The sequence below is a fragment of the Mixophyes fleayi genome, chromosome 2, assembly GCF_038048845.1.
Source record: "Mixophyes fleayi isolate aMixFle1 chromosome 2, aMixFle1.hap1, whole genome shotgun sequence".
In the NCBI taxonomy this organism is placed as follows: domain Eukaryota; kingdom Metazoa; phylum Chordata; class Amphibia; order Anura; family Limnodynastidae; genus Mixophyes; species Mixophyes fleayi.
In genome coordinates this window covers 261791809-261935987 of record NC_134403.1, presented here as the reverse complement: position 1 = coordinate 261935987, position 144179 = coordinate 261791809, and the positions used below count along the sequence as shown (strand labels likewise).

Here is a 144179-nt window from a genome sequence, read left to right as displayed (position 1 = left end):
AGCCCCATCATGCTTTGCCATTATATAGCAGCTTATTGCTGGAGGGGTATACTGGAACTTGTCGTTTCACAAGACCTGGAGTGCCACAGGTTAGCCAAGCCTCCACTAGACTCAGAACATTTGACAGACTGTCCTACCTGTTCTTGTCACTTTTACCACCTGTGGCTGCTGGTTTCTTTAGGTGTGGCTTGTCTGGATCCTGGAATCTTGTGGGCCCTATTTGGAAAAAAAATGGGTACATTTAGAAAATTCCAACCAGCCCCAGCGTTAAATCAATAGGACCTTCAATTAATACTTAGGCTTTTCTCCAGCCCCAACATTAAAATAATAGTATTCCCATTTAACAAACCTATTTCCCTCCCTCCAAACAGCCCCTGCAATAAATTAATCACATTTACGTATAATAAATATACCTATTTCCTGCAACTGTCACTGCTATTAAATAATTCATATTCACATTTAATAAATAGACCTCATGCTCCTCAAACTCAGCCCCACATTCAATCAATAGCCCTCAAACCATCCCATCTTAAAGTAATAGTCCCCACTATAAAATTAAATTGCCCCACCTTCATCCTACAAACAAAACAGCACCCATTATTTAGCCACCACCTACCACACACACATTACATTGCCACAAGCTCACTGTGATATCACATACACATTACTGTGCCCCTTCATCACCATGCTGTGCCTCCTTATGATCACACTGCGCCCTCCATGCTGCTTTTGTCCCCCCTTCTCCTGGTCCCCCTTCATCACCCTGTGCCATGCTGCTTTTGCTCCCCCCTTCTCCTGATCCCCTTCATCACCCTGTGCCATGCTGTCTGTGCTCCCCCTTTTCACTCTCTGACATGCTGTCTGTGCTCCCCCTTTTCACTCTCTGTCGTGCTCCCCCTTTTCACTCTCTGTCGTGCTCCACCTTTTCACTCTCTGCCGTGCTCCCTCTTGCTTCCGTTCCTTCCCTTACCTTTTCTATCGGCTTCTTTCTTCTCTTCTATTTTCTGTCTTCTTCCCGACTCCTGTTTCTTCCCGACTCCTCTCTGCGGCACTCCTCACTGAACGTCGGGCGTGATGACGTCACGCCCTCATTCAGTGCGAATGGAGCAGAGAGGAGTCGGTGAGCGCCGTGGTCAAGTGAGTATTCTTTTTATTTATTTTAAGTTTCCCGCTCCCCCCACCAACGAAGAGAGGAGCGATCAGGGTCGGGGCCTATCAGGGGATAACCCACAGTCCCCGGTGGGCCAGTCAACAATGGCAATAATGATCAAGCAATGTTACTAATTCCTAGCAAATTGATTAGGTGCCAACTGGTTTAGTGCACAAAATGGATCCTATGGTTATTAAAGGGGGAGTGGGGGGTATGATTCGTGTCCATTTGTGTACAGCCAGTCCCTGAGCATATTACAGAGTAGTGTTTCTTTCTTTGTACTGTTTAATTTATTACGATTAAGGGCAATGTGCACTCCGCTATATGTTATATTCAATGGTATATATTAAATAAAAAAAATCAGTCTTAATTTGTAATCATTTAAAATCATTATACGCATATATTATAATTGGCGAAATATCGTTAAAATCAAATACAAAGAGTTTTATGAATGAAAAAATAGATATAGTGAATAAACTGTTGTATTATGTTTTTATTTATACACTATATCTATTTTTTCATTCACAAAACTCTTTGTATTCGATTTTAATGATATTTCACCGATTATGTGTATAATCATTTTAAATTATTACAAATAAAGATTGATTTTTTTTATTAATATATACAGTTGGATATAACGAATAGTGGAGTGCCCTTAAAAAATGAGAATCCTTTTTCTTTTCTAGTTTACATATGTTCTTTTTTCTCTAGAGGAAGCACCCCATGCTCATATGAAAAATAGAGATTAATTATATCAATTTAATTGGATTAGAAATTTTAATATAATTCATATTGAGCAGGTTATTCATTAGTTTTTGTTTACCCCTTATAACATATGACATATAATCTGTATGGAAGTTCTTCCTCCACCCCATTTCCTCTCTACTATGATCAAGAAATCTTGAAAGCCCTATTATTTAATTTCTCTTTAATTTTGAAAATCTCCTTATAACTTACTATATATCAATTTACTTGACTGTGACTTCGAAAAAGTGGCATTTTGCAATTGGTGTTCCTATATGATTTAAATTGCACTTACCAGGACAACTATTGCTATATTGGGATTTTTGCTATTTTTCCTCTGGGGGATATTTCTTAACATTTTACCATGATGAAAATCTAGTGGTCATAAACTAATGGAAGCTGACATCTGTGTGGTTGCTATTTGCAGCAGTACATCATTGTTTTTTGTACAGTTTTATTAATCAAAATCCAATACATATTGTGTTATACCAATGCTAGATGCTCTTTTTTTATTATTTTTTCATCTTTAATAATATTATTAGTTATACATATTTTTAGGCCTTTCTGCACATTTACCGTCCGAGATTATTAAGATTTAATTAAAAAAGGACTCAAAGAGTCGGATGCATTTTTTTCACGGCAAAAGCGCAGGTGTAAATTACGTCCATTTAAAAGCACGCAAAATGTGTACATTTCAGGAAGATACGATTTAAGCATATTTTGCGATACAGGATGAAAATAAATTAATAATATTTTATATTCCTGTGATTTTCCATGTGGTTTTGCAAAACTACGCTTGATACATTGCATAGTTTGTATGGATCCCAACATGTAAAACCAGCAGTGTGGTTTGAGATCAAAAAATGTGAACACCACACACAAAAAAGGCATTTAATTTGTGGTTTGGATAAAACACACTTTGAAGCACCCTGGCCAATGTGTTTTTCTATAATTTCGAGTAAGTATTTTGCATTTGTATTAATATTTCATACCAATACTCTGCATTTATTATAGTCTACATTTTTAAATAACTTGATTTCCATCAATTTTTTTGGTGATAGTCAGTTTAATGGTACTGACTACCCAAACACTAAAGAAAGCAACATGAGGACTCCGATTCCATACTAGAGCAACCTGCAAAAAATACTACCTACCAGGATGCAGATGACTTGATGAGACGACTCGCTCTGTTGACGACTCTACAAAATGACGTCATCAGAAAATGCGACTTGTGTTAAAGCGTCGATGGACGGACCCACCTGTCATTAATGTCATGTAAGTATTATTTTAGGGGTTAGGGTTAGGATTAGGGTTAACCCTAACCCTAACCTTAACTCCTAACCCTAATACCCCTAACCCCTAAAATAATACTTACATGAGATTAATGACAGGCGGGTCCATCCATCGCCGCTTTAACATAAGTCGCGTTTTCTGATGACGTCATTTTGTAGAGTCCGCAACAGAGCGAGTCGTCCCATCAAGTCATCTGCATCCTGGTAAGTCGTTTTTTTTGCAGGTCGCTGAAGTATGCAATCGGAGTTCACATGTTGCCTTCTTCAGCGTTTGAGTAGTCAGTACCGTTAATAGTTAATATATTTTTATTATGTTTTTTCAATAAATGTGAATTCAAATTCTTTGAATGTTTTGTTACAGTGCATTGTGTGTTTGCATACTTTGGTTTTTCAACAAATTGTTTTGAATATTCTATTGAATTATTTTCCTAAATATTTACGCACAATGACAATTATGATTTGCTCCATCAGGAAGGGAACAACATTTGCATATGGTGGAATTTTTTAAGTGCATCGGCAGCCATTTTGTGGGTTTTGCTGCAATGCTGAATATCAATTCTCTAGAATCCAGTGATATCACTGAGCCACAAAGTGAGTTGATCAACTGTTAGTGAGCATGCACAAAATGGCTTCCTTGATCGAGTGCAAGTGAGAGATGTAGTGTAACATGACACAGGTTTTTGAGGGGCGGAGGGAAATGAAAAATGTAAAATAAGTACAATGGGAACTATCACAGGGACAAAAAAAGGACTTTTGTGGATAGATTTCACTCTTACTTTTTGTCAAATGCTGTATCATACTGTATGTATGGTATACTCACAAGTCAGATCATACTGTATGTCATACTTACCCACTCTCTCGGAATGTCCAGGAGACTCCCGATTTCCAGGTAGGTCTCCCAGAGAGAGCAGGCCTTTCTATTGCATGCTTCCTGCTCCCTTGATATGTATTGCAGTGAATCGCCCCACTGCAGAATGACTAGCTTTTCAGAGCTTGAGCCCATTTACTAACGCCATCAGAAGATGGAGTCAGCCTTTCTACCCTATGGGGAGAGCATTGCGGTTGAGAGATCTTTCCCCTACTGCTCTCCCTTCCGGTTACTATGGCAAAGCCACTTTGCGATAGTGACTGGAGTGGAGACACAGACTACCTCAGTTTTAAGGTAAGTAAATTAATCGCCGGGACAGCTTCCTATTGAGCGCACTGTCCTGGGATGATTTTTTTAATAAATACATTAAAAAAAAAATCTATCATTGTTGCGATGACAGATAATAACTAACGGGTTAAAACCTCTTCAATTAATAAATTGGCCCCTATGTCCTTTTATACTGGATTTTTTTCACTGACCAATTCCTGTATGATGACATTTCTTCAACAGTGTCAGCCAAACCAGGTTTTATGGTCAAGACCTACTACATGGGAAAGGCCCACAGGTACATTATCTTCATCTAATTATATTTGGAGCATTTAAAATATTTAGCTGCTGGTCCTGTATTTAAATTTGGATTGGGTCCTATGTTGGTTTGCAGCTAAAAATGAGCGAAATTGGGTTTTGGAGCAGAACAGGCCATTTCTTACAGGAATCTCCAAGTTCGGCTTTTTATATCACCGTACTATGCCATTCAACACAGTATTTGTAAATTTGCATTTTGTGGTATTAATCCTCTATGAATAGAGCTGGAAAGACAACAATCAGTTCATTCTGCTGTGTGATGTGGTTGGGTAGAACTGGGAACACTTAAGAACAAATTCCACCAGTGAAATGGGTCAAACATGGTATGGATATTTTGTGGAACAGTTTTCCAACCTTTCACTGGCTGCAGCAGCAGGGCCCTCTTACCGCCTTGTCTAACTGTTAATACCCAGTATCGTTTTATTTCTAAATATTAATTATAATGATAATACTAATAATAAGAATCTAGGGCCTGATTCATTAAGGATCTTAACTTGAGAAACTTCTTATTTCAGTCTCCTGGACAAAACCATGTTACAATGCAAGGGGTGCAAATTAGGATTTTGTTTTGCACATAAGTTAAATATTGACTATTTTTTCATGTAGCACACAAATACTTGATAGCTTATTTGTACACTGACATTTAAAGTTAATATTTGTGTGCTACATGAAAAAAACAGTCAGTATTTAACTCATGTGCAAAACAAAATTCTACTTTGCACCCCTTGCATTGTAATATGGTTTTGTCCAAGAGACTGAAATAAGAAGTTTCTCAAGTTAAGATCCTTATTGAATCAGGCCCCTAGTCATGACGCAGCTAAAGCATTGGAATGACAAAACTGTCCTTTGAGCTTTTATTGCCCAATCCAAAGAAGATTTTGGTTTATTGTTTATTTATTTTTTATTTGACAGCGTTAAAAACATCAAACAGAAGCTCAAAGCTCTACTTGTGAACTTGTGAACATTTCACGTTTAAATTGCTAAATTTTTAAATTACACTGTTGCTTTATATCTTAAGATCTGAAAAAAATATATGAATTTGTTTTTTTTTTTTTTTTGTTTTTTTAATTAAAGCCATTATTAACAATATAGTATCACAATTATTAACAATATAGATTCTCAACTCTCTTTTTGGGCCAAAAGAGAGTTGAGAATCTGCAAATATCAAGTATGAAATTAAGGACTAGTAGAAGCAGTTTAGTAAATCTGCAAACATCTATAGTTTTTATCTTACTGACCTTGTTCTGTCATTAATCCAAAGATACCGGGTTCTACTGGCTTTGTAGCAATGGGAGCAAGAGTGGGAATCTTGGGTTCCTGGGTGGTTGGTACATGTATCTTTTTACGCTTAGGAGCAAGAGTAGCTACTTCAATCTGTGAGGGAATAATATGAGAATTAACATAAATCACGAAAAATCCAGTCGCTCTGGTGCGTAACAATAGAGCATGTGGTGGCTACAGGACCTGGAGTTAAGGGGGCCTAGCATAATACCAGGTGCCCCCCCCCCCACCTTCCAAGGCCCCTGCTCCCCCCTTGAACTCCACTCTGCTCTCAGAAGAGCATGCTCAGAAGAGGCTCTATTGACAGCAGAGCAGTGGGGACCAAGAGGCGAGAACAGCATTATCAGGTCCCTACCCAGATTTTGCTATGTGGTCCGGCAATGCACTGTTTCGCCTCTGACTGACATTATGGTTTTGGTCTGCTTTATCTGTTATCTTTATTCATTTCATTAATTGACTGTTATCTGTCATGTGATCCCTGTAATTTGACACAAAAACATAAATCTGAGTGTGTTGTGTAGGTCATTTATATATACATCCTCTACCAGGCCCCATTAGGCAACCTTAGGCAGTTGTCTAGGGCGCCGCTGCCGCTGACTAGATATGAAAATCTAGTCAGCGGAGAGAAGTGGGAGAGGTGCAGCGGCGGCTGGGTGCTGTTTGTTCACTGTCCGCCCGGGCTGCCCAGCGCATCGCACTGTCACACACCTGATCACTGACATCAGTGATCAGCTGACAGGTCTCTCTACCCGGCGGCCGCGGCGCCTGTGTAGTATATCACACTGTCTGTCAGTGTGAATAAAGTTTGCTACCCAGCGCCCCCCTCCCTTCCCAGCATGCCACGGCTGCTCCACCCCTCTCCTTTATTGTAAAGAAGCTGAGGAGCGGTGGGCAGCCATTGCAGAAGAGCCTCCCTGCATTTCAAACAGTAAGTATCTTTATCTTTTATTTTTCTGGTATTATTAATTTAATTTTATAAAAAATGGGGTACCCAAAGGCCAAGTGTGGAAGCCCAAAAAATGTTGGGGGTGGGATTTTTTATTAATATGTCATACTTTATAGTCTATGTTCAATTTAAAAACTATGGTGGATAAAATAATTATTTAATTGCACCTCATGCTCTATATTTGATTTTCAAATGATGGTGGATAAAATAATTAGTTTATTGGCACGTCATGCTCTATTTTTGACTTGCAGCAAGTCAATAATAGAGCATGACGTGCCAATAAAATAATTATTTTATCCACCATCATTTGAAAATCAAATATAGAGCATGAGGTGGTAAATAGTAATTTTTATACCGTTTGCCACCTCATGGTCTATATTTTATTTTCAAATTATGGTGGAGAAATGACTATTTTATTGGCCCCTCATGCTCTATATTTGACTTGCAAACTATGGGGTAGAATTTCTACACTATAGTTTGCAAGTGAGGCAGAGGGGGGTGCAGTGGTGTGAGGCAGAGGGGGGTGCAGTGGTGTGAGGCAGAGGGGGGTGCAGTGGTGTGAGGCAGAGGGGGGTGCAGTGGTGTGAGGCAGTAACATATGTGTGATGAAGGGACATGTTAGAGCCGTCCATTTCCTTTAACAAGTGCATAATTCATAGGCTTATTGTGTCAAGATTTTGTTTCCGAAATCTAACACCTGGATACCTCCCCTCTAGAAATCCTGTGTCTGCAGTGGAGTCTGGACAGCGCACTGCATCTGGACTGCTGGAGAAGGTAAGGCTTATATATTTTTCCTTTTTTTTTAAAACATGAAAGCACTAAGTCTAGTATGTAAGGGTCTGTGAAGCGGGTATTTGGTGTGTTCGCCGGGGGGGGAGGGGGGCGGTTTGAAATTTTGCCTAGGGCGCTGAGAGCCCTAGCACCGGCCCTGTCCTCTACACAGCTAACGCAAGACAACAACCCTCTGACCAACACTGCAACACACACACCCCACTCAATACTTTTACCTTTGCATTCTAGCTGGTCCATTGTGCAATATGATGTAGCACATGCCCTTGTGTTTCTAACTCCCATTGTCCCATAGATTGTAAGCTTGCGAGCAGGGTTCTCTTACCTCTCTGTCTGTATTATCCAGTATTGTTTTATCAATGTTTGTTCCCAATTGTAGGGTGCTACGGAATTTGCTGGCGCTATATAAATAAATGTTGATGATGATGATGATGATACATTTGGCACACACAAATTTGCAAAAGTTAAAGCTGCACTATCACCTATAAGTGGTTAGACATACAGCTGCGATTTTCAGACTGAGCTGTAACTAAAACTATGGAGCTGCAGGAGAAACGGCAGAAGAACCAAGTCATTCATAGCTGATAATGTAGATTTAAGTAGTGGCCTCACACTCTTCTCTGCCAAATGTATATGAAACATGCAAAATCCACACAACATCCTATGTACCATTCTATTTTAATTGAATACATTAAAAAGGAAATGTTCTGTTCCCTTGATCTTTTCTTCACATTGCATCCCCTTTATACCTTTGCTGTGCTATAATTTTTTTCCAAGCCATTTACTTTTTACTATTTAGGCTTCTCCTGCTTAATTACAATATGTTAAATATAATTTTGGATTCAGTTCTCTATTGTTCAGATTAATATTTCGTAAACATATTCGGCTGAATGAAAACATATGGCTTTGGAGCAACCGTATTTAAAAAAACAGGGCCGTGTAAGTACATTACATGTATAATATCTAATATCAGACAGTTGCTTGGTCACCAAATGCTAAAATCAGAGTTCAGAGTTTGGCCACATTCATAGGCTCACTTCTGGCATCAATGGAACCTGTAAGGTAATTGCACACGAATGGGCTTATAACCAGTAATTCAATTTCAATTGGATAATTATGGGGCATTGAAGTCATTATGGGACCACAGAATACTGATATGGCAGTGAGTGTGGTATAACATATTGTAGAGCATTCTGCATAAGGAAATATTAGATAATAGAAACAATGAAACACAATTACTGTGAGAAACATATTAGACTTAGTAAAGGACAAAAAGCTTATTGCCATTTTTCTTCTCTTTTCCTTACAGTGGAAAGGGTTGTTGCTGCAATTCTTCTGCTACCACCAGCGTTAAGCCCTGCTGTCATTTAGCTTGCTGATTTCTTAGCATGGTGAAGCCTATTTAAATGTATTACAACATTACTTGTTCTATTGTCACCATCTGTAGAACTTTCTTGTATAAGTTTTGGGTGCGCTGGAAGATGACCACTGTCACTATATATGTGGCCTGTTAATAAGTGGTTGATCAAAATATATGGCTGCCATATAAGGCATAAGGACTAGTAAAATAGAAGGCAAGGCATTGGTGGTTATGGGGAAACAAACAGCCTAAGCAAGCAAGGTCATCATATAACATTGTGAGAGACTATTCTCAACTACTTGTTTGAGGTCAACTTACCTCAAAGCAAACTTCAGGAACCGTCTTCCTACAACCAACTTGTATTAATCTGTTACTGCCAACATGCTACTTTTTATATACAATCTCTCATGTCTGTTGATGCTTCATCTTTCTGTGCACTGCACCTTCTATTATTCTTCTCTGGGATTCTGACACCCGCCCCCTCTGTTTTCCTCTCTCTTGTCTGTGAATGTCTGTTTCATCTCTGTCTCTCTCCCCGCATCTCCCCCTCTAGTAGTAAAGTGTCTCACTTCTCATTCTTTCTTAAAGAAGAATACATATCAAAATTCATATTTCAACAGTTAATGTTTTATTACACAGAATTGTGTAGATAAAGGTATGTTGCCCACATCAACTTCATATTTACATCATACTGCATATATATAAAAAACATTTCCAGAATATGTACATATCTCATACAAGACACTGCAAAAACTTTAATTCATGCACTCATCATCTTCCGCATCAACCATTGTATTTCCCTCCTTACTGGTCTTCCCAAAATCAGACTTGATCCCCTACAATCTATTTTGCATGCAGCAGCTAGATTGATTTTCCTTGGAAATCGTTTTTCGTCTGCTGAGTCACTCTGTCAGTCTCTACATTGGTTGCCTGTTTCTCAAAGAATCCAATATAAAATTATTTTACTAACATACAAGGCCATCAACAAAATTGCACGGACATACAAGGCCATCAACAAAATTGCACGGACATACATCTCCTCACTTATCTCAAAATATGTCCCAACTAGACACCTCCGTTCTGCACAAGATCTGCGTCTCTCTTCCACTGTCATTACTTCCTCCCATTCTCAGTTACAGGACTTTTTTTGGGCTGCACCCACTTTATGAAATTCACTACCTCGCACCACAAGACTTTCCTCTAGTCTTCAAACCTTCAAGCATTCTCTGAAAACCCACATCTTCAGACAAGCTTATAATATTTCTCTACTACCCTCTTAATCTTCCCAGGTTGCCCTATTACCACCCTCTACACAGCTAACACAAGACAACAACCCTCTGGCCAACATAGTTGTGTGACTAAGCATATAGCCCACCAAATACTTTGTAATCTTTGCATTCTAGCTGGACACATATTTAATATGGTGTAGCACTTACCCTTGTGTATCAAACCATTGTAACATAGATTGTAAGCTTGCGAGCAAGGCCCTGTTACCTCTCTGTCTCTATGTATTACCCAGTATTGTTTTATTACTGTTTGTTGCCAATTGTAAAGCGCTACGGAATCTGCTGCCACTATATAAATAAATGTTGATGATGATGATGATGATGATATTAGAAATATTGCTTTGTTCTTTTGTATTCCTTGTTATTCTGCCACCTTGAGGTATAGCCTTATACAGCCTGCATGTGTCACTGCTTTTGTTTCTGTCCGGTAAAAGTTTTAGGGCTAAACCTAGTAAAAGACGGTTTGTTAAAAACCAGTAGAATTACCAAAGGCCAAACCACTAGAAAATCTCTTGAAAACCACAATTTAAGAAAGCGCCACATTACACATTACCATCCTGATTTTTAGCTTAAGAGTGCATATTTATTAAGCTGCGGTTTGACAAATCTCTGGAGAAAATACCAGAAAAAAAAAAAACAGTTGTGAGAGGTGAGCATACTATGTGAGCTATCTTACTATTCAGAACATAAGAGGATACACCATTGGCGTATGATTTTTTTTATTGATTCAGGTGGCAAAATTAATTTATAATTAACTTATGAGGAAAAATGTAATTTTTCATTCTGTTATATTATTTTGCCCCTTAATATAATGAAAAATTAAGTAATTAATAATAATTGCCCCATAAGTTAATTATACATTAATTTTGCCTCCTTAATTAATAAATAATGATTGCCCCCAAGTCACATGCTACTTGAGCTATCTACCCTATCAGAAGCAGCTGTAGAAAAATCTTGTCTTTTTTCTGGTTGTTTTTCTGGCAGTTTTGACAAAACCGCTGACTGCTTAGGTGTTTTGAAAGCATAACACATCACCATTGGATTTGCCTTACACTCTTTCACCCTTCTCAAAAAGATATTTCTCTTTTTTCACCCTCTTGCTTCTCATAAGTTAAAAAACAACAAATCAGCTATCCTGAGGCAAACCTAGCAATCTGATCCACAATTCAGGAACCCCTAGTATGCTAGAAAGGACAGACCCAAAAGCAGTTACCCACATTGCTCTATATCTATCCTTTTATGTGCAGTTATCGTATTTTGTATATTAACACCATTTCAATGATACTGTGCTCCTGTAAAATACTCTACTCCCATGTCTCTCTCATGCACATCTGTCATACACTTCGTAAATTGCCATTTCATATGTCTCTCCTGTTACATACTCATTTAACACACTCTTCCGTTCTCCCTTTCCTCTCTGTTTGTTGTTTTTCTCTGTCTCTTTCATGTGCATTTCCCCATTCCCTGAATTCATTTGCCTGTGACAGGTCTCTGCTCTCTCTGGCTTGTAGCTTCTTGCCCTGATCCGTCTGTCATGGCAGATGCTCACAAACAGGCTCTGATGAAAGCTCAGCCCTGAGAGATCTTTCAGAACCCCCCCTTCACCACCCTTCCTCCACTCTTCTTCTCTCATCAGTATCCGAGAAACAAGTATTCTGACAAACCTGCTGCAAGATGCAGGATCAGAGGCATCTCAAGCGAGGATTTTATCCCTCTTTCCATCTCCCCATCTAATGATCCATATCTACTTGTCAGTCTATCTGCTGTACATCTATCTTGATCTATACATTTATCTATAACAATTAATTATGAATACACTACCCATTTAGTTGCCTGTTTGTCTATATGTCCATCTGTCTATAATACATGCATATACTTCTGCAAACAATGTCAAATAATGTCTTTCCCAGTGGCAGGATTTTACTCTCACCTCAGGCCCAGGTTCAGAGTAATATACATCTTCATAGTTGTTCAGGTCAATAGAATCGCCATAGTTATCCAGACTTGGGTCATAATTATCGAGGTCTACATTCTCGTAGGAGATGCTCTCATGTGTTCGGAACTTCTCGGAACTGCGTCTACCGTTGTCAGGTGGTGGAGGAGCCATAGATAGAGTCACCGCAGAGAGACACAGAACCACTGAGAGGAACATTGTGGTGGCAGGCCTGCAGAACAGCAATGTATATATAAACAACCTATGTACAAGGTTGGCTGACTAATTATAAAATCTCATACATATAATATTCATAGAAATGGAATGTTATGTGTGAGAAAGTACTTATGTTAACTATTACAGAAGGCTAAAAACAGAACAAAGTGTTAACTGCGCTAAACCATAGGGCTGTTTTGATACCTGGAAATTACTCTATACCTAGTTATACTTAAGCTGCTCAGTAAAACATGATGCCAATCACTTTTCCACAACTCTGGGGTTTTAATGTCATTAAAATAGAAACATTGTGATGCAGAAAGTGCTCACTGGATGCCAAGATGAATTTCCTTTGAGAGCAGGGGAACAGGTTAGCTAATTATTATAATCCTTTATATAGGCACATGTTCAAGAGTGCTGTATAATCACAGAATAAGATCAATCACCTCAGTCCGTACCCCAGTGGAGCTCACAATCTAATTCCCTTACCACAGATAAACTCACACACTTATTTGAGTCAAAAACCAACTAACCTACCTGCATGTCTTTGGCCAATGGGAGAAAACTGGAGCAAAACTCATATGAACATAGAGCTGAAAACAGGCAACTGTGTAAATATATTGTGCTCAGTTTATATGTACATGGGATTTAGTTAACAGTCATACAAATTTTACTTGTAGGACATACTACATCAAGGTATTGCTCTATTTGTAAGTTTTGCTTTTATATTTTTATATTTTCTCACAGATTTAGGCTGTATTAATTGATAATAATCCTCTATGGAATTTACCCTAATATAATGGCTCTTTTAAATGTGCTTCTAGTGACATATTTTATTTCTGCATGAGCATGTAATGTGCGGGTATATACGGTGCTATGCCATACTGCCACATCCCGACTGCCTTCATTATCTACTATATAAATGCCTAGTGGCGTGTGTGGAAAAAAAAAAACCAAGCTGCAGCGCCACCTGCTGGGCAGAGTTATACACTGACCTATATATTTCTTGAAGGAGAAGTGACAGTTGGGTGTGGTTGGTGGTTGCCGGGGATGACAGTGAACAAAACCACGTTAAAAAAGGACGCTTGCGTCGGGAAGTAACGCTCTTCCCCTGAGGAGGCCTGGTCTAGGCCCAAATGCATGACAAGAACCTTTTTAACACCTTAAGTAGCTTGATTTGACTAGAATGCATGAGTATCATGCACGGGTTAACTTGTAAAACTATAAAATTCCATTCACTTACATTCCCATTACATTTATCAAACCACCACTTCAAAATGTCCACTTCGACCACTGATTGTACCACTTCTTATGTAAGAGTATTACAGATATAGCAGAACTCGTTTTAATGAAATTTACTTGAATATTCTGAACTATTCACATTTAAATTAATAATAGACTTGTCAGAAGAATTGTAGTCATCTTGTGTTCACGGTGCTTTATGCAATGCTGGGTTCATGCGTTCGATGCCAATAACGGCCCTATCTGTGTGGAGTTTGTATATTCTCCCCGTGTTTGCCTCAATTTCCTCCAGGTGCTCCAATTTCCTCCCACAACCCAAAAACATGCTGGTAGGTTAATTGGCTTCTGACATTATAGGGCCAAGTCTGTGCTTGTGTATAGGGGTGTGTCAGGGAGTTTAGATTGAAAGGTTCAATGGGACAGTGATGAGATAAATGACTACATATCCTCTGTGTAGCATTATTGGTGCTACAATAAACTCTTCACCATCTGTATATCTTTGTCATATATCTTACATAAAATTGTTGCATTGTACTCTATGGGTCTGATTCATTAAGGAAAGTAAAGCAATACAAATGAGTAACTTTTTTACTTTGGGAAAACCATGTTGCATTGGAAGGGGAGGTAAATTTAAAATGTGATGGCAGATTTATAGTTGGGGTAGGGGACGTCCTAGATCAACTTGAAATTTCAGCGTAAAATTAAAGCTATGAAATATTTGTGTGCTATATAAAAAAAACAGCCAGTGCTTTATTTATGTGCAAAACAATAAACTAATATACATCCTTTGTCCAGGAGAAAATGTACTCCTTTTTTTTACCTTACTTTCCTTAATGAATCAGGCCCTATAAGTGAAGGATCTGGTCATTTATATTTATAAAGGAGGATTACATAGGGTATTTTGTTGCAGTAATGCTCCTGTGCTTATTTTCATTGTTGCAGATTACACCATATGCAGCTGTGTAGAGAGGATTATGTATTATGCTACACAACTCAATTCAACTTTATGGGACTACCAGTGGCAGTATGGGTACTTTATGTAATGTATTACATTTTAGGCATAGTGCTGCAAATTACAAAAATATAAATTGTATATAAAACCAAAAGTCCTAAGTTTTAGATAATAGATTCCATGCCTGTTGAAGTTTAGTAATCAAACCAAGTTGAAGATATTCTGCACAGTATTTTGTTTTATTAGTCTCTTCGTTCAAACTCCTATTTTCATTGAAAGGGATTTTAAGAAACCTGTGTACTGACACCATTAGTCTGCTACGTGCTATGCGCAGTACATAAATAATACAAAACAAGAACAAGTTAAAACTTTTGTTATATATTTGTTTTCTTGCTAGAGCCTGTTGTTGACAAGATGAGATCCAGCACAGAAACAGATGGATGTCCTAACTATTTATTAAAATGTACATTAAAACTATTACCTATGACAACCATTCACAGAATAAACACTGAGAACTAAAGAGAAGTGGTAGTGTGCTCTAAAAAGCATGACTATAATGATGGCTAATATGCAGAGCCAGGGTTGCCAACCAACGTCTCAAACTTTTGAATTGCACAGGTTCCGTGGCTAATTAAATCTAGTTAAGATCAGTGGTCGAAATGGGCCGGTATATAACGGTATACCATACCGCCACTGCTTCCAAAAGGACTGATCAGTCATCCTCCTTTCCCTTCACCCTCCCTTTCTCCATGTTCTTATATCACCATCAGGACCACCTGATGTATTCACTACCCCTGCATCCCCCTCCACATCATGGAATGTGGCCTAGCAGTGTAGCCAGGGCCAACTTTTCCATTGGGCACGATGGGCAGCTGCCCGGGGGCCCCAGGGGCAAGGGGGCCCCATAGGCACGGCTCTTAATGAGAATAAATAATACTGCATAAGAAAAAAACCTGCAAAAAAAACCTTAAAGAGTCACTGAGCAAGTACATCTATCTATCTTTATCTCTATATATATCTATATCTATATCTATATCTATATCTGTATCTGTATCTGTATACATCTGTATATCTATATCTATATCTGTATCTGTATACATCTATATATCTATATCTAGGGGCCCCGGTGCACTGCTTTGCCCGGGGGCCCATAATGTTGTTAAGATGGCCCTGAGTGTAGCCGCATTAGAGCAAATCCTATCACCCCACTCCAAGCAGTGTGGCTACGAATACACTCCCCCTAGTGTGACTGGGATCGCGCCCCTCCCCCAGCAGTGCAGTGCCACATTCACATTACATACACGGATCCCATTCACACTTCCAGGATACATGTGAGGGGGTGTAGATACCTTCATTCTCCCCCTTCTTTCTCTACAGGAAGCATGGAACAGCTGAGGACCATGTGACTTCACAAAGTAGTGTAAGGGGTTAATTTCAGGAGGAGTTAACTTTTATCTGATATTTTGAGGTGGGGAAGACCAATTAGTACCCATTGTCCTCCACAGGACTACCTGCGACATTCTGTTTGGGAAACCACAGGGGAGCCAGTGTGGAATAACAGCTGATCTCCACTTCCCCTTCAACACCCCAGTGCAGCACTTACCAATATTTATGATGGAGAGGCCCAGGGGTTTGCCCAGGGATGGGAAAACACTATGGAAATTTGACCCTAGATATAAGGAGCAACTCCAGAAGGAGGGGATACTCATTCTGGGAATTGATGGCTATTGATGGAATTGATGGCTCGATGCTGCAGGGTGACTGGTTTTTGAGGTTGCCGTTCTCTACCAGTGATATACATCGGCAGATCCATGGGTCATCAAGTAAGGATAGCCAGGTGACTGCAACTCCTTAAGCTAGTGGGGTAAGGGATAGATGATGTGGTAAACCTGCCTGGTATTTATGTATTGCTTGTATATAATATTCTAGTGTTGTTTTTATTATAATAAATGTACTGCTGTACTTTTCTAACTGCATTTGCCTGAGTGACTATACAAATCCTAGAAGATACTGGGTAGGCTTCCCTGGATAATAAGGCACCCCTAGGTGGCCAGCCAGTGTGAAGTGGGTAGAATTGGGCCATTAAACCCGGTATCTTCACAATTATTCAATTGATGCACATCTTCCCTAGATTCTTAACAAATCTTACCAGGTGCCATGTCCGAGAAGTTTCAAGGTATAGAAGAGATACCGCAGAAACAGAAGGATAGGAGAGTTGTATCACAGATAAAACACAAGTAGTAAATGAGGATGGTTGGGAATGCAGATTTGTGGGGAGGGGGAAATGATTTGGGAAGGGAGGGAACAAGTGTTTAAAAAATAAAATAAAAATTGAACTATCAAATTCTATTCACTTATATTTTTCATACCGCCACTTCTAAATTTCCACTGGTTAAAATAGAGACAGAATTCAGTGAGCCACATAACCTGTATACCTATATACTTTAACCACAGCCCATACTTTTGACTAGCATCCAATACAAATACCATTTTGGTGACTAGTAGCAATATTCACATTTATTCTGTTGGTTATCATGCAGTGCAGACTGCAAATTTGGTGGCTATAATACAGTGGAGACCTCAGATTATCAGGGCTTGATTACAATACAAACCCCAATATTGGTAGCTGATACAAAATACAGTCCCTAATTTAGGTGGCTTACATACAATGCAAACCGAAAAAAAGGAAACCTAGGGATAGATTTACTAAAGGGTAGTTTGCTCAAACCGTTGCTTTTCGGTGATTTTTCCGGAGGTTTTGAAAGTCCAAACCGCCGTTAAAACGGCTAGAAATGACTTTTTCCAAAACCACCACTTTACAAACTGCCATGGTGATTTTAACAATGATAAACATACAAACCACCAGATTTACTAACCTGGGGTTTTCAAAACCGCTGCAAAACAACCATCCAAACATCCAAAATGAAATGTTAATGGCGAGATTGAGCAAACAGCATCTTGTTTCAGCTATTTTTTGCCATTCAGAACATTAGAGAAAGCACCATTGACATTTTAAATATTTGGGAAATCATTATTTATTGATTATGGGAAAAAATGATTTTAATATTAACTTATGAGGGTTTTTTTTTTTATATAGATTTTTTTAAGGGGACAAAATTATAGCATTATATTATGTGGGAAATGTAAATATATAATATTATTAACTGATTGTTAATAGTGGATATAATTATTTATGTTGCACAATTTATCATAACATATTGTCCGAATAATATAATAATTAAATAATTTTATACCCTAAATGTATTGAATTTTTTTCCCCTCATAAGTTAATATTAAATTCATTTTGCCCCTTAATCAATACATAATGATTACCAAAATAATTTAAATGTCAGTGGTGCTTTCTCTTATGTTCTGAATGGCAAAATAGCATGTTTGAGCTATCAAGCCTTCTGAAGCAGGATTTAGAACTGTCCTGTACTGTCTTTTGGATGGCGCTTTTGATGGTGGTTTCATCCAAACTGCCAGGGGTTTAGCTTTTTCAATCCGCCACACATCACCAGTCATTTTAAATTGAAGCTTCAAGCAGCCCTATAGTAAATGCGGAGGTTTGGACCACTAAACCGCAGGTGATAGGCGGTGGTTTCAAACCGCCACCAAATTCGATTCTTAGTCAATCTAACCCATGGTGTACTTTTAGGCTGGCAGGGAAAATTAAGAATTGTTTTTTTCACTGCTTTTGGCCTACTATCATTTATGGGATTGCCATCCATCTCTTTAGATGTTTATATTAAAGCTATTAACTATGTCACCAAGAATAATCACACAGAGAACCAAATAAACATGCCAATGTGTACGGAAATACATGGCTATAATATTGACAGGTATATAGAGCCAGAGTTGCCAAACCATCCCTTTAATGTCTGATTCATTAAAATTGTACAGGTTCTGTGAATGATTAAATCTAGAAAAATACTGATGGAATCCAATCAGCCACTTCTGCTCCACAGGAGGTTTCTGTCCTCCCTGAGCTTGCCTTAGGACACCTGCGATACGGTTTGACAGGTGTACCGTCCCAATCAAACCTGTACTCTCTGGCTAGAGTCCATTGTGGTGATTAGGGCCGGATTTACCACTACGCAACCTAGACACATGCCTAGGGCCCAGCAGTCACCAGGGGGCCCGGCGGGTGGTGGAGTTGCCAGCAAAGAAAAAAAATTATTATGTCCAAGGGAGGAAAAAATAAATAAACATAAATCACAACTGCAGCGGCCCCAGGCAGCCTCCTCTCCTCCTTCATGCTCAGCTACATTCCACTAAATGTCGGGCGTGACATCATCATCATCATGCCCGATGACATATTCACTGAAGACTCAGAGGAGAGGAGAGGAGCAGCGTGCGCGATGGGGCAAGAAAGAAAACAGAAGAAAACAGAAGAGAAGAAAGCAATATAGAAGGTAAGCGAACTAACGGATGCACAATGTCACACTATGAAAAAGGGGAAACAAATTGTTCCCAAAAAATTATGAAGGGGCACAGAGGTGATGATGGAGGGACAAAAGTGACAGCTGCTAGGTTGTGGCTACTAGGTACACTAGATTGTTGCTGCTTGGTACACCCCCAGTGATGCAAGTCACGTCCCCAAAGATATGGCTGCACCTCCTTTGACGGCATTCCACTGCTGTGCGGCAGCACATAGTTACATAATTACATAGTTGATGAGGTTGAAAAAAGACACCAGTCCATCAAGTTCAACCTATTTTGGATCTTCTGCGATCCTGCACTTATATTTGAAATTAATCCAGAGTAAGCAACCGCCAATCTGTTTCAATTTTGAAAATCCCCCCAGACTCAATATTGCAATCCAATTTTTACCCTATATCCACTACTATCCTTTATTTTAAATTAACGGTCGTATCCCTGGATACACCTTTCCGCTAAAAATTTGTCTAACCCTTTCTTAAACATATCTATTGAATCTGCCATCACAACCTTCCCTGGCAATGAATTCCATATCTTGACTGCCCTTACTGTAAAGAACCCCTTCCTTTGCTGGTTGTGAAATTTCCTCTCCTCTAACCTTAGGGAATGACCACGTGTCCTGTGTATGGTCCTTGGGGTAAAAAGTTCCCATGAAAGCTCTCCGTATTGACCCCTAATGTATTTGTACATAGTAATCATATCTCCCCTTAGACGCCTCTTTTCTAAAGTAAACATGCCTAAACTGGCTAACCTTTCCTCATAACTTAATGACTCCATACCCTTTATCAATTTTGTCGCCCTTCTCTGAACCCTTTCTAGTTCCAAATTATCTTTTTTTATAGAGTGGTGCCCAGAACTGTATTGCATATTCAAGATGAGGTCTTACCAACGATTTATACAGTGGCAAAATTACACTGTCTTCCCTTGCATCTATGCCCCTTTTAATGCATGCCAATACTTTGTTTGCCCTTTCAGCTGCTGCTTGACATTGAGCACTATTGCTAAGTCTACTGTCTACGAGCACTCCCAAATCCTTTTCCATTATAGATTCTCCTAAATTAATTCCATTTAATTTATAGATTGCGTTCTTGTTTTTGATCCCTGAATGCATAACCATACATTTATCTGTGTTAAACCTCATATTCCATTTGGCCGCCCAATCCTCCAGTTTATTTAAGTCCCTCTGTAGAGAAGCTACATCTTGCTCTGATTTTATTACTTTACAGAGTTTAGTGTCATCTGCAAAAATAGAAACTTTACTCTCTAAACCATCACCAAGGTCATTAATAAATATATTAAAAAGGAGTGGTCCCAGCACGGAACCTTGAGGTACTCCACTTAAGACCTTTGACCAATTAGAAAATGTTCCATTTATCACAACTCTCTGTTCCCTATTCTCTAACCAGTTTTCGATCCAAGTACAAATTTTGATTCCTAGACCCAGTTCCATTATTTTGTAAACCAACCTCTTGTGTGGCACTGTATCAAAGGCCTTTGCAAAATCTAAGTAGACCACATCTACTGTCCTGCCCTGGTCTAAGTTCCCACTAACTTCCTCGTAGAAACTAATTAGATTAATTTGACATGACCTATCCCTCACAAATCCATGTTGATTCCCACTAATAATTTTATTGCGTACCAAGTAATCCTGAATACTGTCCCTTAAAATACCTTCCAGTAGTTTCCCCACTATTGATGTCAGGCTTACAGGTCTATAATTCTCTGGTTGTGATCTCGTCCCCTTTTTAAACAACGGCACCACATCTGCTATTCGCCAATCCCTTGGTACTGAGCCTGATGAGATTGAATCTATGAAAATTAAGAATAGCGGTCTAGCTATTTCCGAGTTTAACTCCATAAGGACCCTTGGGTGTATGCCATCTGGACCTGGAGCTTTATTTATCTTAATATTCTTCAGTCGCCTTTGGATTTCTTCCTCTGACAACCAAGTATTAATTAATGGCATGGTTTCATTTCCATTTTTATGTATTACTCCTGCCATTTGTTCCTCTCTGGTAAATACTGAAGAAAAGAAAGTGTTTAATACCTCTGCTTTTTCCTTAGTATCATTTATCAATTCACCCATCTCACTTCTTAGGGGTCCTATATTATCTTTTTTAATCCTTTTGCCATTTATATACTTAAAAAACTTTTTGGGGTTTGTCTTACTTTCTTTTGCAACGTGCCTTTCATTTTCTAATTTAGCCAATCTAATTTCCTTTTTGCATGTTTTATTACATTCCTTGTACCTATGGATGGACTCCTCTGACCCTTCAGACTTAAACAATTTAAATGCACGCTTCTTCTTTTGCATTTCTTCCCTTACCTTTTTATTTAGCCACATTGGTTTAGACTTAATTCTTTTACATTTATTTCCCATAGGAATGAACTTATACGTGTATGTTTCCAACAACATTTTAAAGATAGCCCACATTTCTTCCGTATTTTTTCCTTCAAAGGCTTTGTCCCAGTCTATGCTCTTTATAGACTCCTTTAGCATATTAAAATTTGCCTTTTTAAAGTTTAAAGTCCTAGTTGATCCCTTATACTGTTGTTTCTGGAAACTAATTTCAAATGAGACCATATTATGATCACTGTTTCCCAAGTGCTCCTTTACTTGAATATTTGATATTACATCTACATTGTTTGTTATTACTAGGTCCAGTATAGTCCAGTTCCTAGTTGGTACCTCTACTAATTGGGACATGTAATGGTCTTTTAGCTTGCTCAGAAACCTATTTCCCCTTGCTGTACCGCAGGTCTCAGTACTCCAATCAATGTCCGGATAATTAAAATCCCCCATAATTAAAATTTGACCTAGTTGTGTAGCCTTTTCAATTTGCTGTAGAAGTTGGGCTTTCTCAATCGTACTAATATCTGGCGGTTTATAGCATATCCCTATCAGAAACTTCTCTGAACTTTTTCCTCCGCTGAATATTTCCACCCACAATGCCTCTATATTATCACCAATATTCTCGTATATAACTTCCAGAATACTTGGTTTTAATTCTGGCTTAATATAAAGACATACTCCTCCTCCCCTTTTATTTACCCTATCCCTCCTGAAGAGAGAATATCCTTCCAAGTTGACTGCCCAGTCATGTGTATCATCCCACCAGGTCTCCGTAATACCTATAATATCATACTGCTCATTCATTGCTACTAGTTCTAACTCCCCCATTTTACCTGTCAGGCTTCTTGCATTTGCAAGCATACACTTAAGTCTATTGCCTCCCTTAGGTATTTCTTTTTGCTTTAAAAAGGGCCTCTCCTTATCGGCTATGCTTTCCTTTCCCCCCTCTCCACCCCCTTTACTCTTGTTAAATTCCTCCTTACTACTCTCAATGTCTATCCCATAAATACTTGCTTGCCCCTCCCCCCGGAGCCTAGTTTAAAATCTCCTCCAACCTTCTAACCATCCTCTCCCCTAGCACTGCAGCCCCCTCCTCATTCAGGTGCAATCCATCACGACAATAAGGATGGCAACTGACCGAGAAATCAGCCCAGTGATCTAAGAATCCAAAACCCTCCTTCTTACACCAATCTTTTAGCCACGCATTAACCTCCCTGATCTCCCGCTGCCTCCCTGGACTAGAGCGTGGCACAGGTAGTATTTCCAAAAATACTACCTTGGATGTCCTTGCCTTAAGTTTGCGACCTATGTCCCTGAAATCATTCTTTAGGACACCCCTTCTTCCTCTAACTCGGTCATTGGTGCCAACATGCACCAAAACCGCTGGGTCATTCCCAGCCCCTCCCAACAATCTGTCCACCCGATCCGCAATATGCCGAGCCCGAGCACCCGGGAGACAACACACTGTTCGGCATGCACGGTCCCGGTAACAGATTGCCCTATCTACCTTCCTAATAATTGAATCCCCTACCACCACAATCTGCCTGGGTCCCAGAGTAACTTTGGTCCCATCTGTGCTGGAGAGACCATTCCCCTGGTTGCTAGAGGAAGCAGTCTCATCCAACTCTACCAATTCTGAACTGCCTTCTACAGTATCTTCATCCAATCTGGCAAATCTGCTGGGATTGCCTAGCTCAGAACTGGCCTGCCTTTTCCTCTCTCTGCTACCCCTAATAACTGTAACTGTTACCCAGCTGCCTACCTGTGCATCCTCCTCTGTCTCTGCTCCACCCTGCTCAGCTAACGCATAAACGGTGAGCTGTAAACTCTGCTCCAGGTTGGCAATGTCTCTCAATGTTGCAATGGTCTGCTTTAGATCAGTTACCTGGGCTTCCAAAGAGACCAATTGCTCACATTTCTCACAGAGGTATAAACCTTGGAACACTTGCTCCAAGTGTGCATACATATGACAAGATATGCATTGAGTGAGATCATCAAGTCTGCTACCACTCATCTTATTATGGCTAACCTAACTTCTTATAGCCTACAGTGAACTTTAGTACTAGCCTTTCCTAGGCACTTACCAGATTAAACCCCTTCCTGGATTCAACTCCTTACTGGAACTAACTCCACACTTTAAACAAAAACAGCACTTAAAATCAAAAAAGCAGTGAAATCACATAGCTTTCTTTCTACTCAGCTATATGGGTATATGGTATGCTAAAAAAAACATAGTGCTATGGATTGTTTTAGGGAGGGGGTCCCCCAACCAGTCTCTTGCCTAGGGTCCCATGAGGTCTAAATCCTGGTGGTGATCTGTATTTGGTAGAAAGGCCATTCATTATGTTGGTTATCATAAAATGCAGATGGCAAATTAGACGGCTATAATGCAATACAAACTTCACTGTAGTTGCTAGAAGAAAACATTTGTGACCCATGATTTTGATGGCTAGAGTATAATGCAAACACAAATGCTGGCAAAATGGCTGGCAACAACCTGTTGTTAATGTGCAAATCACAGCACGTAATACATACTTCTTCCGGCGTGGCGGGGATGCCAGGAGCTATCATTATCAACTAGTAGATGTTTCCTGTACAGCACATGCCAGAATTGTTAATGGATGGAGAAGTGGAGACAAATCAAGGCACAAGGTCCCTCAAGATCACCAGTGCCGTAGCCAATTGCCTTAACACCAAGTGAGCTCTACCTATTATTTTCCAGTTAATAAGGGCAATATAACAAGATACAAAAAAAATATTAGTGTCCTGCTTGAACAAATTTGTGCAATTTGTCAGCGTAAAAATATACTTGAATAAAATCTCACTTATGTTCCTGGTTTTGATTTGTTGTTCTTTGGCAGTTTGTTGTTTATTGTTATATTTTCCTTTTCTTACAATGTTAATCTAGCAATGAATATAATTTGCCTTTGTATGTAACAATGTTTGTATATCTACAGCAAGATTCCTACTTTTACTGCAGCAGGAGCAGGAGAATCATTTTAAATGAGCCATTACTGTGATTGGGCTAGTAATCCACCACAGGTTACCCAAGTTTTACTCGGGGTGTTTAGATTGATTTGCAGTGCATTATTTATATTATACACAGTGTGCTGTAATCTTAAAATATGCAGAATTTTATAATGTAGGATAAAAGTCATTTACAAGCTGTGCTAGGAACAGTGAAATTTACTCATTCACATACCCTGTACAACGGCTCACCTTGTTGTCCCATAACTGATCACTTTTGCCTACATTTCTCTGCATAAATGTCTCTCTATAGATTATCTTATAGCCTATTATTACTACTCATTAATTTCTATTTAAAAAAACAACCTCTCCCTAATATACCTATATTTGTCACACACCTCTCCCTACAATTTTGCTGTGCTAGGTAACCACTCCCTGCAATTTATATTGCACAATGTAAACGTAACCATAATTCACACTTATCATTACTCCATACTATGGCTGTTACTCTATTTAAGCTGTGTATACAGGATTTAATAACAAATGTCAACCAGATGGCTTGTCAAGTTTGCTATTTCAATGTTTATCCAAAGTTTATTGACTTTTCTTTACGCAATGGTGTAAGGCTTCTCTATGCATTAAAAAATCTCTGAATAAAGTGGCACAATTTTATGTTCTCAATAATGTTGTTCATAACTTATTTATTACTTATTATTATAATTAGCACAATACTCCAGTGTGCCGCACAGTGGGGAAAACAGGACAAATATGATAGGTAAAATAAATGCAGACCTGAAAACAAAGGGTAGGGAGGGATCTGCTCAGAGAGAGCTTACATTCTAATCAGGGGAGGGCTGGCAAATTTTAGCCCGGGGGCAAGATTCAACTCAACAGCCTGTTTTAAAGGAAAAGATATGCAGGTTGCCCAGTGACCCAGCCCAAGTAGCCCACAATGGGACCGGTCCGGGGGGCAGATGCCCCCCTTCCCACCAGCCCAGTCATCCCCTGATTCTAATTGGAAGAAAGCACAGCTGAAACACCTGTTCCTCAGATCGGAGATTGGGATCGTTGTGAGAGTGCTTGGGTGTGGGTAGTATAGGTGCTTGTATTGTAAGCTTTAATAAAGAGATAGGTTTACAGAGCATGTGTAAAGATTTACAGGCTGTAGGAGATTCTGATCGGGCTAGGAAATTCCATGGGGCAGATTCAATGAAACAAGGGGTCTGGTAGGACATTCTGCAGCATAGCTTGGGATGAAATCTCTGCTCATTTTTGCTTGCAGCTCAAAAATGAGCTGAGATTCCTCTACCATAATGACCAGTACTGTATCCGCCCTAAGTGGGTAGATACACATTAGAAGTCTTGTAGGCAGAAGTGAGTGATTTTACAAGTAGGTCATGAATCCAGGTTTCAGCAACCGGGGAGACAAGGCGCTCCCCAATACACAAAGAATAGATGCTTTGCATTCAATAATGCATCTTGCGGCAGGGGGGAGTCCTGTCGATATCGTCACACCTGCTCCATTTGTCGGGGATCACACTCAGCGAAAGAATGGCCAAGAAATGCCCCATGTACCGTTAGAGGTCGCAACAACAATGCTTAAAGCACAATCCCCTAACAACCTGTCTGTGCTTGAAAGATAACATAATTTTTACCCTGATGCTTCCCAGGCTTCCTCCCTCCGTGAAGGTTTTCGGACAGGTTTTCGCCTCCCCATTCAGTACGAGGTCATAGCCAACGCTACAAAGAACCTTCGCTCAGCCTTTTCTCACTCTGATATACTGCTCAAGAAAATCTGTAAGGAAGTCAGCTTGGGACGCATGTTAGGACCTTCCCCTCTCTTCTTTAACCATCTCTCCAGTGGGGGTAGTTCCCAAAAAAACCGCCAGGTAAATTTCAGCTTATACAACACCTATCACACCCCTTAGGTAGTTCAGTTAATGATGCCATTGATAAAAACTTCAGTACAATAGTATACCAATCTTTTGTGAATGCCCTATCCCTAGTCATAGAGTTAGGTCCAGGAGCTCTTATAGAATAATTAAATATAGAATCTGCTTTCAGACTCCTACCTTTACACTCAGAATCATTTTGATTCATGAGTTTCAAAGTACAAGATGGATATTATATTGATAGATGCCTGCCCATGGGATGTTCAGTCTTGTGCGCCTTTTTTGAGGCTTTTGGCTCGTTCCTGCACTGGTGTGTCCAGGCGGGGACTGGTCAACAAGGCGTGGTGTGTTATCTTGATGACTTTTGTTCGTGGGCCCCCCGAACTCAGGCATCTGCTCCAACACATTGTTCGCTGCTAAAGCACTTTTTTCCATAATGGGTGTTCCAATAGCTCACAAGAAGATGTAAGGGCTTTTAACTTGAATCTCTTTTCTAGGGTTCGAAATTGATACGGTCGAACAGTGTTGTCATTTACCAATGGATAAAATTAAGAAATTAGAATCCTTAATTACAGAAATACTGTCCTCTCCATCCAACAAACTGAGACGGGTTCAGTCGCTTATGGGTTCTTTGAACTTCTCCTGTAGGGTAATACCCATGGGTAGGATATTCTGCAGAAAGTTGCAAGTAGCCACAGCAGGGTTGAATTGCCCACACGCCCACGTACACCTGAATGAAGAAATAAGAGGAAGAGATGGACTTGCACACAGACGCATCAGGAGCTAAGGGATTCAGAGCTTTTTTTCAAGGCGAGTGGTGTGCCTCACCATGGCCTCAGTTGTGGAAGTCTAACGGCTTGTTATGCAAGCTCCTAACTCTAGAATTACTCCCCATAATTGTGGCCTTGAAATTATGGGCTCCCCTAATCAGTGGGCATAACGTAGTTTTCTGGTGCTACAATCTTGGCGTGGTTCAGGCAATAAACAAGCAGAGTGCCTCAACTCCACCTGTGGTTAACTTGCTCCGGGTCCTGGTACTTTGTTGCCTTGAATACGACATAAACTTCCGTGCCCGACACGTTCCTTGAGTGGACAACAGTATTGCAGACGCTTTATCACGTTTCAACTGGCGTCGTTTTAGATCACTGGCCTCTCATGCATGGCCCAGTGGTACAACATGTCGTTGTTACGTTTGGCAGATGGTCGAGCTGGCATAATGATCCTTGCGGAAATGTCATTGTCCCCATCCACTAGATAAAATTACCGTTTGGCATGGCAGCGATGGTCACTTTTCTTATCATCTCGAGGCAACAACACTTCCGACCAGTCTGCCGGTATGATGGAGTTTATGAGGGGGCAATATCTAGAAAGGGTTACCAAAACATCTATGGCCTGCATGCTCGCGGGCATCTGTTTCATGGCAAAATTCAAGACCCTACCAGGTCGTTCCTTATAAGAAAAGCTCTGAAGGGTTGGGCGAAATTGAGACCTACGGTAGCAGTTAGATAGACCTTAATATATGGGGCAGCACGGTGGCTTAGTGGTTAGCACTTCTGCCTCACAGCACTGGGGTCATGAGTTTGATTCCCGACCATGGCCTTATCTGTGTGGAGTTTGTATGTTCTCCTCGTGTTTGTGTGGGTTTCCTCCGGGTGCTCCGGTTTCCTCCCACACTCCAAAAACATGCTGGTAGGCTAATTGGCTACTATCAAATTGACCCTGGTCTGTCTGCCTGCCTGTCTTTGTGTGTGTGTGTGTGTTAGGGAAATTAGACTGTAAGATCCATTGGGGCAGGGACTGATGTGAGTGAGTTCTCTGTAGAGCGCTGCGGAATTAGTGGCGCTATATAAATAAATGATGATGATGTTATATTGGCTAGAATTGTCGCAATATTGGGCGAGGTATGGGTATTTACAAGAAATACATTAGACCCGATACTTAAGCTCTCTATGTTCTTTTCCCCGTTTTTTCCTACTCTCTCCTTCTCCTCATCTTTTTTCCTGGCGGTGGACACAGGGCTCTGCTGCTTGGAAATCGCTAAGGCAAAAAGTACAAGGAGACGCGGCAATTATATAGCTCAAGGCCTGTTTATTTAATTTCTTTGGTATGTGACATGGCCTCTCATATTTTCTATTTTAAAAAATGTAGGAATGTCCCACTACCCATATTTGGGTCTTCTTGTTGTGTACACCTAAAATAGAAAATATGAGAGGCCATGTCCCATAGCAAAGAAATTAAATAAACAGGCCTTGAGCTATATAATTACTGCGTCTCCCTGTACTTTTGCATTAGCAATTTCCCAGGCCCCCCAAAAAACTAAACCACACCACCTTTGCCACTTAAAGAAGCTGTCAAATGTATAACCCAACTGTCAACACGTGCTTACATAATGAGACATAACATGAGAGCAGGATAAGACAATAGTAACCAAAGGAGGAGAAGAAACAAGGCGGCAACCCAGGTGAAGGTAAAAAACCCGCAGAACCCCAGAGGCACACTACTAATCAGGCCTTGATCCGTGGGAAATACAGGAAAAAATTCCTTCCGAACCCAGCCTGTCCCTGGTTAGAGCTCACAATGAAAGTGTTGCACAATGCTGAAATTAGTAGCATCCAAAATGAATGCCAAATACAAACTCACATTCACATTGGGAATGTTTGGGTATCTGCAGCCGACTTGGAGCTAGGGTACTATGGTAAAAGTACTTTTGATATGGCTCCTTTCAATGTTGCTAGATTCTTGCAGGTCATAAAAACTCCCTGATTTAGGCAGGCTCAGCCCAGATATATAAAATCACAATCTGCGCTCAATAAACAGTATAATCAAAAAATCACTGGTTGTATACAGTATAACATTGGAAAATGCTGCTAAAAAGTGCAGGTATCCCAAACTTTTATCCAAATGATATAGTAATGTAAAATATCAGGCAGATCACAGACATTAAAGTAATATAATAAGTGAATTAAGTTTTGAAATAATTAAGTTAAAACATTCTAAAAATTTGGTTAAAAGTTGATTTCCTAGTACTTAATTTATAACATTCTTTATCAAAACATAAAATGCCTCTTCAGTATTCAACAAGAAGTAGGTGATTTTTGGTATCAAACATACACAGACAGTCTTTCCTTTATACCTTACTGGGACCCAGCTGTCCTTTCCAAGCTTCATATCCAGGTGAATAAACCCCCGGTTAGAAGGTCTTGGTTGGTTTGGAGCTAGCATTTGCAGTCGTCCCCCTGCCCCCAGATACCATAATGTACAGTGATGTAGGAGCCCCTTAGTGCCACTGGAACAGTGTCCATGTACTTCTCAGCCATGGGTAGTCCTGCTGGACATGAGTAGCAATTGTCAGTCACAGTTTCTCTTTGATCCTAACCACAACCTCCCTCCATCTCTTTATGACCACTTTTTTAAACCCCATGGGATCCATCACAGGGAAAATTATTTTGACTGAGCAGTGGGAGTTTGTGTAATAAAATGATTCAGTGTAAGACAATGGGCTAAGTAAGTTTGTGTAACAAGATTATCCAGTAATTGATCTGTGCATCCAATGTGGAGGAGACAGGTACCTGTTAGGTCCAATATAATGTAGGTGTTAGCACAAACAGTGGTTGTATACAGCGAACAGTTGGTGCCTAGTGGGAAAGATGGATACCAGATGGGGTTCACTGTTATTATATGCCCCGGTAACCGTATTTTGTCACATGTGCTTAGCTTTGCTAAGCACAGATTTCATGTTGCTGAGTGATATTATACGAATCATCTAAAAGGGTGTTTAATTATAACAGTGTTCCTTGATGTGTTGAGGGCTGTACGGCCACTCCACAAAAGGGCTTGATTTTTGCACCAGTTTATAGCTGCTCTACGCACTTTTCAGTTATACTTATGCATAGAGGCTCTTTTCTAGGTGCTATTTCCACAATGTAAAGACAAGCTTCAAGCGCGCAAAACTACCACATGAAATAAAAGCAGTCCTGGGGGTAAATGTACCAAACGGAGAGTTTCCGGTAGGTTTAAAAAGTGGAGATGTTGCCTTTAGCAACCAATCAGATTCTAGCTATCATTCTGTAGAATGTACTAAATAAATGACAACTAGAAATTGATTGGTTGCTATAGGCAACATCTCCACTTTTCAGACCCGCTGGAAACTCGCAACTTTATACATTTACCCCTTGGTGTTCTCTCACTTTCATGATTAATTTAAACCATGACAATAAACCACTCAGTATTTAAGGGGTTAACTGAAAAAAGTTTCATTTAATGAAAGGGTGGCTGTAAAGTGGTAGGAACTTGAACATTTGCATTGTATTTGTCTTAAAATTTTTCTCCGCATAGCTAGCCAATCTTCTAGTTTGCAGAGGCATCTCCTGAAAATGGAGAATAAGCTTGCACATTGAAGTATGCAGGAAGGACCATCTAGGTGCACTGCTGCAAAATCAACGTGTTTAGTAAAGGGGCTTATGCTGAGTTGGGGATATGCCTTTTTCTTAGTATAAAATATGTGAATTTATATTGTGCGTGCCCCCCCCCCCCCCCCCCCCCAAAAAAAAAAAAAAGAGCATATGGCTACATCCGTATGCAGATTTCATACTTGGTTTGTTATTACCCTTGGAGAGTCAGGATGGGGAAGGGAGGGGGTATGCAAATTACAGTGTGGACGTGTTTGCGTAATTTTGAACTGAGGCAGACCCACGCAGATATGCATATACAACCATCAGTAGATGTATCACTAGCCTTAGGGCTAGTGCAGATATACACTGATGATGAGTAACTATCCAATTCTGATTACAGATTCAACTCTGAAGCTGATAGGTGCTTTCCTCATTGATCGTGACCATATTATATGATTTTATGGGCACATTTTAGAATTAATTTTTTACTACATTCATGCATGCACAAGAAATAAGATTGAACCTGCTGTATTATAGAGGTTTTTTATTTTTATTATTTAAACCAAACCTGATAACAAATTCTTTTTTTTTTTAATCTAAATAAATAAATAAATAAATGTTAGTTAAGAGTAGTAAGAGCATCTGGGTGTATGTCCTCCTGACATAAACCTGGCATGAATGCGACTGGTGCAGATCTAGATTCATGTCAACGTCCGTCTGCCTCTGCATATAGGCATAAATACACTATTGTTACGCATATGCATCCAGATGGGGCAAGAGCCCCACAGTGCGCTTCAAAAATTAGGTCCATTATGTCTGTTTAGAAAAATATTTGCCTAAAAATGCACCTGTTCAATAGTCAAATGTTCCTGGAAATGTCAAGTTTGTGTGCTTTGTCTGTGTGTACATAACTGGCTCATTGTTAGATAAATGTAAGTTGCTGTTTTTCAGTTCTCCACAGAGTGCTACTTCTGTAGTATAATTAGTAATTTTGGCCAGGACAAAGCCAGGCACTGTAAAACTAGGCCCCTGTGGTACAGCGGGCTGGCATGGATTGTATTGAGCCATTTGGATGTGTTTACAAACTCTGCATCACATGTCATATAGCTGCTGTATTTATCCACTGTAAGGGGGGTATTCAATTGTTTCTTTTAACGCGCTAAAACCCAAAAAAACGAGCGCTCTAAAAAAACTTCATATTATACTGTAATTTTGCGCGCGTAAACAGTTAATACGGTACTTACTCGCTGCCAGCGGGCTGAATTTCAGCTCGCTGCTCAGGGAGCTGCGAGATGAAATTTAGCGAGTAATTACCGTATTAACGGTAATATTTTTAGAGCGCTCGTTTTTTTTGGTTTTAGCGCGTTAAAACAAACAATTGAATACCCCCCTAAGATGGTTGTATTTATTGTGTGTTGTAATAAATGGATTATTGTTGGTTTAACACATATGATATACACTTGCATCCAATACATAACTTATAGCAACATAACAAGCACACAGAAAAAAAACATTTGCTATCTTTTAGTAACCCACAGTACGGCATCGGCGGCAATTAATTTATATATATCAGGACAATGAAATGGAAAGAGTAGCTCAGGGCCGGACTGGGACTAAAAATCAGCCCTGGTATTTAAAGCATACAGGCCCACCTGTTGTGGGCTTCATGCACTATATTGTTGCACACTGATGCTGGCGCAGTGTGCATTGCTGGTGCAGCACAACATGATGTAGTATGAGTGTGTGTGTGTGTGGGGGGGGTATTTATTTCTCCTAATGACCCGCAAACTTACATTATTAGTACCCCAATTACATCAATAAATACCATAACAATACATTATTTGTACCAAAATTACAGCAGTAAAAAAAAACCCACACACACTCATACTACATCAATACCCACCCACATTACAGCAACCAGCATTACCCCCCCATTACAGCAACCAGCATCATCCCCCACATTACATCAACCGTTGTCACCCCCCCACATTACAGCAACCAGAATTACCGCCCCACATTACAGCAACCAGAATTACCCCCACACCCCACATTACAGCAACCAGCCTCACTCCCACATTACAGCAACCAGCATCACTCCCACATTACAGCAAACGTCGTCACCCCCCACATTACAGCAATACTCTCTACTACTTATTAGCAATACTAAGCCCCAAACACACTACCACATTGCCACCACCACGCCACCCCATACTACAGCAATGCCACCAATTATACAGGCGCCACTGTAGGAAACCAATGTTTTGCTATTTTCAAATCTCCCACAAAATAGCAACAACAGAATACTTACACACATATAGGTAACAGGTACCCTTTTCCCTCAATTAAATAGTAATGGCAGAATTTTCATGAATCATTCCACATGAAATAAAACTCTAACAAATATATCAGAAAAAACATAACTATTTAACGATCATTGAAACCCACACGGCCGCATTAAAAGTATTTCCATCTACAGCAAAATGTCAGAGAAAAATATTTTTTTTACTACAGTAACTGGATATGCGTCTTTTCTAGTCATTTTAAATAACACAGTATATAAATTAAGGGGGGTAAAGGAGGTGGGTGAGAGATAATTGGATGTGATCCATCAGTTTGATTAGATAGGAAACATTTAGATTATTTTCCTCTTGTCGGCCCCTTGACTCACAGGCAGGGCGGACAAGAGGAATTTTGGGCCCCGGTACAGCAACTTCTTTGGGCTCCCGTCATATTCAACAATGAGAGACTTGCCTTTGGCAGAAATTCATATTATGCCACACCATAGTGCCCCCAGCTCATAATATGTCACATCGCAGTGCCCTCAGGTCATATTATGACACATAATATTACCCTTAATTCATATTTGGCCATGCAGTAGTGCCCACAAATCATATTATGGCATAGTAGTGCCCCCAAATCATATACCATACAGTAGTGCCCCCAAATAACAGTATGCCATCGTAGTGACCAGACAAAAACTCATTCACAAATAAAAATTGGTACAGCATATCAGATACTGAGAGTGTGAGTCCCAGGAGCAGCTTAATACCCCATTTACAATGCAAAGAAAAATAGATATATTGACACAATCACAGATAAAATGTATGACAAGCAGCGTTTTTTCCTCTTAATTAAAAATCTCTGAACAGATAAATATGCAAGAAACATTACAGCGCAATAACGAGCAATACATAGTGTTTTAAACATCATTGGATACACAGTAGTGCCCCCAGTTCAAGAAAGGATGGTGAAAAACACATTGGACACGAGAAAATATATGAACTGTTCTCCTACCTGGCACGCTGGGCGAGGAGTGATCACCAGCTGTCAGCTCACACAGGCAGTCGGGAGCACGGGCCGGGGGCAGTGGTCAAAGTGGAAATTTAGAAGTGGGGGTATAGAAAATATACCTGAATGGAGTATGAAGGCTTGATTTTTTTTTTTTAACACTTATCCCCTCTGTGCATTCCCATTCTTCATTACTACTTGTGTTTTATGATGGCTGCATCCCTGACATTCCCATTCTTAAGATGTCTCTCCCTTTACACTTTCTTTTAGCTATGCCCCTGTACCATCTTATCCTTTGTCCCTCTCACCCCTCTTCCTGCACCCCCCTCCCCTTGGCTCTCACCCCTCTTCCTGTACCACCTTCCCCCTAGCTCTGTCACCCCTCTTCCAGCACCCCCTTTCCCCCTGGCTCTGTCACCCCTCTTCCAGCATCCCTTTTCACCCTGGCTCTCACCCACTCTTCCAGCACCCCGTTTTCACCCTGGCTCTCACCCCTCTTCCTGCACCCCCTTTTCCCCCTGGCTCTCACCCCTCTTCCAGCACCACCTTTTCCCCCTGGCTCTCACCCCTCTTCCAGCACCCACTTTTCCCCCTGGCTCTCACCCCTTTTCTAGCACCCCATTTTCCCCCTGGCTCTCACCCCTCTTCCAGCACCCCCTTTTACACCTGGCTCTCACCCCTCTTCCAGCACCCCTTTTTCCCCCTGGCTCTCACCCCTCTTCCAGCACCCCTTTTCCCCCTGGCTCTCTGTTCTCTTCCTGCACTCATTCCACCCTGGCTCTCTCACACTCCTGACAACTTCCCCCCCTTGCAAAAATCGCGGCACCCCCCGTGACCCCCAGCGAAACTCGCGGCACCCCCCGCGACCACCCACCCCCGTGCAAATCGCGGCACCCCCCGCGCGATCCCCTCCCTCATTCACAAAAATAAAAATCTGCAAACTGTATCCACATTACAGGGCACAGCCACAGTGCAGAGTGATCCAGCGCAACGGAGGTGGCTGGTTCCTGGGGAGGAACCAGTCATCAGAAAGCGTGGGGAAGTGTCGGGCCGGCCCATCTAGCCACCGGCCCTTCTGGCATTTGCCGGAAGTGCCAGATGGCCAGTCCGGCCCTGGAGTAGTTGTAGGAGATAATAGTTCATGCTTGCCTACTCTCCCAGAATTTTCGGGAGGCTCCCGAATTTCAGGGAGTTCTCCCAGACTCCTGGAAGAGTAGGCATCCTCCCAGATCATTATGGGAACGGAGCTTAATGACGTGATTTCACAGTTAGGCCCTTCCCCCACTATGTAACACCAACAATTTCGGCATTTCGTAGCAGATGGCGGAGCCAAAATTACGAGACTCGTCGGCCCTGCACCCACAAGCCCACCTCTTCCCCCAGAACTCCCGGAGGCCAACATCAAAAGGTTGGCAAGAATGTAATAGTTGAAGGACATATTTGATTATATTAGGGTTTCACACATATTGAAAGTTGCACACTTAGGGCCTGATTCATCAAGGAATACAAAGTGAATGTAGTTTGTGTTTTTGTTTATATGGTCGGAAATTGCACTTATAAGTACGCCCTGGCTATACAGTATTTGCTGTATGCAGACAGACAACACACTGCAGGATACACACAATGCATATGTGCAATATAATGTCCCATCATAATAATTAAATACATTAACACCTGTTAACACTATGCTCATTAATAAACCATTTATTGGCGATTTGTGGTGAATTGCGTCATTTTGATCCCGCCCCCCGTGGAAAAATTATGCTTTCAAGTCATTGCGTTTCCGGATCCAAAATTGCGCAAATCGATGCATCCCACCACCCTCAATCCTCGGACTTCACTTCCCCTCCTGAATCTTTTGGTAAGTATGGACTACGTGCACACGTGTTTGAACTTGCATTGCACTTGCATGCACTGGAATAACATCTGTTTCTGAGCAAGAGCAAAGCAATTTCATGCAAAATATGGCAACAGGACTTACTTTCCTTAATGAATTAGGCCTTTGAGCCTAAATTAGAGTTAAGGTCTATTTTGTGTAAAATGCGCATTTTCAGCTTGTGTCGCTGCACCAGAATGTTTATGCATATGTCCGTATATAGATTTTTGCACATTGCTGACTTGTGTCCCCTTGCACTTGGATGGCAGAATAGAGGTGGGCAGGGGCAGGCAGGTGTAGGCTGAGGATAGTAAGGGGAATATTCACATAATTGTGACATAATTAGATTTAGACACCTTAGCATTGCAGATATTTGATATCAAGTCATGACGGTCTATTCCCATTACTTAATTTACATTTATAGTATTGCAGGAAAGAGGATTCTCATTTGAGTTTTAAAGGGAACAACAACAACTTTTGCATTTATTAATAATAATTAGAGATGGGCGGGCTCGGTTCCCCAAGATCCGAATTCATCTGAATTTAGCCTATGCGAGTACCGAGCCGAGAACGCTCGGTACTCTCCCGCCCATTCGGATTCGAAATCGAGGCAAAACGTCATCGTGACGTATTCGTATTTCTGAGCTCGGTTCTCGAGAGATTTGAAAAGCATAAATACCAGCCTCCACAGCAATCCATCACCATTTGACAGAGGGAGAAAGCAGGGTTAGGTCACACTGGCTATATCAGCGCAGGGACAGAGCAGTAATTGGACACATTATTGTTTGTATGCAATACCATTGTAATCTTAATACCAGTTGTTACAGCAGTAAGAGGAGAATAGAGGAGGGTTTTTTGTGCAGTTTCTGGCACTCCAAGTGCTTTTGGGGTGTCCCCCATTCTTTTGCATTAATATTTCTGGCTGTCAAAAGTCCTGTTTGTCAGCAGACTAAAAAAATAATATTTAGCACTCAAAGTGCTTTTGGGGTGTCCCCCATTCTTTTGCATTAATATTTCTGGCTGTCAAAAGTCCTATTTGTCAGCAGTCTAAAAAAATAATATTTAGCACTCCCAAGTGCTTTTGGGGTGTCCCCCATTCTTTTGCATTAATTTTTTGTGGCTGTCAAAAGTCATATTTGTCAGCAGTATCTAAAACAATTTGTAGCACTACAAGTGCTTTGGGCTCATAATGGATTCAAAGCAGTCCACATATGAGCAGAATCAGCAACCAGGTTCTGTCACCAGTCCTGATGGTAGTGTTCCCAGTATGTCATCTGGGAAAGGCGATGTCAAACTACACAGTCTTTTGAAATCAGTCAAAAAAACACACACCCAAAAAAATTTACCGTGTTGAAGTGAAAAAGAAGTGTAACTGAGGAAAAGTTAAGTGCCGATAAAAAAAAATTGCCAACATGCCATTCTACACACACAGTGGCAAAGAGAGAATAAGGCCTTCACCTTTGTCTATTAGTGGCAGATCAAAAAATGTTACCGAGCCTACAAGTGGTGCACAACTACTGTTACGCGTCAAAGCCGAGCTGCAAGATAACAGTAAGGCATTAGAGGATAATGTTTGCTCTGAATCACAAATGACACCAATCCATGTGGAGAGTCCATCCAACAGTGGGATGTCTAATCGTAAGCATTCTGTTAGTGTACCCATAAAGAGGGACCCTTTCAGCAGTTCTGCTGATGTGTGCCTGAACAGCCCGAGTGTAGCCGGTGATACACAAATTGAGGATGCCACTTTGGAAATAGAAGAGGATGAGGGGGAGATTTGTGTAGGCGACGAGGGCGCTAATGAGGATGAGGTTGTTTGTGTCAGTCCTGCACCAGTGGCAGCAGTTCTGGCACGTGACAAGAAAAAGGCCATTGTCATGCCAGGCCATACAACAAAAAAATCCACTTCTTATGTGTGGAATTATTTCTACCCCAATCCAGACAACAACTGTATAGCCATTTGTAGTGTATGTCAAGCCACAGTCAGTCGAGGGAGGGACATTAACCATCTTGGAACCTCATCTATGTTACGCCATTTGACGAGAGTTCATGGCAAAGTGTTAGGAAAAGCTGAAAGTACTTCCAAAAAAATTACAAGCGCTCCATCATCAGCTAGGACCCTCTGCTCACCGACATCCCGACGGCTACAAAATACACCCACCACACCATCCTCATCAATATCCTCAGTAGCGCTCGGATTCCCACTTATTAAGGCTGGATGACTCCTGCACTATTATTGATTCCTCTGAAGAAAGCGTTAGTCCCGCTGCAGCTGCTGCTGTTGCTGCTGCTGGGGGTGAATCGTCCGCCCAGAGGAAGGCCAAGAAAAAGAGCAGTCCTACATTTCAACAATTAACTGTGAAACAATCATTTGCTAGGGGAAGCAAATATGACAGCAGTCACCCAGTCGCCAAGCGGATCACAGACGCCATGACTGCCATGTTAGTGTTAGATCTGCATCCAATATCCACAATAAACGCAGCTGGTTTTCCACAGTTAATTGTGGTTTTGTGTCAGCGTTACAGAATTCCATCGCGACACCATTTTTCCCGTAAAGCTATTCCACAACCAAAAAGTGTGTACAAATGTAGAGATTGCGCTGAAAAATGCCATTCTGCCTACTGCCCACTAAACCACAGATATGTGGACAAGTGGAAGTGGTCAAACCAAAGACTATATGACTGTGACAGCCCACTGGGTTAGTCATTCACCTTCACCAGCAGGAACAGCAGCAGCATGTACACCACTACATAACATTTGTCACAGGCAGGCCACTCTTTGTATCACCGGCTTCACTAACAGGCATACAGCTGACAATTTGTTACGCAAACTCAGAGATGTGATTGATACATGACTTATACCACTTGGACTCTCCCCAAGATATGTCATTCCTGATAATGTGCGAGCATTACAATATAGTGCGAGCATTACAGCTGGGTGATTACCAGCACATTGCCTGTTTTGCTCACACCATCAACTTGGTTCCTACGAAATAACCGTGAGGTGCAGGAGATGCTTTCGGGGCCCGTAAGATTTCAGGCCATTTCAGGCATTCGGCCACATCATGTAGGAGATTGCAGCAGCTCCAAGAGGGGTTTAACTTGCCCTGCCACCAACTTAAGCAGGAGGTGGTAACTAGGTGGAATTCCACCCTGTACAGGCTGCAGAGGATGGAGGAACAGCGCAAAGCCATCCAAGCGTATTGCACAAGCCATGACATTGGGAAAGGAGGGGGCATGTATTTCACTCTTGCACAGTGGGGAATCCTTTCAGTGCTGTGCAAGGTGCTGAAACCATTTGAAGTTGTGACATGTGAAGTGAATGCAGATTCTGCTAGCTTGAGCCAAATCATTCCTTTAATTAGACTATTGGAAAAGCAGCTTGAGAAACTGAAGGAGGAGATGAAAGCAAGCAATTCTGCAAAGTATGTTGGCCTTGTCGAGCAAGTAGTTAATTCGCTTCACAATGATCCTCGAGTTATTAAGATCTTGAGCTCAGATCAGTACGTTTTGGCCACTGTGCTTGATCCAAGGTTTAAGACCTACATTGAGTCTTTGCTTCAAAATGAACGAGATGTGAACTTTTGCATGGAGCTATTGCTCAGCAAGTTGTCCGCTGAACTGGGCCTTGGCTTGACGATGTGTCCTTCTTCAGTTTCTCAAGCAGCTGCTGCTCGTAAAAAATAGAATTTTCAAAAAAGAAGCAGGGAGGACGCAAAGGGCAGACCAGAACAGTTTAACATCTGGGCTGGTTTGAAGGATTTTTCAAAAAAATCAGTGACCTTGCCCATAACTCCCTCCAATATGAGTATTAACATGCAAAGGATGGTGGAGGATTATTTTCAAGAGGTAATTGATATGGAAATGTCAGACAGTCCCTTTCCTTACTGGGAAGAAAAGCAGGCCATTTGGAAACCCATGTACAAACTTGCTTTGCGATACCTAATGCATCCCACCCTTCAGTGTGTACTCTGAACAAGTGTTCAGCACAGCAGGGAATTTAGTCTGTGATCGCCGTAAAAGGTTACTTCCCAAAAATGTTGAGAAAATGATGTTTATAAAAATGAACTATATCTTCCACGAGGAAGGCCTTCACCATCCAAGACATCCAAGCACTGATTGTTCTCTAATGGTGGATTCAAGCGGCGATAAATTTATAGTCTGTGATGATGATGTACACACTGATGAGGGTGAGGGTGAAGCTGAAGATGATGACGATAACATCTTTTTAAAACTTTCTATGTAAGTGTAGGGTGCAATCTACCCCAAAAGAGGAAAGGGACTTGGGGCATTTCCATATCACGTACCGTCTTGAAAGGCTGCTGTTTGGGCAATTTCTCGTTAAGGGTAGGGTGTCATACACAGAGTGACCCCAAACTGTCTTTGTCCATTTTTCTTAATATTGTACAGTCTATAACGACTGAATTTTTTGGTATTTTATACAAGTGGAGGGGGGCCTAGAGAGACATAAACCAAACTGGCTTTCTCCATTTCAATTAATATTGTACAGTCTATAACGGCTGAATTTTTTTGTATTTTCTACAACTGGAGGGGGGCCTAGAGAGACAGAAACCAAACTGCCTTTGTCCATTTCTTTACATTTTTAAGTATAAGTGTAGGGTGTAATATACATCCAAAGACGATGGCTGCATTGCCAATATGCATAGATGGAGAGGAAGACAATCTGGTTTGTGTGTAGAATTAATGAAGGCCTACCAGGAATTAAACAGTTTTTTGGATAATTTATTAGCTTTACAATTTCATTACTTATCCAAGAAACAGGTGGAGCACTAAATTTGGTTATTTTAGGTCCAAAAACAAAGATTTTTAAACAAAATAGCAAAACAAAACCAACCAAAACCAAAACCAAAACCAAAACACGCAATCACGGTTTACCAAAACCAAAACACGACGGTAATCCAGATCCAAAACCAAAACCAAAACACAGGGGTCAGTGAGCATCTCTAATAATCATCAATATTCTCTCCTCTTGTGTATATGACACTTCCAATGGCGCACGCAGGGGGGGTTTCTGGGTCTCCAGAAACCCCCCCTCCGCTAACTAACTGCCCACCATAGTGGCACTGTCCTATACAGCAGCCTCGGCGCTGTCAAAGAAGTGTCCGCAGCGGTGCTGTATTGTATACAGCACCGCCGCGGCTGCTGTATAGGACAGCGCTGCCGAAACGGAGCTGCTGTGCATGCGCAGGGGTTTTTTTTTGGGGTCAACCCCCCTGACAATCCTGCGTGCGCCCCTGACTTCATTACAATAGTATATTGTGTACAAATAGGGCAATGATTAGCATTTGCTACTAACACTTTCAGGCCCTATCTCTACTCTATTGCAGTGTGTAAGTATACATGCTTCAAGAGAAAACTACTTTTTTTGAGCTAGGTACACTTTTAAATGCATTCGACTCAACATACTGTATGCATGTAAGCTTTTTTTATGTGCTTCTGTTCCTATGTATGGTCGGAGAGCAAATGCATCCACATCAGGATGAGCCCCATATTAGCCAATCACATATCAACTTTTAATAGTCAATCAAAGTTAATACATTATTTCATACAAAATACTTCTATAATTTCTTCTAATAATTTTCATAACATAACATATACTATCATTGCAGCTAATCCCTATAAATCCTTTTGTTGCTCTTTATTATCATTAATATAAATTATACAGTAACATTGCAATGTTTGTTTCAGGATGAGTAGATTGAGTATAAAGAAAATAAACATAAGTATATACAAAGCCACTGATTATGATAAGTTTTGTGTGAACTGTGTAGAGGGCTGACAAATATTAGCTGGGGGGGGGGGGGCAAGACTCAACTCTGCAGCCAATAGGAACATTTTAAAGGGAAAAAAATGCAGGTGGCCCAGTGACCCAGCCCAGGGGGCAGATGCCCCCCAGCCCCCCAGCCTAGCCCAGTAGCTGTAATAAGAAGGTGGTTTTCCAAATTTGATTACCAGATGTGTTTTCGGGGAATGTTTGAAGATAAGAGTCTAAAAGAAAGTCTTTCATATGAGGGAGGGAATTCCATAGAGTGGATGCAGGCCCAAAATTTGACGTAATAAAGAATGGGAGCAAGTAGTGAGTGAAGATCTTGGGCAGAGCCAAGAGGTAGAATTCGCTGCTGAGTGCAGCAATGCCTGTCCAGCAGCAGGAATGGATGTAAGGATAAAGTATTAGGTTAATCAACAGCCAATCACTTATGACTCCCAGTTGCTTTTCCATATAGACAAGCATCACCAAGATAGGCCTACCAGAACTTCAGTCTAAGTTAGTGATAGGCAACCTAATATACTTCAGGTGCTTCATGGACGGCTCTCTTACATTAAAAAGAGCTGCACATTATCATCATCAGCTATTTATACAGCCCCACTAATTCCGCAGCGCTGTACAGAGAACTCACTCACATTAGTCCGTGCCCCATTGGGGCTTACAGTCTAAATTCCCTAACACACACACAAACACACCAAGAGAGACTAAGGTCAATTTAATAGCAGGCAATCAACCTATTAGTATGTTTTTGGAGTGTGGGAGAAAACTGGAGCACACAGAGGAAACCCACGCAAACTCAGGGGGAACATACAAACTCCACACAGATAAGGCCATGGCCAGACTCATGAACCCAGCGCTGTGAGGCATTACCCTTAATATCTGTAATAATTTAAAACAATACTCAGAATCAAAGACACTATCTGTAGAAGGAGCATGATGCTGCAGGTGAAAACTCGGAGGACACTATGAGGCCATAGGCCTGCCTATTGTCCATCATTGATCAGGGTTGTCCAATGGCGTAAAGGCACATGATTCGCATGTGGGGGGTATTGGGCAATAGGGAACCCCCCTAATTTTGTGCCTAATGAGTGACATCTTTTTACAATATGGCAAAACAGTTGTTTACAATTCTAGAGGCCCCAAAAGACATTAATAAAATAGGGTCGAATTCAGAGAAGGGCTACCAAAATTGTGTGTTTTTTGGTTGTTGCTATTGTTTTTTTCTAGAAATCAACAGGTACAGAAGTAGTACATGTGGAATGTCTAATTTTCAACATTCTTTGATGCAGCCACATGAAAAAAAACGCCTGTATTTTATTATTATTATTATTATTAATTTTTATTTATAGGGCACCACTAGGTGTCCGTAGCGCCGTACAGGGACAAACTAAATTACAATACGAGGTGAGACAGCACAGTACAGTAAACAATAAGCACAATAACTCAGTGATCTCAAAGCACAGCTAGAGGGGCGGGGGAGAGGAGAGGGGAAGGTCCGGCATACGGCAGAGCCCAAGAGGGAGGGCACGGATGACAGGGAAGCCCCCAGAGAGGAGAGGAGGGAGCAAGAGGGGACAGGGGGAAGAGGGTCCTCGAGGAGGAGGGCTAGGTAGCTGGAGAGCAGAGTTAAAAGTGGTGAAGACAGGAGGAGAGATGACCCTGCTCAAAGGAGCGTAAAATCTAAGGGGTGGGGTAGACAGACAAAGAGACACGGGGAGGGAGAGAGAGAAGGAAGAATGGAGGTTAAGGATAAGGGAAGGGGGATGAAGGGGAAGAGGCAGAAGATAAGGTAGGAAGTTAAGTGGGAGACTGGAAGGCTTTAAGAAAAAGGTGAGTTTTTAGAGCCCGTTTGAAACTGGACAGATTAGGGGAAGTTCTGATAGAGGGAGGGAGCTTGTTCCAGTGGAGGGGGGCAGCGCGGGCGAAGTCTTGGATACGCGCATGGGAGGAGGTGATCAGTAGGGAAGAGAGGCGACGGTCATTGGCAGATCGGAGAGGGCGGGATGGAGTATGAATAGAGAGGAGGGTGGAGATGTATGGGAGTAGCCTTTATATGATCCCCACCCACGCAAACAGTTTTGTCTAATACAGTATCCTACATTTAGCATTTGGATATATGTCCTGATAATGTTTTAGGGTGCATTGAAAATTAGGCAAATTTTGCAAATTTAAATTGCAAATGCAGTTAATTAAAATGTATAATACAGTTTTTAATATTTTTTAATGGAATCCAGAAATACTACAGAAAGAATTTAACCACTTAAGTAAGGCAACATTTTGCCATTGGGCTGTGTGCAGCATGTGTTTGGGTATGTCCAAGTGGAGGTTTTACTTCTGTTTTTTAAATGTCACACGTGTTTTTTTCCGTCATTCTGTGTCTAGTAGCATGGAAAATGAGGAATGACATGTTTAAAAAAAACCCCTGCTGATAGGCATTTATGAGTTTTTAAAAAAAATTACATTCAAGTGAATGGAGGGATGTTAAGGTTTTACCTACTAAGTTTTGCCTCAAGTGGGGATGTTGCCTATGTAACCAATTTGATTCCAGCTGTCATTTTGTAGAATGTACTAAATAAATAACCAGAATCTGGTTGCTATAAGCAACAGCTCGATTTTTTCAAACCCGCAGCTTGATAAATTTACCCATTGGTGTCATTTCAATTAGGCATTCCTGCTCTAAGTTTATGACAGTGACATATTGCCTAGGGCCATACTGAATCTTTGTTCTAGTTTTGCTGATGTTAAATCCCTGCGAGATCCATTTTTGTCCATTCATAACAAAATTACTTAATCAATATGGTATTTCACTGCAAACTATAGCCTGTTCCAATATTATTCTTTCTTGTAAAATTGCCAATAGTATTCCACAATAGGAAATAATTTATGGCTTATTGCATGGTATTGCATGACTAAGGTTGTTATTTCTAGCGTGCAAAATGGTTTGTCATTTAAAGGAACAGAGATTTTGATTAAAAAATATATAATATTATATGAAATATGTTTCCAAGAAAGCAAGGCATGTATTAGAATGTTGAACCTAAGGGAAGTGTGGCCATCAGCCTAAACGCAGATAAAATCACGTGGGTGAGTGATTAGGTGTTTAGCCTATGAGCTGCTTTTATCTTTAATCAATAAGGCAGAGGAGGGGGGTGGTTTGGTTTTATATAGGTGAAAGTTCTCCACCATTTCCCCCTCTCTGCTTCCGGATTCCTCCCGCCCACCTGGCAATTATTGGGTTTTGTATATTTGGTTCCTTTTAGGTGGGAGAGCAGTGCAGTCGGTAAGTTTGCATATGGTGCTTGGGTTATCTCGTCATAGGTCACTACTCCCCCTTTGGATTGTGTTGTCATCACGTGTGTTGGGTCCAGTGAATGGGACTCTGGGCCAGTATGTTTAAGATTTTCTGGCGGTTATAAGGGGGGTGTAGTCTTGCCGTTGGACAGATATTTCGCACCGGCCAATAGATAAGGTATGATCCTGGTTTGGTGGTACAATGGTTTGACCTTTCCACAGTTATTGGTTTTGTGTTTGCTGACTGCCCTGCTCTCGTCCGCCTTTCAGCCCCTTTAGTTTTAATATTAGTTATTTAATAAATAATATTTTATTCCAACGTTAATCTGGTGTCCATGTCTTTATTGGTTTTATGTAAGGTATTATGGTAAACACTAAGAACTTCCACACTGTGCATTTTATGCAGGTTCCTTAAAACAAAATGTCATGTTCTTGTTTTTCTGTTTTATGAAAATGAAATCATTGCACAGTAATGTCTATTGTCTCCTGCCCACTACCTAGATTTGTGGCCAACTGGGTTGTCCAGTCATCTGATCACATGGAGCCCGATGACTGCACACACAGATGGCTGCCATTAGCCAACTGCATTTTCTGGCATGCCTGATCAAAATCGAAACAGTCCACATTTAGAACAATGCCTAGGCAATGGGATCAAGCTGTCTGAAATAGTTGCTTTAACCTAGGTAAGAATACCCATCTAGGCTACCGCCAACACTATAAGCTAGTCGGTGGATTTACAGCTACATTTTGTTTGCAGCACAGTGAAAAGCCACTAAGACGGAGGGAGAAAAGCTGCAGAGTTCATTGCAGTTCCACAATGCACGCACAGCAATAACCTAGTACAAAACTAGGTATGTATAGTTTTAATGCCCCTTTTAATGAGGCAGAGTTAAAGTTAGAGTGTGGAGTGGAAGGGTACAAAGTTCCTACATATAAGTACACTGCCAACATTGTCTGTGTAAGTAATTTCTTTTAACGAAGATAAGAACTGGTTATGAATACATTTTCATCAGTTCGCAGACTGAGAAGGATTACGCCTGAGACTGTGTAATCCTTCAATATAATATGCGCTTATATTAAAGTACATATTGGTTTAGCAAAATAATATGTTGTTAAAATTTCCTAACATTTTATTTTAATAGACGAAAAGAACCTCATTGTACAACTTGTTCTTTAACAAATGGATACAGGGGTTCTCAAGCAAAGCACTGGCAATATAATGAGCATGCATGCTTGATTGCTTTATAGCTATGCCATTAATGGAGGTCTTTTTACATCCGCAGAAGCCTTTTTTTTTTTTAAAAGGCTAAACTCTAGCTGTTGTTACTCATAAGAGAAAGTTAATTTGTGTAAAGTACCACAGTAGACTTTTTACAGCATGCATTCTACTAGTACATTTTATTTCTAATGTTAAAATAACTTGTCATAATTTATTTCTCATTAATTTTTCCCCACACCCCATTGAGAAAATCCTTACCTGTGTGCCAAGTGGATCAGCAAAAGTGAAATCTGTTCAAAACACAAGCCCTGTTCAAACACAAGCTTAATAGGGGCTCATTGGTGTGTTGTGCTGAGGAGAGTGGAAGGGGGTAGGATTTGGGAGAGCAACCAATCTGGTTTATTGTTGCAGCTGTCAGTAGGACCCCTTACAATAGGACCTAATGACCCAAGGCCCTTGTATTATCCAATTAGGCTGCGCTGAGGTTTTAGGAGGGGGTGTTGAAATGAGGGCACTCAGATCTTTCTCAAAAGACAAAATAATCCTGTCTGAACCTGTAACCAACAAAGAGGAACAGCAAGGGGCTCAGACAGTTTTAACCCTTTTTTGAATGAAAATAATGATTGTTAATGTAGTATTTCTAAGCTACCTTAAATGTATTTAACTTTCTATGCAACAAATGATTTTATCTCCCTCTAATGATGTTTGCAATGATTAATATTATTAGCTAGATTCAAATGAATAGTAAATACTGTGGACATTTATGAAAGAGTAAACAAGAAGCCTGGAAAAAGAATTGCCAGGGATCTTATAGGCACAATGATGTAACTTTCCTAACTACATGTTTTTAAATGTCCGATCCCCACTACATTCCCCACCCAAAATGTATAAAGGCAGTTATACAGCAACAGTTTGTGTGTGTGATCTTATCAGACATAGACACTTGTCAAGAGCCTAGATCCTGGGTTGTGTTGTTGATTTCCGTAGCTGCCACTAAACTGCAATAAAATTGAAAAAGTAACACATTAAACCAATTTAACAATTGCAGCTGTCTCTTTATACATTCCTTCAGTACTTCTAAATAACTGCTGGTGCTATATATAACAGTTGTACTCTGTCTCCTCACATGTCATAATATGTATACTTTATCTGTGTTGAAGTCTCATAAAGCAATGAGTTTTAAACACAATAACATTTACACAATCTGCAACCTTCAGCATTTATTGCATTAAAATTAAGACAATAATTTCAAAATAAACTTTATCTCCTCTAGTGACATGTAAAAATAGAACAAATCCCGCTCAGTTAGCCTGGGGCCAGGGACAGGCTGGGCTGGGGGGGCAGGGGTCGGGCAGGTCCCATAGAGAGCTACCTTGGGCTAGGTCACTGGGCTACCTGCATTTTTTTTCCTTTGAAATGTTCCTAATAGGCTGCTGACTCAACACTTGCCCCACCATACCCCTTCCCCCCGCAGGTTAAATTTGCCAGCCCTCCCCTGGCTGTGACTGTCTAGACTCAGGGCTTGATTCATTAAGGAACGTAAATTCCGATACGTGCTGTATTTTAAGTAAAATCGCTATGCGCATGCTCAGACACAGACTATACGCCAGTGAGCGCATTTGCAAGCGATTGATCTTCGAACACAAATGACACTTCCGACAGCCTACAATTTAAGGGGCGGGAAGGGAAGGGCCGTATGCACGTAGTCAATATACAGTAAGGGCGTGCCAAAGTTGAGCACATGCACATTCGTCCTGTTGAAGCGCTGGACATCTATCAAGTACGTGATTTTTAGCCACATCACTTGCACCAGATGCAGGTCAGGTGTAAGTTCCAACTGATGACGGTCGCATATGCATTCTAGAACATGTGTTTGAAATTAAGAGCAAATGTATAAATACATTTTAAGTATAGAAAACATTAATAACATCCTGAAAAATGAATTTCATGTTAAAAAAAAATGATTGTATTTTGTATGAATGTGTTTTGTATTAAGATTATATTATTAACAGGTGTTTATGTATAAGTGGAAGCCAGGCTGTGAGTTTGGACTCGAGCGAATAAGACATAAGGACATTTGTGTTTCAGTGTCTCTTTCTGCATACTGAACTGTCCTCATCTTGCTGTGTTAGTTATTGTAATTTGTGTTCATATTTGGTTGCTAACAAACACTATTATATTCCATGCATATTTTAGGCTATTGGTTATATGTTAGACAGATTCTTTCTTAAATGTTGCCAGGCGGAATAGTTACTGAGGGATAAGACAGAACAAGAGGTCTGGGCCCCATATCATCCACTTTTCCATGTGGCCAACAAGGTCTTCTCCCCAGGAACCAGTGGCCCCCAGCTAGCAGGGGGAGGACACTCTGGGATTAGCCCTCTCATCATACCACCTATCACAAGTTATGTACCACCCTAATACGCCCCCATTAGCTCAATCACCGTGGGAATAATAGGGATTATATAACCTGTGCCTTTGGGCTGTAGAGAGAGATATTGTTTTTGTGGTGACTAGGAACTGTGCTTCTTTCACGTGAATACACTGTACTTATAAGGAATTCTCTTGCCTTGTATCTGTACATTGACTCACTTCTTCTATCATCTGCTGAGTAAACTATGCTTTGGTTGCAATGATATGATGAGGTGATTTTTAAAGAACTCACCAGGACGCAGGGTCTTCACAGTATATCTTTTTTTTTTCTGTGTGTTCTGATGGGACTTCATATTGCACATATGCATTGTGCGTATCCTGCAGTGTGTTGTGACTGTCTGCATACAGCCAGTGCTGTATAGTCAGAGTGTACTTATATAATTGTATACCTGTATTCAACTGGAAATGTTTCTTCAGATTTGCTTGTACTTGAAGATAAGCGTAAGTGTGTGCAATTTCCGTCCAATTAAAAAAAACACAATTTGCATTCACTTTGCATTCCTTGATGAATCAGCTCTCAATCTCTAGGAATAATTAATCACATGATCATTATATTAGTTTTATTATAATTAGAGATGGTCACTGACCCCCGAGTTTTGGTTTTGGTTTTGGATCTGGATTACCTTCGTGTTTTGGTTTTGGTTTTGGCAAAACCGCCCTTGCGTGTTTTGGTTTTGGTTTTGTTTGGTTTTGTTTTGCAATTTTTGTAAAAAATACATTTTTTTTGGTCTAAAATAACCTAATTTAGTGCTCCACCACTTTCTTGGATAAGTGAGGTAATTCTAAAGCTAATAAATTAGGAAAAAACAGTTTACTCCCTGGTAGGTCATCCTTAATTCTAACACTTGCCTGCAAATTATACAGACAAGCCTGGTTATCTTCCTCTCCATCTTTGACTATTGGCAATGTAGCCATCGTCTTTGGGTGTATATTACACCCTACACTTATAGGTAAATAGAAAAATACCCAGCCTGCATAGACTGTATGATAAAAATAGAAATGGACAAAGGCAGTTTGGTTTCTGTCTGTATAGCCCCCCTCCACTTGTAGTTAAATAGAAAAAAAGCCAGCCGGTATAGACTGTACAATAAAAATAGACATGGACAAAGGCAGTTTGGTGTCAGTCTGTATCTCCCCCCCTCCACTTGTAGTTAAATAGTAAAAAAGATGGCTAGTATAGACTGTACAATAAAAATAGAAATGGACAAAGGCAGTTAGGTTTCTGTATGCATCAGACCTCCTCTCCACTAGTAGTAAAATAGAAAACAATTCAGCCAGTCTAGACTGTAGAATATAAATAAAAATGGACAAAGGCAGTTTGGTTTCTGTCTGTATCAGACCCCCTCTCCACTAGTAGTAAAATTAGGGGTGTGCACCGGCCACTTTTAGTGTTTTGGGTTCTGATTAGCTTGAGGTTTTGGGTTCTGATTTGTTTTGCCAAAACACCTGATGAAAGGTTTTGGTTCTGATTTAGGGTTTTGGGTTCTGATTTATTTTTAAAAAAGCATAAAAAGTGCTAAAATCCAGTTTTTTTGGTTTATTTTCACTCCTACGCTATTATTAATCTCAATAACATTCAATAACAATCATTTCCACTAATTTCCAGTCTATTCTGAACACCTCACACCTCACAATATTGTTTTTAGTCCAAAACGTTGCACCGAGGTAGCTTTCTGGACTGCGTAGTGGAGTGGGCCCGGTACCCAATTTGGTCTCAATTCAACTGCACATATGGCTGCTCCTACATCCTCTGCAGCATATACAGGGTGTTCTTCGAGCGCGTCAATACCTCTTGTTTTTGACCATGACAGGTCATTTTAATTAATTTTGGATTTGGCAGCAACAGTCAATGTTTTTTAATATCTGAAACGCATCTATCTGGACTGCGTAGTGGAGTGGCCCCGGTACCCAATTTGGTACCGGGGCCACAATACCTCCCTCAACTGTTCTAAATTCCACTGCACATATGGCTGCTCCTACATCCTCTGCAGCATATACAGGGTGTAGTTCGAGCGCGTCACTACCTCTTGTTTTCTATTATGACAGGGCATTTTACTTTTGTTTTAATTTGGCAGCAACATTGAACGTAGTTTAATATGTAATACGCATCTATCTGGACCGCGTAGTGGAGTGGCCCCGGTACCCAATTTGGTACCGAGGCCACAATACCTCCCTCAACTGTTCTAAATTCCACTGCACATATGACTGCTCCTACATCCTCTGCAGCATATACAGGGTGTAGTTTGAGCGCGTCACTTCCTCTTGTTTTCTATTATGACAGGGCATTTTACTTTTGTTTTAATTTGGCAGCAACATTGAACTTAGTTTAATATGTAATACGCATCTATCTGGACTGCGTAGTGGAGTGGGCCCGGTACCCAATTTGGTACCGGGGCCACAATACCTCCCTTAACTGTTCTAAATTCCACTGCACATATGGCTGCTCCTACATCCTCTGCAGCATATACAGGGTGTAGTTCGAGCGCGTCACTACCTCTTGTTTTCCATTATGACAGGGCATTTTACTTTTGTTTTAATTTGGCAGCAACATTGAACGTAGTTTAATATGTAATACGCATCTATCTGGACTGCGTAGTGTAATTTGGTACCGGGGCCACAATACCTCCGCCTTCAAATGGTCTGAATTCCACTGCACAGAAGGTGGACACCGGATGCACGTCTAACACCAGCATAGCTGTTAAGGCCGCAGTTATCCGCTTTGCCATACGATGACTACTGTCGTACTTTGTGCTCATGGCAAACGACTGTTGAACGGTCACATAATGCAAAAAAAAGAGTTGCAAGATGGAATTGTCCATGGGCCCTCCCACCCACCCTGATGTTGTTGAAATAGGACATGCGCACTTTAACAAACCAATCATTTCAGCGAAAGGGCCTACCAAACTGTGGCTGAAATGATTGGTTTGTTTGGGCCCCCACAAAACGAGCTGGCAAAGAAAAAAAAAAGGTGCAAGATGGAATTGTCCTTGGGCCCTCCCACCCACCCTTATGTTGTTGAAATAGGACATGCACACTTTAACAAACCAATCATTTCAGCGACAGGGCCTACCAAACAACTGTGGCTGAAATGATTGGTTTGTTTGGGCCCCCACACCAAAAAAGCTATTCATCTCTCCCTGTACAAACTAAACAGGCTCTACTGAGGCAAGATGTCGTCCTCATCCTCATCCTCTGATTCCTCTCCCCCTTCAGTGTGTACTTCCTCATCCTCACACATTATCAATTCGTCCCCGCTGGACTCCACAACCACAGGTCCCTCTGTACTATCTGGAGGGCAGTGCTGTACTTGATTGAGGAATTGATAATTCATTTTTATGAACATCATTTTTTCAACGTTCTGAGGAAGCAACCTCCTTCGCCGCTCACTGACCAGGTTCCCCGCTGCACTAAAAACTCTTTCGGAGTACACACTGGAGGGGGGACAACTCAGGTAAAATAGAGCCAGTTTGTACAGGGGCTTCCAAACTGCCTTTTTTTTCCTGCCAGTAACAATATGGACTGTCTGACATGTCTATTTGGATGGTGTCAGCAAAATAATCCTCCACCATTTTTTCAATTGTGACAGCATCCAATGCAGCGACAGTAGACATGTCTGCAATGGTTGGAAGGTCCTTCAGTCCGCACCAGATGTTCTCAGCATCCCCGTCTTTTAGGAAAACTGAGCTTTTTCCTCGCAGCCAAAGGTGTGGAAGAAAATGAAGGTGGAGCTGTTGGTATGTCACGGTCCTCTTCAGAGGACAATCTCCTGACCAGCAGGTCTTTGCACCGCTGTAGACTTGTGTCCGCCGGAAACAGAGACACAACATACGCTTTAAACCGAGGATCGAGCACGGTGGCCAGAATGTATTCCTCTGACTTTAAAAGAGTGACCACCCTCGGATCCTGGCAAAGCGTACGAAGGGCTTCATCCACAACAGCTACATGCTTTGTTGGATCGCAATGCTTTAACAGCTCCTCCCTCACTTTCTCCAGCTGCTTCTGCAACAGCCTGATCAGGGGAATCACCTGACTCAAGCTGGCAGTGTCGGAACTGACTTCTCGTGTGGCAAGTTCAAACGGCTGGAGAACCTTGCACAACACGGAAATCAGTCTCCACTGCGCTTGACTCAGGCGCATCCCCACTCCTTTTCCTATGTCGTAGATGTCTGTGTAGGCTTGAATGGCCTTTTGCTGCTCCTCCAGCCTCTGCAGCATTTAAAGGGTGGAGTTCCAGCGCGTCACAACCTCTTGTTTGAGGTCATGGCAGGGCAGGTTCAGGCTTTTATGATGTTGCTCGAGTCTGCGGTAGGCACTGGCAGAATGCCGAAAGTGTCCAGCAATTTTTCCGGGCCACCGCAAGCATCTCCTGCACACCCCTGTCACTCTTGAGGTAATGCTGCACCACCAAATTAACGGTGTGGGCAAAACATGGGACGTGCTGGAAATTGCCCATATGTAATGCCCACACAATGTTACTGGCGTTGTCTGACACCACAAATCCCCAGGAGAGTCTAAGTGGGGTAAGCCAATTCAACCGTATTGAAGAGGACTCAGTCTGGCTGGTGACATGGCCTGCAGGACTAAATCTGATGGAGATCGTGGAGGAAGTTGACGAGGAGGGTGTTGGTGGTGTGTATCCAACAGGACCAAGGGATTTAGGTGTCCCTGGACTGATGACGGTCCTAGCCCCTGTTCCTGAACTAACCACTGAACTATGAAGGTTATTCAGGTGACGTATAAGGGAGGATGTCCCTAGGTGGGCAAGATCCTTACCCCTGCTTATTTGAGCTTTACATAAGCTACATATGGCCATACATTTGTTGTCCGGATTGGGATAAAAATAACTCCAGACCGAAGAAATGCATTTTTTGGTCTTCTGACCAGGCATGATGATGGGCTTTTTCATCCCATGGACATCAACTGTTTCCCTCCCTGGTGCCTTATTTAAAATAACCACATCAGCATCCTCATCATCAAGTTCCTCCACAGCGCCAGCTACATCCTTCTAGCCTTCTCCCGGTGTACAACATTGACACCTTGATTATCCAAATCTGGATCTACACTGTGGGTGATCCTTCCAGCATATGCAGAGGGTGTGCTGCAAATGGTGGATGGAGTCACCTCTTCCCGTACAGTGATGGGAAGGTCAGGCTTCGCAACCACCAACACCCTTGGACTCGCCTTGGGGATTTTCTGATGTCATCTGTTTAGAAGGCAGAGTTGTTTGCTGTTTTGCTGTTGTTGCTGACAGCATAACTCTCTTACATTTTTTGGAGAGGGGGGGAGGAGGAGGGCTTAGATCCTTGGGTGAAGCTGAACCACTAGTCCTGAACACGGGCCAGGGCCTAAGCCGTTCCTTGCCACTCCGTGTCGTAAATGGCATATTGACAAGTTTTCGTTTCTCCTCAGATATTTTTAATTTTCTTTTTTTTGGTAATTTTAGTCAACTTTGGGTTTTTGGATTTTACATGCCCTCTACTAGGAGATTGGGCATCGGCCTTGGCAGACGACGTTGATGTTATTTCATCGTCTATGTCATGACTAGTGGCAGCAGCTTCAGCATTAGGAGGAAGTGGTTCTTGATCTTTCCCTACTTTATCCTCCAAATTTTGGTACTCCATTATATGCAGCACAAGAGAGCGTACCCCTAAACCACACACACTCGGCAAAGCCTTTACAAATTATCTGCGGCACAGGAGAGTACCACTGGACTGGAGTTAAATAGCAGTACCTATTATTTTTTGGTACAGCAGCAACAGTGAACGTAGTTTGACTTTTAAATAGCAGTACCTATTATTTTTGGGTACAGCAGCAACAGAGAACGTAGTTTGACTTTTAAATAGAAGTACCTAGTTTTTTTTGGTATAGCAGCAACAGAGAACGTAGTTTGACTTTTAAATAGCAGTACCTAGTTTTTTTTGGTACAGCAGCAACAGTGAACGTAGTTTGACTTTTAAATAGCAGTACCTAGTTTTTTTTGGTACAGCAGCAACAGAGAACGTAGTTTGACTTTTAAATAGCAGTACCTAGTTTTTTTTGGTACAGCAGCAACAGTGAACGTAGTTTGACTTTTAAATAGCAGTACTTAGTTTTTTTTGGTACAGCAGCAACAGAGAACGTAGTTTGACTTTTAAATAGCAGTACCTAGTTTTTTTTGGGTACAGCAGCAACAGAGAACGTAGTTTGACTTTTAAATAGCAGTACCTATTATTTTTGGGTACAGAAGCAACAGAGAACGTAGTTTGACTTTTAAATAGCAGTACCTATTATTTTTTGGTACAGCAGCAACAGTGAACGTAGTTTGACTTTGAAATATCAGTACCTAGTATTTTTAAACTAATTTTTTTATGTTTTTTTTCAATTATTTTTGTATAACTTTTTTAAAAATTTTTTTTTTTTTAAAAAAAAAAAATTTGTATAAGTTTTTTATAATTATTTTTTTAATTTTTTATAACTTTTGAATAAATTTGAAATAACTATGCCCATAGCAGAACAGAGCACCGGACACAGGCAGCACCACTGGACTCAGCAGGACAGAGCACAGGACACAGCACCACTGGATTCAGCTGGACAGAGCACAGGACAAAAGCACCACTGGACTCAGCAGGACAGAGCACTGGACAAAGCACCACTTGACTCAGCAGGACAGAGCACTGGACAAAGCACAAAGAACAACTAAACTGATCAGGAGCTCCCTAACCACAACCTCCCTCACGAGTGATCACAGCCAGAATGAAGATGGCGCCCGCAAGGTGAGTATTTATGACATCCGAGTCTCGCGAGATCCGACGCGAGACTTGGATGTCATAGCCTTGGTTTGGCTCCATTTGCCGCCCGGAAGTTCCCGAACAGTGCTCGGATCGGCCTCGGATCCGCACTGTTCGGGTGGGCTCGGATTGCGAGAATCCGAGTCCGCTCATCCCTAAGTAAAATAGCAAGCAATTCAGCTGGTCTAGACTGTAGACTATAAATAGAAATGGACAAAGGCAGTTTGGTTTCTGTCTATATCAGACCCCTCTCCACTAGTAGTAAAACAGAAAGCAATTCAGCCGGTCTAGACTGTAGAATATAAATAGAAATGGACAAAGGCAGTTTGGTATCTGTCTACATCAGCCCCGCTCCACTTGTAGTTAAATAGAAAAAAATCAGCCTGCATAGACTGTACGTTAAATAGAAATGGCCAAATGCAGTTTGGTGTCAGTCAGTGTTAGCCCCCCCCCCCCACTCCACTTGTAGTTAAATAGAAGCGAATTAAGTACTTGATCTACAAGGCCAACATACTTTGCGGAATTGCTTTCTTTCATCTCCTCCTTCAGTTTCTCAAGCTGCTTTTCCAATAATCGAACATTTTTACACACTTTTTGGTATAGTTGTGGAATAGCTTTACAGGAAAAATGGTGTCGCGATGGAATTTTGTATTGCAGACACAAAACCTCAATTAACTGTGAAAAAACAGCTGCGTTTATTGTGGATATTGGACGCAGATCTAACACTAACATAGTAGCCATGACGTCTGTGATTCGCTTGGCGACTGGGTGTCTGTTGTCATATTTGTTTCCCCCTAGCAAATGATTGTTTCACAGTTAATTGTTGTAATGTAGCACTGCTCTTTTTCTTGGCCTTCATCTGGGATGAAGATTCACCCCCAGCAGCAACAGCAGCAGCCGCAGTGGGACTAACGCTTTCTTCAGAGGAATCAATTATAATGCAGGAGTCATCCAGCCTTACTAAGTAGGATGCAGGGCTAACTCCGCTGCTGAGGATATTGATGAGGAAGGTGTGGTGGGTGTATTTTGTAGCCGTCGGGATGTCGGTGACAGAAGGGTCCTAGCTGATGATGGAGTGCTCGTCATTTTTTTGGAAGTACTTTCAGCTTTACAATACCTTGCCATGAACTCTCGTCAAATGGCGTAACATGGATGAGGTTCCAAGATGGTTAAGGTCCCTCTCTCGACTGACTGTGGCTTGACATACACTACAAATGGCTATACAACTCTTGTCTGGATTTGGGTAGAAATAATTCCACACATAAGAAGTGGATTTTTTTTGTTTTATGCCCAGGCATGACAATGGCCTTTTTTTTGTAACGTGCCAGAACTGCTGCCACTGGTGCAGGACTTACACAAACATCCTCATCCTCATCAACATCCTCTTTAGCGCCCTCGTCGCCTGCACAAATTTCCCTCTCATCCTCTTCTATTTCCAATGTGGCATCCTCAATTTGTGTATCACCAGCTACACTCGGGCTGTTCAGGCACACATTATCAAAAATGCAGAAAGGCCCCTTCTTTATGGGTACACTAACAAAATGCTCACGATTACACATACCACTGGTGGATGGACTCTCCACAGGGATTGGTGTCTTTTTTGATTCTGAGCATATATTTTCCTCTAATGCCTTACTGTTTTCTTGCAGCTCAGCTTTCACGCGTAACAGTAGTTGTGCACCACTTTTGGACTCCAAATTACTTGGTCTTGCTTGGTCACGAGTGACCGTACAATAAGAAGGCTCAGTAACATTTTTCGATCTGCCACTAATAGAGAAAGGCGAAGGCCTCATTCTTTCTTTACTGCGTGTGTAGAATGGAATGTTGGCAAAAAATTTTTTATCGGCAGTTAACTTTTCTTCATTTACAGTTCTTTTTTGCTTCAACACAGTAGAATTTTTTTTGGGGTGTGTTTTTTTTCCCTGATTTAAAAAGACTATGTACTTTTACATAGGCTTTACCAGATGACGTACAGGGAAGACTACCATCAGGACTGGTGCCAGCATCTGCTTGCTGATCCTGCTCATATGTGGACTGATTTGAATCCATTTTAATGATCCCAAAGCACTTGTAGTTCAAAATATTAAATAGATAGTGCTGCTAAATAAGACTTTCATCACCATAAAAATTGTTGTTTCACACTGGGTAATATGGGGCACCCCAAAGCACTTGTAGTGTAAAATATTAAATAGATAGTGCTGCTAGATAAGACTTTCAACACCAGAAAAATTGTGGTTTCACACTGGAGAATATGGGACACCCCAAAGCACTTGTAGTGTAAAATATTAAATAGATAGTGCTGCTAGATAAGACTTTCAGCACCAGAAAAATTGTTGTTTTACACTGGGGAATATGGGACACCCCAAAGCACTTGTAGTGTAAAATATTCAATAGATAGTGCTGCTAGATAAGACTTTCTGCAGCCAGAAAATAGTTTCTGTAGGAGGGAATATGACACCCCAAACAGTTGGTACTGTTTGCAAAAATGCCTACTCTATCCTCCTCTCTTCCTGCTATAACAATTGCTATAACAATTGCTAGAAGAAATTCAAGAATAATTGCAAGAATAATGTATAGAATAATTGCTCTCCCCCTGCTCTAATGCTGCCTGCAACCTAAGCCTTCTCTCTCCCTCTGTCAAATGGCGATGGATTGCTGTAGAGGCGGGTATTTATAGATTTCAAATATCGCAAGAACCGAGCTCCGAGATCCGATAACGTCACGATGACGTTTGCCTCGATTTCGATTCCGAATTGGCGCCAGAGTACCGAGCCTGTACTCGGATAGGTGAAGTTTGGGCTGGTTTGGTTCTCGGGGAACCGAACCCGCCCATCTCTAATTATAATAAAACTCATCATCATCATTATATACATATATAGCACCACAGATTGAGTAGGGCCTAACATGTTTGATATGTATGGCATACATACAAAATAGTAGGCCTAATAACAGATACATAGGTACTATTAGGCAGAATAACAAATGTATGAATACAATTAACAGACCAAATTGTATGGCATACAAAAAAATTCAACATTAGACATGACAAGAAATATACGTGATAAATGGATAGAGAACAGACATGAGACAAGAGGTTGAGAGGACTCTGCTCTAGAGAGCTTAAATTGTAGCAAGAGGTAATTATATTCAGTAGGATCATCATCATCATCATCATCATTTATTTATATAGCGCCACTGATTCCGCAGCGCTGTACAGAGAACTCACTCACTTCAGTCCCTGCCCCACTGGAGCTCATAGTCTAAATTCCCTGATATAGACACACACTCACACACACAGTCAGAGAGGGAGACAGACAGACAGGTACAGACTAGGGTCAATTTTGATAGTAGCCAATTAACCTACTAGTATGTTTTTGGAGTGTGGGAGGAAACCGGAGCACCCGGAGGAAACCAACGCAAACACAGGGAGAACATACAAACTCCACACAGATAAGGCCATGGTCGGGAATTGAACTCATGACCCCAGTGCTGTGAGGCAGAAGTGCTACCACTATGAGGATCAAGTAGGACAGGTAACTTTGAAGTATTGACCAAGTGATGGAGAGGAATGGAAAGCAAAGTGGAGAGACGTGAATACCAGTCAGCATAATAGGGGTACATAGTAGTGAAGCATTAAGGTACAAAGTGTGAGGTCTATGATAGCATGATAGCAAGTGAGGAAGGAGCTTTAGGGTTAAGCAGGGGCAACTAATCAGTTCAGGAATGCTGCATTCAGGGACTGAAGTTTTCCTGAGTCACAGGTGTAGTGCTTGCTCACCAGAGGCTTCTTGTAAATAGTATTACCCTTTTTAGGTATAGGGCTGCTGCACAAACAGTTGTGATGAGTCAGTAGGCAGTTGGGCCTCAGATGGGAGCCTTACCTTAGTGTCGAGGTGCTTTGTGGAGGGATCCGGTTTCAGGGGTGGGTAGATGGCAAGTCGTAATTCCAGGTTGTCATGGGGACAGGGGAGTGCTGATATATGTGAATAAGCTGGAACGATGTAGCCTCAGGGCCAGATAGGATAGGATCTTGCGTTGGGAGATGGATAGCAAGCCAAGCTGTTGAATGCAAAGCCACCAGGTCACGGGAGTTGGGAGTTCACAGAAGAGAGGAATCGGTGCAGAGCCAGAGGAGGCCAGTCATGAGGCCTGGGTTGAGAGGCAGCCACACGGCTCAAAACGGTAATGATGGGGACCAGAGACTGCGCTCAGGTCGGCCAGCAAAAGACGGGCACCATTTGAGTTGCTCTAGAGTTGCAGGTGAGCCAGACTGTAGTGACATCATTCTGGGCAGAGGTAGATGGCACGACCTTCTGCGACTTTAGAGAAGGACATTTGCAGCACCCAATGGATGGGAACAGGTTGGGTGCCGAGGTGGAGGTAGTCCAATAGTAGGCCCTAGCTTTGCTGGAGCTGAAAGCAGAGGAGAGATGGGGTGAGAAAAGTCTTAATGGACGCAGATTTCGATGGATTTAAGAGATATGGACCAGAAACTCCATCAGATACGTCTGGTTCGGCGGCCATCTATCCACAGAAAATTTATTTGTTAGACTTTGGAGTACACCGCGACAAATTAAAAAAAGCGAAATGAGAGACACAGAGCATCAAATAGTACATCATAATGCCAGTTAACATAATGAATTAAGAACATGGTTCCCATCTGGAAATGGTAGTGTTAAAAGCTGCATACAAGCAATATATTTGCCTTTGTGCTTGTGTTAGTGGAAAATATTCTCAGGGCAGTTCAGGACATAGAAAAGCAGTTAGACATTAACAACAGGACAGCTTGTTCTTTTACAACAGACTTTGGTGTTGTGAGCACAGTAACCCACAGACCTGTGTTTAGCGAGAGGCCTCGAAGACCAGGACGTGGGTGGCATTAAGTAGAGGGCAGTAATAGTGACTCTTGCAGGAATAATATCTTTGTTTCCCTTAATATTTTGGTGTGCAGTTAAATCAATTGCAGCCTTAGGAAACAACATATTAAGGATGTTACTTTCTTTCTTGTATTTGTTACTAGTAACAACAGGAATTGCCTACTTTGTTCCTGGAAGGAGGAGGAGAAATGAGTGTATAGTATTTGGCCCAGGGCACCAAAATAATGCAAAGCAAATCCAATCCTGCTGCTCTACTTTTAAAAATGGATGTTTCTTTTGAGCCCATGCACATCTGCTCAGTTCTGTATCTTCCTATGTCTTGTATGAAATGTGTGCTACTTATTGGTAAACAGTACCAGACAGTCACATACTTATACATTATGCAGTATGAGCTCCCAGGAGGCCTGTAGTCACTTCTGACTAAAAGGAGGTCCTTGGGGATGCACTATTCTAGAAATGGTTTTATGTTAAAGGTACAATTCTACATAGACAACAGGAATGAGTTATAAATGCCGAAATTTGCGACATTGCATAGCAGGGGGCGGGGCTTAATAGCATAATCACGTCATGAAGCCCGACCTCCTCCACCATCCCGGGGAATGCCCACCCTTCAGGAGCCTCACAGAAATTTTGTGAGTAGTAGGCAAGTTTGATATATACTGTATGTATTTATTGGTCTCAATGAAAAGACTCATCGATACCTCATGTAAATCAATACATGCGTCTACTCTGTGCCATTTCATGCATCTGCACCCAGCAGAATTAAATGTAATGTCAGTCTCGATTGAGGCTGAATGAATAGAGAAAGCGCTGCAGGAAGAACCACCATTGCTGCATAGTCACTATAGCCGCAGGCAGGGCCGGATTTACCGCTAGGCAACCTCGGGTGAGGGGCACAGTGTAAGAGTTAGGAGTAGAGGCTGGGTAGTGGCTAGGTATCCTACACCGTAGGTACCCTGGCTCATCAATATGACATCACAGGGTCATGTGATCGCAGCGGTCACATGGTACACACAGTGAAGGCAGGCTGCTGAAAGTCTATGTTAGCCGTGCAGGAGCTGCAGCATTTCTTTCGGTTCCTGGTTGTATTCGTGTAGAAAAAGGTAAGAAGGGGTGCTAGTGTCTGTGTGATTGAATCAGCGCTGGCACAGGGGGCATGTGTGATTGAATCAGTGCTGGCACAGGGGGCATGTGTGATGGAAGCTGCGCTGGCACAGGGGGCATGTGTGATTGATTCAGTGCTGGCACAGGGGACATGTGTGATGGAAGCTGTGCTGACACAGGGGGCATGTGTGATGGAAGCTGCACTGGCACAGAGGGCATGTATGATGGAAGCAGTGCTGGCACAGGGGGCATGTGTGATTGAATCAGCGCTGGCACAGGGGGCATGTGTGATGGAAGCAGTGCTGGCACAGGGGGCATGTGTGATTGAATCAGCGCTGGCACAGGGGGCATGTGTGAGGGAAGCTGTGCTGGCACAGGGGGCATGTGTGATAGAAGCTGCTCTGGCACAGGGGGGGCATGTGTGATGGAAGCTGCGCTAGCACAGGGGGCATGTGTGTTATAGAAGCTGCTCTGGCACAGGGGGCATGTGTGATGGAAGCTGCATTGGCACAGGGGGCATGTGTGATGGAAGCTGCAAGGCATAGGGGGGGCATGTGTGGCTAAAGGTGCTGGGCAGAGGGGCCATGTGTGAAGGTGGTGGGCAGAGGGGGGGCATGTGAGTTAGAAGTCTGTTTCCCACACGGCCCCTCCTCAGCCAAAAGTACCCTTACAACACTCACTATCTTTTCTTTAATATTTCCCATGACACATGCTCATTATCTATTCCCTCACATGACCGGCTGCCTCAATCCTGACACCTCTTACCTCAAAATGAAAAGAGGCACCCTTTATATTAATATAATATGTGTGTGTGAGGGGCCAGTGTATGTATATTATGTGTGTGTGAGGGGCCAATGTATTTATATTATGTGTGTGTATGAGGGGCTGTTTGTGGGAGGGAAATAAGTTTATTTTTTAAATGGTAACACTATTAATTTAATGTTGGAGCTGGTTGGAGGGAAATAGGTCTATTTATTAAATGTGTATGCTATTAATTTAATGTTTTGGTTGGAGGGAGGTCTACTTATAAAATGTGGGTGCTATATTGATTTAACACTGGGGCTGGTTGTAGTTTACTAAATTTCGTGTGCCCATTTTTTTTTCCAAATAGGGCTTCCAACATTCCAGGATCCAGACAAGCAGCAGCTGATCTAAAGACACCAGCAGCCACAAACCGTGAAAGTGATAAGAACAGGTAGGAGAGAGCAGGGCAGTCTGCCAACTATCCTGAATCTGGTGGGATTTATATTATAAGGAGGTCTGACTTGTTTAAATGTTGCACTATGGGATTCATGCAGAAGACTGACATATTAACATGATTATTGCATTCCAGCGCTTTTTCATGTTTCTGTAGGCTGCAGTCAGTAACTGTAGTGGCGGACAGTCTGTGACGTGGTAGTGATAGGAGACTGCGGTTTTTTTATTACTGGGCTTGCTAACCATGAACTGTAGTTTCTTGACATGTTAATTATGATTAATACCTAAGTTTAGTTAGATAAAGTACAATTTGTGTGAATTGAATGGTAAGCAGTGGTGAAAGTGGGGTGTATATGGTAGTGTGCCATACCGCTACTTCTCATACTGCCTTCATTGTAAAATAATAAAATTCCATTCACTTGTTTACATTCTCATTACATTTTTCATAAACTTCCAGGGGGGGCCCCAAACCAATATCTTGCCCAGGGCACCATGAGGTCTAAATCCGGCTCTGGCCGCAGGGCGTACAGCCATGTTATCTTTCCATTAACCCTTTCATTCCAAGTTGGGAGAACTGGACCTCCTCCCCTGCCCTGTAAAACCCGCTTGAGTTTTTATTTATTTATTTATTTTTTATTAAAGTACGTCAGAAGCAACATTCATGTTTGTAAAAGAAATGCATACATTTGTCGAAACTAACAATTCAACAGTGGTTACACATGGCAACAAGGACAAGGCCTGGAAAGAAGCTAAGCACAGCTCATGGAACATTGTCAACAGTAAGAATAAAGACAAAATCAAGGTTATGCATGTAAAAAGCGAGTAGTATATGCACAAAAAAGCCACATCTCATCTAAAATGTGGGAGTCACCCCTGGGGCAAGAATGGCAGTTAAAATAGTTAGAGAATTATGGGCACATACACACGTCAATACCAAGTGGTGTCCCTAAAACAGCTCCAAGCTCGTTCTTTAATTGGGCCAGAGAAAGTGTCAATGAAGCTCTCACAGGTATCAAAAAAATGCATGAGTAGACTGTTCTTTCTTCAAAGAGGCCTCCACCCATTCCATTCGAAAGACATGTGTTTCCAAAAAAAGGAAGGGGACGGGGGATGTTCTGGACCAAGATATGGAGAATACTTTTCCTCATAGCTTCTGAGATTGCCAATAGAAGTTTCCGACGTCCTGATTTTTTTTTTTTAAAAAAGTTCCAGACTGAACACACCCAATGAACACATTTAAACTTTTACACTGACTAAAAAGCATTGAGCACTTGCACTTAGAGGGCCCTGACCCAATTTTGACTAGCACAGGTTCCCTCAACTTTTTAGTTGCTTAGAGAACCTCTCCCCGGCCCGGGGCACTGTATAGTTCCTCGTGGACAGCTCCTCCCCTGTGACAAGCAATCTTACTTCATGTAGTCACGGATTGTATGATCCGTTCCTCCCTCCTTACCCCTATATGTGTGCCCTCCTCCTATTTTCCTCGCTGACACATCTCACGTGGGATGCTCATGACAGAGCGGATGGAAAAAGGTAAAAGTGAGGGATGGGGTCTTATTGTAATGTGGGTGGGAAGTAAGTTATTAATTAAATATATGAATGAGGGTAGAGGCTAATTATTTAATGGTGGGTGCTATTAATATATCGGTGGAATAATTGCCGGGCAATTTGCTTTAATAGTGGGGCCTATTAATTTAAAGTGGGCTGATGGGAACTTTAATTTAATGCTGAGGTGGTTTGGGGCTATTAATTGAATGTAGTTCTGAGTTTGGGGAGAAGGAGGGATATTTATTAAATGTGAATACAAATTATTTAATGTCAAGGATGGCTGTGGGAAATAGGTATGTTTATTAAATGTAAATGCTATTAATTTATTGCCAGGGTTGTTTGGGGGAGGGTAATAGGTTTATTTATTAAATGTGTATGTTAATAATTTAATATCACGGCGGTTTGGGGGGAAATAGGTCAATTTATTAAACGTGAATGCTTTTCATTTTGAGGCTAGTTGCAGGGAAGGAGGCCTAATTATTTAACGTAAGTGCTATTGATTTAACGAGAGAACTGATAGAGGCTTTCTAAATTTCATATACTTGTCTTTTTACTAAACATTACCGGATCCAGGCAAGCAGCAGCAGGTAGTGAAAGCTGCAAAAACAGGTAGGAGTCAGAGGACAGTCTGGCAATTGTCTTGAATCCGCTGTGGCAGTTCTGAATTTTGGTGACTGTCCTGCTTAGTCAAGACTTTTGTTCCACTGCAAGAACAGTTGGGAGGTACGACCAGCTTCAAATGCTCATGAAGGGAGAGTGTTGCCTGTTTAGTTGTCTAAAATGATAGACAAGCCACTTGCATGCTGGTCCTAGCCACTATAGTGGCATGGCGTGGAAACCACCACCTATAAATTTTGCGCTTGCTCCTGTCCCTTCTGGTATCCCTGGCCAGTGGGTATCATGGTAATAATGTTAAAATAGAGTGGCCATTCTTGTGGCACTACCAGTTCCAACATGAGGCACTTGTAGTACCACAAGAACTGCCACTAAAAGTGTTGTACCCCATGTTAAATAAATAAATAATATTGCCTCCGTCAGTTATATAAACAATATCTAGTGCCTCCAGTAAATATATAAATAATAAAGAAATGGTGGTCCCATTATATATATAAGTAATACATTGTAGGCATATATATTTATATATATATATATATATATATATATATATATATATATATATATATATATATATATATTTTGTTGAAGTTTAATAATTGGACAAAGGCAGTAATCAATAATTATATTTTCTGTATGCTAAAATAGGTTGCGTTGTGATTAATATGCAGCCCGATTATTATCATAGCAACATGTAAATAAGTTTAAAGTATTTCTATCATTTAATATAAAACGTAATAATTGTATCAAGTTTGGTTTCATTCTGTTCGCATTCACATGAGAACTTTTCCAGTATTATTTATGTATATATATATATATATATCTATATATCTATGTTATGGCAACCAGTGCGGCATAAACTTGTAGAACTATAGCAGAAGAGGTCTTCACCTATAGCAGCCGCCTTTACCGTAGAGACTGGTTATGCTCACAGGCAGGGCCGCCATCAGGGGGGTACAGGGGGTACCCATGTACCGGGCCCGGGCTCAACAGGGGGCCCGGCGGCACACTCTAACCAGTGGGCCCGCTATCTTCAGCCTGGCTGTCACTGTGACAGCCAGACTGAAGACAGCAGCGAAGACGCTTCAGCAGTGGAACGCATCCACAAACAGGAAGTTCTAAATGCTGGACTTCCTGTTGGTGGAACACATATGCGTTCCACTGCGGGAGTTAAGGTCTGCAGTATCTCTCCCCCTCCCTCTCCCCTAATACTAATATATATATATATATATATATATATATATATATATATACACACATACATGTAATCACTTTTTTTTTTACATAAAATATATATTATATCGCCTAAGTCTGACACCCTTCTTGGAAGAGAGGACCAGGGAGGGAGCTGGATCGTGACCACAAAAGGTAATTATTATTTTTTTTTATTTTTTTTTCTACAGGATTTTTTTTTTTCATTGCCTTGGGCCCCCTTTCCCCCTGGGCCCCCAGGCACCTGCCCATCGTGCCCAGTCAGAAAGATGACCCTGGTTCATGGGGGGGGTCATCGGGTGGGGTCATGGGGGGTGTGGGTCATTGGGGGGGGGGCCCTGCCTGCTTCATTGTACTGGGCCCCACGATTTCTGATGGCGGCCCTGCTCACAGATACTCGGATGCCCCTAGGACTTACACTCAGTGTAGTACAAGTTTATGTTCACATGGCAGCGTACAGGTACAAGAGGTAATACACGGAGTAGGGACCGGCCAGAGATCTGCGGAGTGGACCAAGCACTGGTGGAGACCTTAGGTGCTAGCTAGGTCAGGGCCACAGGCAAAAGTTCGGAGTCCGGGTACAGGCAGAAGATCTGGGTCACAGGCAAAGGTTCAGAGTCCTGGTACAGGCAGAAGGTCAGGGTCACAGTCAAAGATTCAGAGTCCAGGAACAGACAGAGGTCATACACGGAAAAAGCAATCTAAGGTTAAACACCAACACAGCACAGAACCAGGCAGCAGTACTGAGACAGAACGCTATAATAGGCAGTGCGGCTCAGTCCTCACTACCTTAAATAGCACTAAGGGCCAATCAGGGCAAGGCCCTGCAAGTGCTCCCAGAGCTAGCATAGTTAATTACTGGCCCTGCGGCCAATGAAAGAGCAGAGTGCCCAGCAGGTTATAAACTAATCAGCCATTAATTGGCTGAGCCTTAACAGCCCTGCACGCGTGCGCCCGACTGTTTGACAGCTGGCCAGGTGTGGCGGCAGGGAGCCTTAAGCGTCCCGGTTGTTGTCTAGGCAACTGGGTCAAGAGAACTGGAAGTGACGCCCCGGTCTTCATGGAGACGGCCGGGACACCACCAAGAGGAGACAGGTAGTTGCGGCAGTGCTCACGGCGGCTGCTGACAATATATAACTAATATTACTTTTCATACACCAAAGAGCAACTCCAGAGATATCATAAAAGAACCAGTTTATACAGGTCCAGAGGTGGGAGCCTGAGGAAAGGACACCTGGCCACACATAGAAAGATGACCCACACCTCAAGGAACAATAACCAGAGGAATCAGCCAATGGGGCGTCAAGTTCTTGGGAGGTCATGACCCATCGACCTATGAATGTTGACCTTAATACTGCTTTTTATGACTGAACAGTGTATAAATTGCTCAGCTCTGGCTTTGGAAACAAGAGCATTCCAATAGAAGTTTGTTATTGGTGCCAACCACACAAGCGCATGCAGGCGATACTTTGCCTGTAATCTATTTTGCGAATAAAACTCTTGTACTTTGGAACCACAGTGATCGCATAGGAGAATTTTTACTTCATACGATACATACGGATGTAGCAGTGCATATATATATATATATATATATATATATATATATATATATATATATATCTCTTGACAAAGGGACGGTTTTGTCACAGGCCTCTAAGAGAGAAAGCAGCTATTCAGCTGACAGTCTGCAGGTAAAATACTGCAGACCTAGTTACATACAGGTAAAGCAGTGCACCTGGGTTCCGAGATATACATGTCTGAGTCATATGTGACCGATTCTAGAAAAGCTAGCTGGTGTCTAGAGAGCTGGTCTCTGTTTATTTAGTATTTAGGGTCACAAAAACTGTATGAAATATTTATGTTGGCAAGTATTTTACCATACTGACATTAAAACAAAGTAAAAAGGCAAGAAGATTTTTTTGTGTATTTCACTAGAAGTGTGCTCTTGCCACAAGTGGTGTCAGAAGTGCGGATGCTCAAGAAAGCAAGTTCCCGCTACGCAACCCACATAGATGCTAACATCAAGGAAGTTTTGAGAGCCCTCAAGAATGTGGTCGCTGCACAACAAGAGCAACAAGCTTAGGTGCTACGAGTTGCATAGGCACAGGAAGAAAACTTCCCCTTAAGGAAAGAGTGAGTGCAGGTGAGGCGTGACAGAAATGTACCACCTGGTCCAACTCTGCAGAAAATGCCAGCTGATGACATAGAAGCATATCTGGTATACTTTGAGAGAGCTGAATAAAAGACAAAATGGCCTCCTGAAGTTTGGGCTGAGATGCTGGCGCCATATCTGACTTTGAAAGCTCAGCGAGCTCTTATGGATCTGGATGAGGACTGGGCCTCTGATTATCCATTTCTAAAGTTTGAGATATTGGCTCACATTGGGGTTCTGGGGCTAGGCTGGGACCAGCGCTATCACCAATGGCGCTATGATAAAGACAAACCGGTCAGAGCACAATTGGCTGACAAAAATTTAAGAAAAATGGCTGCAGCCTGAGGAGAATTCACCTACCTGGAATATTGAAGGTCTGGCGATAGGTAACTGCATTTGGGGCCTGGACGGCGTCCTGCAAAGGTGGGTGCTACTCTCAGATCCAGTGGTACTCAGTTTTCCGACACTGATATCACCGACAAGGAGGATACCTACAAAAAAAAGACCAATACTATAAAACCTACTTGAATATAATAGTGACTTACCTAAAAACCGCCACAGAGCATTTTCGAAGACAGCACCATGCTGACAAGTACTAATTGCAAACACTCTGCTTCCGGGCACTTTAGTTTGACATCACTTCATGTAGCGACATAGAGAAATCTAGTATTTGGCTTTTTTTTTTTTTGTAGGAATCATTTTTGTCAGTGATATCAGTGTCGGGAAAACGTACTTACGAAGAAGTTTTGTGTATTACAGCAAATGATCAAAGTACCTGCATTTGTACCAAAGCCGATGGGACGTCAAAAGCCAGATTTGACAATTCTTGCTACAGGGCCTAATGGCAAAACTGCTATGGACAGAGGGCTGGTTACAAAAGTGTCTAATCCGAAGTGCTTAGAATGTGGTGAGCTGGTCCACTATAGAGCCAAGTGTCCTAAACTATCGGAACCCATGGACTGTTCTGTTGCATATGTTGGGCCTGCTTTCCCAAGCTGTTGTATCATAAGTTCCATATAAGTCCTTGCTTGTTTCAGGTGACTGTGATTATCAGCCAAAACCTTGTCATTGGTTGACTCTGGGAGTGAACTTACGTTGGTTTGCAGCTCTGCCTTTCCCAAAACCATAACTACTATCTACCATTGCGCCTGAACTCCCATATCCACTCTGTCACAGTCATTGTGGTAATCAGATCTTTGTAGCCTGTCTGAATTGGCGCTACTCAGCCCAGAGGTGCAGAGTCTACCGAGGCAGATGGTTTTCGCCAGAGACCCCCGGAAGGTGTTATGGACTTTGCAGCCCCTGCCCTGCATGTCGCGGTCCTCTGAGTGAGTGCCAGATGAGACCAGTAGAGAGATCCAAGAGGATGTGAAAAAGTGATGATCCAATAAAGATTGAGGAAGGCCTGATGGTCTGCAGAGTTGCTGGAGACAAGGAGCGATAGTCTGCAGCAGGTATGGAGACCACTGTGATTAGCCGCAAAGTTGCTGGAGGCAACTGCTGTTAATGGTTCATCAAGTCCATGTATCACTAGTGTTAAAAGCAGCACATACACATGTCTGTGGGGGAGACCTGCTGGTAGGATAAAACAAGAGAATTAGTTAAGTTCAAGTTTTACTGGCCTGGTGTACACATGGCAGTGAAATGATATTGCCGGTTCTGTCCCATTTGTCAGAGAACCTGTCCCAAGCCAATGTACAGGGTACATCTCATCCCAATAGCAAAAGTACAAGCTCCCTTTGAAAGGATAGCCATGGACCTTATGGGGCTGCTGCAGAAATCTGCTCATGGGCACCAATATATACTAGTGGTGCTTGACTATGCGACCAGATATCCAGAGGCAGTTCCCAAACAGAAGTCCAGCACCATAGCTAAACAACTTGTATTGATGTTCACACGCTTGGAAATGCTCAAAGAAATTATCACAGAACAGGGCACCCCATTCATGTCCAAGCTGATGAAGGACGTGCCAGTTATTAGGGGTGACAGCTTTACACCTCCGTATACCATCCACAAACAGATGGCTTGGTGGAGCGATTTAACTGCACATTAAAGCATATGCTATTGAAAGCTGTGGCACAGGAAAAAAAATAATTGGGACACTCTTATTTGTTATTTGATAGGTGACGTGAAGATAAGCTCCCTGTTAGTGCGTTGGTAGGGGTGATTGTGAGGACATTTAAACAGGCAATAGAACCTTCCATATCCCGAACCTTAAAAAGTCGGATGGCAAAAATATTGCAGAGACACTTTTACAGAGATGCGAGTTACATAAAGGTGTAGCAGTGCACCTGGGTACAGAGAAATACATTTCTGAGACATATGTGACCGATTCTAGAAAAACTGGCCGGTGTCTAGAGAGTTGGTTTATGTTTATTTAGTGTTTAGGCTCACAAGAAACTGTATGGAATATTTATGTTGTCAAGTATATATATATATATATATATATATGTGCATAGTTTATATATCTATTATCGCAAAACTTACTGGTAACAGTTTGCAGTGTCTCTCATTAGGCATCTGACTTATTCCACAGGTAGTGAGAGACTTATAAACAGCTTATAAACAGCCCCTTGCAGATGCAACTCCTGATTAGCCAGCAACTGGCTAGCAGTTGGAAGACCCGAAAATGGAGCACGCCCCTCTCTTTCCATTTATAACCCCAGGGACCCTTACATTAGTTTTACATTAATTTTAGATCCGATTTTGTCATGCATTTTGCACTAAACCAAATTCGATTTAAGGGTTTAAAACCAATACACATTGCATTTGCCAGCGGTTTGGGTATTCAACGTTAAAACTGCAGCAGATTAAATGGCAATGTGTGTCAGTTTGTAAAGCACAAAAAAGTGCTGTTTAGTAAATTATGCCCCATGTGTCTTATAGGTGACTAGGGGCTGGCTAGCAAATTTTAGCCCAGGGTACATGATACATGGCTTTGAAAAAGTCTACACTAGATAGATGAAACATATCTCCTGGATCCGACATACCTCACTAAGGACTGCAATATTAAGGACAGCAATATAGCTACTACTGACATATGGGACAGACTTTCTTACAACGAATAGATATTTCAGTGTGTGTCTCCCATTATTTGTATTTTCTCAGCGGGAATTATAAAGATATTAAGTTATGCATGTCTATATTCTGCTGTGAGATTAATTGTAACAATTCAAAGAGTATTTAAAATCAATTGTTATTTTTGCTATTGGTCCTTTTTGCTCTATAGAGGCTGCTGGTTTCTTTAAATATTTTTATTGTGTATATTATTAATACATTGTTTAATTCTTAATTTTATTGGTTCTTTTGTTATATTTGACCTTTTCCAGGTTCTATACATGTACTCATATCTCTATTTTTACTATACACTTTGCAGATCCTATCCTGCACTGCTAAGTTTTCTTTCCACAAAATACATACTGTAAGCTCCATTGGGGCAGGGACTGATGTGAATGATTCAACATTTTCTGTAAAGCATTATGGCATTATATAAATAAAAACATAACTAACTAAATATAAAAATAATAATAATAATAATAATAATAATAATAATAATAATTGTATAACATAAGAATAATTCAATGAATGTATAGACATTTAAATATCAGGTGCCAAAGGCTATGAAAGTGAGGGTCACGTGTATTTAACCAAGAAATATAACAGCAAATGTACATAACACTTAAGAGAAATTAATTCTTCTTATTTAAAAGAAATATTAGCAATAACGATGGTCATATTATAATCGTGTGGCTTACAGAGAGAAAGTGAGAGAGTTTCCCTATTTATACTTGAGTACATATTTAAATGATCATTATTCTTATTATAATCTAATTATTCCCTGAAACTGAATGCCTCTAAACTTCCTGGAATGAGCACAGTTCTGTAGGCGTATAAACTACATCCATGTGCAGCTCATCATTTTTTTTCTTTTTCTTTTTCCCATTTTGTTTGCTATTGAAGGACCTATTGATGCATTTTTTTTTTGTAGTAGAGTTACATGTGTGCCATGTTTAAATAGAATAAAATTCAATATCCGATTTTAGCAGTAGGTGGCGGTCTTTCTCCATCATTTGCAGTGCATTGAAAGATGCCTTTGTGTCCTGAAAAGCCAGGAGACAGAATAAGTTTGAATTCCAATACTAATAAGTCTAATAAGCAACAGATTAAGGTCGGGAGTTTTTATTTTTACTTGCTTACCTTATAATTGGGCGTGTAAGAAGACACAGGACTGATTTAGTAACATGGTGCAAATTTGCTAACCCATAGCAACCAATTACACAGTTATTAAAAACAACAACGTTCCTTATGCTCATTTATGCTTATGGCCAACACTTGCGACCTTAATGTCTGTGTGGACATAACTTAATTAGTACTAGATTAATCTATTATATGTTTATGTCATTGATTACTGTACATTCATTACTAGATATACCTTTATGTTTTTTTAGAAAATAATCTACTGTCGTTTATTCCCCACATCAACTCTATATCTAAATCATGTTATATACATCTAAATAACATTTTCAGAATACGCACATATCTCACACAAGACACCGCAAAAACCTTAATTCATCATCTCCCGCATCGACTATTGCAATTCCCTCCTTACTGGTCTTCCCAAAATCAGACTTGAACCCCTACAATCTATTTTGCATGCAGCGGCTAGATTGATTTTCCTTGCAAACCGTTCTTCCTCTGCTGAGCCACTCTGTCAGTCTCTACATTGGTTGCCTGTATTTCAACGAATCCAATATAAAATTCTTCTACTAACATACAAGGCCGTCAACAAAATTGCACCGACATACATCTACTCACTTGTCTCAAAATATTTCCCAACTGGACACCTCCGATCTGTACAAGATTTACGTCTCTCTTCCACTCTCATTACATCCTCCCATTCTTGGTTACAGGACTTTTTTCGGGCTGCCCCCACTTTGTGGAATTCCCTCCCTCGCAAAACTTTCCTCTAGTCTTCAAACCTTCAAGCGCTCTCTGAAAACACACCTCTTCAGACAAGTTTATGATATTCCTCAACCTCCATCTTAATCTCCCTAGATTACCCTATTACCACTCTCTACACAGCTAACACAAGACAACAACCCACTGACCAACACTGCCACACACACAGCCCACTCAATACTTTTACCTTTACATTCTAGCTGGTCCATTGTGCAATATGATGTAGCACATGCCCTTGTGTTTCAAACTCCCATTGTCCTATAGATTGTAAGCTTGCGAGCAGGGTTCTCTTACCCCTCTGTCTGTATGTATTACCCAGTATTGTATTATTAATGTTTGTTCCCAAATGTAAAGCACTACGGAATTTGCTGGCGATATATAAATAAATGTTGATGATGATGATGACGACGATTTACCTAAATTAATACTGTATTTATGTTAAAATAAAGCATGCTTTTAAATTATGTTTTGAGGCATTCTTTTGGCCTGCAAAAAGTACAATGTATTTTTTTAAAATAGTAGCATAACAGAAATGATATTATTTTTATATTTCTATTGATACAAGTTCTGCTCTGTGTATATATGTATATAGCGGAAGCAAGATCAGGGAGCTAAAAGCAGTATAATGTTAAAGTTTGTGCTAATATGGGTTCACATTTTGCACTTATGTTATGGTTATGTAAGATTGTTAACAGTTTGAATATTATTAGGATAGGTTATTATTTTTTTACTTGATCGCTAGTTCATTCTTGATAGTGGAGAAATATGGACAAACGTGTGCTTAGCCATTCTATTGCCTGTGGAGGTAACTCAGCCTTTACACAGTTAAGCATAAACATTTCGTAATAGTCAAATGTATACTATAAAACTGAACGTGTGTCGCTAGCAGAAGTCCCCAACGAAAAAAATATTTTATATATATTTATATTAAAAAAATTCTATATTTATTCATTTGTTTTCCTAACAAGGGGAGCTGAAGCTGAAGTCTGGGCTTTAAGTCCCACAGCGCACGTGTCTAGCTGGTTCAGGTATCTGCATATCCCTGATGACTGGCCTGGTGATGAGGTAAGTCATGTCTTATTGGTCCCAGCCAGTATCACCAGAGGAACCGTAGGAAGGAAGCTCTCTCTTAGAATAAGACACAATTAAAATAATTCTTTTTCACCAGTTTTTATTTCTGAAAACACAAAAATAAAATGCATTTTTAAGGTAAATACAGTAAGGAAACAAATAAAGAGAACTCATGCAACAAATCATTAATAAGAAAAGAAAAAAGACAATACAACAACTACAACAACAAGAAACCAAAGTAATAACTACAAGTTGTAACCTGAAAAAAAGAGCAAACAGCACCTCTCATTGCCCCATAATCAGCGAGACTTTAGTAAAGGACAAGTTTTCAATGTGACCAACACACCGATAAGTATAGTTTAGAGACTCAGACAATGTTTGCCTATCCTGTCTCACATCAGTTACAGATCATTACATTAGGAGTCTCATAAAGGCACAATGGGGCTGAAAGCAGGAATTCATGTGTGTGGAAGCCGTGCATTCAATGCAGGCCTAATACTGTTTAATGTGTATCTATATATTTACATTGTATGTACTCTGCTAATAACATGTAATAGGTAATTGCGGAAGCTCGGGGACAAGGCAGGTAGGACAACTAGGCATATGCAACATGCAGGGGTGTCTAGGTGCCTAGAAGAACTAATAAGAAGTAAATGTTTCTATACAGCCTGTCTATATGTTTTGTATAGTTTGGGCTTATATTATGATTTATGTGTGTATACCGCTCAGATGTCCCATTAACATTCCATTTCTGATGACATTTGCTCTTCTAGTTCACAGATACCAGATCCATGTTGTATACAATAAACATGTGATTTCCCATCATCCTGATGGGTACCATCTATTAAAACCTTGTGCTAAACCATGTTTTGCTCGGTTTCATTTTCAGGTGGTGCAAGCCAGGCTAATTCATAATAAATGCAAAATTACATGAACTCACCTACTACTAGAAAATGTAATAGAAATGTAAAGTATTATGGCATTGTGTGCAACAAATACCTGTAGCAATAGAAATCTACCCAGCTGAGTGGTTACAGTATGTGTCTTTATAGAAAAATGTGCAAAGCTTCACTTTCGGGTTGTTTTAGAGTTGATTTCTTATTTTTGTGCATGATGTAACATTTGTATTCAGACCTTGCGTTTCAAGAGGCAGATCTGGAGCATACAAGTGCAGTACAGTAAGGACACGTAGAAACAAGCTAAGAACGCTCCTTTGAGACACATTTGATAATGATGATTGACATATATGTGCTCTGAACACATTTAGACGCTAGATTTAAAAAATCTTAAGATGCGTGTAACTCAAAATACAGATATGGAACCGGAAGTGTGCAGACGCATATTTTTTCATGCGCTGACTGGAAATTTTTACATTCAAGTCTAAATCACCCCCTTAATTTGAATATACACTCATGGGCCTGAATCATTAAAAAGAGCGAAGCATAAAAAAAGGAGTAACTTTGCACCTGGGTAAAACCATGTTGCATTGGAGGGGGATGTAAATTTAAAATGTAGGTACAAATTTATAGTTGGGGTAGGGTATGTTCTAGAATACATTTTAAATTTCAGTGTAAAAATAAAGCTATCAAGTATTGTGTGTGTTAGATGAAAAAACAGCCAGTATATAACTTATATACAAAATAATAAACTAATTTGTACCCCTTGCATTATAACATGGTTTGTCCCAGGAAACATTTACTGCTTTTTTTGCCTTACTTTTCTTAATGACTCAGGCCCTTATGTCTTTACCATAAAATGATTGTTACTTAGCAATAAAGGGTCGGAGGTGGATTTATAAAAGTTTTTAAGCAGAGATTAAAAAATTAAATGTCCAGTCAAAATTTTGACAAATGTTAAATACCCTTTACATGGTCTGCCTTAGTTAGCTTCCTGTAAGGTAAGGCATTGGTGTCCACGATCTAATACTGACTATTCACATGCTCTCCAGCACACTGTGCTCTTGCACGACGTACAAAAAGAAAACAGACAATTGTTGAAAAGCAGGATCTTCTAGGAATAATTTAGCTTTTACTTGTACTGCGGGGTTCAGCAGTGATGTACTGAATTATGTATATTCATATCATCATGAAATATAATTGTGATGACTTTATAATGGTGTTAGTGTATTGAAGCATCTTAGCATAGTGCAAGCTTCAAGGTATTTAATCTTAATGAAGCAAATTGATCAGGCATTAATTTTACTGCAGTTGTATTTCAATGGTCTATACAAAATGATGAGCCATACAAATTTGTATTCACAAACATCTAACATTAAAATGAATATGTGATCACAGAATATTGATGTTCTGAATGCTGGCAGTGGCAATATAGATATTGGTATTAGGATAAGGACACTCTACAGCAGTGCCGGTTAGTCATTTATAGTTTACCAGAAAGTGGATTTTCAGTTGTACCAATGGGTTTGTTAGACTGTAGCTCATGGTAAATTAGTGACACTGAATGGCATTGCACTGCTAGAACAACAATACAGGTATGGTTATACTAGCAATGTGTTAATAATAGCAAAAGGCGTAAAAAATACTAGCGTGCATATGTGTGTTAGTAAAATGGTGCATTAGGAATGTTTATTAGTAGTGCGTATTATTGTAGCAATTTGTACAACTCAGATGACCACGGACTGCAACAGTCGGAAGCACATGATAACATCCAGTGGTATTGGGGGCTTCAGCTGGTTTCCATCTAGTCTCAGATATCGCAGCCGTGGGACAAAGGAAAAATCAGAAGACAGGAAATCAGCTGGAGCAAATGGCAGTGGGCAGAGTTCAGTGCCATTAATCTCTGTGGAGGATAAAGAGACAGAGAGAAATTACAAATAGAAAAAAATGCAAAGTGCTCTCATAGTAATGCATTCATCTCAGTATGTGTAATAAAGGATACATTTATTTATTGATAGAGAAAACTTGAAAATACCCTACAGCATTATTATAACCAACTTCTTCTCAAAGTGGACCTGTTATCTATAAATAAAATCACATTGTTGTTTTTCCAATATTGCATAATTTGTTGAAAATGCGTCTGTTATCTACAGGGGGCATTCACTCCAGAAGCCAGTCTGCAAGTTTGCATGTTGTGACGTTTTTGACACAAGTTTATTTTCTGCAAGTTCAATCGCATGAGGGGAATCAAATTTCTGATGGCCATTTTGATCACAACATATTCCGTTGATCCGGACATTGATGAACCTGAATTTTTTTCTAGTTTATTCAGCATTACACTATTGTTTTCTCTCTCTTGTTTTATTTTTTGCATGAATGGATCACATTGCTGAAAATCTATGGAGATCATTTAGTCACCAAAATTGAATATCAATATTTCTCTTTCCTACTATTATTATCATTACTAGAGTTATAAGTCTGTGAGAGATAAATAGCGCTTAAATATTTCTTTATATTCCTTTTTATTGTCGTCCTCCTTTTAATGTGTGTTTAGTTGATTTAAGATTTTTTAAGCTGCAATTGAGATCGGAGCGCTTTCGAAACCCATTTCTGCTTTTACATTTACCTAATTTCTCGCAAGGTACAGGTACAACTTATTACATTTATTATCCTGTCACTTGTGTGCTTTTTGCTAGGTGGATATGGGGCATATTTAACAACATTTGGTATTTGCCTTACCAATTTCATTGGTAGTTCCTTTGCTCATCCAAACTCACTGACTGCTAAGAAATACATGACACATATAAGGTCTTTGTGTTGCTATTTGTGCCTGTCTGTCTATGTGAACAGCAGTGCTTTTGTAGACACTGCTATGATGTTGTTGATAAAGGTTTTCTACTCTCTTCTGCCATCCAAGGGGGCACTTGCATAAGGCCCCACTGTCTCTGGGGTCACTGTTTGCTCACTACAGGAGTGACATAGTGACATAGTAAGAGTAGTATGAGCAGGAAAGGGAGAATACTCCTCTCATGCTGTCAATCACCATGCTACAGTGGTTGTAAGAAGGAGCTCAGGAGACTTGTGTCAATTATTGCTAAATGGTCATGGACCTGAGCGCTGGGGAAGGTGGAGAGATGCATGTTGAGGGCCAGGAGGTGAGGTAAGAGCCTCCTCTCTGCTACCCCAAGTATGGTGCCACCTTAGACACGGTTCTCACTTTACCTTATAGGTGGAGTGTCCCTGTTTGTTGTGCCCTGCTCCTGCTTCTAGCTCAGTAATATCACTTCATTATTCTTACAATTCAGTTAAAAAATAAAAACTCACTTTCCATGTCACGATTCAGCACTCACATGCGCCTACGTGACCTGTGTGGGACAAAGAGTTAATCACAAATAACTACCTAGTCTATTTCAAAATGGGTAAATGCTCCCTGTCTATGTCACACACCAACTTTTGCCTTACCAATCATGCCATCACCATGGCTTGGTTTGAGAGCTGACACTCTTTCTCAGGAAGCCTTTGGTTCTCCCTGATTTATCTAAATTAATCTCTCACAACTCACTTTAATCAGAGTTATCAGGAACCAAATGATCTCTTTTACTTCAGCTATGTAGCATTCTAAAACCAAGCTAACCCTGACACGTGAATTCGTAAGAACAGAGAGACTTGTATTTATTGGGCTTGATTCATTAGTGCACGTATTGGCTGATTTTGTGCATATCGTACTCAAAATCACTCTGCCGTGAAACAGAAAGGTGTGATGGTGTACAAAAGCAACAGTATGTGTGAAAGCGAGCGCAAGGAGCACTTACGACAGGCTATGACTTTGGGTTGGGGAAAGGGACTTGTGATGTGCGGACACCCCTAATAAATGCTCAAAGTGGGTGTTTATCTGCGAATATGTTAGATTCATACTCTGCCGCAAGCAGCAATTCCTACGTAAAACTTGCACCAGCTCAGGGTCTAGTCTAAGTCCACGCTAATGTTGACAGCGCTGGATAAACACAGCTGGATGCTCTCATCATATAATGCCAGGGCGGACCATACACTTGCATGCACTTCTCTCATTGTACACTATTATAAAAGACTTAATGATGCACACTTACATTGTGGGAGTTTACAGTGGATAGTGGATTTTGGATAGTGGGAGTTTATAGTGTACGTGACCTGGTTTATTTGTCTTGAGAGGTATGTTTTATGTGTCTTATGCACTGCATGCTATATTTTTATTTTATTTTTTTGCAAAACTGTATTCATACATTTATGTGCCACATTAGCAATGCTTGTTTTAAAATGTTATCTGCCTGTTAAATAGTTTTTCACATGCTTCAGTACATTGGCATTCTGTTGTTTCTTTTTTGGCAGCTCAAGAAGACAGTCTGGGTCCCCAGCACAAGTTTCCAGCTCCCCTGCCCTGGATTCCCGCACCCCTGCCCTGGATTCCCGTACTCCTGCCCTGGATTCCAGCACGCTTGCCCTAGTTGAACATTCCCCATCCCTGACTTTTCTGTTAGCCAAAATAAAAACATCTAAAAAATAAAAAAAATACCAAAAAGGAATAAAAACAAATGTAGAAATAATAGAATTTTATTATATTAAATAATATTTTTTTTAATTTTCCGGTTTGTTTGTTTTTTTTTCAGTAAAAAGTAATTGTTCCAAACATTGGTGTGTGTATTTTTTTAGTACTACTACTACTACTACTACTACTACTAATAGTAGTAATAAAACATGAAAGTATTTTATCCCTGATGCACTACAGGTCCCAGGATGGCCAGGTTGCCATTAAGTAGCACTAGCATAGATTACAAGCACAAGCATACTGCGTGGCTGCAAGGTCCTATAGTGCCCCAAAGAAACATGTAAATACAACAAAGACACAAGTACAAGCATCATTTTTAATGTCATAAATTGCAGTACACACACTTTATTAGTTATCTACATGAAGGGTCTGTCATCTGTAATACATTATGTTATTCAAATAAAACCAAAATCCTGGCAGATGATGCAAATCAGCTCCCCTGCAAAATAAGCTCTTTGTAAATACTTTATTTATACTATTTAAAATGCATATTACTGTACATTAAATCATACAAATGGTGGGAAGAATTGGTGCTGCCTTATTGGGAAAAAGGTGAGTAGAGGTGGGTCCCTCCCCTCTAGAGTGAATTTAGTAAATGTAATTTTCCCTGGTGCAGTGGTAGGTGGTAGGGATGGCAAGTGTTTTTGAAGGGAAAAATAAAAATAAAACTTGAATAAATACTGTTATTTTACTTTTTCCCTTCAAGAACACTTGCCATCCCTTCCACATTCCACTGAACCAGGAAAAACAAATGTATATTATTATACATTAGTCTGCATTGAAATAAATAAATAAATAGTTGAGATGAGTTTAGTTGTGTTGTGTTTATTTTATAATAAAAAACATTGAGTTTACTTTGCAAGAGAGTTTTAGGTAAATACAAAATTCTGTATATATACTGTAAAACTAAAACCTTAAATATGGTAAATAATGTATTTACCTAAGAACTCTACTGTAAAGTAACATCAATGCTACCTATTGGAAAAGAAACTCAACTCAACACAACTCATCTCTGCTAAGCTGTTTATTAATAATACCAATGCATAGCAAAGTCCATGTACTGCACGCCCAGAAATGATAATGTACCGCATCACTTCTACATGACATACAGTCAAGTCCATAAATATTAGGACATCGACACAATCCTCATATTTTGGGCTCTATACACCACCACAATGGATTTGAAATGAAACTAACAAGATGTGCTTTAACTGCAGACTTTCAGCTTTAATTTGAGGGTATTTACATTCAAATCAGGTGAACGGTGTAGGAATTACAATGGTAATGGGACAATCGACTCAAAAGCTATTTCATGGACATGTGTGGGCTATTCCCTTGTTTTTTCATCATCAATTAAGCAGGTAAAAGGTCTGGAGTTAATTCTAGGTGTGACATTTGGAATATGTTGCTGTCGACTCTCAATGTGAGATCCAAAGAGCTGTCACTATCAGTGAAGCAAGCCATCATTAGGCTGAAAAATCAAAACAAACCCATCAGGGAGATAGCAAAAACATTACGTGTGGCCAAATCAACTGTTTGGAAGATTGTTAAAAAAAAAGTACACACCGGAGACCCAAAAGACCTGGGCGGGGAATGATTGTTGGTGCCAGACTGGTGGTTTAAGTATTTAAAAAATTGCTCATCTCCTGGAATTTTCACACACAACAATCTCTAGAGTTTACAGGGAATGGTATTCAATACAGAAAACATACATTGAGTGGCAGTACTTTTTGTCTTGTTGAATGATTGTAACAGACTCGGTGCCTTGAGAAGGGTCAAAAGATAATTGTGACAGTGCATAGTGCATTCCAAATACACAACAAGATTCCCTAAGGAATCACCCACGGCGCTAGATTGATTATTATTTTTGTTATATAAGAAATTATTTTAAAGTAACTATCACTAATAAAGGGTTGTTTGTAAACCTATGATATCGCAACAACGTGATCATTAATGATTTTCCAGCGCTCTGCTGTTTTTGTGAGTGCATAGTGCATTGCCTTCTCCATACCTTCTTGATAAAAACAAAATCGTCTAGGGCACAAAGAAAGTGAGTGCAGTAAGAAAAAATTGTGTGTGTGCGTATCATGCTCTGTACCTTACTCTATCAGTGAGGGCTCCAAAGTAAATTTCAGGCAATGCCAGATGTCTATTCCAGTGGCATTACATCCCAAGCTTTTCAGTGCTGGCCTACTGGCCTGTGAGCCATGGTACTCTGTTTACTTGCAGAAATGTAGTGTATACCTTTCTAGAACAGATTTAACACTTGATCTAAGTTAAAAGGCCAAGGAGCAGTCTAAAATGCTCCTTCTCCACTACTTGGTTCTCATTTAAATAATGTTGTCCCACCAAACATAATCTTACATGTGGAACAATCATCATCATCATCATCATCATTTATTTATATAGCACCAGCAGATTCCATAGCAATGAGTAGAATAGGAAAATTTACGGACAATGCTAAGTGAGGACAACTATTGAAATAAGCCTCAAAAAAAGGTTGAAGGGGCTGTTAAAACCCAGTGCAGTGCCTTCATTCAGGCAGTGCACCTCCACTGTGCTTGCTTGATCAGGGAGAAAATTAGCTGGGCATGCTCATAAAGTCTTTGCTCATTGGTCTAGTCAAAGCTATTACTAATTGGTTGCTCAATGCAGTCTCCTCCCTCTCCTAGATTGGCCACTGCTCAAATGTCCACTAGGATTAATGCAGTATTTCAAAGGTGGACTGGGTTGGGACTGATTTTAGATCTATATAAAGAGCACATGTTGCTGCATTGTGTGTGTTATCTTGTACCATGATACAGTTATTTCTCCTGTTCGGCTGGTCTGGGGTTTTGCTGGAAACCGGGATCTTCAAAGTCTCTGCTAACTTTATCACTTTGTGTTTCAGCCAACAGTGGGAAGGCTTTAGAGTATAGTTGGAGAGTAGGCTGTACGTGCAGTGAACTCCTTGGATTATGTTACTGCAGTTTATTATTATGCCTGTGTATTTGTATATATATATATATATATATATATATATATATATATATATATATAAATAAAATATATAGAGAGAGAGAGAGAGAAAGAGAGAGGGCCTAGCTAGTGCTGCTGAATGGTCAAAAGAGCTAAACATATGCCTTATCTCACCACAGTCTAATGCAGAATGGAACCAATAAGGGAGAAGTTTGGGTGGAGCAAAAATGATAGGAGGAATTCTGTGTGGAACACTGAAAAACAAATACCTGTGGACAAACTTACATGGTTCCACATCCAAATGTCCAAATGTGGAATAATGCGAATATACCACAGAATGAATTTGGAAATTTATGGAGTGAAATTATTTTAGTAGATTAAAAAAAAGAAAACAGTAAAGAGAAATATACCCGAATTGTCTACAACACAAGAGCACAAGGCCATGTCTCAAATTAGCGATGTGAAAAGTGGGTGTAACTTTTAGTGGAATGTCTTGCATACTTGCATAAATTGTAAAAGGCATGGTAGTGAGTCCTTTCCATCCTTGGCTACTGTAATTCAGCATGAAGGTGGCTCCAACCCGCACATACTGTTCACCAATCCAGTTCCTTGTTCTTACTAATGAGTCACTTGATTTTTCAGGATTTGTCTTTCACCAAAATAGTTGTATAAATAAAATACACAGACACTCTGTGCCTTTGTGAGCATGTCCGATTAATATGATTACCTATTGTTCTTCCCCGCCTACTTCAAATCAGGTGGAATACGGATGTACAGGAGATGAAGAATGTGAACAAAAATGTGATCTCATCCTAGTCTAATGCACCTTAAATAAAACATAGATATAGTAAAATTGTATGTTGCAAACAGAACAAGGGAAGTGGTACTGTGCAGATGACCAGTATTGAACAGTCAGAGAAATTGATATAGACAATTTAACAATAGACATTTAGCAATTATTAATATACAAAAACCAGCACACATTATACATTTTCATGCTGAAGGGGTAGCCTGTGTGCATACATATATTTTACATAAAAAATGCCCAGTCCAATCCATCAGGAAGAGTGGTCAGGAAATGATGTGAGTCCAGTTTCTCATGAGGCCCCTTGTAGTACCTTGAGGTATTAATCAAGAGTGAGGTGCAGATGTGTTTGTGAAACCCTGCAGATATGGAGATGGTATGGAAACAGGGTGGTTTTTATTCAAGCCTGAGGTTCTACTGTAACTGAGATCTGTGAAGTCTGTTCTAGTATCCAAATTAAACTTGCTATTCTTGACCATGTCTGGAGGTATACTGAGCCAAGGATTGACAGTAGAGATACAGAAAAATCTGCAGCCAAGAGATATACTAGGCAGGGGCTGAGTGTCTAACTAATGGGAGCTGTGCAGAGCTACAGAGACATTGAGAACATTTACCGGCATACTAGGACCATGTGCCAGTGTACCAAGCTCAAAACTCGTTCATTGAGTAAGCCTATGAAGCCAGGAAGCCAGTAATACTAACATAGCCTGGGTTACCTGTAAACTGTAATGCCCATATCTGCAGTCAAAGGGATAAGTGATGCAGGAAGATCCAGAGAGCTGCTGAAAAAAACAGTGTAGAGGTTTAGAGTGAGAGCGATTGTACCCAAAGTGTTAGGAACTCCCAAGTCAGTACAGTGAAACTCGGGAACTACTCTGAAGGCCAGGTGTTCGCTGGAGCCCCTAGTGGTGGGGACAGACTGGGCTGCGGGCCGACCGAGGGTCGAGTGACGTATACTGACTTAAAGGAGTTCCCAGGAGTGGAGTGATTGGCGGACTGTAGTAAAGTAGAATCCTAGGTCAAAGGGTCAAAGGCACAGATGCAATATCCAAAGACAAGCGAAGGGTCAAACACACAGGCAGAGAAGCAAAATCCGAAGTCCAGGCAAAAGGTCGAGGTCAGAAGAGAAGGGTCACAGGTCCAATAACAAGCAGGGGTCAAAACACGGGTAGTCAAATCCAAGGTAGCAGGAACCAAAACATATAGCACAAGCAGGCAGCAGGACTGAGGACAGAACGCTATAACTGGCAGTGAGGCTGCAGGCCTCACTGCCTTAAATACACAGAGGGACCAATCAGGGCTTGCCCCTGAAGTATACCCACTTGCAGGCTAATGCCTGCTAATTCAGCCCACAGGCTGAATTCAATCGTAATTTACAAAATGCACGTGCGCGCCCGGCTCTCTATACCGCCGGGACGCCGCGCTGAAGGAGCGTCTGACCGTTGCCTTAGCAACGGTCGGGTGCTGGGCGGAAGTGACGTCCTGGTCATCAAGGTGACGGCCGGGACGCTAGAGGAACCAGGAAGCAAGCCGCGGCTCGTAACAGTACCCCCCCCTTGAGGAGGGGTCAAGGAACCCCGACACCCAGGTTTAGTGGGAAATTTCCTGAAAAATTCTTTAATGAGTCTCCCAGCATGGAGACGCCTCCGCGGTATCCAGCATCGCTCCTCAGGGCCATAACCCTTCCAGTGCACCAGGAACTGAATGTCACTCACCGGACTGTGAGTGCTACTTCTAAGGTAGCTAGGAACCGTGTCCGTCCATTATAATGAGGTACTGCGCATGTGCAGTCCCTTTTAACCTTCAGTTCTGTTCCTTTAACTTAATTGGCTGATCAGGCTACACTCCCTATATTAAGCACCTGTGGTCAATACCACGTTGCCTGATCTTGGAGTCTCATTGTCACTCACCGGACCGTGAGTGCCTCTTCCCGGACATTTAGGAACCGTGGCCGTCCGCCATCCTGAGGGTCTGCGCATGCGCAGCCCTTTTCTATACTTCAGTGTATACTCCTTTAACTTAATTGGCAGATCAGGCAACCTCCCTATATTAAGCACCTGTGGTCACCACCACGTTGCCTGATCTTGGAGTCTCATTCCTCATGAGTCTCTGAAGGTGTTCCTGTATTACTCGTGTATTCAGCGCTGCTGATTCCTGTGGTTTCCAAACCACTTCTACTACTGTGGTTCCATACCACTTCTACCATCAACTGTATCATCATGACTGTTTGCTGATTCCTATCCGCTGCCTCCGTGCACTACAGTCTTCTACACCACTTCAACGTTATTTTATATCTATGTGACTGTTTGCTCATTGCTATCCGCTGCCTCCGTGCACTCCAGCTTTTACCTCACTCACCTGCTTCTCATCAAGTCTGTTTGCTGATTTCTATCCGCTGCCGCCGTGCACTACAGTCTCCTGCTTGCAACTCGCCTGTGTTCAACATCGTGACTGTCAGCTGACTACTATCCGCTGCCTCTGTGCACTACAGTCTCCTGCTTGCAACTCGCCTGTGTTCAACATCGTGACTGCCAGCTGACTACTATCCGCTGCCTCTGTGCACTACAGTCTCCTGCTTGCAACTCGCCTGTGTTCAACATCGTGACTGCCAGCTGATTACTATCCGCTGCCTCCGTGCACTACACTCTCATCTCATCTTTGCTGTGCCTTCCTCGAGACTGCCGCTTTTCATTACCATCTGCTACACTTCGTGATCTACAGCTCCTGCCCTGCGCTGCACTCCTGTTTCCCATCGCTGTTGGTTCCTGTGGTTGCTACTGGTTACCTCCGTGTGCCGCTGAGTCCTGCCGCTGTGGTCAGCGCTATCGTCCATCTCCTGCTGATCCACTCTCCACGCCTTCACGTGTTCCACTGGTCTCTACCCTCCTGTCAGCATTGGATTTGTATCTCTTCTACTACCCTCTGCTGGATCATCTCCATTCTCCTGGGTTTCCTATGAGTCCAGTTCCACGTGTTGCTGACTCCTGTGGATTCGTGTCCCTGTCGGTCTACTCACCTGTGCGCTGCACCTGCTAGACCGCTGCTTCATCTATCCAGGGACTTCCTATCCAGTCGGCCTCCAGCCGCTCAGGTACCGCTGCAATTCCATCTGACTGCTACTGCTGAACCACGGTATGCATACTTCTCATTGACTGTGCTGTGTATTGCATATCTTGCTGGACTGTGTTTGGTTCTCTCTGGAGTCTGCTATCCGCTGAGTCTATTGCCATCATTGACTGTGTTATCATTGTGCTGGACTACTTCAAGAGACTTTCTAGATTGCAGACCTGATCAGTCATTTACATATATATATATCTATATTGTGCATATTACTGTGGATCGTGTATAAGGTGCCTGTGTATATCCTGTGTTGCAGTCTTCCCCCGTGCACCTCCTCACATATATATTCAGTGGTACAACTTGCTGATGTCAGACCACTGATCCCTGTTTCCGGTATCACCTGTTCCATTATCCTCTCACATAGCAGTGGTACAACTTGCTACCGCAGACCACTGACTACCTGGATACCTCCACTTGGATTCCATTCCTTCACTCAGACAGCGGTACAACTTGCTACCCGCAGACCGCTGACTCTCATCACCTCCTTGTTTCTGTTGGACATTCCTCCTCACTATAGCAGGGGTACAACTTGCTATCGCAGACCACTGACTACCTTCACGTGTCCTTGTCCATACAGTTCCTTGTGTATCATTACCTCATTATTACCAGTGTTGCTAGTCATAGACTTTCCTGAGCATCTCATCGGCCATCATTTCATGTTCCGTGATCACCCAGCTACCAGAGTACCCTATTACCATCTACATTGCTCTGGTAAGCCTAACATCTGGTGATCCCTGGGTAAAGACTCCTAGTGCCCGTGACAGTAAGATCAGGCCATGACAGACCCAGATACGGAACCAACAGCCAAAGAGATGCTGCGGCATCTGGTTACCCGTATTGAGCAACAGGAAGTTCGCCAACGGCATTTACTGCGGTGTTACCAGGCGTTAGCCTCCCAAAGACCGTCTGTGCAAGATGCCACAACTACTGTTGATGCTCCTGTGCCTTCCTCCGTTTCCCCAGTGCCATCCCAGGTGTTTACAGCTTCCACGCTTCACCTGCCTACTCCGTCAAAATACGATGGAGACCCCAAAACTTGTAGGGGTTTTCTTACTCAATGCTCAGTTCATTTTGAGCTCCAACCTCAAAATTTTTCTACCCATCGTTCCAGAGTGGCCTATCTTATTTCATTGTTTTCTGGACAAGCTCTCGCATGGGCTTCCCCTCTGTGGGAAAGAAACGATCCATTGTTACAGGATAGTGCCGAGTTTATTTCCACGTTCCGAAGTGTATTCGATGAACCAGGTCGTGTTATTTCCGCTGCATCTAGCATTCTCCGTCTTCGCCAAGGATCTCGCACTGTGGCTCAGTACGTCATTCGATTTAGGATCTTAGCCTCTGAACTTCAGTGGAACACTGAAGCACTAGTTGCCGCCTTCTGGCAGGGGCTTTCCGATAAAATTAAAAACGCACTGACTTCACAAGAACTACCCTCCTCTTTAGAAGATTTGATCTCTCTTTGCCATCGGGTAGACCTGAGGTTTCGTGAAAGAGAACCTGAGAAAACAACTTCGGTTAAAACACCTCTTCTCTCAAATCCTCAATTTCACCCAGCTTCATCTCCGGGGATACCCATGGAGATAGGTCGCTCCAAATTAACTTTAGAGGAGAGGGACCGAAGAATAAAGAATAGACTTTGTATCTATTGTGCCGATTCTACGCATATGCTCAATTCTTGTCCCAGGAAATGCCGGGCTCTAACTAATACTGGGGAGATAAGGTTAGGGTTCCTGGAGTCCTCTCCATCTTCTACGAAATTAAAAGCCTGCACTTTTGATGTTACGATTTCCTCTGCTACCAAAGCCTTTGAGTCACAGGCATTGATTGATTCCGGAGCAGCAGGAAATTTCATTTCCAAATCATTAGTGAATCAATGGTCCCTACCAGTGATTACTTTGAAAACACCGATTACTGTGACTGCTATGGATGGATCACGTCTCATCAATGGTCTCATCACCCAGAGTACGTCTCCAGTAACGCTTCAGATTGGTGGGTTACACCATGAAGAGATTTCGTTTTTAATTCTTCCTGTTACGACAAGTCCGATTGTCTTAGGCCTTCCATGGCTTCAGTGTCATTCTCCCCAGATTGACTGGCGCACTTCTCAAGTTATATCTTGGGGAGCTGAATGTCATCATCGTTGCCTCTCTCAAGTGGTTTCATTCAAAAGACAGCATTCGTCTATTCCACCAGGGCCTCCTCCACAGGATCCTTCATCTACGGATCTGTGTGATAAGGTTCAGTCTGAACGCCTTCCTCCTCATCGGGCGTTCGTGACGTCATCGGACGTTGAAGATGGATCTCAGGAGTCATCTTCAAAAAGTCAAGTGCTGGTGGTTCACGGTCACCATCCGTCTTTTCCGGAATTTCCTGCCCTCCCGCCCACCCAAGTTCCTGCGGTGGAAACTGCTTGTCAGACCTTTAAAAATGTCTGGTCTCAGGTCAAAACCTGTTTAAAGAAGACATCTATCAAATATAAATCTTTCGCAGATAAGAAGAGGCGGGCTATTCCACCACTAAAAATTGGAGATCGTGTCTGGTTATCTACTAAAAACATTCGTTTGAAGGTTCAATCTATGAAATTCGCCCCTCGTTTTATTGGTCCATATAGGATCATTCAAGTAATCAATCCAGTATGTGTGAAACTTCTTCTTCCTAAGAATCTTCGGATTTCTAATGCCTTCCATGTGTCTTTACTCAAACCTCTTATTATCAACCGTTTCTCAAATCCTCCCTCAGCTCCGCAGCCAGTTCAAGTTCATCAGGAGGAGGATTTTGAGATTACTGAGGTACTAGACGCAAAAATTTCGCGAGGAGTCCTCCGTTTCCTCGTTCATTGGAAGGGCTTTGGTCCTGAGGAGCGCTCTTGGATCAAAGCTGAAGATCTTAATGCTCCTGCCCTTTTGAAGAAGTTTTACTCCAAAAATCCGGACAAGCCCGGTTCCAGGCGTTCTGTGCCCACCTTTAAAAGGGGGGGTACTGTCACTCACCGGACCGTGAGTGCCTCTTCCCGGACATTTAGGAACCGTGGCCGTCCGCCATCCTGAGGGTCTGCGCATGCGCAGCCCTTTTCTATACTTCAGTGTATACTCCTTTAACTTAATTGGCAGATCAGGCAACCTCCCTATATTAAGCACCTGTGGTCACCACCACGTTGCCTGATCTTGGAGTCTCATTCCTCATGAGTCTCTGAAGGTGTTCCTGTATTACTCGTGTATTCAGCGCTGCTGATTCCTGTGGTTTCCAAACCACTTCTACTACTGTGGTTCCATACCACTTCTACCATCAACTGTATCATCATGACTGTTTGCTGATTCCTATCCGCTGCCTCCGTGCACTACAGTCTTCTACACCACTTCAACGTTATTTTATATCTATGTGACTGTTTGCTCATTGCTATCCGCTGCCTCCGTGCACTCCAGCTTTTACCTCACTCACCTGCTTCTCATCAAGTCTGTTTGCTGATTTCTATCCGCTGCCGCCGTGCACTACAGTCTCCTGCTTGCAACTCGCCTGTGTTCAACATCGTGACTGTCAGCTGACTACTATCCGCTGCCTCTGTGCACTACAGTCTCCTGCTTGCAACTCGCCTGTGTTCAACATCGTGACTGCCAGCTGACTACTATCCGCTGCCTCTGTGCACTACAGTCTCCTGCTTGCAACTCGCCTGTGTTCAACATCGTGACTGCCAGCTGATTACTATCCGCTGCCTCCGTGCACTACACTCTCATCTCATCTTTGCTGTGCCTTCCTCGAGACTGCCGCTTTTCATTACCATCTGCTACACTTCGTGATCTACAGCTCCTGCCCTGCGCTGCACTCCTGTTTCCCATCGCTGTTGGTTCCTGTGGTTGCTACTGGTTACCTCCGTGTGCCGCTGAGTCCTGCCGCTGTGGTCAGCGCTATCGTCCATCTCCTGCTGATCCACTCTCCACGCCTTCACGTGTTCCACTGGTCTCTACCCTCCTGTCAGCATTGGATTTGTATCTCTTCTACTACCCTCTGCTGGATCATCTCCATTCTCCTGGGTTTCCTATGAGTCCAGTTCCACGTGTTGCTGACTCCTGTGGATTCGTGTCCCTGTCGGTCTACTCACCTGTGCGCTGCACCTGCTAGACCGCTGCTTCATCTATCCAGGGACTTCCTATCCAGTCGGCCTCCAGCCGCTCAGGTACCGCTGCAATTCCATCTGACTGCTACTGCTGAACCACGGTATGCATACTTCTCATTGACTGTGCTGTGTATTGCATATCTTGCTGGACTGTGTTTGGTTCTCTCTGGAGTCTGCTATCCGCTGAGTCTATTGCCATCATTGACTGTGTTATCATTGTGCTGGACTACTTCAAGAGACTTTCTAGATTGCAGACCTGATCAGTCATTTACATATATATATATCTATATTGTGCATATTACTGTGGATCGTGTATAAGGTGCCTGTGTATATCCTGTGTTGCAGTCTTCCCCCGTGCACCTCCTCACATATATATTCAGTGGTACAACTTGCTGATGTCAGACCACTGATCCCTGTTTCCGGTATCACCTGTTCCATTATCCTCTCACATAGCAGTGGTACAACTTGCTACCGCAGACCACTGACTACCTGGATACCTCCACTTGGATTCCATTCCTTCACTCAGACAGCGGTACAACTTGCTACCCGCAGACCGCTGACTCTCATCACCTCCTTGTTTCTGTTGGACATTCCTCCTCACTATAGCAGGGGTACAACTTGCTATCGCAGACCACTGACTACCTTCACGTGTCCTTGTCCATACAGTTCCTTGTGTATCATTACCTCATTATTACCAGTGTTGCTAGTCATAGACTTTCCTGAGCATCTCATCGGCCATCATTTCATGTTCCGTGATCACCCAGCTACCAGAGTACCCTATTACCATCTACATTGCTCTGGTAAGCCTACCATCTGGTGATCCCTGGGTAAAGACTCCTAGTGCCCGTGACACTCATTCCTCATGAGTCTCTGAAGGTGTTCCAGTGCCTACTCGTGTGTTCAGCTGATGCTGATTCCTGTTTGCCGTTTGTGGTTTCCAGACCACTTCTATTCCTCGTGTTGTTAGTGTCTTCAGCAGCTGATTCCTATCCACTGCCTCCGTGTATCTACAGTTACAGACTACTGCAAACTCTCCTGTGTTTCATCGTGACTCCAGCAGCTGATTCCTATCCGCTGCCTCCGTGTATCTACAGTTACAGATTACTTCAAACTCTCCTGTGTTACATCGCTACTGTTACAGCTGATTCCTGTTAGCTACTTTAGCGTGTCTACAGAGTCCTGCTCGTCTCAGCGCTCCAGTCTGCATTCTACCTGCCGTCAGCTGACCCGCTGCCTACTGCTTCTACAGTGTGTCCATTTGTGTCAACTTGCCTGTTAGCATCGAGTCTACGCTCCTCGGCTTCCAGCTCTGCTACATCACTTCAACTCTCCCGTGGTCTCCTGCTGTTCAATTCGATATACTACTGCTTCCTGAGTATTTGTCGTCCTTGCTGCCCTACCTACAGTGTGCTGCACCTACCTGCCGCTTCCATTCTGCAAGGACTTCTCATCTCGTCTGTTCCCTGCCGCTCAGGTATCCCTGCAGCTATCTCTAACAGCCTGCTCATCTGAACCACGGTATGCATACTTCTCATTGACTGTGCTGGTGTATTGCATATCCATCTGGACTGAGTTGTTCTCCTCCGGAGTTTCCATCCTCTGAGACTATTGCTATTATTGACTGTGTTTCCTTTTGCTGGACTATTCTAGTGACTTTGTTTATCTGTGCAGTGCTGTTCATTCATTATTATTATTGTGTGCAGTTCAACGTGGGATCAAGTTCAGTGTACCCATGTAGACTCTGCATTGCATTTATCTCCTCCTGTCCTTCCTCACATATATATTCAGTGGTACAACTTGCTAGAGGCAAACCACTGATTCCTGTTTTCCTGTGTCACCAGTTGCATATATCCTCTCACATAAGCAGTGGTACAACTTGCTACACGCAAACCACTGACTTCCCCGTTACCTTCACCTGGATTCCATTCCTTCACTACAGACAGCGGTACAACTTGCTATACGCAGACCGCTGACTTCCACCTCCTTATTACTCCTGGACATTCTTCTCACTATAGCAGTGGTACAACTTGCCGTGCGCAGACCACTGACTACCCTCACGTGTCCTTGTCCATCCAGATCCTCGTGTTCAGTTACCTATTGTTTACCAGTGCTGCTAGTCATAGACTTTCTGAGCATTCTCTAACCATCTGCTGTTTCTAGTTCCATTATCACCCTGCCATCAGAGTATCATATACCAACTCAACTGCTCTGATAAGACCATCAGCGGGTGATACTGGGTAAAGACTCCTAGTGCCCGTGACACTGAACATGGCCTTGGACCCTCCTTGAGTCAAGGATTCTTTCAATGACATATTCCTGGTCTCCATTCACATCCAAGGGCCGAGGCCTACTAGAGGAAGGCTGACTTTCTTCAGAAGCGAACAATGGAATGTCGAGGGTATTTTTAAAGACAGTGGGAGTTTCAGCCTGAAAGCCACTGGATTTACCTTTTTCTCAATTGAAAATGGTCCAATGTATCGGGGCCCCAATTTCTTGCAAGGTTGCCTCAACTTGATGTTCCGTGTGGACAATTAAACCCGATCTCCCACCTTCAGAGAACATGCTAACATGCTTGCCCCTGAAGTATACCCACTTGCAGGCTAATGCCTGCTAATTCAGCCCACAGGCTGAATTCAATCGTAATTTACAAAATGCGCGTGCGCGCCCGGCTCTCTATACCGCCGGGACGCCGCGCTGAAGGAGCGTCTGACCGTTGCCATAGCATAGGGCGGAAGTGACGTCCCGGTCGTCAAGGTGACGGCCGGGACGCTAGAGGAACCAGGAAGCGAGCCGCGGCGGCTCGTAACACAAAGTTTGGAGTGTCAGCTCCTGTGTATCACTGTGATGCTGTCCATTATTTATTTGCAAATACTACGCATGTGCTGGAGATGTCCAATTAGGGAGAGGACTTTTGGGACATGGTCTTGTACCCATTTATGATGTGAACGGTATGCTACCCATGTAATAACTGACAGCCAACCTTAAATTTTAACCTTGCATGTGCAAGAGACATTTTCCACATTCCAACCCACAGAGTCCTAGGATATAAGTACACTAGCTTGGAGAAACCAGTGATAAAAGAGCTAGAACAGACTTTGTCAGTGTGCATAGCCATGTCTGCTACACAGAGAATTAATTCTATCAGTGCTGGATGTGATGACTGTATATGTGTCTCCAGAGAGCAGTCATACATATGCCAGCAGCAGTCATATATTTTAGTTCACAAGACAGTCGGAAGTAAAATTACACCTGCTTTGACAGATGGAATCCAGAGGTCATTTCCCATAATCTCATGTCTTAGGGTTTATTTCTCCTTGGATACACAGTTTATATCTATTGCCTAATCCCCAAATCATTTGTATCTTGGCCTTTCTCCCAGGATTTGTGAGGAAGATCATAAATATTATAAATATTATCTGCTCTCTTATTTCTACTTATATGGATTTGACAGGTGTTTGCTGTTCAATGTAAATTTTTGGTTCTATGGAACATAGAGGGCCTAATTCAGCACACAAACTGCACGTTATTTTCGTGCTTATAAAGAGTAGGCAACTTTTGCGTAGTTCTGCTAGTATTCAAATCCAAATGTTTCTTAAGATACGTTATGATTTGTATAAGGGTAGACATACTCTGTTTAAACATTGCATACTTTCCGTAAGCGTTAAGACATGCTGACTTATGTTTTAGGATTATTTGCACTTTGTTTTGAATGAGTTCACATCAGACCGCACGTAACATATATGATCATAAATTAAAATAACAACTGGTAGCAATATACTAACAAACTAACCAAAAAAACACAAATTTAACTATAGTTTTTGTTTTATTTTAAAATTTCATCTATTATTTTAAAATAAATAATTAAGTTACTCTTCCATGCATACAGTTGTTCTGTGCTAGCTACTGAGACACATGCTTAAAAGGTGGACACTTCTGCACAGGACAGCCATTTTTCCAAAAACTAAAATTCAAGAGCAGTGATAATATTTCTTATGTATATATATATATATATATATATATATATATATATATATATACATATACAAGTTAACCCGTGCATGATACTCATGCATTCTAGTCAAATCAAGCTACTTAAGGTGTTAAAAAGGTTCTTTTCATGCATTTGGGCCTAGCCCAGGCCTCCTCAGGGGAGGAGCGTTACTTCCCGACGCAAGCGCCCTTTTTTAACGTGGTTTTGTCCACATGTCACCACCTCATCATTTTTCTCCATCACCTCATCCTTCATCTTCATCGCCACATCCTTCATCAAGCTACTTAAGGTGTTAAAAACTCCCCACTGTAACCCCCGGCAACCACCAACCACTCCCAACTGTCACTTCTCCTTCAAGAAATATATGGGTCAGTGTATAACTCTGCCCAACAGGTGGCGCTGCAGCTTGGTTTTTTTTTTCCACACATGCCACTAGGCATTTATATAGTAGATAACAAGTTTGTTTGTTTGTTGAAGAAAATCTTCCACAGCTCTCTGTCACGTATTTCACAGGAATTACCACTGACTGGTGTTGGTGCTACTAAACTGGGAGGCGCGGAGTCTAACGCACCCCCGGTGTACACCAGGGACCCCCGCAAAGAGGTATGGACCTCGCTGCCTGAGGTGCGCAGGTTGTGGTTCTCCCAGATAGTCACTAGTGCAGCGAGAAAAGCGTAGTTAGACAGACCGGATCGGAACCAAGGAAGCGCAGTACCACAGAGATAGGCGAGAGAATAGTCAGGAACGGTCCAAGGGTCAAAATCCAGTACGGGCAGCAAGGTACAGAGGGTAATCCAGAAGAGGAGTCAAGACAAGCCAAGTTTCAGAAGTCAGTAGTCAATAAAAGAACACAGGGAAGCTAGAGAGGTGAGAACCAATACTCTGGCACCCTAATGGTGCCAGAGTGAGGTTTAAATACCCTGGGAACGGAAGTAGTGGAGAGAGAGGGTTTCCAGCGATCAGACACAGCTGATCGATAGCTGGCGTCCCGTTGCTAGGGCAACGGTGGCGGCGTACTGCACATGCGCACGCCGCGGGGTCAGGTGGGCGGAAGAACGTCCCGTTGCTAGGCAACAGGATGGGAGAGGCACACAGAAAGCGACTGTCTCCAGCACCTATGTGAGGTGCGGAGGCGGCGCCTGACACTCTCAAAGTAAAGTTGCCAAATCTTACATAGTTATTGAGTATCAAAAAAGTAAGCTATTAGACTACATAGCTGCAATGCGACAAAGTCACAGAGTGACAAATATTGAAAACGTCATTTTTTTGTTGTAGTCAATTGTTTAACTGCTGGAAGGTAACCTCGTGTCAACACAACATAACGACAATAAAACAATACAACAATACTAATTTTCTAAATTGCATTTTTGGTCTATTTACCAGACAATATGCTAATATATAAAAACTGCTACACAATACAAATCGGACCCGTGTAAACGCCGGGTGACCCTACTTGTAATCAATAAATAACCAGGAAAATAAGCTTAAATTGATAAATAGGGCCTTGAAGCATAAAGACGGTTGCTCTACCATTTATATCACTGTACAAGCACTGACAGGGCAGTGTTATTTGAGGGGTTTTTTTTCGAGCAAGAAGTGTGCCTATATATACAATAGTTGCCTACTCTCCCGGGATGTCCTTGGAGAGAAGGGAAACCTCCCTGTTCCTTGTCCCCTTATTACTTAAGTAGCGAGGGGGCAGGGCTTAGGACATAAGTCACTCGTCATAATGGCCTGCTCCGTGCTGTAATAGGCTTTATAAAAGTGTGATGTCGTTTAGGGGGCAGGGCCAAATTACGTGATTCTCGGAGCCCCTCCTCATAATAGCAAGTATGATATATAATATATGTAGTATTTTTACAGTATAAATATTTTGGCAAGAGGCAGATCTGGAATCCCCTGTATCAAAAATATGCAGTTGTTCCTGCTGGTACAAATCCTGTGCCAATACTCACCCATAACAAACCACATGGAGGTCATGTAGAGTTCAGTGCAAGCGTACACATAAAAGCAGGTGCAAAAACTGTTCTCTTTTGTGGTTATGTTGAGTTGTATGTGTCTTGAGATACGTGCAGCTTAGGATAGCATGTGAGAATGTAGATGCATTAAAATACATTTAAAGCGCATCAATGCTATAAGAGTATCATGATGCCCGCACATTCTAGATATACCAATCAGCATCATCAACTTTGATGACTGGTTTTTAATGTATACAAGCCGGGTTTATCAGTGTTTTATATATTAGCAAATTATTTGGTAAATAGACCAAAAATGCAATTTAGAAATATTTCTTGCTTTGTCGCGTTGTCATTATGTCGCATTGTCGCGAGGTTTCATTCCAGCAGTCAAACAATTGTTCACAACCAAAACAATTTTTTTTTCAATATATGGCGGTCTGTCACATTGTTGCGTTATCGCAAAAGCTGCAGCCAGCACCAGGCAAAGGCAGCCTGGTTTTGTCACACTATAACAGGGAAACCTGTAGCGTTGGGATCTCCAAAAATCCAAACATTTACAGTATGTTTGGGGCACAATGACCCACCAGAATAGGGACAACAATTGGAATAGTTGACAGTCACTACTCCTATTATTGTTATTATTATTGTAATATATTTGTAAGGCACTACAGTGCTCTGCAGTGCTGTGCTGTAGGGAAAACAGAAAATACATAAAAGGTTGACAAAATAAATGCAGACATGAAAACGATGGGTATGAAGAACTATGCTCATTAGAAAGCTTACAAGTGGAAGAGGGCACAGCTGAAACACGAGGGGCATGTGTGGCTCGGAGTGGAGATTGGGACATTTGTGAGAGTGCATTAGAGTGAGTAGTATCATCAGGGATAAGGTAAGCTCTAAAAAAGAGATGGGTTTTCAGACAACTAAAGATTTGAAGGCTGTGTGAAAGTCTGATTGGGCGTAGTAGGGAATTCCATGGGAGAAATCTTGTAGGCAGGAGAGGTGGTTACCAGTGATGAGATAAGGCGCATGTCAAAGGTAGCTCTATGAGGGCGGGAGGGAGAATATTTTGATTTGTGATTTCTAGCACACATACTCAGCAGTCATCACTAGCAATCGGCACTTAGACTAGACATGTAGCTTGAGCAAGAGATACGGATTAAAATCATGTACCTTGGAGATACCTAACGCTTGAATCTGAACCTGTGATCTTGGCACGCTCTTACTTTACATTGACTAGGTCATACGCCCATTCCCCCGACAGCTCCCTCCCTGGTTGTCGTAAGTGTCCTTTTCTCTCAAAAGTGAATCGAATCCTGCTGCTTTCTGTGGCGTATGGTCTGATTTTGGGCAAGCACAGAATAATTGTGCGGATTATACAAACAAAATCGCTGTTTACATCCCTTAATGAATCAGGCCCAATGTGTGTATTTTGTAAATTAATGTTAATGCAATTAATACTTATAATAATGGGTTAGCTACAAAGATAGACCAAACTCTTGTGAATGTATGGCAAACAATAAAAAAGTAAAGTGGCTTATAGAGACTCTGTCAGAAATATAATAAAATGTTCCAAAGTTTCTTTAACAAAATGTTTTATTAAGCGTAACAGTGAAAATGAGTGTAAATAATTTTAAACATTTGTTTCGGACAGAAGCATAAACACTCTTGCAAGTAGACCATTTAATAAAACAACTTCTTTATCAGCACTTTTTGTAATTAGTGCTGGATTATTGGTAAGTTCTCTGGAACAGAAAGAATGGAAGAAAACAAATATTGATTCTAATATGATGAGTGAAAATTCTGTAATTTATGAAAAGGTAAATGTATTGACCTTTGGAGTTTGCTGGCAAGATTATTGATTTAGACTCAAAACCATATGTTTCAGTGGGTGGAGAATCAGACCTTGAACAGGCAACTTGTGGAATTGATTGGTCAATATTGGATGCTTCAACAGATAAGATATTAGCTATTTCATGCATATTCAATTCATGAGCAGTTCTTACAGCATTTCATTTTCCTCACCAGTCAGATGAGAAAACTCACATAACTCACTATTAGACTCCCCACTACTGTGTGATTGATTACAATGTCAGTTCAGCAGAATAATAAAAGTAAACCTTTAATGAGTGAGAGGGCTGCCACAGCTAGAAGGACATTCTAGAAACAGGTTTACAGTATTTCTGTTTAACCACTTCATGGCTGCACAGGCAAATTTACACACTTTGCCAAAGTATATATATTTGTAACTGATATAACTTTCTTTTATTAGAAGAGTGGAAAATATATTTTATTCTATATTATGGTTATTATATAGGGAAAATGGGTGAACATCATACTTGCCTACTATGAGGGATCTCCCCCTGTAAGTTCCCTGTAGAGGGGTATGGTGGAAGGGCAGAAGGGGACGGGCATGAATCGCGTCATTGAGACTGGTCGGGGACAAGATGCGGGAGACATGCCTGCTCTCCCAGGAGTCCGGGAGACATACCCCGAATTCGGGAGTCTCCCGGACATTCTGGAAGAGAAGAGGCAAGTATGGTGAAAATAGGAAATTACTTGTATGCAACCCAATTAGTGCTACTCAAAATATTTTTCAGAAAATGTAATCAGCTAGTTATCGTGAGTATAGCGATGCCACTTATGTGTTCTTTATATTAGATCAGACAATGCTACAGGTTTCAGGATCAAAGGTCTGCATTTTTTTACTGTAATGATGTGCTCATCATACATGGGTATAATGTGCCAGTGTGCATAAGTTCTTAAGGAAAGTATGTTGGGAAAAGACTGTAGTTGGGAGGACAAGTGTTGGGGTACTGGTACAATTTGGAAAATTTTGAGGTGACTCCATTCTGTGTGACTATCTGTGCATGAGTGTGAATGTTTCACACAAAGACTAAAGTATTTTGAACTGTGGGAGTTTACTGTGAGTTGGTGGCTTAGTGGTTAACACTTCTGCCTTCAAGCACTGGGGTCATGAGTTCGATTCCCATGGCCTTATCTGTCCCCTTGTTTGCGTGGGTTCCCTCCCACACTCCAAAAGCATACTTGTAAGTTAATTGGCTGTTATTAAAATTGACCTTAGTCTTTCTAGGTCTAGGGCAGGGAATAATGTGAGTGAGCTCTCTGTACAGCACTGCGGAATTAGTGGCGCTATATATATATAGCTGATGATGATTATAGATCTCTCGTGCACACTTTCACTACTGAATGTAAGTTAAATTTAATCTAGTAGCGTTAAGCTGAGCGATTTCTGTAACGATTTTACTAACGACTGAAAGTCCTGATGAGTATGCAGATTTATGTATACACCATTTACCTTCAGATATGTGTTCTTTATCTGTCATAACCATCAGCTGAAAAGAGCCTGCACACTCTATAGAGATCTGCCTACACTGCTGGTCGTGAGTGTGGAGACAACTTAAAGTAACTTACTATTAGAGATGCTCACTGACCCCCGTGTTTTGATTTTGGATCTGGATTACCCTCGTGTTTTGTTTTTGGTTTTGTTTTGCTATTTTTTACAAAATTGCATTTTTCGGGCAAAAATCACATAATTTAAATATTATTTTGTACTTACATTATTATTAACCTCACTAACACTAATTTCCAGTCATTTCCATTCAATTTTGACCATCTCACAGGTCACAATATGCTTTTCATACACTTTCAGCCAAATAGTGCAGCAATCTGTATGGATGGTAAGCGACAGAGCAATGCCTCAAACACACTGCAGTTCCTACCACATCTAGGAAACATTGCAACGAGCGCTTCACGTGTTTCTTGGATAAGTGAGGTAATTCTACAGGAAAAAACATGGCAACGATCGATCGCTCCACCTGTTTCTTGGATAAGTGAGGTAACTCTACAGCTAATAAATGTCAACAAGCGCTCACCCCCCAGGATGTGTGCTTTTATCAGACACACACCAATCCAGGGTGCCAGAAAACGCACTAAAAAGAGCTATTGAAATTCATAGCAAAAAGGCAATTGGGTGTCTAACTGTATATTACACCCTACACTTATAGTGAAATAGAAAAAAAAGCAGCCTGCAAAGACTGTACGATAAATAGAAATGCCCAAAGCAGCTTTTGTGTTTGGGTGTATACTATTCCCATACACTAATAGTGAAATAGAAAAAAAATCAGCCTGCAAAGACTGTACAATAAATTGAAATGCCCCAAGTGCCTTTTCTCTTTGGGGGTAGATTACACCCTACACTTATAGTAAAAGTTTCAAAAAGATGTTGTCGTCATCATCTTGAGCATCATCCTCACCCTCATCAGTGTGTACATCATCATCACAGACTATTAATTCATCTCCACTGGAATCCGCCATTAGAGAAGTGTCAGTACTTGGATGTATTTGCTGGTAAAGGCCTTCCTCGTGGAAGAGGTAGTTCATTTTGATGAATATCATCTTTTCCACATTTTTTGGAAGTAACCTCCTACGTCGATCACTGACAAGGTTCCCGGCTGTGCTGAATACTCTTTGTGAGTACACACTGGAGGGTGGGCAGCTTAGGTATTGCAAAGCAAGTTTGTACATGGGTTTCCAAATGGCTTGTTTTTCTTCCCAGTACGGAAAGGGACTGTCTGACATTTCCATACCAATTAACTCTTGAAAATAATCCTCCACCATCCTTTGCCCAGTTCAGCGGACAACTTGCAAATGTTAACATCTCGGTCATTTTGAAGGAAAGAATCAATGTAGATCTTAAACCTAGGATCAAGCACAGTCGCCAAAACCTAGTGATCCGACTTCAAGATTTTAATAACTCTTGGATCATTGCGAAGCAAATTAAGTACTTGATCTACAAGGCCAACATACTTTGCGGAATTGCTTTCTTTCATCTCCTCCTTCAGTTTGTCAAGCTGCTTTTCCAATAGTCGAATTAAGGGAATGACTTGGCTCAAGCTAGCAGAGTATGAACTCACTTCACACGTCACAACTTCAAATGGTTTCAGCACCTTGCACAGCACAGAAAGGATTCCCCACTGTGCAACAGTAAAATACATACCCCCTCCTTTCCCAATGTCATGGCTTGTGCAATACGCTTGTATGGCTTTGCGCTGTTCCTCCATCCCCTGAAGCATGAACAGGGTGGAATTGCACCTTGTTCACATCTTGCTTAAGTTGGTGGCAGGGCAAGTTAAATTGTTCTTGGAGCTGCTGCAATCTCCTACATGCTGTGGCAGAATGTCGGAAACGTCCCAAAATTTTACGGGCCACCGAAAGCATCTCCTGCACCTCACGGTTATTTCTCAAGAAACTCTGCACCACCAAGTTTATTGTGTGAGCAAAACAGGGAATGTGATGGAATTCACCCAGCTGTAATGCTCGCACAATATTGTTGGTGTTATCAGAAATAACATATCCTGGGGAGAGTCCAAGTGGCATTAGCCATGTATCAATGACATCCCTTAGTTTTCGTAACAAATTATCAGCTGTATGTCTGTTAGTGAAGCAGGTGATACAAAGAGTAGCCTGCCTGTGACAAATGTTACGTAGTGGTGTACATGCTGCTGCTGTTCCTGCTTGTGAAGGTGAATGACCAACCCAGTGGGCTGTCACAGTAATATAGTCTTTGGTTTGCCCACTTCCACTTGTCCATATATCTGGGGTTAAGTGTACAGTGGGTAGAATGGCATTTTTCAGCCCAATTAGTACATTTTTACGAACGTTTTTGTACAGTTGCGGAATAGCTTTTCGTGAAAAAAGGTGTCGCGATGGAATTTTGTAATGGGGACACAAAACATCAATTAACTGTGAAAAACCAGCTGCGTTTATTGTGGATATTGGACGCAGATCTAACCCTAGCATAGTCGCCATGGCGTCTGTGATCCGCTTTGCGACTGGGTGACTGCTGTCATACTTGCTTCCTCTAGCAAAAGATTGTTTCACAGTTAATTGGTGTAAAGTACTAGTGCTTTTCTCCTTGGGCTGCTTATGGGAGGAAGATTCACCCCCAGCAGCAGCAACAGCAGCAGCAGTGGGACTAACGCTCAAGAATTCTTCAGAGGAGTCAATTATAGTGCAGGAGTCATCGAGCTTTACCAAGTTGGATGCAGGGCTAACTCCGATCACTACTGAGGATATTGATGAAGACGGTGTTGTGGGTGTAGATTGCAGGTGTCGGAATGTAGGTGAGAGAAGGGTCCTAGCTGATGATGAACTGCTTGTTTTTATTTTTTTGCCATAACTTTCAGCTTTTCCCAACACCTTGCCATGAACTCTCGTCAAATGGCGTAACATGGATGAGGTTCCAAGATGGTTAAGGTCCCTCCCTCGACTGACTGTGGCTTTATATACACTATAAATGGCCATACAACTGTTGTCAGGATTTGGGTAGAAATAATTCCACACATAAGAAGTAGCTATTTTGGTCTTATGCCCAGGCATAACAATGGCCTTCTTCTTGCCACGTGCCAGAACTGCTTCCACTGGTGAAGGACTTACACAAACAACCTCATCTTCATCAACATCCTCATTAGCGCCCTCGTCGGCTACACAAATATCCCCCTCATCCTCTTCCAATTCCAATGTGACATCCTCAAATGGTGTGTCACCGGTTACACTCGGGCTGTTCAGGCACACATCAGCAGAAATACTTCTTTATGGGTACACTATCAGAATGGTCACGATTACACATACCACTCCTGGATGGACTCTCCTCAGGGATTGGTGTCATTTCTGATACCTTTTCCTCTAATGCCTTACTGTTTTCTTGCAGCTCGGCTTTCACACGTAACAGTAGTTGTGCACCACTTTTGCACTCCGAATTACTTGGTCTTGCTTGGTCACGAGTGACCTTACAAGAAGAATCTTCAGTAACATTTTTAGATCTCGCACTAATAGAGAAAGGCGAAGGCCTCATTATTTCTTTGTCACTGCGTGTGTAGAATGGCATATTGGCAATTTTTTTTTTATCGCCAGTTAACTTTTCCTCTATTACAGCTCTTTTTCTCTTCAACATGGTAAAAGGTGTTTTTTGGTGTGATTTTTTTCCCTGACTTCAAAAGACTATGTCCTTTTACATAGGCTTTACCAGATGACATACAGGGAAAACTACCATCAGGACTGGTGACAGCAGCTGCTTGCTGATCCTGCTCATATGTGGACTGCTGTGAATGCATTTTAATGACACCCAAAACACTTGTAGTGCAAATTCAGAAATATATAGTACTGGTATATAATAATTTCAACACCAGAAAATAGCTTTTTTCAAAGAGGGGAATATCTGACACCCCAAACACTTGTAGTACAAATTCAGAAATATATAGTGCTGATATATAATCATTTCAGCACCAGAAAATTGCTTTTTTCAAAGAGGGGAATATCTGACACCCCAAGCACTTGTAGTGCAAATTCAGAATGCCGCCCCTGCCTCTGAGCAAGTTAAAATTTGGCACTTCAGAATACTGGACCGCACATACAGTGTTTTGAGATGCTATGTATTTACAGTTAAAGCAGAGAGCACATTAGGAACTCTCTTTAGCACTACATCAGTTTCTGAAGAAGAAAAAAGGTTAGGAAAAGAGTAACGTGCCTGAAAATAGTGTCAGGGCATACTTAAAACACCCTCTGCACACAACTTTGAATTAGAGACAGGAAGTCTAAATGTGTGTGGCTGTGTACACAGAAGAAACCTGTTTATAATTTCTGTGCATGTGATGATTGAATTTTACGATTCAAGATTGTTGATATTTTAGAAGCTATTTTAATGTTTCGGAGAATGTATGCAGAATAACAAACATGTGACTTGTGAATAAGTTTGGCAGCAAGAACACACCTATAAACATTAAAAAGTAAACATGTTCCCATGTTCTATATACACTGTTTAAAATTATAAATAGAACATATAACACAAGGAGAAAAATCAGTTTCAAGTACAACTGTATAGTCTGCAAATGATAGCATTGTGTGGCTTTTAGTTAAGCTTTCAGTCAAAGTAAATACCCTTTTACTGCATAGCATTAGGTTGACTTGTATAGCGCCAATATAATTGCTCTTTGTCCAGGGAAGTCATCACACTTACATTCAGTGTATTATTTTATCTTTTAGTGCCTTGTGGGTTTTGTCAGTATTTTTATGATAATCTGGAATAATCCTTTTTTGCTGAAGTGGTTTTTACAACTGTTGCTTTACTTCTATTACACCTGTAATGTGGTTCATCTTTTATAAGGTCTACCTGTTGATACTTGTACACTGAGTCCATATGGAGCCAAGTTAAGTATAAATGAACTATCAAGTCTGTTTACTTTTTTTATTCTTCCCTTTTTCACTTTATTAATGAATATTGATAATGATGTAAACATGTAATCCAAATACCACTCTAAAAATTTTTGATTTATTAAATATTTTAATTATGAGTAGCCAATTGCATTATACCTGTTTTACATAGGAAGTACTTATATATGCTCACTGTACCCTTGGCCATCCCAGGCAAATGATGAAATGCATTTGGGGTGTGACCTATACTAAGCTGTGTTTTTGTATGGAAACTTGCTGTTCCTTGTTGTTCCTAAACTGTACAAAGTTAAAGTTTGAAATGCGTGACAGATGTGATATACTTTATGCACACCAGTCTCTGATACTGGTAATTGTTCTCACCATGGAAGAGCACTGGGGGCTGACTGGGAGAGAAAGGGAGAGTTATACTATTAATAATCTCTTGTGCTAAAAGTCATAGGTGTCTCTGTAGATTTTGTCCTTCCTACGCCAATTGGTATTCATAATATGCATATGAAAGGTAATTGTGCCATGATCAGTTGGGAATAAAATTCATACATGTGTCTACCATTTTACAATATGTTGGATATTGTGCAATATAAGGAACTTCTATAAAATTCAGAAATCGCTAGATGACTAAAGACATGTATATTATAAATTATAGGGGGGTCTGTCTATACTACACTATATGGAGGGAAGGAGCCTGTGACGAATCGAGTTTGATAACACCTTAACCAGCCTGTCCCTTGTTTCTCACAAAATGTGGATTATGACATGTACTATTTATTGCCCTGGTTTTGTACCCTAGCTCATCAGAATGCAACTGCAGTGTCTAATTATATGTGGATAAGGGGACATTGTAGCTCATTGTAAATATGTATATTGGTTATTGTATATTGTTGATACTGCAGTGAAGCTGTTATTCATTGTTCTTAAAGTGAAGCCAGGTGGGTTATGGGTAAGGATGAGATTCCAGGATATAGGTGAGGGGGCTATAGCTACATTCATTCTCCCCCTCCCTTTGCTACAAGAATAAAGAAACAGCAGGGGACCCTGTGACATCAGGAAGGGGTTAATTTCAGGAGGGGCTGGTTGATATCTGAAGTTGAGGAAGGCCAATTAGTATCCATTGTCCTCCAAAGGACTAGTCCAGAAATTTTGACTTTCTACCTAGCAGGGGAGCTTCTAATGAAGCACAGCTCATCTCCATTCCCCCATCCAACCCCCTGATCCATCACCCACCAATGTTGAAGAGGGAGAGACCCAGGGGTTTGCCCAGGGAGGGGAAAACACTGTGGAAATTTGACCCTAGATATAAGGAGCCACTCCTGGAGGGAGGTGAGATTCATTCTGGGATTTGATGGCTGGAAGCTGCAGGGTGTCTGATTTTTGAGTTGTCGTTCTCTACTAGTGGAATACATCGGCAGATCCATGGGTCGTCAATTCAGGACAGCCAGGTGACTGTAACTGTGGGGGAGCTATACTTATCGACAGGGGGGCTGACTACACTATAGGGGGAGCTACCTATACTAAACTATAGGGAAGGAGGGAGGATATACTAAACTATAGGCGGAGCTGCCTATACTAAACTAGAGGGAGGGAGGGCTATACTAAACCATAGGGAGGGCTGACTATACTAAACTATAGGGTGGCTGCCTATACTAAACTATAAGGGAGGCTGCCTATATTAAACTATAGGGAAGGGGGGTTAATATACTAAACTATAGGGAAGAGGGGCTGACTATGCTAAGTTATAGGCAGGGGGCTGCCTACGCTAAACTATAGTGAGGGGGGCTGCCTATGCTAAACTATAGTGAGGAGGGCTGCCTATGCTAAACTATAGTGAGGAGGGCTGCCTATGCTAAACTATAGGGAGGGGGCTCCCTATGCTAAACTATATGGAGGGGGCTGCACATAGAAAACTATGGGAATGGGAACTGTAAAAATCAGCGTTAAAATTACCGTACTAACGTTAATAATGCGCACTATTACCGTAGTAATTGCGGGTTTTGGATTCCATAGGTACCTCCCTCCCCAGGAGATCCAGAGCCATTGCTCACACAGAAACAGGGGTAGCAGTGTTATTGTCACTTGACAAAAATTGACTGGAAAGGATTGGAAATTAATGTTATTCAGGTTAATAATAATGTTGGGATAAAAAATGAGCCAAATTATATGATTTTAGCAAAAAAAAAAAAGGATCTTAGAAACAAACCAAAACACGCGAGGGCAGTTTTGCCAAAAACAAAACCAAAACACAGGGGTCAGTGAACATCTCTAATTATATCTCACTTTCTAAGCTGCAGTCACTAAAAAATGTATAGCGCCGGTTAGGAGAAGAACAAGCTCATAGTAAAAAGAGTGACAGAACTGTAGGTCTCACCTGTTGGAAGCACTAATATCTCTTATTACAAGCCAACTTCGATTCCACTTTGCATGCACCTAGTAGTGAACAGCAGATACCTACATCTCTCTGAGGTTGTCTACTCTTAGTTTGTCATTTGTCATTTTGCATACACCATTTAATTTGAATGCTGTGTGCAGTATTGGATACATTGCATGTACCTAGGAACCATATGTAGCTAGAAACTATATGATTCTAGACTCCCATGTATTATTGGCACTAAGTCCTGTTCCGAATAGAGATCTAGGAGTAAATGTATCATACTCCGGTTTGTACAAGTTGCTGGAAATCGGCGAGTTGACAGATAAAATTTAAAGCGGAAACTTGCCTTTACAAGGCAGCGCCGCTTTAAATTTCAGCTGTCAACTCACCGATTTCCGGCGACTTGTACAAACCAGAGTATGATACATTTACCCCCATGAGATGGGTGAATTGATTCAACCAATTTCAAAATTCAACTGAATTTCAGTGAATTGGTCCAGATTCGTGTAATATACGCAAATACTAGTTCACAGAAGTGTCGACCGATCACAGGATAGGTGTACTCCTTGAAATGTGCTGGGTAAACCATTTTGGTGCTTCTGTGCAAAACCAAGACATTTGCGATGTTCATCAAGAGCGCTTAATAAATTACCTGCTGCTTTTGGTACCTAGTTATTCTGAGTAGGCTGCATCTTCAGAAATGATTATTAATAGGGACCAGTAGTTTCACATAAAGAAAAGTAAAGTAACAGTAAATAACTACACTGGCACTGTTTTAAAATTACCCATTCCCTCATTGTCTTCTTCACATGTTTATTGTTCTCCTAATCCATAGGGACCTCCTTGTGGGGTATCCATACCCTGCATGGGGTTTATACACAAGTGTTCAATCAGAGCGGCTTTTCCACACTCTAGGCAATCAGAGAAAAGACAGGCCCCTTGGCTGTCACTCTCTTTGTGGCTCCTAATGAGCAGGTTGTTTGACATAAATATTATTTTTTTTCTTTTTTAACCAATGGATTGCTGTTGGATTATTTCAAGAAAGACGATAAGAAGATCCATATATATTAGCAGAGTAATAAAGATTGCAATGTGGAAATGGGTGACTTTTTATTTACTATAAAATATTTTTATTATACATTATTTGATGCACTAATCAGTCTGCCCACCCTCTGATATTCAAAACAATTTTCATTTTGAAGTTACAGTATCCAAGTACTTGTATTGTCTGTTAATCACAGTTTTGTAAGGCAGGTACTTTTACCTCTAGCACTTTTACAAATGGAAAAGATTCCATATAGCTCAGGGGTCATGGAACTTTTTTACCTTTTACCCCCAAATATATTTTGATATGCCGACGTTACCCCCTTGATTTGAAAGGAAGGAAATCATATATTATTTTTATTGGAATTCAAAATTTCTTTGAAAGCTTCAAGTTCAAAACTTGAGGTTTTGGAGAAATGATGTTGCTTCATTTTTGATACGAGAGCATCAAAAATGAATGGGGCATTTTGATGTCAGAGCAATTTGGATACAGTCTTCAGCGTCCAATCGATTTCTCTGCTTTTGTTTTATGTTTGTTAGAGTGGAAAATCCTTGTTTGCAAAGGTAGGTTGTTGCAAAAGGCAGCAACTTCTTGACTGCCTCCTCATGTGCAATTTTGAATGCCTTTGCAGCTGTTGACATCCAAAAATATGACAGATCTGCTTTGTTTTCAAATGCAATACGTGCTTCATTATTGCATCGAAGCTCAAGAAGTGCCTCTGCCAACCCTCAAGGCTCTTCTGGTACAACAGCAATTTCACATTTAAAGGGGTCTACAATCCAACTGGCAGCATTACCCCCAGGAATTTCATTTGTACCCCATTTGGGGTAATTTACCCCTGTTCCATGACCACTGATATAGCTCATATGCTGAAGCGGATTCACTGAAGTGAAGGGGGGACTTTCCTTTACTCTCAAGAGGAAGTGATTATGCCCTGAAGATGCTGTGTCCCTACTTCAATGTATTGGCAGTGATTGTGCTCTGTTAAAGCTAGCTAAACAGCAAGGAGCATGTCTCCTTCACTACAGTACTACAGTGAGATAGTTCAGGAGGAACTAAGCTCTGTTAACACCAAACTTGCCAACTTAGGCAGCAAGCTCTCTGGGAGGGGGCTCCGTCATGGGGGCATGGCTACGTGAATCTCATTTTAGGCTCCGCCCCTCCGCTAAACATTACCAATTTTCGCCTATCACAGCAGGGGATGGGCCCAGGATGACGTGTTTGGTCCCGACTCCACCCACTACACCAACAAAGAGGGCAGGCTACGGGAGGCTGCCCTGCTCTCCCGAGGAGCCAAAAATTTGGGAGTCTCCCGGACATTACGGAAGAGTAGGTAACTATGATTAACACTAACAGAAAAGCGCTAGCTTTAAGTGACATCACCCTAACTGTCAGTGACTTGCTGCTGACTGCTGATCATCATCATCATCCTCACCATTTATTTATATAGCGCCACTGATTACGCAGCGCAGTACAGAGAACTCATTTACATCAGTCCCTGCCCCATTGGAGCTTACAGTCTAAATTCCCTAACATACACACATAGACTAGAGTCAATTTTGATAGCAGCCAATTAACCTACCAGTATGTTTTTGGAGTGTGGGAGGAAACCGGAGCACCCAGAGGAAACAAACACAGGGAGAACATACAAACTCCACACATATAAGGCCATGGTCGGGAATTGAACTCATGACCCCAGCGCTGTGAGGCAGAAGTGCTAACTACTTAGCCACTATGCTGCCCAGATCCACACAATTATAAAATGAATGACAGAAAATCATGTGACAACTGGGCTGCTGATCACTGAATTGCTGAAGGAATTTTAAAATCAAGAATTTGCAACTTTTAAACCAAAATATATATTACTTGCATTAAACAGAACTTTTAGGGTTCATACTCCTCTGGTTATGACCTCTGTGACCTTGGATTTTCTTGTACTAGACAACAGGATTTTCTGAACAACACGATTGAGGGCTATTAGCAGAAATCTATTAGGCAAAAGTATGTTTAATACATGTCTAAGCAACATGCTTCTATTTATCCCTGCAATAGGGAATATACCTTCAGATACAGTGCTAAATCCCTATCTAAGTTGTCCATCTTTTAAATCTGTTGAATTCTCTATTAAATACACTGTAGATGTTTACAACAATTCAATTACAATTTATCAAGGTTGAACTTGACCTGTGTCTTTTTTCAACCTTACTAACGATGGGGGTGATTTAGAGATGACCATAAGTGCAACTATATGTCATAATTTTGTTGCACTATGCATGTGTACTACTGGCGCCGGTATTGTTAGCCGTATGTATCTAACACTCTCGGCCCCTTGTGTTTTGAGAAGTGGAGTGGGTCATTCACGTGAAAGTGCATTAATAGTATGGGCATGAAGATACAAGTTAACTACCCCCCCACGACCCACCAAGATGTGCACAAATTTAGGGCCAGAGTTATGTTTGACTTGTATGTTTCGGCATATTTGTTGCATCTTGGCAAAGTAGGTGTAGGTTCCATATTTAGAGTCGATATATGTCTAACCACAATGCAACTCTAAATACAGGAATATCTATTTAACTTTGATCGTGCATAGTAGTTTACAAACTTACAAGCTACTCCAAAGTTTATAGATACATTTCTATATTGGTCCCCTAGCTTCTACCCAGTATGACATTACATGTTTTGAGTGGTCTGTGATTTCTGTTGCTATGTATAGTACAAGGGCAAATAAGTAATGTATACATTTTAAAAATGCAGAAAACAAATATTATATACTCAAAAATGTGGAGCCAGAAACCTTTCAAGGCCCAGTGGAGTAAGTGTCTCTATCCCAATGGGAGGAATGAATTCAGCACTATTGTGTGGTTCATCAACCCGAACAGTATCTAATCTGGGGAAGGTAGCAGGAATCAGGAACTGAATTGCTATATCAGGCCCACCAACTTAAATTTTTTTTTACAGTATGATCACAATTTAAAGTGAATTACATTTATGACATTCACCACAAAATTAGTGTGATAAATTAGAAAATGTGGCATTTTGTTCTAGCAGCAGTTATATAGAAATAATTCACTGCAATGTGGATCAGATGCTAAGGCTGCAGATCGTCCTCCTCAGCATGGCATAGGTTACCGGATGCCATTGGAGCCAGGTTGTGGTGGGGTACCTGTCAGCAGCAGTGACGTAGACTGCTCTGATCTTCCTATGTGCGATTCTTTCCCCAGTTCCTGCTCTGATTATATAGTGCAGGAAGCACTGAAGACACAGGTTTATAGCATCTCAAAATCCAAGTACTATAGGGATTACTCAGAGTATTAGCAGTGACACATTTGTTACACCTTGTACCTGTTTATTTATGGAGCAATCTTTCAATTTTAGCTTGTACCAAGGGAGTCTCATGGATAAAAGTAGAGATAGTTGTGTATTCACCTGAATTTTTTCTTGTAGAGCCCCAGAATAGTGGTGTTCAACATCATATTTTCTAGCATATCAGGACAACTACTGTCTGTCTTCTGTTATATTTTCCTTAAAACTTACCACAGGGGGGAGCACTTAGACACGCATGTCTCCAAACACACATCTCGCCCAAAGTATAAACATCTGCTGACAGCCACAAGGTTCACTTTCCTTCAGATGTGTGCAAAATGACATATGTACATAAAAATCCCACAAAAACTCACATTCAACCTCAACTTTGGTACTATTCCAAGATGAAGGGATGTACACCATTTTCAGTGTGCACAAGCTCTCTTACATTTCTGAATTAGCCATGCAGTAAAGCACCTGTTTTCATGCAGATCTACAAAGAAAGCTATGCTTTGATACCTTACGCTTTCTCCATTGCACAAGTGTACTTTCACTAGCAAACTAAACTATAAGTAATTAGATAATTTGCTCCAACTGTACATGTAAGTCGCAAATCTGAGCAGTCTTGTGTGGCTTATCTGTAACTTATGCAACGTTTAACTACTAAATGAGTTGTCAAATGAATACTATGGTAGGAGACGCGGGAAGTGACCTCACCAGGAAGAGACTGCACAGAAATGTCATATTAATTATACTGTATTGCAATTTAGAACATACTTAAAAGGCTCAGCTACAAAAATGTTGTTGGAAGAGCAATTTCCACATGTTGTCACTGATGTACCTACAAGTGCACCTATGACAATTATTTTATTTGCCCATATTACTTTGTAACCATAATTATGATTATGTGTCTAATAATACCATAAGAATCAAAAACAAGCACATGCTCTACTCACTTTCAATTATATTGTCATTTAGGTAGAGATGTTCCAGCGTAGGGTTAATGGATGGGACCACAGTAAACTTGTTATGTGATAGTTGAAGGACCAAGAGGCTAGATATGTTGAAGATGTTTTTAGGAAGTCCTTTTTCAGACAACTGGTTGTAGTTGAGCCTTAGGAAAGATAAATTGTGAAGATCTTTAAAGTAGTCAGGGGGAATTTCTTCTATATTATTCCTGTCAAGAAACAGCTGATTCACAGTCTCGGGCACAGTGGGAGGCATTTTCCGCAGGATATTGTGAGCCAAATTCAGCTGAATAAGGTTCTTCAGACCCTTAAATGTATTCTTGTTAAAGACCCCATCACTTAGCTTGTTGTGATGCAAGTCCAGCAAAATCAGGTGGTCCATTTTAGTGAAAATTCCGGCAGGTATTTTGGAGATCTGATTGCGGCTGAGACGAAGTTGCTCTAGCCGTGGAGGCAGATAAGATGGTACCTCCTTTAGTTGGTTCTTCTCCATATATAAATAGGTCAGATTTGTCATCTTCTCCAGGATTTTTTTCTCTACTTTCTTAATGCGGTTGTTGTCAAGATTGATCCACTGAACCTCAGTGGCATTCTTGAAAGCCTCCTCTGGCAGATCAACAATGAAGTTATTTTGCAGGTAAACATACCTGGCACGAGAAGGGAGAGTTGGTACTTGGCGCAAATTGCGACTGTCACAGTAAATCGTTGAAGGAAAATCTGCAGGGCAGTAGCATTCACGAGGACAATCAGGAAAAACTGATGGAGGTCCTGGTGGAAGTGGAGGTGGTATCTCTGTGGGCTCCACAGGTTCTTTCGCAGGTGGGGTTGGTCTCTTAGTTGGACGCACTACTGTGGGACGAGGTTTACGCCTCTGACTACTCACTTCAATGACTAAAATTAGGACCAAAGGTAAAAGTGAAAGGGCCCAAGTTCTCATAGTCACCTCCTGCAAAAAAAAAATAAAAAAGAATTAATTATAAACATGTAAAACAAACATTTTGTTGTTTATTCTAATATGAGTTATGAATAGATTTAAAATAAATTTAAATTGAAATCAAATTAAATCCTTTTAATTTGATTTTCCTTACTTTAAATCATTCAAAACTATGATGAGTTTGTGAAAAGGAAATATTTCCATAAGCAGGAATAGCTTCTTTATCCAATCTACAGCTGTTTACACTTAAAAATGTTGTTATATTTTAGAAACACATTGCTATATTCATTTACTGTTTTGTATAATGTACCAATGCTACACACTATAGATGCAGAGATGAATTTCTGTCAATGGCAAGTATAAAATGTAGAATGAAGCCTATGAATTTCCTAGGAACCAGTGATGCCAAGATTTCATTTTGTAGGACTAAATATATGAATGGGCTAGAAGGAGTGGAATACAGTACATAAAGGTGTTCCTGATTTAACAGTATTACACAGAGCTTTTTATCTCTCTGAAAGGTCTCATTACTAAACTATTGAGGAGTTGTGATAATAGGACCCTGACCTCTACTATCAGTAGGACATGTTTTGCTCAGCTAGACATATTTTATATAGGAAGAGCATTAATTTGCACACCTAAACTAAAGTAAATGAAATATCATAATGTAAAGTTGTAATAAATTAAGGAAAGGCAGCCTTGATGTTCCCTTACTGACATGAGTGATACTGTCATCATCATCATCTATTTATAGAGCGCCGCTTATTCCCCAGCGCTGCAGAGAGAACTCACTCACATCAGTCCCTGCAGATCACAGTCAAAATTCACTAACATACATACACACACACATACACACACACACACACACACACACACACACACACACACACACACACAGACAGACTAGGGCCAATTTGATAGCATCTAATTAACCTACTATCATGTTTTTGGAGTGTGGGGGATTCAGTCCATCGTTGGTGGGGGAGCTGGAACGAAAAAAAAAAGAAAGAATCATACTCACGTGACCGCGGCGCGGCTCCGCGTCCCTCTTCTCCTCTCTGCTCCATTCACACTGACTGCCGGGCGTGACATCATCAAGTCATGCCCGACAGTCAGTCAGTGAGGAGCGCCAGACAAGACCAGAAGAAAGAAGAGAATACAGAAGAGAAGAAAAGAAAGAAGCTAACAAAAGGTAAGTAAAGAAACGGAGAGGCAAGGGGAGGGAAACAGAAAGGGACAGTGCTATAAAGAAGAGGGAGTAAAAAAACAGGGGAGAGAGGCTGAGAGTAAAAAAAAAAAGGGGAGAGAAGCCCTAATTCAAAAAAAAAAGGGGAGAGAAGCACTAATTAAAAAAAAGGGGAGAAAAGCACTAATTAAAAAAAAAGGGGAGAGAGGCACTGATTAAAAAAAAGGGGAGAGAAGCACTGATTAAAAAAAAGGGGGAGAGAAGCACTAATTAAAAAAAAAGGGGAGAGAAGCACTAATTAAAAAAAAAAAGAGGAGAGAAACACTAATTAAAAAAAAAGGGGAGAGAAGCACTGATTAAAAAAAAAGGGGAGAGAAGCACTGATTAAAAAAAAAAAAGGGGAGAGGCACAGAGTGAAAAAGAAGGGGGGAAAGCAGCATGGAGGGCGCAGTGTGAGCATAAGGGGGCACAGTGTAGTTATGATGAAGGGGCACAGTATTGTGTGTGTGATGGCACAGGGGGCTTGTTGCAATGTAGTGTGTGGGAGGTAGGTGGTGGCTTATTATTGGGCGCTATTAATTTAAGATGGGGTGGTTTGGGGGCTATTGAATATGGGGGTGAGTTTAGGGAGAATGAGGTCTATTTATTAAATGTGACTATGAGTTATTTAATAGCTGTGATGATTGCGGGAAATAGGTATTGCTGTTTGCAGGAAGGGAATAGGTTTATTTATTAAATGTGAATACTATTATTTTAATGTTGGGGCTGGAGGAAGGCCTAATTATTAATCGTGGATGCTATTGATTTAACGCCGGGGCTGGCTGTAATTTTCTAAATGTAGCCATTTTTTTTCCAAATAGGTCCTTCAACATTCCAGGATCCGGACAAGCTGCAACTAAAGAAAGCCACAGGTGGAGAAAGCCACAGGTGTAGAAAGTGAGAAGAACAGGTAGGAGAGAGCAGCACAGTGTGTGAAATGTTTTGATTCTAGTAGGGACAATACCAATTTTTGGTGAATGTTTTGCCCAATGTAAGGTGCAGGCCAAGACTGAACTCTCTGTGTACACACTGCATTCTTTCTATACTACACTGTGGTGCTAGATGTCCTGAAAGTCAGGAGTACTTGGACATGTGATGCTCCGGCGAATTGAGAGCCTAGTGATTTTTATGTTAGCCACACCCCAATGGTGCATTTGCCACGCCCCCAAATGCATGACTACACCCCCGAAAACTTTTGCCTCACAAATTTTTTTTGCATGCTCGACTATAAGGGGGGCCCCATGAATTTGTTGTACTGGGGCCCTGAATTCCCCCTGGGAGAACGAATCCCATGCAAGCACGGGGAGAACATACAAACTTCGCACATATAAGACCATGGTCAGAAATCAAACTCATGACCCCTGTGCTGTGAGGCAGAAGTGTTAACCACTAAACATTGCTGCCCACAAACTATAATTGCCAACATTTTTAAATAATTTATTTACAGGTCAATTTAAGCTTATCATGAACGCACAATCTCACTAAACCTTGAAGCGGTACAATCCTCGTTAATACATGCATAGTGAACTTGGTTATTAGGTAGTTGCTTTGTGATTTAAAATACTCCTTCAATAAATATTCACTCATAAAGCCCGTAGAATAATTATAGAAGGTAAGAACTACATCTAACTTAGAGAATTAGAGCAGTTGCTTAATATTTAAAAAGGGTTTCCAAGACCACACATTACAAGCTTTATAACATGGGACGGTCCCTGGAAATTATGATTATGCATGTACACTATCAGAGGAGCAGTGCTCTAGGAGAAAGGAAGGACAAATTCAAATTAACTAAAACGTGGTGCAAATATGATATTAGGCAGAACTTCGAGATAAGGTTTTTACTTTTACACATTAGTGTTTTATTGATGGGCCTAAAGTCAGTAAAACCTCATGCAGATGGTCTGCAGAAGTTGACCATAAAAATGCATAATGTGGGCATGTGTGCGTTGTCCAGTAAAATAGGGACAACACGACACAAAATGTACAGTGAACACTTATCTGTTGGATTTAATAAATGACCCCATTACTTGTACCGGCCAAGCAAACGTTCTTTCATTTTTTTTTTTAAACAATATAGTCACTGGGGACTATATTCAATCCAGTAACCTATGCCAAAAATAAAACAAGTGTGTTTCTTATAAACAGAACATATCTAAAGTTAGATTTAAAAAAGCCACGTAGTTTTTACACATTATATGTGAAGATCTGGCAGCCTTGATTCTCAGGAAAGTCAAGAAAAGTAATGTAAACAAACAAGCAAGAAGATAATTTGACAGTGCAAGTGAGGGGGTGTTCGTCACTTGGAGAAGTTAGTTTCCTGCTCAGGCCTATTAAGAAGAACATTTTGACAGAATATGATCCTTTGTGGTTGATTCTGGAGATGAAAGCAAATTAAGGCACATCTGCAGGTTTAATCAAAGCCACATTTTCTTCCTCATTTATAATCAACGTTTCATTTCCTTTTAATGTGCAAACACCTATACTATACTTATTAACCCTTTTGTTTGTTTACTTCTTTGTTACATGGTTTTAACTTGAGAAATAATGAAGTCAAATTTGTGTTATGACAAAGCTACTATAAATAAATAAATAAACAACAACCTGTATACATATATATTGTCCTGTCATCCTTTCCATTTGAACTATTGCAGGAAAGCAGATTCCCATTTTGTTTTTAAATAGATAAACAACAAATGTGGAGGTGTTTGTATTTCATTACATTTTACATGGAAAATGTGACTTCACAATGAGTAATAACAGTTTCATAACACTAGTCTCTCTTGTGTATACGACCTTATTACATTATCACAAGCCTAAATATACTTACTTGTAAACATCAGACGTATGTCTAGCAAATATACTACCATTTTTGAGCTACATCCGACTCAACATATGTACAAAAGTATACTCTTTTATATGTATCTTTCTCTATGTATGTTTGGACAGCAGATTATAGATAATCACGACAATATAAAGACTACAAATCAATCTCCAGAGACCTAGATGTTCCAGTTTCCACTGTGTGCAATGTGATTAGGAAGCTTAAAGTCCATGGCACTGTAGCCAACCTCCCTAGGAAGAGAAAACTTGATTGAAGATTGGAACGCAGGGTTGTTTGAATGGTAGAGAAATCTATTCGATCAATTGCCAAACAGATTCAAGGTCACTTTCATAGACAAAGTATGATGGTTTTAACCCATATAAATCATTGTTCACTGCTGAGAGAAAGAGACACAAGAAAGCCTGACTGGAGTTTTCCAAAATACACCTGAACAAGCCAAATACCTTCTGGGAGAATGTCCTGTGAACAGATGAGACCAAACTAGAGCTTACTAGTAAAGCAGATCATCTCTATGTTTACAGAAAGAAAAATGAAAAGAACACCTTCCCTACAATCAAACATGATGTTTTTCAGTTGCTGTCAGCGTCGGACTGGCCCAGCGGGCTAACGGTGAAATCACACCCCCTTTTACCTGTGGGCGGAGCTTACCTGGAGGCCCGTTGTCCTCACGACGGTCCTATCCGGCGTCCCCGCTGCTCAATTGACAGCCAGTCATCTTTTAATTGCGATTGCAGCTGCGATCATGTGACCCGCCCCCTCCCCCTGTCAGCTGATGTTCCCACGCCGCTGAAGAAGGGAGAAGGAGCAGAGAGCCTGCCCTGCAGCAATCAACATATCGGTAAGTATATTCTTTAACCATTTGTTTATACTATATATATATATATATATATATATATATATATATATATATATATATATATATATAGTTAGTTAGTGTGTGTGTGTGTGAATTGGGGACAATTGTGTGGCATAACATTTGGGGGACTACTGGGTGGCATAACATTGGGGGAGCTATGTGGCGTAACATTTGGGGCACTACTGGGTGGCATAACATTGTTTTGGGGGCACTACTATGTGGCATACGGGGGCTGCCTATCTATACTAAACTATAGGGGGGCTGACTATACTAAACTATAGTGAGGGGGGCTGCCTATGCTAAACTATAGTGAGGGGGGCTGCACAGAGAACACTATAGGGAGAGGGTGATGGGACCTTTAAAGTTTGGGTCTATAATTGAATGTGGGGCTGAGTGTGGGAAGGAGGGCTATATATTAAATGTGAATATTAATTAATGCTAGGAATGGTCGTGGGAAATGGATGTATTAAACGTAAATGCTATTAATTTATTGCTGGGGCTGTTTGGAGGGAGGGTAATAGGTTTATTTATTAAATGGAAATACTATTAATTTAATGTTGGGGTTGGTTGGAGGGAAATAGATCTATTTATCAAATGTGAGCACTATTACTTTAATTTTGAGGCTGGAGAGAGACCAATTATTAAATGTGGGTGCTGTTGATTTAATATCAGGGATGGTTGGCATTTCTAAATGTACCCATTATTTTTTCCAAATAGGGCCCTCAACATTCCAGGATCCAGACAAGCCGCAACTAAAGAAACCAGCAGCCACAGGTGGTAAAAGTGACAACAACAGGTAGGACAGTCTGTCAAATGTTCTGAGTCTAGTGCAGGCTGGGCTATCCTGTGGTACTCCAGGTGTTGTGAAACTACAAGTCCCAGCATACCCTTACAGCAATAAGCTGCTATATATTGGCAAAGCATGCTGGGGCTTGTAGTTTCACAACACCTGGAGTACCACAGGTTAGCCAAGCCTGGTCTAGTGGGACAATCCTGATTTTTGGTGACTGTTCTGCCCAATCTAAGGGGCAGGTCAAGACTGTGTATTCTTTATACACACACTGTATGCTTTATATACTACACTAAGGTGCTAGCTGTCCTTCGTGGACTGACCACTCCCCCTCTAGTGTCAGGTCCCGCCTCTATGATGGCTGACCACACACCCTCTGGTGGGCCCCTAGTGTTGCAGTCCCTCGTGGGCCCTTCATGCCCCAGTCCGACACTGGTTGCTGTGCTACATCTGGCACTAGATGTCTTGAAAGTATGCATAGTATCATGAAATCTGAAGATTACCAGGCCCTTTTGGAGTGCAATGTTGAACCCAGTGCCAGAAAGCTTTGTGTCCTTCGAAGGTCATGTGTCTTCCAGCAGGATAATGACAACATACACCCTTCAATAAGCACACAAGAGGGGTTCTAGACAAGATGCTGGACTGTTCTGAAGTGGCCACCAATGAGTCCAGATCTAAATCCAACAGAACACCTGTGGAGAAATCTGAAGACAGCAGTTGGGAGAAGGCATTCATCAAACCTGGGAGAACTGGGGCAGTTTGTACAAGAAACTGCCAGTAGATGTAACAAATTTACTGGATATACTACTAATCTTGATTAGCGCTGGCTTACCTGAGATGCGGAGTCTAACAATCTTCACGGTGTTCACCAAGATCCGCTGGAAGGCGGGATGGGCTTCGCTGCCAGGAGTCGCAGGTTACGGTCCCCAGGTTTGCCTCAAGATGTAGTTCAGTGAAGTAGGAGCAGGAGAAGCGTAGTCGGACGGGCCGGGTCAGAACACAGGAAGGCAACGTGGACAGAATCAGGAGGCAGGCTCGGAGTAAATCAGGCAGGGTCGGTACACGGGTCACCAGAATAATGGAGTAGTCTGCAAGCCGGATCGGTACACAGGGTCACCAGAATAACGGAGTAGTCAGCAAGCCGGGTTGGTACACAGGGTCACCAGAATAACGGAGTAGTCAGCAAGCTGGGTCGGTACACAGGGGCTGGAGAGGCAGAATCGTCAGACAGGCAGAAATCGGTACACAGCAATCAACAGGAGGTTAGGGAGCACAGGAATTAGAGATGGTCACTGACCCCCGTGTTTTGGTTTTGGATTCGGTTTTGGATCTGGATTACCGTCGTGTTTTGGTTTTGGTTTTGGTTTTGCAAAACCTCCATTGCGTGTTTTGGTTTTGGTTTTGGTTTTGTTTGGTTTTGTTTTGCTATTTTTTGGGAAAATCCATGTTTTTGGGCCTAAATTAACCCAATTTAGTGCTCCAACTGTTTTAGAGACAAGTAATCTAATTGTTGAGGTAATAAATCATCCCAAAAAACAGTTTAATTCTTCGTTGGTAGGCCTATTCTACACACAAAACAGATTGTCTTCCTCTCCATCTATGCATATTGGCAATGCAGCCATCGTCTTTGAATGTATATTACACCCTACACTTATAGTTAAATATGTAAAGAAATGGAAAAAGCCAGTTTGGTTTCTGTCTCTCAAGGCCCCCCTCCACTTGTATAAAATACCAAAAAATTCAGCCATTATAGACTGTACAATATTAATTGACATGGAGAAAGCCAGTTTGGTTTCTGTCTCTCAAGGCCCCCCTCCACTTGTATAAAATACCCAAAAATTCAGCCATTATAGACTGTACAATATTAATTGACATGGAGAAAGCCAGTTTGGTTTCTGTCTCTCTAGGCCCCCCTCCACTTGTATAAAATACTAAAAAATTCAGCCATTATAGACTGTACAATATTAATTGACATGGAGAAAGCCAGTTTGGTTTCTGTCTCTCTAGGCCCCCCTCCACTTGTATAAAATACTAAAAAATTCAGCCATTATAGACTGTACAATATTAATTGACATGGAGAAAGCCAGTTTGGTTTCTGTCTCTCTAGGCCCCCCTCCACTTGTATAAAATACTAAAAAATTCAGCCATTATAGACTGTACAATATTAATTGACATGGAGAAAGCCAGTTTGGTTTCTGTCTCTCTAGGCCCCCCTCCACTTGTATAAAATACTAAAAAATTCAGCCATTATAGACTGTACAATATTATGAAAAATGGACAAAGCCAGTTTAGGGTCACTCTGTCTATGACACCCTACCCTTAAGGATAAATTGCCCTAACAGCAGCCTTTCAAGATGGTATGTGATATGGAAATGCCACAAGTCCCTTTCCTCTTTGGGGGTAGATTGCACCCTACACTTACATAGAAAGTTTTAAAAAGATGTTATCGGCATCATCTTCAGCTTCATCCTCACCCTCATCAGTGTTATCGTCATCATCACAGACTATCAATTCATCGCCGCTTGAATCCGCCATTAGAGAACAGTCAGTGCTTGCATGTCTTGGATGGTGAAGGCCTTCCTCGTGGAAGATGTAGTTCATTTTTATAAACATCATTTTCTCCACATTTTTGGGAAGTAACCTTCTACGGCGATCACTGACTAAGTTCCCTGCTGTGCTGAACACTCGTTCAGAGTACACACTGGAGGGTGGGCAGCTTAGGTATTGCAAAGCAAGTTTGTACATGGGTTTCCAAATAGCTTGCTTTTCTTCCCAGTAAGGAAAGGGACTGTCTGACATGTCCATATCAACTACCTCTTGAAAGTAATCCTCCACCATCCTTTGCATGTTTATACTCATATTGGATGGACTTATGGGCAAAGTGACACTTTTTTTTGAAAAATCCTTCAAACCAGCCCAGATGTTAAATTGTTCTCGTCTGCCCCCTGTGTCTTCCCTGCTTCTTTTTTGGAAATTTAATTTTTTACGAGCAACAGCTTGAGAAAGTGAAGGAGGACACGTCGTCAAGCCGAGGCCCAGTTCAGCGGCCAACTTGCTGAGCAATAGCTCCTTGCAAAAGTTCACATCTCGCTCATTTACAAGTAAAGACTCAATGTAGGTTTTAAACCTTGGATCAAGCACAGTGGCCAAAACGTACTGATCCGAGTTCAAGATCTTAATAACTCGAGGATCATTGTGAAGCGAATTAAGTACTTGATCGACAAGGCCAACATACTTTGCTGAATTGCTTGCTTTCAGCTCCTCCTTCATTTTCTCAAGCTGCTTTTCCAATAGTCTAATTAAAGGAATGACTTGGCTCAAACTAGCAGAGTCTGCACTGACCTCACATGTCACAACTTCAAATGGTTTCAGCACCTTGCACAGCACTGAAAGGATTCCCCACTGTGCAAGAGTGAAATACATCCCCCCTCCTTTCCCAATGTCATGACTTGTGCAATATGCTTGGATGGCTTTGCGCTGTTCCTCCATCCTCTGAAGCATGTACAGGGTGGAATTCCACCGAGTTACCACCTCTTGCTTAAGTTGGTGGCAGGGCAAGTTAAACTGCTCTTGGAGCTGCTGTAATCTCCTACATGCTGTGGCTGAATGCCTGAAATGGCCTGAAATTTTACGGGCCACCGAAAGCATCTCCTGCACCTCACGGTTGTTTCGTAGGAAGCTCTGCACCACCAAGTTGATGGTGTGAGCAAAACAGGGAATATGTTGGAAATCACCCAGCTGTAATGCTCGCACTATATTGTTGGCGTTATCTGAAATGACATACCCTGGGGAGAGTCCGAGTGGTATAAGCCATGCATCAATCACATCTCTCAGTTTGCGTAACAAATTGTCAGCCGTATGCCTGTTAGTGAAGCCGGTGATACAAAGAGTGGCCTGCCTGTGACAAATGTTACGTAGTGGTGTACATGCTGCTGCTGTTCCTGCTGGTGAAGGTGAATGACCAACCCAGTGGGCTGTCACAGTCATATAGTCTTTGGTTTGGCCACTTCCACTTGTCCACATATCTGTGGTTAAGTGAACAGTGGGCAGAATGGCATTTTTCAGCGCAATCTCTACATTTTTACACACTTTTTGGTATAGTTGTGGAATAGCTTTACGGGAGAAATGGTGTCGCGATGGAATTCTGTAACGCGGACACAAAACCTCAATTAACTGTGAAAAACCAGCTGCGTTTATGGTGGAGATTGGACGCAGATCTAACACTAACATTGCAGCCATGGCGTCTGTGATTCGCTTGGCGACTGGGTGACTGCTGTCATATTTGCTTCCCCTCGCAAAGGATTGTTTCACAGTTAATTGCTGAAATGTAGGACTGCTCATTTTATTCACCTGCCTCTGGGATGACGATTCACCCCCAGCAGCAGCAACAGCAGCAGCAGGACTAACGCTTTCTTCAGAGGAATCAATAATAGTGCCGGAGTCATCCAGCCTTAAGTGGGATGCCGGGCTAACTCCGAGCGCTACTGAGGATATTGATGAGGATGGTGTGGTGGGTGTATTTTGTGGCCGTCGGTATGTCGGTGAGCGGAGGGTCTTAGCTGATGAGGGAGTGCTTGTATTCTTTTGGGAAGAACTTTCAGCTTTTCCCAACACTTTGCCATGAACTCTCGTTAAATGGCGTAACATAGACGAGGTTCCAAGATGGTTAAGGTCCCTCCCTCGACTGACTGTGGCTTCACATACACTACAAATGGCTATACAATTGTTGTCTGGATTTGGGTAGAAATAATTCCACACATAAGAAGTGGATTTTTTTGTTTTATGCCCAGGCATGACAATGGCCTTTTTCTTGTCACGTGCCAGAACTGCTGCCACTGGTGCAGGACTTACACAAACAACCTCATCCTCATCAACATCCTCATTAGCGCCCTCGTCGCCTACACAAATCTCCCCCTCATCCTCTTCTAATTCCAAAGTGGCATCCTCAATTTGGGTATCACCGGCTACACTCGGGCTATTAAGGCACACATCAGCAGAATGCTCACGATTAGACATCCCACTGTTGGATGGACTCTCCACAGGGATTGTTGTCATTTGTGAATCAGAGCAAATATTCTCCTGTAATGCCTCACTGGTATCTTGCAGCTCAGCTTTGACGCGTAACAGTAGTTGTGCACCAATTGTAGGCTGGGTAACTTTTTGGGATCTGCCACTAATAGCCAAAGGTGAAGGCCTCATTCTCTCTTTGCCACTGCGTGTGTAGAATGGCATGCTTGCAATTTTTTTTTTATCGTCACTTAACTTTTGCTCAGTTACACTTCGTTTTCGCTTCAATACAGTAAATTTTTTTTTGGTTTTTGTTTTTTGCACTAATTTGAAAACACTCTGTTGTTTGACATCGCCTTGGCCAGATGACGTACTGGGAACACTAACATCAGGACTGGTGACAGAACCTGGTTGCTCATTTAGATCATATGTGGACTGCTTTGAATCCATTGCGTAGATACTGCTGACAGATATGACTTTTGACAGCCAGAAATATTAATGCACAATTAGGGAGGACACCCCAAAAACACTGAGGAGTGCTAAAATTTATTGAGTAGATACTGCTGACAGATATGACTTTTGACAGCCAGAAATATTAATGCACAATTAGAGAGGACACCCCAAAAACACTGAGGAGTGCTTAAAATTATTGAGTAGATACTGCTGACAGATATGACTTTTGACAGCCAGAAATATTAATGCACAATTAGAGAGGACACCCCAAAAACACTGAGGAGTGCTTAAAATTATTGAGTAGATACTGCTGACAGATATGACTTTTGACAGCCAGAAATATTAATGCACAATTAGAGAGGACACCCCAAAAACACTGAGGAGTGCTTAAAATTATTGAGTAGATACTGCTGACAGATATGACTTTTGACAGCCAGAAATATTAATGCACAATTAGAGAGGACACCCCAAAAACACTGAGGAGTGCTTAAAATTATTGAGTAGATACTGCTGACAGATATGACTTTTGACAGCCAGAAATATTAATGCACAATTAGAGAGGACACCCCAAAAACTCTGAGGAGTGCTAACATTTATTGAGTAGATACTGCTGACAGATATGACTTTTGACAGCCAGAAATATTAATGCACAATTAGGGAGGACACCCCAAAAACACAGAGGAGTGCTAAAATTTATTGAGTAGATACTGCTGACAGATATGACTTTTGACAGCCAGAAATATTAATGCACAATTAGAGAGGACACCCCAAAAACACTGAGGAGTGCTAACATTTATTGAGTAGATACTGCTGACAGATATGACTTTTGACAGCCAGAAATATTAATGCACAATTAGAGAGGACACCCCAAAAACACTGAGGAGTGCTAACATTTATTGAGTAGATACTGCTGACAGATATGACTTTTGACAGCCAGAAATATTAATGCACAATTAGAGAGGACACCCCAAAAACACTGAGGAGTGCTAACATTTATTGAGTAGATACTGCTGACAGATATGACTTTTGACAGCCAGAAATATTAATGCACAATTAGGGAGGACACCCCAAAAACACAGAGGAGTGCTAACATTTATTGAGTAGATACTGCTGACAGATATGACTTTTGACAGCCAGAAATATTAATGCACAATTAGGGAGGACACCCCAAAAACACAGAGGAGTGCTAAAATTTATTGAGTAGATACTGCTGACAGATATGACTTTTGACAGCCAGAAATATTAATGCACAATTAGAGAGGACACCCCAAAAACACTGAGGAGTGCTTAAAATTATTGAGTAGATACTGCTGACAGATATGACTTTTGACAGCCAGAAATATTAATGCACAATTAGAGAGGACACCCCAAAAACACTGAGGAGTGCTTAAAATTATTGAGTAGATACTGCTGACAGATATGACTTTTGACAGCCAGAAATATTAATGCACAATTAGAGAGGACACCCCAAAAACACTGAGGAGTGCTAACATTTATTGAGTAGATACTGCTGACAGATATGACTTTTGACAGCCAGAAATATTAATGCACAATTATGGGGGACAACCCAAAAGCGCTGGGGAGTGCCAAATATGAAGAAAAAATAATAAACCTCTATCCTCCTCTCTGCACTAGCGATTTTGGTTAGAGCAATTGCAAGAACAATATTGTATTCTTTCTCTGTCCCTGCTCTAATTAGCCTATGACTACACCCTGCTCTCTCCCTCTGTCAAATGGCGATGGATTGCTGTGGAGGCGTGTATTTATAAAGTTGAAGTATCGCGAGAACCGAGTCCCGAGATCCGACGACGTCACAATGACGTTCGGCCTCGATTTGGATTCGGAATTGGCGGGAGAGTACCGAGCTGCTCAGCTCGGTACTCGGATACCCAAAGTTCGGGTGGGTTCGGTTCTCGGAGAACCGGACCCGCCCATCTCTAACAGGAATCCACAAGGAAACAGGAGCCAGGAACAGGTAAGCGTTGCTCTGACACTCACCGAGTGTCAGAGTGAGTGTTAAATACTGACGGGGATTCAAAATCCCCGCCTCCGGGTTGCGGTCATGTGACCGCCGCACCCGGAAGTGCGGCTTCCGGACAGAGCGGCGGGGAGCAGGCAAGTTTCTATTCACATGCATTTGCAGAGCTTGGTATTCTGTCGCATAGTGACAAGAGACGTTCTCCAGTTCCGATCCGCACGCATGTGCAGGGCATCGCGTTCTGTCGCATAGCGACAAGAAACACTCTCTTCTTATCTAGCGGTTGGTTGCGTTCCTCCCGCCGAAAACTGCAGCACCAATCAGGGAACACTTCTTTCTATTTAAAGATCACTCTGACTCCATTAGGGTGCCAGAGTATTTGCTCCAGCGTTTGTTCCTGTGTATCTTGCTCATTTGGATTTTGACCCCGGTTTGTTCCTGACTACTCCTTTGGTTTCTGATTTTGGCTTAGAGTGGTCAGAATGGTCAGACAGGCAGAAATCGGTACACAGACAGGCAGATCAGACAGGAGTCGCAGGTCGCAGGTGCCAAAACGTTGCAGGTCTGAATAGTCTTAGTTGCGTACAACCACTTTTTGAGCATGCACTGTGCAAAAAAAAAAGCAAAGGAATGCTACGCAAATAGGTGTATGTGTCACTCTGAGTTAAGCCTTAAGTGTGCATCTTAATATGCTCTGGTGTTTTTCAGTGCGCATTGAGTGCACTTCATAAATGAAGCCCAATATTCGTATTCTCAACTATGTACAGTGTCATGTGTTCATATCTTTCTTCCCAGCTGCATCACAACACTAGAATTTAACATCTATTCTACAGCTCTATTTTCACTCATTTTTCCTTCACATGGAATTGGTGCAAGTGCTCTTTCAATGTCATTCCTCGAGTACTCTTTCAATGTGGCTAGATACTTAAGCAAGCTCATCCTGGATTCTGAAGAGTTTCCATTATGTTGGTGACATCACTATAATTGGGATTGACTTAAATAATGCCTTGCAAAACCTATTGTTCACATGGACAGCAATGGGCAGGCAATAAGGCCAAGGAAGAGGTAAAACATGCTGGGTATGGCGTGGTCTGGATCTCACTGAAAGTTTAAGGAAAATTGGAAACAAACTGTGTAGTGACTAGTGTCCATAAAGGAGGCCCAGCTGGTCACTGAAGTGGTGGGGTTCTGGAGAGCTTTTGTACCCTATCTAAGAGTTTGAAGCCCATTTTAATATTTCATGCTGCAACACTAGAGCTTAGGACCTCTTTTTAATTGTATGTAATGGAAATGGACAATGTGACTGCTGAAGCCCTAGCCAGTTCACCATGGACCTGAAATCCTTGGGGAGATCGGGCCTGCAACAACATAAATGCAACCTCCCCCTAGGGAAAACAGCCACATGCTGAAAACACTAGGGGGTATATTTTTGAAAAAGTGGAGATGTTCCCTATAGCACCAATCAGATTCTAGCTATCATTTTGTAGAATGTACTAAATCGAAGATAACTAGAATCTGATTGGTTGCTATAGGCAATATATCCACTTTTTCAAACCTACAGTTTAGTAAATATACCCCCACAGTTATTCCCACACTCCTGGAGCGGTGAGTGTGGGTAATGACATTGACATGGTTAAATATGTATTTTTTTTGCTGTTGCACCACTGGTTCCAGCAAGCCCTGGAATGCCTACAGGGAATTCGGCCTGCAAAAGCAAAAAGAGAGACCCACATGCTACACATACAAAAAAAAAAATCAAAACTGTATACAATGGGGGGAATTCATTTGGCCGCATTACTGCTGAAAGTAGCTCAGCCTGTGCACTATTACCGATATTGTGGTAATAGTGTGCCTAATTACCGTTAATATGGTAATTTCAACACCAGCTTTTTGCTCGCGGCTCAGGGAGCTGAGAGCAGAAAGCAGGCTTAAAATTACTATATTAACGGTATTAGCTTTAACGGCGCGTTAGTATCGGCTGAATTCAATTCCCCCTATGATTACTAATAAATAAAAAAAACAAAAAAAACAAATGCTGGCTTAGCAATCTAAAAAATATATGTGCATTACATAAAGCAAAAATACACGAATATAAACATTAGTAAAAATCAGCTGAGAAATGTATAATCAGTACAGAAGTGGAAGTTGCTCAATCAATTTATAGGTTCATAGCAGGTGCTTGAAAGGGTGGGCTTATCCTGAAAGGACCAAACACAGAGAAAAATCCTTCTGCACACTGCTATAACCAGAAAAGGAGCTGCTATTTCTATTTGTACATAAAAATTAGAGATGGGCGGTCCGGTTCCCGAGAACCGAACCCACCCGAACTTTGGGTATCCGAGTACCGAGCTGAGTAGCTCGGTACTCTCCCGCCCGCTCCGAATCCAAATCGAGGCCGAACGTCATTGTGACGTTGTCGGATCTTGGGGCTCCGTTCTCGCGATACTTCAAAATTATAAATACACGCCTCCACAGCAATCCATCGCCATTTGACAGAGGGAGAGAGCAGGATGTAGTCACAGGCTGATTAGAGCAGGGACAGAGAATCCAATATTCTTTTTCCAATTGTTGTAACAAAAATCGCTAGAGAAGAGAGGAGGATAGAGGTTTTTTTTCTTTTCAATATTTGGCACTCCCCAGTGCTTTTGGGGTGTCCCCCCTAATTGTGCATAAATATTTCTGGCTGTCAAAATTACTATCTGTCAGCAGTATCTACCAACTAATTTTTAGCACTCCCCAGTGCTTTTGGGGTGTCCCCCATAATTGTGTATAAATATTTCTGGCTGTCAAAATTACTATCTGTCAGCAGTATCTACCAACTAATTTTTAGCCCTCCCCAGTGCTTTTGGGGTGTCCCCCCTAATTGTGCATAAATATTTCTGGCTGTCAAAATTACTATCTGTCAGCAGTATCTACCAACTAATTTTTAGCACTCCCCAGTGCTTTTGGGGTGTTCCCCATAATTGTGCAGAAATATTTCTGGCTGTCAAAATTACTATCTGTCAGCAGTATCTTACCAAATAATTTTTAGCACTACAAGTGCTTTCGGCTCAGAATGGATCAAAGCAGTGCACATATGATCAGAATGAGCAACCAGGTTTTGTCACCAGTCCTGATGTTAGTGTTCCCAGTACGTCATCTGGGCAAGGCGATGTCAAACTACACAGTGTTTCGAAATGAGTCCAAAAAAACCAAAACAAAAAAATATTTACTGTGTTGAAGCGAAAAAGAAGTGTTACTGAGCAAAAGTTAAGTGCCGATAAAAAACAAATTGCCAACATGCCATTCTACACACGCAGTGGCAAAGAGAGAATGAGGCCTTCACCTTTGCTTATTAGTGGCAGATCCCAAAAAGGTACCGAGCCTACAATTGGTGCACAACTACTGTTACGCGTCAAAGCCGAGCTGCAAGATAACAGTAAGGCATTAGAGGATAATGTTTGCTCTGATTCAGAAATGACACCAATCCCTGTGGAGAGTCGATCCAACAGTGGGATGTCTAATCGTGAGCATTCTGCTGATGTGTGCCTTAATAGCCCGAGTGTAGCCGGTGATACACAAATTGAGGATGCCACTTTGGAATTAGAAGAGGATGAGGGGGAGATTTGTGTAGGCAACGAGGGCGCTAATGAGGATGTTGATGATTATGATGTAGACAGATACCAAATTGCCTTTCTCAATTTCTATTTATATTCTAGATTATATAATGGCTGAATAGTTTTCTATTTTACTCCTAGTGGAGAGGGGATCTGATGCAGACAGATACCAAACAGCCTTTGTCCATTTCTTTGTATATTCGAATTTCTAGTTCTACAATCTATGCAGGCTGCTTTTTTTTATCTATTTTACTACAAGTGGATGGGGGGGGGGGGTCTGATGCAGACAGATACCAAACTGCCTTTGTCCATTTCTTTGTATATTCGAATTTCTAGTTCTACAGTCTATGCAGGCTGAATTTTTTTCTATTTTACTACAAGTGGATGGGGGGGAGGGGTCTGATGCAGACAGATACCAAACTGCCTTTGTCCATTTCTTTGTATATTCGAATTTCTAGTTCTACAGTGTATGCAGACTGCTTTTTTTATATTCAACTACAAGTGGAGGGTGGGGGGGGGGGGGGGCATAGATAGCCACCAAACTACAGTGGTCCATTTAATTTTACTTTCTAGTTCCACAGTCTGTGCAGGCTGCTTTTTTTAATATTCAACTACAAGTGTGGGGTGTAATATACACCCAAAGACGATGGCTACATTGGCAATAATCAAAGATGGAGGAGGTAGACAACCAGGTTTGTCTGTATAATTTGCAGACAAGTGTTTGAATTAAGGATGGCCTACAAGGGATTAAACTGTTTTTTTCATAATTTATTAGCTTTTATTTTTTTTGAAAATAGCAAAACAAAACCAAACAAAACCAAAACCAAAGCATGCAAGGGCGGTTTTGCAAAACCAAAACCAAAACCAAAACACAAAGGTAATCCAGATCCAAAACCGAATACAAAACCAAAACACGGGGTTTCAGTGACCATCTCTAATAAAAATGCAGAAATCTCAGTTGCACAGATTTGCAAATGTATAGAAAGCCACCCAACCGCCACTGCACGACATCATTTTTGCACAAAAGTATTCTCAAAACAATACATTTTTACAAACCACAGATATCTTGAGAGACTTCATAGTATTAATATAAAACAAGTTAAATAAATAGTGGCACAATCACACTCAAAAAAGGCATAAGATTGGCAAATAACCACTAACATGTCCTAGATAATAACTAATCTACCGGTCTCAGAAATTTATAATCCATGAGAAGTTTCAAACATAGCCACGTAGAAAACCATATTTTACCAAAATAGGGTATAAAAAATAAAATATGTTATAACCTTTCTTATTAGCAGATAAAATTACCCCACTGCATTATTAAATAAGTATCTTAAAGCCAACCAGCAGATTGATAATCGTGAGATGATAGGTGAACGATACTCCCATACTCCAGATCTTCAAAAATCAAAAGCTGAGATCCCAATATCCTTCCTGCAGCAAATGTATTTGCAGAGAGAACCTGATATTCAGTTTAACGCTTGTTGGAGCTCCACAGACATTGAGTCCAAATTCAGTCTCCTATAATATGGATCTTCATATGCAGCACATGTGCGTGCTGGCTGCTATCCAAATCAATATGTGATCATAGGCTTTCTTTAAGCACCAAATGGCAAAAGAACCATTTGGCTAAGCTCATATGTAGTTCTGTCTTAGGAACAGAGGTCGTAATGGGGGTGTATTTGGTGGTATGCCATATCGTAACTCTCCACTGCCTCCATTGTAAAACTATCACGTTCCATTCACTTACATGTTCTATACAGCCACTTCTAAATTTCCATACCACAACTTCTAAAACTCCACTTCGACCACTGGCTAGGCCCTCTGATTATGCACAGGCTACCTTAGCCCTCCAGCCAGGGGCGGAGGCAGTCAGAAAGTCTTCTTGCTTCCTACTTCAAGGACAAGATTGATAAGATCTGGCTAGAAATAGTGTCATTTTCCTTGACAAGCAATCAGCTCAATTCCTTCCCAGCATCCGCTGACACCCTTTCTTTATTTGATCTCATAAATTAAGATGAAATATCTATTCTCTTCTTATCTTCCTACTCTACCTCCTGTCCTCTTGATCCTATAACCTAACAAACTGGTAGATCTCGGACTCTTGTGCTCATTCCACCTCTAACTAAAATCTGTAATTTCTCTTACTCTACTGATATTTTCCCGTCATTATACAAGTGTGACGAGACCGGGTCCCATTGGGATAAAATCGGATCAACCCGGTCTGTCATGAGTGGGCCCGACCGAGGATATCGGTTCCTTTGTACTGTTAGTTGGTACTACATGTGTCCCAGGAGGGAGCGGGCGGTTGTCACAGGAAAATTGGATCAGCTGAAGCAACTGTGACATCACAAAGTAGTGCAAGGGGTTAAACAGGGGAGGATCTGGCCCTGATCTAAATACAGGGGGCGGATTTTATGATTTTATGGTGGATTTTGTGAATGTGACATTAAGCATTAACCCCTTCAGACTTGCTGCAGGGAAACCACATGGGGGGCCTCTGTTGAAGACACACCCCTTACCACACCCCAGTCACCACCCCTATGCTGTTATTACAATGACTGTGGACTGTTGAAGCAGGGGGTGGGACAGGGGAGTAAGAGAGGAGAAAAAATACAGGACTCGGGAGAGGGGAGGTATGTGCTGGGTTTTTTGAAGGAGATGGAACTCTAACTGGGAGAGGGTTATCGAATGCTACAAGGGATCGAATACTGGTTGGACCCTTACTCCATCGGGAGTCACTCGTGATCCAGAGGAAACTAGTGAGCCTTCATGGAATAGGGAGACTGGTACTCTCGGTCCCACTAAGCTAGTGGAGAGTTGGCCGGGATCAGCAAGATTGGAGGACAACTACTTGAGACCAGCCCACTGGCCATCCTGTGGAATTACTTTGGGACTCATTTTTGGCCTGACTGGGGCTCCGTGAAACTTCCTGTGTGGTGAGACCTCTCCTATGTGCTGTATGGGTGTTTTATTGCCACTGGTTATTAGCTAACATTCTTGCATATTTGGTGGGGGGGGGGGGTATTATTTCTCCTTTGTGGAGCACTGTTTTTGCATTTACACTGTGTGAACACTTGTGTGAATAAAGGGATGATTATCTCTTTCTTGCCTCCTTACCTGTGTGATTCCGTGAATCTAGAGGGCCAGGTATCTGGAGAACTTAGGTTCTAAGCCTGGTGTCCTCACAACAAGCATGCAGTGATTACATCCCATCTCTCAGCTCCCATGCCTCGCCAAGCTTCTAGAGAGACTTGCCTACACTCGCCTCACACGGTTCCTTTCTGCAAACAACCTATTGGATCCTTTTCAGTCAGGCTTTCGCTCTCAACACTCCACAGAGACTGCGTTGACTAAGGTTGTCAATGATTTGATCACTGCTAAAAGCAAAGGCCATTACTCTCTTCTAATTCTCCTGGATCTCTCTGCTGCTTTCGACACTGTTGACCACTCTCTTCTCATACAAATGCTACAATTCCTAGGTCTTCAAGACACTGTCCTATCTTGGTTCTCATCCTACCTTTCTAATCGCTCTATCAGTGATTCTCCGGATCCACCTTTGCTCTGCTTCCTTTATCGGTAGGAGTCGCACAAGGCTCAGTACTAGGTCCTCTGCAGTTCTCTATCTATACCACTTCTCTTGGTAAAGTAATAAGCTCCTTTGGATTTCAGTATCATCTCTATGCAGATGATACCCAAATTTATCTGTCCTCTCCTGATCTCTCGCCATCTGTGCTGTCCCGCTTTACTGACTGTCTTTCTGCCATTTCATGTTGGATGTTCTCTCACCAACTCAAACTCAATCTTTCAAAAACAGAGTTAATTATATTCCCAACAAAAGTTAACTACCTGACATTTCTATTTCTGTCGACAACATGACCATAAATCCCAACTTGCAAGCTCGCTGCCTAGATGTGATCCTTGACTCACAACTATTCTATGTTCCCCACATTGACTCTATCACTAAATCATGTTACATACATCTAAAAAACATTTCCAGAATACGCACATATCTTACACAAGATACTGCAAAAACTTTAATTCCCGAGCTCATCATCTCCCACATTGACCACTGCAATTCCTTCCTTACTATTATCCATAGGCAAACCGAGAGGGGGGTTTCTAGTGCCTGGAACCCCCCCTCCCATCCATGCCAGGGGCACTGTATAATTGAGGTGGCTGGACCCTGACCCTGCTTAACACAGCTCTGCTTGAAAAGGGAGAGCTGTGTGCACCTAACAGTAGTGCATGCAGCATTGCCCATGTATATTATAGGGATAGGAAGAGTTGGAGAGCAGCCAAGCACTGTCTAATATTATAGCTATGTCCCCATGCATGCTGGTCACGCCCACTGGTGGCGTGGTGTGGAAACCCCCTCTACAAATCCTGCGTTTGCCCCTGTTATCTATTTTGCACGCAGCGGCCAGACTGATTTTCTTTGCAAATCGATCTTCCTCTGCTGAGCCACTCTGTCAGTCTCTACATTGGTTACCTCTTTTTTACAGAACCAATATAAAATTATTCTATTAACATACAAGGCCATTAACAAAACTGCACCAGCATACATCTCCTAGTCCCCAAAGATCTCCTAACTCGATAACTCCATTCTGCACAAGATCTGCTTCTCTCATCCACTCTCATTACATCCTCCCATTCCCGTTTACAAGACTTTTTTCGGGCTGCACCCACTCTGTGGAATTCCCTCCCTCACACAATAAGACTTTCCTCTGGTCTACAAACTTTCAAGTGTTCTCTGAAAACCCACCTCTTCAGGCAAGTTTATAATATTCCTCAACCACTCTCTTAACCTCACTAGGTCACCCTATTACCACCTTTTTTACAATTCACACAAGACAACAACCCTCTGACCCCAGACCGACATTGCTGTGTGACTGGATTACATAGCATACGAATCACTTTTTATCTTTGCAATCTGGCTGGACCAATATGCAGTATGTAGATTTAACCTCATGTATTCGACTCCCATTGACCTATAGATTGTAAGTTTGCGAGCAGGGCCCTCTCACCTCTTTGTCTGTTTTACCCAGTATTGTTTATTACCGTGTTTGTCCCCAATTGTAAAGCGCTATGGAATTTGGTGGCGCTATGTAAATAAATATTGATGATGATGCTGATGATGATGATTTAAAGCCCTGTAGATTATTGTATATATTGATCCTCTCTTTCACCTAAACTCTCTTAGATTATGCGAGAGATCAATCTAGATTTTTCTTTCCTTTAAGCACATATATCCTGCTTTTCCTTTTTGTTTTACTGAGCTCTCATGCTACGCATAATTCCCCAAGTCCCTGTGTAGCCCTCTCTTGGTCACTCCTACAGTCTAAAGGGATCAAGAGCTAACGTTTAGCTCTGTTTCCATGGATTCTCTTTATCTGGCTCTCACAAGTGGTATTACTCTCAGCCAAATCACACAAACATTTCCAGACTCAGTAAAAATGGATGGAAAGTGACTGAGCAGAAACTGCAGTCATACGATTCAGGAGGAGTCGCCAAAGAAACCAGATGGAGGGGGACATAATACATCAATTTATATTATATTTCTGTCAATGTTACCTGTCTTTCAATTGCTTATTATTATCATATTTTATTTATAAGGTGCTACAAGGGTTCAGTAGCTCCATACACAGGGGGGTTAGAACATCCAACAAAATGACAGAATAACATAAGTACAAAAGTGTCAAAACTAAATAAATTCAAATAACACATTTACATAATTTCATCATTACAACCTGCAAAATTATAATTAAGAGAGATGTCCCTGCTTTGAGAGGCTTCATTCTAGAGGGGATGGGCGGACACAGAGAGGGTGAAACTGGGTGTATAAAAGCTAAACTGTGTACATATATGCTTTTTAGGTCACAGATCATCATCATCATTTATTTATTTTATTTAGCACCACTAATTCTGCAGCGCTGTACAGAGAACGCACTCACATCAGTCCCTGCCCCAATAGAGCTTACAGTCTAAGATCCCTAACACACACACACACACAGACAGATTAGGAACAAATTTTGATACAGATGTCTAGATGCCTAGTATAAATATAATTTACCTAATAAAAAAGGGTAATTATTGTTTTTTTACATGTGACCTGGTGTAGTATGGCATAGTTGAAAACATTCTAGGACATGTTGGGGTTGGGAGTGTATAACTGTACACAACATGTGTGGTGAAGACATGGAATTATACAGTAAGACCAAATGCCATTTAAATACTAATATTTGACAGACTGAAATAAACATCAAATAAGCCTTGTTGCAATTGATGGCCATCAAAGCAGTGACCCATGTTTAAACTTCCTTATTCTGGACAATTAATTGGTTTTGCCTCCTTGGGTTAAATTTGCTAGACTGCCCTTAGTATCTGTGTTGCCCTGGTATATTCCAGACAAAGTATATGCTGAGTTTCCTTTTGTGCCGGGTATACATTTTCATGCATAACTTCCCCCTGATCATGCTCTGTGTGTGCCATGACTGGAATACCAGAATTAAAACCCACCTCACATGGTCTATACACACGATTTGAAGCTCAGGAACAAATTACTGTGCACATCCATGGACATGACTAATGTAGATTAAAATATATATATATATTTTAAACATGCAACTTCATTAAATTTTAAATAATACAGCATATAGAATAAGAACTAACTGAATGGAACAAGACAGGTAAATGTACAATTTTCTATTATATGTTACATTAGTTTCACCTTTTATCTGTAACATAAGCTAGAGATTAGCTTTGTCAAAAAAATGTTTATCTGAACCCTCAACCATGTGTTGAATAAAAACCTAAATCCCAGGTGATTTTTCCATACCTGCGAAAGAAAGCAAGGTCAATGCCAGACTAGTCTCATAAGATGATACAGTATGTGGTATAATGAACTACTATAAATTATAACAATATTATGAATCTGTGAGAAGTTTTGTGTAAAGGTACAAGGACAAAGTGACATCTAATAATTGTAACAGCACTAGTGTTCAAAACCCCTTTGTGACACAATCCTAAGGGTTCACTAAACCCAAAATACAAGGTGCTTATATAAAACAGTTAGTAATGACATTCATATATTTATAATTAAATGCTTCAGGAGCCTATTAGAAAAGAAGATTTGTGAGATAAAGTTGTGTTTGGGAGGGGCGCATTTTTCCTAAGCAAAGCAGACTTCCTATCAGCAATTCAATCTGTCCACTCTCTGTCATCCTTGTTTGTTTTGTTATGACTTATCCTGATTTATTTTTGTATTATATGAGATTTGTTAGGTTATTTGTATCCATACATTTATTATTCTGCTCAACTTTGCCCATGTTCTTGTGTATGCTGTTTACATGTTTGTCATACCTGTAGGATTAAGTCAGACACTATGGAATAAGTGGCACCATATAAATAAATTATGATGATGACACATATAGAGCAGTTCCAATCATGAGGTCTTTATATGAAGGTGTAGAATTTAGCCCTGTTCTATGTCTTTAGACCTATTCAATTTAACATGAATTACTTAACTAATCTACCACTTAAATTCCATTTATATTGTAATGTAAATCTGTGTTCATAGGATTATAGGATTTTTTTGTGATTAGTAATAGAGAAGGTGACATTGTCTGGTTGTAAAACAGCCATGAAATTACGTAACATCGTCAAGTTGGAAAAGTAATGACAAAAATTACAAACTAAAACAAAAAAAATGCCATATTTATCTTTTTCATTATCATCAATAACTGCATAACCTTACTTCTGAAAGACGAGCTGCAAGAAAGATATAATGCTATATTGATGCTGTGCAGATACATTAATTGGAGCAGTACTAGCTATAGCAAACTATAGAAATCTAACTGTGAAAAGTTAGTGCCGAAAATACTCTGCATCAGCCTAAACTCATAAATAAATTGGACAAGGAATAGTACCAATAGGTTTTTTTGTTATGAGTGGTTGTAACACATTTACACATCCTTTAGAAATGCACCGACAGAACCCAAGGGCAGAGCTGTGGATGGCAGGTCAAAAAAAAATGCTCTCTGGGCATAAGTCTAGGTGTTATGTTAAGAAACAACTCTACTTTTGTAACATAAAACATAACACTGCTGCTTGGCTCCTCTCAGCAGAGTACACTGCAGTTTTTTTTTAATGGGTTGTCTTTACTTAAAACATGCAGGGCTATTTCACTGCATTGCTGAATCATAAAATCAGATTGTACACTTTTTCCTGGTGTATGATGTGGAAAAGTATGTCAGAGGGGACAGACCTCTTACCTGTGAGGGAGCCTTTTATGGCTGCTGCCGGCTGTATACAGGTGGGCTTTGGTCCCAAGAAAATATTTTGCTCTCTCCCTCAGTTTCTCTTTTTCTCTACTCCCTCCTTTTCTCCTTTATCTCTCAATTGAGTTCAGATCCCTGTGTGCGGATCTCAGAGTTTTCTGGGATACAAAGAAGAAGGGAGGGGAAAGAGAGATGGACAGGAGAGGAGATTTAGGGAGGAGGACAAGAGAGAGAGAGTGAAAAGGCTAAGGGGAAAGTGAGCGAGGAGGGTAAAGGAGGGGATACAGACAGAATCAAATAAGGTGGGGGAAAGAGGGAGCACAATGAAGTCTTTATTTGGCAGTTAGCTTGTAGAATTTATTCCTGCTCACTAGCATCCCCTCCTGTACACACCTTCCATTTACTAATGTCCTGTTCTTACTTTAAACAGCAAGAAACAGAGATATAACATTCAAAGTTACATGCTCTGCCCAATATGTTACAAACAGTGAACAATAAGATAAGCCTCTTGAGTACCAGTTAATCTTGAAATAAAATTTGTAGATATGTTTTGCAATGCATGAACTACCTGGTATGATTGTCCAATCCATATGTCTGTATGTATATGCACAGTAAATGGACAAACTCATTTGCATGATGTAAGCAACTTTGGAAGTATTCCAAGATCGGATACAAAACTGAATCAGTAAATGCGAAACACACATGGACACCAGGCCAATCTTACATAACTATTACACGTTTCTTCCATTCTTGCAATTCCTCCAATACAGAGGTCATCAAAAAATGTGTTCACTTTATAGACCTATGTTCTACAAGAGAATGAACAAACTGCCTAATGTTTTATGTACTGCTTGGAACGGTGGTAATATCAAATGTTAGTTATGAGTTATCCACTATTGGAAGGAGAGGCTGTGGAAAAATTTAACACAAATCAGGTTTTGCAAATGAACAGTCTGTGCTACCGAGGTGCAAACTTTAAATTACGCTTTTACTTCACATTTTGCACTGTATATGTAAATTCACATTTCATGGAATTTATAGTCTATGTAAAGAGCTGGGATGATGGTCAATTCAATGTGCTGTGTGGTGTGGTGGACTGGGAACATTTAAGGCCAAATTCTTCCTGCAAATTGTGCAAAATGTTTTTGCCAAATACAGATTGAGTCGATTATTCTGAGGAACAGTTTTTCAATGGCAAGTTCAGTGATTTCACTAAATCACTTTAATAATTGTGCAATACAATCTCATCCAAGAACAGTCTTGCATTCTTTACCTTTCTTATCTATTTAGTTTCTGAGTGTCATGAGATGCAGTAGCTTCCTTCCACTTCAATTAACATAAATGTTCTCTCTTAGTTTCTGCTTTCCTTATGGGATCATAACTGTGTCCGTTTTCAGTATTTACCCACACATCATCCTTTAAATCATGTTACTTTGCTTTTCACCTCTTCTTCTCAATTTCCCTACCCACCCTTGTTAGCTCTCTTACTGTATGCTCTTATTGTATGTGTATTTCCAGGTCCGTATAACACTGCTGTATCTGTCCTCTATACAGTTTTTGGAAAGCAAAACACAGATATATTTGTGCAGCAGATGGCAAAATCCACAAATGTGGATCCACACATCCTTCGCAAATAGCCAGCCAGTATAAATAAAAAGGAACATTAAAGGAAAACTATAGCTAAATTAAGCTGATATATAAAACAAAGTGGGGGAAACAATTCTCTTATACACACTCGACTTTCTACTAATTAAAACAGAATAGTCCACTAACAGCTTAAAACATACTCGCTCACTCTCCCGGAATGTCCAGGAATCTCCTTAACTCTGGGTAGGTAGCCCAGACTCCTGGGAAAGCAATACATTCTCCTGCATCCTACCCACTTCCTAGTAAATTGGATGAGATAAGGCCCCTATAACAGGATTTTTTGCCCCTCTCCATGGTGAAATAACTCAATCTTGGCAATGCAAGCAGTGTCAAGATGGAAGCCTCTGTAACATAGGTTCAAGCCTGTATTGGATACCTATGGTTGATGACTACAAACTGTTATAGTGTTGCCACAATCACCCCTTCCTCCAGCTGGATTCACCCCTGCTACCGTCCTGTGCCAGCACGCTTGCACCACTGGGTACGTACAAGCAACTCACTACATAATGCATCGCATTATCCAAAAGGCTGACTAGGCTGCAGCAAGGCTTTGGGTGGGCACAAACATTGTGGTGGGGTGAAAAATGGTGACAGGGGTCATAGGTATAAACTGAAATTCATTTTAAAATATAAGAGAATAAATGTTCTCTAAAATAAAAATATAGTACAGTCATGGCCAAAAGTTTTGAGAATGACACAAATATTATTTTTCACAAAGTCTGCTTCCTCAGTTTTTTTGATGGCAATTTGCATATACTCAGATGAATTGCAAGTAATTTAAAAGTCCCTCTTTGCTACGACAATGAACTTTATCCCAACAAACAACATTTCCACTGCCTTTCATCCCTGCCACAAAAGGACAAGCTGACATCATGTCAGTGATTCTCTCATTAACACAGGTGAGAGTGTTGACAAGGACAAGGGTGGAGATCACTCTGCCATTCTGATTGAGTTAGAAAAACAGGCTGGAAGCTGGAAGTTGCAGGACCATCTCCTAAAGTTGATTTAGCTGCAAGATCGGGGTGCCACCAGTGCAGAGCTTGCTCAGGAATGATAGCAGGCAGGTATGGGTGCATCTGCATGCACAGTGAGGCGAAGACATTTGGAGGAAGGCCTGGTGTCAAGAAGGCCAGCAAAGTAGCCACTTTTCTCCAGGAAAAGCATCAAGGACAGACTGATATTCTGTAAAAGGTACAGGGATTGGACTGCTGAGGACTGAGGAAAAGTAATTTTCTCTGATGAATCCCCTTTCAGATTGTTTGGGGCATCTGGAAAAACGCTTGTCTGGAGAAGGAAAGGTGAGCGCTACCATCAGTCCTGTGTCATGTCAACAGTAAAGCATCCTGAGAGCATTCATGTGGGGGGGGGGGGGGGGCGGGGGTGCTTCTCAGCCAAGCAAGTGGACTCACTCACAACTTTGCCTAAAAACACAGACATGAATAAAGAATGGCATAAAAGCATCTTCCAAGAGCAACTTCTCCCAACCATTGAAGAACAGTTTGGTGATGAACAATGATATGCCTCCAGCTACACTGCAGCACCCTTATGGGGATCTTTGCCTTCTGCAGCTCCTGTCTACAAGGGAATATGTTAGGACTCCACTGTTGTACTCAGACTTTTCTCCTACCTGCAGGAGTTAAGCTCATTACTCCTGTATCCTTTTCACTTGTGGTTGGCCTTTAAGAGACTGCCTCTACCTGCATTCTTTGCCAGTTCAGCTATTGTCTTAGTTGCTGCTGGTTCCTCTGTATACTCCTGTGTATTGATCCTGACTGGCTTCCTTTGTTTGCAACTCATCTTATGACCCAGAACTTGGATTCACTTTGACTTTACTCCTGCTTTCTCCCTGGCATCATTGTGAACCTTCTGTGTTCTGACCCCTGACTAGTTTGACCCCCCTGTTGTCTAGTCCCCCCGTGCGTCTTTCCTACCTGTGTGGATGTGTCTTCTCCTGTCTGGTGTTTTACTTACAGTTTATTTCTGCTGCAGATCATTACACCTCTGCTGGTCCAGTCACCTTGCTACCAAGCATACCTGGACCTTTGTGTATTCCCGCCCAAGACCGTTACATCTGTGCTGAACCAGTCGCCTTGCTTCTTAGCATAACTGGACCTCTGTGTACTCCTGCCTGCAGACCGTTACACCTCTGCTGTTCAGAGTTTCCTTGCTTCTAAGCATAACTAGACCTCTGTGTACTCCTGCCTGCAGACTGTTACACCTCTGCTGATCCAGTCTCCTTGCCTCCTAGCGTAGCTGTACCTGCGTGTACTCATGCCTGCACACTGTTACACCTCTGATGATCCAGTCTCCTTGCTTCCTAACATACCTGGACCTCTGTGTACTCCTGCCTGCAGACTGTTACATCTTCTCTTTTTTCAGCATTCCAGGTGTTTGTATACATGGACCTTCTTGTACCCTTGCCTGCAGAGCATGCACCTTCTCTGATCCAGGCTCCTGGCTGTCAGCTTACCCAGACCTCTGTGTACGCCAGGCTGCAGACTGTTACATCTCCTCTGATCCAGTTTCCTGGTTGTCAGCTTACCTGATCCTCCATGTACTCTTGTGCCTGCAGACCGTTACACCACCTGTGTCCCAACTTCAAAGCTCCCTGTCTAACATGGATATTCAGTCTTTCTCTGTCTGCTGATCATCTCACCTGCCTGGATACTGATGTTCTCAGCTCTATCTGGCAATCCTGTTATCCAACATCCAGTACTTGTGTTTACCTACTTTTTAATTTTCTTCATCTCAGTCCAACCTGTGAGTTTCGTGCCTCATAAACCACTTTGTTTCATTGTACATTACTCTCCGTGGTTTTAATGCTATGGATCCTGATACGCTTGTTCTGGTATACAGCTCTGATTTTAACGAAAATGAAGTAAGTGACAAAGATTTCTGTCACCATTTGTAAAGGCCTAGTGGAGTGGTGTTTCCAAAACACTTAAACATAAACATTGGTGAGTCAAGGTGAAGGAAGCAAGATTTTAAATTATTGACAAGTTAATTTTTACCTACCACACATTTGCTTGACCAGGTAGGCGAGGGGGCGCTATAAGCGTATTAGCCTTTGGTGGCCTCAACCCTTAGCTAGGTTCTGTGCACTAAAGATGAGCCTGGATACCTGTAAAGCGGCCCACCTGATTTATAAGACTGACCTTGAACTACTAAAGATTGGAGAGATTACTCCTCCCCTCATCTTATACACATGCTTGTGCGCATTATGTCTCCGGAATACCTACATCGTTATTTAACCACCTGTCACTGTGTGTAGGGTGGGGTGTGAAGGTGTACCTCTTTCCCAAACAGTGACTAATTGATCGGCATGGGTGTAAATGACAGTGCAATAAAAGTCAGAATAATTTAGGCCACACACCATATCTATGACAAACTGAACTCTTTATTTACACTCCTCTTCCTCCAACACAATAATCGTAATGGTAGCAACAATACACAAATATATATACAGCTCATTACTCCCTTAAGCACAGTTCTTAATGAGCAACATGAAAATGGTTGCAAATATATCTCCTTACTCCTCCTGCACAGTTCTTAATGTTATCTAGATGTAATATAACATAGTTCATATGTCTCCTACCCCATACTTCTTTGCAGTTCAGCCTCCTTTGCAGGGGTATTCATATGAATCCTAACAAGCAGGCAGCTTCCCAATGCAGTTGTGACACACGCTGTGTAACTCTCAACTGCAGCTCACTCCTCCTATGCGGGGATGATTTCTCCTTTGGACTCTGACACTTCTCTCTGTGTACTCTCAGCCCCTGGCTCTGACACTTCAGCTATCATGCCTCTTGTAGCAACCCTCTCTACCAGTGTCTCTTCCATGCAAAATGTTCCCCTCTCTCTCTTGGGGTTCTCCCCCTCTCTGGGATTAGGGACTCCTCCCTTCTGTATATGCAGCCACACTGCTGTTTTTATCGCAGTACATACCAGGTTCTCCTGGTCACAGTAGTTCCACAGCTACTCACAGTTCAGCTAGAATCACAGTGTAGCTTATCTCCAATACACATGCAGATCTTACATTCCTTAATGTATGCATGCTGCCACTTGCAGCAATTCCCCCGTTCTCTCCAGGGGTCTCTGCTCTCGGGACTCTCCCCTTATTCAGGCACACAT

The 144179-nt window shown here is 41.4% G+C and overlaps 2 protein-coding genes across 4 annotated transcripts in view; both read right to left on the bottom strand.

Annotated features, from left to right (window-relative positions):
• OPTC (opticin) overlaps positions 1-46547 on the bottom strand; it is a 59910-nt gene extending 13363 nt beyond the window's left edge. Inside the window, exons 1-3 of the mRNA XM_075196043.1 lie at positions 46407-46547; positions 12232-12466; positions 5878-6013 (exon numbers count right to left, since the gene is read on the bottom strand). Of these exons, the coding sequence (XP_075052144.1) occupies positions 5878-6013; positions 12232-12453 (358 nt within the window). The 5' untranslated portion in view covers positions 12454-12466; positions 46407-46547. The remainder of the gene's footprint in view (positions 1-5877; positions 6014-12231; positions 12467-46406) is intronic.
• Positions 46548-74166: 27619 nt separating this feature from the next.
• PRELP (proline and arginine rich end leucine rich repeat protein) lies at positions 74167-138665 on the bottom strand. 3 transcript variants are annotated; one of them, XM_075196041.1, is made up of 4 exons: positions 138396-138665; positions 119918-120291; positions 112427-113384; positions 74167-76882 (listed from the first exon to the last, which is right to left on the bottom strand). In XM_075196041.1, exons 3-4 carry the CDS (start codon positions 113373-113375, stop codon positions 76707-76709), a joined length of 1125 nt encoding a protein of 374 aa, XP_075052142.1. In that variant the 5' UTR covers positions 113376-113384; positions 119918-120291; positions 138396-138665; the 3' UTR covers positions 74167-76706. The 3 variants fall into 3 exon arrangements, with proteins under 3 accessions (XP_075052142.1, XP_075052143.1, XP_075052141.1); XM_075196042.1 differs by lacking the exon at positions 119918-120291 and having other exon boundaries at positions 138389-138665; XM_075196040.1 differs by lacking the exon at positions 119918-120291 and having other exon boundaries at positions 138396-138664.
• Between the last annotated feature and the right edge of the window lie 5514 nt (positions 138666-144179).

Bases quoted from the DNA above. Each gene is read 5' to 3' on its own strand.
- PRELP (XM_075196042.1), bottom strand. From the start codon at position 113,375: ATGAGAACTTGGGCCCTTTCACTTTTACCTTTGGTCCTAATTTTAGTC. The intron at 76,883-112,426 runs GTGAGTAGAGCA...TATCCTCCACAG, and splicing joins AAATGACAATATAATTGAAA to AGATTAATGGCACTGAACTC.